The sequence below is a fragment of the Bufo bufo genome, chromosome 3, assembly GCF_905171765.1.
Source record: "Bufo bufo chromosome 3, aBufBuf1.1, whole genome shotgun sequence".
Lineage (NCBI taxonomy): Eukaryota > Metazoa > Chordata > Amphibia > Anura > Bufonidae > Bufo > Bufo bufo.
The window spans coordinates 575,276,704-575,420,882 of NC_053391.1; the positions used below are offsets into that span (position 1 = coordinate 575,276,704).

At 46.0% G+C, this 144,179-nt stretch overlaps 1 protein-coding gene across 2 annotated transcripts; it reads left to right on the forward strand.

Annotated features, from left to right (window-relative positions):
- The first annotated feature begins 48,840 nt into the window (after nucleotides 1-48,840).
- LOC120996055 (inhibin beta C chain-like) lies at nucleotides 48,841-115,438 on the forward strand. Of its 2 annotated transcripts, none has more exons than XM_040425725.1 (3): nucleotides 48,841-48,903; nucleotides 49,085-49,438; nucleotides 113,799-115,438. In XM_040425725.1, the coding sequence occupies exons 2-3, from the start codon at nucleotides 49,093-49,095 to the stop codon at nucleotides 114,533-114,535; spliced, it is 1,083 nt and encodes a 360-aa protein (XP_040281659.1). In that variant the 5' UTR covers nucleotides 48,841-48,903; nucleotides 49,085-49,092; the 3' UTR covers nucleotides 114,536-115,438. The 2 variants fall into 2 exon arrangements, with proteins under 2 accessions (XP_040281659.1, XP_040281660.1); XM_040425726.1 differs by having other exon boundaries at nucleotides 48,859-48,924.
- Nucleotides 115,439-144,179: the final 28,741 nt, after the last annotated feature.

A 144,179-nucleotide genomic window follows, 5' to 3' on the forward strand; every position in this document is an offset into this window, starting at 1 on the left:
CATGTACTCCATGTTAAATTGTTCTCCCTCCCCCCCCAAGTTACGGTTCTTCTTGTGATGTAGCTGGGATGACCCGACAAGATTGTTACACGCAGTAATTCAGAAGTTGGCTAAATCCCACAATACTGAGCAACTGTAGTGATATAGGAGCATAACAAATGGCAACTATGTTATCATCTAGTTAATAAAGACTGCGGTCCTAATTTGCTATTTGTTTGATTGTCGCCCTAGCGTTAATAGTCATGGTTTCAATAACTTTAGAAAACTAAATACTTTCATCTCGTTACTTGATTGTTATATATTTTCATTGTAACACATGTCATGACATTAATGATATGTACACCATTCTGATTTACGTTTACGATATTGATTTACACTATCATTTTATTGTAATACAAATTTGTTCTTTGAACCTGGAAAATTCGAATAAAAAAAAGAATTTAAACAGAATAGCGAGACGCACCCTTCAGGCATCTTACCTGCGGGGGGGCCTTGCTTTACCCAACCTATACATGTACTATGTAGCTGTGCAGTTAAACTATGTGGCGTGGTGGGTACGGGCAGACTCGGGTAACCCGGCGGTAGTGTTGGAGGCAGCGCTGCTAGGGTCCTATGAAGCACTTACGAATTTGGCATATAGGAAAGGGGCTGGTTCTGCAGAATACTATACCCAATCGATGGCTGCGTCAGTAAAGATTTGGGTTAAATGGAGTCAGGTGCGTAGCTCCGGCGAGAATAGTGTTACTTGGTCACCATATTTGCCATTGTGGAAAAATAGAGTGTTACCAGAGTTGTTCTCATTAATGGAATTTGAATTCTGGCCCCAAAAAGGGGTGCGTTATCTTACCCAACTGTATGATAAGGGTCTCTTCAGATCCTCTAACAGTCTGAAACAGGAATTTAATCTGCCCCAACATAGTCTGTACAGATATTTTCAGCTTAGACATACCTGTCATGCTCAGTTTGGCAGAGAACCTCTAAAGCTGGAATGTGGCCCTGTGGTCAGGAGTGTTCCTTTGGTCAAACCAGTGTCGGCTCTCTATGCATCGCTGATGACGTTACAAGATTCTCCCCTAAGAGTCCTACTGTGCAACAATGGATACATCTAGTCAATACCGACCTTGAATTATATAAGTTTATATATGAGAGATGAGGGACCCCTGATCGTTTCATGAAGATATGGGATCCTTATGCCAGAAGAGGAGAGATTCTCTTCCGCCTTGTCATCTATCTGGCAGAAGATCCAAGTTAATTTGGAAAAGATGGGTGAAAGATATAAACGGATGGCTGACAGGAGACGTATGACTGGTCCGGACCTGTGTGTGGGTGATTCGGTGTGATTGTCCACTAAAAACATTAAGCTCAAGGTACCATCTTGGAAACTGGGTCCAAGATTTATTGGCCCTTACAAAATCTCTGCTGTGTTCAACCCGATAGTGTTCCGTCTGGATCTTCCGCAGACCTGGAAGAGCCATAATGTGTTTCACAGGTCCTTACTGAAGAAATATGTAGAACCAGTGGAACCATCTCCATTGCCACCTCCCCCTGTCCTGGTGGATGGAAATTTAGAGTTTGAGATCTCTAGGATTCTCGACTCACGTGTTCTTTGGGGTTCCCTCCAGTACCTAGTGCACTGTAAGGGATACGGTCCCGAGGAAAGAATGTGGATTCCGGCTTCTGATGTTAGTGCTAGCCGCCTGGTGAGGACCTTTCACAGGGCACACCCGGATAAAGTTGGTCCGGGGTGTCTGGAGGTCACCCATAGAAGAGGGGGGGGGTAGATCTGCCAGGCTGGCTGCACATGTTTGACTCGTCTCTTTGTTTTGGTTTGAGTTGAGCTGGATCCACCTTCCCTCAGGTGTACTAGGTTGATTGTTAGCGAGGCTATTTATTCCTCCTTCTCCCAGCGGCCTGTGTGGGTTATAGTTCATTCCTGTGGGCTTTGGATGTGTTGTGGATGGTCTGCTCCAGCTCAGCTCAAGATAAGTCCTCTCTGTTTCTTCCCTTGTTGTCTTTTGTCTAGGCTTGCTTCCTCGTGCTTGAGGAAGCAGGTCGCCTCTTACCCTTTCCCTTCTGCTCAGGGTTGTCCCAGGGAATATAGACGTAGGCACGAGGGCATGTGCATATCCACCATAAGGGTATGCACATGTGCACAGCAGTATAGGGAAATCTTTAAGGATCGCTAGAGGGTGACCCTCTCTCCCTAGCTTTTGGGCCTAGTCTATTGTTCTGTTTGTTTTCCCTGTGTTTGGTTATTTCCCTACTAATATACCTTCCGTGACATCATTCCGCTTTGGAGGCGGACACCAAAACGCTGCTTGCAGCGTTTTGGTGTCCGTCTGACGAAACTGAGCCAAACGGATCCATTCTGACACACAATGTAAGTCAATGGGGACGGATCTGTTTTCTATGACACAATCTGGCACAATAGAAAACAGATCCGTCCTCCATTGACTTTCAATGGTGTTCAAGACTGATCCGTCTTGGCTATGTTAAAGATAATACAAACTGATCCGTTCTGAACGGATGCAGATGGTTGTATTATCTGAACGGATCCGTCTGTGCAGATCCATGACGGATCCGCACCAAACGCGAGTGTGAAAGTAGACTTTAAGGGAAACTCACAAAAATGTGCCCTGCTGGAGCCTAGAAAATTTGTATTTTAGGCCACGGGAGTACAGGCCCCGAACATTAGACATTAACCGGACTGAAATTATCAGGTGATTATGTGGCTGGAGGTATATTAGACAGTCATTGGATATCAATTTTACTGCAGGCCAGTGGACTACAGGCCTTAAAAATTGTTCATTCACCGGACAGAAAAGAACAATTGATAATGTGGCTGGAGGTACATTAGGCGGTCCCCGTATAACAATTTCACTGTTGGCCAGTTAGATTACAGGCCCAAAAAATTATGCATTCCCCGGACAGAAAACATCAAGTGATTATTTGGCTGGAGGTATATTAGACGTTTATTGTATATCAATTTTACTGCAGGCCAGTGGAGTACAGGCCCCAAACATTAGACATTTACCGGACAGAAAATATCAAGTGATTATGTGGCTGGGGGTATATTATATGGTCATTGGATATCAATTTTACTGCAGGCCAGTACAAATATATGTCAAATACATATGTTTAATATTACAAAAAATATAAAATTTAATTAAAAACATGGCTAACGAACCCCCCCCTCTTGAATAAACTCCAAATGATAATAGGTGAAATTTGATAACACGTGGCCTTCACAGGTGTTGAATTCCTCCGAGGCCCCAACAATTAGGCATTCACCGTACATAAAAGATCAAATGATTATGTGGCTGGAGGTATATTAGATGGTCATCGGATATCAATTTTACTGTAACCCACTGGAGTACAGGCCCCAAACATTAGGCATTTACCGGACAGAAAACATCAAGTGATTATGTGGCTGGAGGTATATTGGATAGCAATTTTACTGCAGGCCAGTGGAGTACAGGGCCCAAACATTAGGCATTCACCGTACATAAAAGAACAAGTGATTATGTGGCTAGAGGTACATTAGGCAGTCACCGTATAACAATTTTACTGTTGGCCAGTTAGATTATATGCCCCAAAAATTATGAATTCATTGTATAGAAAAGATCAAATGATTATGTGGCTGGAGGTATATTAGACGGTCATTGGATATCAATTTTACTGCAGGCCAGTACAAATACATGTCAAATACATATATAATATAAAAATATAAAATTGGATTAAAAATATAGCTTAACGAATTCACCCCTCTTGAAAAAAAAAACAATGGTAATAGGTGAAATTTAGTTAAACGTGGTCGTCACAGGTGTTGAATTCCTCCGAGATCCATGCCTCATTCATTTTTAGAAATGTGAGGTAGTCCACATTGTCGTGAGCTAGGCGAGTGCGCTTATCGGTCACGATCCCCCCTGCTGCGCTGAACGTCCTTTTGGACAGGACACTTGACGAGGGACAAGCCAAGAGTTCCATGGCAAATTGTGCCAGCTCTGGCCACAGGTCAAGCCTGCACACCCAGTAGTCCAGGGGTTCCTTGCTTCTCAGAGCGTCCACATCGGCCGTTAACCCGATGTAGTCGGACACCTGTCGGTCTAGGCGTTCCCTGAGGCTGGATCCAGAGGGCGGCTCTCGATAGGTTGGCTGCAAGCATGATCTCATATCCGAAGTGACAAACACATCTTCAAACCGCCCTCTTCTTGCATGCACAGTAGGATTGGTACACGCACCTGGTTCGCTGTGGGTGGAAATTCCTCTGCCAGCGCTGCACCTGCCCGACCCCCTACCACCCCTGCGGAATGGCCTGCCTCTTCCTCTGCCTGTCATTTTCAAAATTACCCTGTGACAAAGTCCCTATAGAAGAGCAGTATTTGTGGAAGCAGGTATATAGAACCCCTTAATGATTATTTGCTGGAAGCAGGTATATCAAACCCCTTAATCAGTTTTTTTTTTGGGGGGGGGGGAACTGGTATATCACACCAGTTGCAATTAGTTATTCCAATAGCATTTGTCCCTCTGTATAGCTGCGGTATCGCAGCAGAACCGCACACAACTTCTGCTCAATACAAATGCACAAAAATATACCTTCTATGTTAGAAAGTAAATTATAAGTATATCACACCCCTCTGTATATCACACCTATCGATAGCACACCTATACCAGTCCTTAAAAAGACTTTTGTGGTCCTATTAGCTAGCGTTTGGTGTCCCTAACAGTCTGTCCCTGCTCCACACAGCAACCTCTCCCTACACTGGCAAAAGATTAAATGTAAAATGGCGGCCAGATCAGGTTTATTTATAGGTAGGGGGTATGTCCATGTGCTGAAATGCCTCAATTGTCTGTCCTGTCCCACCTGATGGATGTGTCATGGGTCAAAGTTCTGCACAATGCAAAAGAATATTGTGCCAGAGGACATCGCCATATGTTCGCCTGTTCGGCAAATCGGAAAACGAGAAAAGTTTGCCGCGGAACGACCACCGGGTGAACCGCAAGGCCATCTCTAGCCATGTAGAACTTTAGTGACCAGTATGATGGAGTGTGAGAGCGATAACACCAAATTTAACACCCCTGCTCCCCATTCAGAACTGAGACCTTGTAACACTAATGAGTCACATGACAGCAGGGAGGGAAAATGGTTAATTGGGCACAATTTGACCATTTTCACTTAGGGGTGTACTCACTTTTGTTGCCAGTGGTTTAGACATTAATGGTTGTGTGCTGAGTTATTTTGAGGGCACACCAAATATACACCATTATACAAGCTGTACATTGACTACTTTACATTGTGTCAAAGTGTCATATCTTTAGTGTTGTCCCATGAAAAGATATAATAAAATATTTACAAAAATGTGAGGGGTGGACTCACTTTTGTGAGATACTGTACATGAATTAGCTCACCACTTTTTGTCTATTCAACCCTGGTCCTATCTACTCTTGCTCCTTCACTAAAATCTGTACCTGGAGGATTACCACCCATGTGTAGATTGTTTATTCTAAAGAGCTGGAGGTAAATGTAAAACTATTATGAGGACTTTGTTCTTAGTACTATAGCGATGTGATACTTTAGACAATGTAGCTCTCTTTTTTTAAAGAAAATTGCTTAATATTTGCTTACGCTTTCAATAATGACTTTGACATTACTTTCTAGGTGAAAAGTCATAACTAGCAACTGTATGCCTAAGTCAATTTGGAACCCACATTGTTTGGGCACAGGTATGATACGGAACTGTTCAACAGAATTTCTGATTAATCAATGTTGTAGTACTTATGTTAAATGTTTTCTATATTGATGCCTACTATAGGGACAGGCTGTTATATGGATGGAAATCTGTCACTGAAATCTGCTGGAAATTTTCCATTTTAATTTGTGATGACACTTTTGTCCTCTCCAGCCAGTGCGTGTAACATGGCACAGTCCCATCTGCTAGTCCCAGGTAAGGGTGGTTTAGAAATGTGGTATGTTTTCCAAGCCAAAATGCAGGAGATGAGTTGGCTTTTTTTGTGGGACAAGTTGTATTTTTTTAATGATATATATGATATTTTGAGAAACTATTAAAATTATTTGTGGAGTGGAAAGGAAAAAGTTACATAGTTTTTTAATGATGTAATGATTTTTAGGATTAGATTTTTTTTAATAAAAAAAAACAGCTTTTTGTCACTATATTCTGACACCCATAACTTCATTATTTTTCCATGATGGAGCTGTGTAGGGGCTTAATTTATTGTCGTGTGAGCTGTAGTTTTTATTAGTGCTATACCGGGGTACATACAACATTCTGATCCTTTTTGTGACAAAAAAAACATTTTTGGCATTGTGCATTATTTTTTCATGCTGTTCATGCTTCTTGTGGAATGATATTATAAATTTCAGACCTTTTTGAACCCTGAGATACCAATTATGTTTTTTCAATATTTTTTTTAATTTATTTTTTTATGTGATAAATGATGTAAACATTTGTATTGCAGTGTTTTGTGCTTTTATTTTTATCCTCTGACAGAGTGTAATAGGGTACTAAAATGGGAGTCCTGAGTGCTTTCACTAGGCCCCCAGCTGCCATGGAACTCCCCGTGATTGTGTAATGGGGGGAGAGGGGCAATTTGAATTATTGACTGTGGCATCTGAGGGGTTAAACTGCCAGGATCGATCAGAGTTGTCCCCAATTGTGGCAATTACAGGTAGGTGTCTGCTATATCACAGCCCCCCAATGAAAATTAAGATTTACATGCATGTCAAATGGGAATGTCTACATTGACATGTTTTGGTTTGTCATATCCAAAAAGAGAAATTTGTGCACACCCCAAAAATATAGCAAGAAAGAAAGGATCAAGTGATCCTGGTGTCACGTACGGGAGGAGTGTGTGCCGCCCTAAGCTCCACCTTCACCTCTGTCTCTGCCTACTTGCACGGTCCACCCTAGGCGACGGTGTACAACTTGACGGTGGTCCCTAATCTGAGTACGTGTAGGGCCTTAAAGGTAATTATACAATAAAGTGACAGGCAGGCACTGAGGAGTTAATCAAATATCAAAGTCAATACGAGCCGAGGTCAGGAGCCAGGAGGAACAACAATACAAAAGGAAAAAGCAAGATCAAGTCAAACTATTGCCGAGGTCAAAGCCAAGAGGTCAAGTCAAATGCAGGAGGTATCAAGAGCGAGGTCAAAATACGGAGTCAATGGTCAAAACACAACAAACACCAACAGACCATATGCTGGTTAATAAAATAAGACCAATCACAGACAACCTGTGGCCAGCAGGCTGCCTGTTTAAATAGCCCTGGCTAGTGAGTCACATGATGTGGCCAGCGTCACGTGAATCACAGTACACAGCCCAACACAGCTGAGCACCGATCATCATTATCGGCGCTCAGCTCCTCTGCTGCTCTTCTGCTGCCATGGAGACGAGGACGCAGGCTGTGTTCTTGACCCCCTCCTTGCGCAGGGTTCCGGCGGCACTGCGAAGGAAGCACATGTCGCCTGCCCATTGTTACAGTACCCCCCCTTCCACGAGGGGCCACCGGAGCCATAGTCACTGGAGTGGGCTTTTCTGGATGGGCAAGATGGAATTTTTTTACCACTGGCAGCATGCATCTTACTCGCCGGTACCCAAGACCTCTCTTCAGGACCGAAACCCTTCCTATGGACTAAATACTGGAAAGGATTTCGGACCTTTCTTACATTGATAATCCTAGAGATCTCAAATTCGAGTTGCCCGGCAAACTCCACTGGTGGCGGAGATTCTTGTGAAGGAGATACAGGTGACACATGTTTTTTTAGTAAAGATTTGTGAAACACATTATGGAAGCGAAAGTAGTCAGGCACTCTTAGTTTAAAAGATACAGGATTAATAATGCTCACAATCTCATAAGGTTCAATAAATCGCGGTGCAAACTTATTTGAAGGCACTTTTAGAGATACATTTTTGGTGGATAACCATACCTTCTCACCCACCCTAAAATCCACCCTACGAGAGCTTTTTATTAGCCTTGATCTTTTGAACCTCCTGAGCTTTTTTCAGGTTCGACTGAACCTGGGCCCAGACTATGCACAGTTCTCTAGCCAACCTATCCACCTCTGGAATTTGCGAGGAAGATGGTGAAAAAGAATTAAATCATGGATGGAAACCTAGGTAACAGAAAAAAGGAGACACCCCAGTGGATGAGTTCACCTGGTTGTTAATAGCGAACTCGGCCAAGGGTAGATGTCTCACCCACAACTGTTGGTTGTCACAAACATAACACCTCAAAAACTGCTCCAAAGACTGATTCAAACATTCCATTTGACCGTTAGTTTCAGGTGAAAGGCTGAAGAAAAAGACAAATAAATATCACACTTAAGACAAAAAGCCCTCCAAAACCTAGAGACGAACTGAACGCCTCTATCCGAAACACTAACAGACGATGTGCTGGTGAATTAAATAAGACCAATCACAGGCAACCTTTGGCCAGCAGGCTGCCTGTTTAAATAGCCCTGGCTGGTGAGTCACATGACGTGGCCAGCGATACGTGACTCACAGTACACAGCCCAACACAGCTGAGCACCTATCATCATTATCGGCGCTCAGCTCTTCTGCTGCCATGGAGACGAGGACGCAGGTTGCGTTCTTGACCCTCTCCTTGCGCAGGGCGCCCCGGCGGCACTGCAAAGGAAGCACGCATCGCCGGCCGCTCGTTAGACCTGGATCATATAATTTAACCCTTTCAGGACCCTTTCATTTTTTACTCCTGATTCCGTTCACATAGTCATATGCAATAGAGCCGGATTGGGGTATGCACTCTGACGCCAATAATATGCAATGGCTGGGTCAGGTGTAAGTGATAGTTTATAGTTTTGTTCGTGACGCCAATTGCAGCATGCGCAGGGTACAGTCACAGGGCCCTTTAAGGTGTTGTAACTCACGTACCAGGTTTGGAATGCCAGAGTGGTGTAATGTCTCTGTATTTTAGTAGTAATGGTGTCAACGGTGTCTCCTACCTGGGTACGGCTGGACTCCTGGATCCTGGCTCTCTTGCAATAAAATGAGTGTGGTGCTAGTAGGAGTAATTGAGGAATTAGCAGCAGTAATTGAGATCCAGACCTTGAATAAAGTTCAAACTTGTCTTTACTTGTAGTAGCTTTCATCCAAGCAAGGTACAGCAATAGTCTTTGGTCCCAGCAGGTATTGGCAATGTGTGGCAGGAAACTATCTTCTGCTCTATCATGTGCCTGGAGCTTTTGCAGGAAAAGGACGTCTGCTTAGTAGCTCTGGAATGTGGCAGGAATTTGCTTCTGCACTATCTATCTTTTGCTGTCTTGGCACTGATTTGCTGAGGAGGATTATGGCTTTTCCTGGGGTCTCTGGTCTCTACTCACAGTTATCTTCACAGGGTTTGGTTCTTTATGGAACTTGAGTGATCTGCTTGCTTTATTCCAGCTGAGGCTGCAAAGCTCAGGCTGGGGATGATGATCAATTGTCAAGATCCTGGCTTAGATCCTGGCTTGGATCCCTATATCTGGGAGCTCCTACTCGCACAGCCTTCCCCTAGCCGGGGTGGCTGACACACTAACTCAACTTCCTTCCCCACCCATGAGGCAGGAAATGGGCATAGTCCACTCTGCTCACAGAAGGGGGAGCTGAACTGAAATAAACTATTTCAGTTCATAAACCCTAAACTATAGCTAAGTCCCTGCTAAACACATTGCTGCCACCTGCTGGTGAACATAGAAATTACAGCAATATATATGTAACAAGGATTTGAATGCACATTTGTGAGGAAATTACACAAGATGACAATAGTAATACACTTAACAGGTTGTAGCGGGTAAAAGAGTTTCGTAACACTACTCTGGGGTATTACACATACAAGGGCTTGTTTTTTGTGGGCCAAGTTGTTATTTTTAACCCCTTTAGGACACAGCCTTATTTCACCTTAAGGACCAGGCCATTTTTTGCAAATCTGACCAGTGTCACTTTAGGTGGTGATAACCTTAAAACGCTTTGACTTATCCAGGCCATTCTGAGATTGTTTTTTCGTCACATATTGTACTTCATGATACTGGTAAAATGAAGTAAAAAATAATAATTTTTATTTATAAAAAAAATACCAAATTTACCAAAAATTTGTAAAAATTGCAAATTTCCAAGTTTCAATTTCTCTACTTCTATAATACATAGTAATACCTCCAAAAATTGTTATTACTTTACATTCCCCATATGTCTGCTTCATGTTTGGATCATTTTGAGAATGATATTTTATATTTTGGGGATGTTACAAGGCTTAGAAGTTTAGAAGCAAATCTTGAAATTTTTCTGAAATTTTCAAAAACCCAATTTTTAGGGACCAGTTCAGGTCTGAAGTCACTTTGTGAGGCTTACATAATAGAAACCACCCAAAACCCACCCCATTCTAGAAACTACACCCCTCAAGGTATTCAAAACTGATTTTACAAACGTTGTTAACCCTTTAGGTGTTCCACAAGAGTTAATGGCAAATTGAGATAAAATTTCAGAATTTAGATTTTTTGGCAAATTTTCCATTTTAATCCATTTTTTCCAGTAACAAAGCAAGGATTAACAGCCAAACAAAATGCTATATTTATTGCCCCGTTTCTGTAGTTTGCAGAAACACCCCATATGTGGCCGTAAACTACTGAACGGGCACACAGTAGGGCGTAGAGGGAAAGGTGCACCATTTTTTTTACCGTGGTTATCTGAGGGGTTAGGGGGGGGGATATTTTTATAGAGCAGATTCTTACGGACGCGGCGATGCCTAATATTTCTACTTTTTCTTATTTATTTTAGTTTTTGTGTCTCAAGTCTGAGAACCAGTTTTTTATCCGATTGTCAGTGGCTAAATTGGGATATAAATTTAGTACTCCATGGAAGTGTGGTACTCCCTGAAGCAACCAATAATGCAGAGGCCCGGTTGATCGGGGCATGTGTCACGCTGAGTAGTGGTGTCCTTCCGTATCCCCGTCCTGTGACACACTCTGCACCTTTTTTGGGTCCGTCCCTTCTTTCCAGTATGGCGGACCACACCTTGAAAGTGTTGGCCAGGGACGATCTGGGCGCCTCCAGTTCCCGAGGTACTCCGGCCTGCTCTTTCCCGGTCAGAAAAGATCAGGGCCTTGAGGACTGCCTCATAGAACTGAAGGAATGTCCCTGTGTTGCCAGCGTTTTGGGACAGCACAAAAGAGTTGTACAAGACAACCTGCACCAAGTAGATCGCAACTTTTTTGTACCATGCCCGAGTTTTGCGCATGGCATTATATGGCTTGAGGACTTGATCAGAGAGATCAATTCCTCCCATATACCGAATGTAGTCGACGATACAATCAGGCTTGAGGATCGTTGCCGCGGTACCTCGCACAGGGACAGGGGTGATGCCGTTACCATGAATTGTGGACAGTACAAGGACATCCCTCTTGTCCTTATATCTGACCAGCAACAGGTTTCCAGTGGTAAGGGCCCGGGTCTCACCCCTGGGGATAGGTACCTGGAGGGGGTAGGCAGGGAGGCCGCGTTGATTTTTCCGCATGGTCCCACAAGCGGACGTGGATCTGGCGGCGAGGGACTGGAACAAGGGGATACTAGTATAAAAGTTATCCACGTACAGGTGGTAACCCTTATCTAGCAGTGGGTGCATAAGGTCCCACACAAGTTTCCCGCTAACACCCAGAGTGGGGGGACATTCTGGGGGTTGAATACGGGAATCTCACCCCTCGTACACTCGAAACTTGTAAGTGTACCCTGAGGTACTCTCACAAAGTTTATACAGCTTCACGCCATACCTCGCCCGCTTTGAGGGAACATATTGGCAGAAAATGAGTCTCCCCTTGAATGCAATGAGAGACTCATCAACCGCGACCTCCCTTCCAGGTACATAGGCCTGTACAAATTTGGCCCCAATGTGATCCATGACCGGCCTGATTTTGGCAGGCGGTCATAGGCAGGATCACCTCGGGAGGGGGGGGGGGGGTACATGCTGCATTATCTGAATAATGCAGGCATTTCCGGATGGCCTCAAACCGGGAGCATTTCATGGCTGTACTGTAAAGTGGGGTCTAGTAGAGGACGTCCCCACTCCAGTAATGCCTGACACTAGGTTTCTTGACTAGGTCCATGGGCAGCACGAGGTCCCAAAACGTCCTCATCTCGGCTGCACTGACCGGGGTCCAGCCACCGGGCCTAGTCAAAAAGGAGCCCGGGTGTTGAGCAACGAACTGTTGGGCGTACAGGTTCGTCTGCTCCACCATCAAATTTACAAAGTGGTCACTGAAAAAGACTAAAATAGTCATATTCAGTGAAGCCCACTGTGGAAATCTGGATTCCTGGTTGGCCTACAAAATCAGGAATCACGGGCTCAAATCGCTCTGGGGTACACCAGACAAGTTCACCGGCAGGGGGCTTCGGTGGATTTAACTGGTGGGCCGGAAAACTAGTACGAGCCCCAGAGCTGCTCGTACTAGGGTGGGCCACAGGGTCCCTAGTATGGCGGTCCCCTTGCTCCGCCTGGACGCGGATTACAACAGGAAAGTGGGGTCATCCTCGTCCTCACTGGGACTCTCGGACTCTGAGGCAAGCTGGGCGTATGCCTCCTCGGCCGAGAACATCCGGCGGACCATAGGGGAGTGTGTGTCTGCGTGTGTGTGTGCACGCGTGTAAATCTTTATTTGGTGTGCGTGTGTGTGGGGGCACGGGTGTTCACAAACTTTTTTTTTTTTAATTAAAAATTGCTGATCAACCGTCCGAAGTTGATCAGCGGCGGGGTGTGCTTTGCGCTAACAGTGGCTGTATGCTAAGAGTGCTGGCCACAGTCGGCGTACGCACAAAAAAAAGTTGAGGGGGGGCAGGGGGGCAAACTGCAGCACCCCTGGGGGGTCTAGGGTCACACAGCTGTGCTGTGGACCCCAGACACCCAATTTAGGGTACTTTCACACTAGCGTTTTTCTTTTCCGGCGCTGAGTTCCGTCCTAGGGGCTCAAATCCGGAAAAGAACTGATCAGTTTTATCCTAATGCATTCTGAATGGAGAGTAATCCGTTCAGGATGCATCAGGATGTCTTCAGTTCAGTCTTTTTGACTGATCAGGCTTTTCAGAAAAACGTAGCACGTAAGGGCTCTTTCACACCTGCGTTCTTGTCTTCCGGCATAGAGTTCCGTCATCGGGGCTCTATGCCGGAAGAATCCTGATCAGGATTATCCTAATGCATTCTGAATGGAGAGAAATCCGTTCAGGATGCATCAGGATGTCTTCAGTTCCGGAACGGAACGTTTTTTGGCCGGAGAAAATACCGCAGCATGCTGCGCTTTTTGCTCCAGCCAAAAATCCGGAACACTTGCCGCAAGGCCGAATCCGGAATGAATGCCTATTGGAAGGCATTGATCCGGATCCGGCCTTAAGCTAAACGTCGTTTCGGCGCATTGCCGGAGCCGACATTTAGCTTTTTCTGAATGGTTACCATGGCTGCCGGGACGCTAAAGTCCTGGCAGCCATGGTAAAGTGTAGCGGGGAGCGGGGGAGCAGTGTACTTACCTTCCGTGCGGCTCCCCGGGCGCTCCAGAGTGACGTCAGGGCGCCCCAAGCGCATGGATCACGTGATCGCATGGATCACGTAATCCATGCGCATGGGGCGCTCTGACGTCATTCTGGAGCGCCCGGGGAGCCGCACGGACTGTAAGTATACCGCTCCCCCGCTCCCCGCTCCTACTATGGTAACCAAGACTTTAATAGCGTCCTGGGTGCCATAGTAACACTGAAAGCATTTGGAAGACGGTTCCGTCTTCAAATGCTTTCAGTACACTTGCGTTTTTCCGGATCCGGCAACGGAAGTGCATGCCGGATCCCAACAACGCAAGTGTGAAAGAGGCCTATGTTGTATTTTTACCTCCGGCCAAAAATCCTGAACACTTTGACTGAATGCCGGATCCGGTCTTTTTCCCATTGATTTGCATTAACGCCGGATCCGGCGCTGTGTGTTTAGTCAAACCGGATCTGGCTTTTGCATGTTAAACCCGAAAAATGTGAAAAAAAAGTTAGTCCATAAATGGCGGATCCGTTTTTTCCAATGCATTTTTTCATTGTGATCAAAATCCTGATCAGGATTCAAATGAAATCCGTTTTCACACGTTTTTCCGGATCCGGCGGGCAGTTCCGGTGTCGGAATTGAACGCCGGATTAAAACAACGCTAGTGTGAAAGTAGCCTAAGGGTGATGCAACAGACATTTTTTTTTTTTTCTCTCACAAACTTTCCCTCATTATTCCTGCCTAACCCAACCTTTCCCTAACCTTTCCCTAAATACCTGGGGGGGTGCTGGGGCACAGATGGGGGTGCTGGCTGGAGATTGGTGCAGCTCTGGATCCACGTGCAGCAGCAAACGCAGGTCTGGAAACGCAGCAAACCTCAGGTCTGAATTGACCGGCTGTTTGCTGCGATCGCCGACATGGGGGGGAGGGGTGCATTTAGCCAAGGTGCCTGCTCAATGATTTGAGCAGGCACCGGGTTACGATCACCGCCCGCCGGCACCTGAGGGGTTAAATGTGCGGATCACAGCACCCTGTAAGAGATCGGGTGCTGCCAGGCAGCAGGGGGCAGTCATGTACACAGTTCGTAGTATATTCTAACTTGAAGCGTCCCCATCACCATGGGAACGCCTCTGTTAGAATATACCATCGGATTTGAGTTAGATCGTGAAAACTCATATCCGACAGTATATTCTGAGTTTTCACGATCTAACTCAAATCCGATGGTATATTCTAACATAGAGGCGTTCCCATGGTGATGGGGACGCTTCAAGTTAAAATATACCATCGGATTGGAGAAAACTCCGATCCGATGGTATAATAGGGACTCCTGACTTTACATTGAAAGGATCCGTTTGCAATTGCACCATTTTGTGTCAACGTCAAATGGATCCGTCCCTATTGACTTGCATTGTAAGTCAGGACGGATCCGTTTGGCTCCGCACGGCCAGGCGGACACCAAAACGACATTTTTTTTCATGTTCGTGGATCCTCCAAAAATCAAGGAAGACCCACGGACGAATAAACGGTCACGGATCACGGAACAACGGAAATCCGTTTTGCGGACCGCAAAAAAAAAAACGTGTGCATGAGGCCTAAGGCCGGTGGTTATGGTGATCGCTGCTCTTGTGTGTGTGGTCTCTATCTTTAAAGACCGGACTTCCATTGTACATGTTATTACATGGGGAATGCAAGCAGTTGCTAAAACATACATGGCAAGTTACAGGTCCTCTTTAAGCTCATTCAAGTAATTTATCCCTCATATCCCTTTTATAGCCCTCATAGTTTTTATCTTTTGAAACAGGCAGTAGCAACAGAAGCTGGGAACATTAGGCCCCATAAAAACAGCCACATTGAAAGGATTTTATGGTAATAGTTTTAATTTCTAGAGTATTCTGCATGGGCATGGTCAAATGCTCCTCTGATTGTGGCTACAAGCAGCATGTCACCACTGAAGCCAGTCATTGGCTGCAGTAGAGCATGTGGCCATGTCCATGCAGCTCTGGATGTAAACACTCTAGGGACCGTAACATGGACACAGCAGAGACAGCACAAATGAATTTTTTTAAGTATGAATTTTCTGTTTCAGGAGGCAGGCTGTGGGCATTAGATTAAAATTATTAATAATAATAACTATTAGTAATTACTAATAATAATAATTATTTGTAATTATTATCATAAAACCCCTTTAAAGCTAAGCTCTTTTCTAGGGCCCCCATTCAATTTTGTCAGAGCCATTACTGCCCCTGTATGACGCTGTGGAACAGATGACAAGAAATCCTGGCATGCTCCATTAGATTCCATATCAGTGTTTCTCTCCTAGAAGCACCGAGCAGAGCCTCTATGGCAGCATATGGAAGACATACGGATGTGGCAACCTGCCATATACATGACCAAATGATCAGCGGATCAGTAATCCATGAGAAAATTTGTACAAACAATCCAACCAAAAACATACAAATTTAGGGTCCATTCACACGTCCGTTTTTTCTTTCCTGATCTGTTCCGTTTTTTGCGGAACAGATCTGGACCAGATCTGGACCCATTCATTTTCAATGGGTCCTGGAAAAAATCGGACAGCACAATTTTTTTTTTTCCCAAAGAAATCCAAACAACTTTATTTGCTTATTGAAATTTATACATGTTTCCGTTTTTTGCGGATCCGCAAAAAACGGATGATATACGGAAACATTTTCAGGAACAACGGATCCGCAAAAAACGGACCGAAAATCGGGATATAGAAAAATACTGACGTATGAATGTAGCCTTAAACTGGTCAACAGGGATTCAGTTTAAAATATAAAACTGACCCCCCACCTCCACCCCCGTTTATCAGTACAATAGCAAATGAGTGGCCTAATTTGGCCGATCTTGCCATTACACATGTATTCTCAACCAACAAAGCCAAAGTTTTCCAACCTGTGAGATCTTAAGTAGGCTAAGAATTATAATTAGAGATGAGTAGAGTTGAGCGGACACCTGGATAATCGGGTTCGACGGGTTCGGTCGAACTTCGGAAAAAATGACTTTTGAGCACTAAAATGGCTGTAAAAATGTCATGCAAAGGGCTAGAGGGCTGCAAATGTAGTCAAAATGTGGTTAAGAGCATGGCAAGTGCTCTGCAAACAAATGTGGATAGGGAAATGACTTAAAATAACATAAAATGCTTAAAAATAAAAAATAAAAATCTTGATCTAGGAGGACCAGGTCCATATGGAGTAGGAGGTTGAGTAGGCGGTGGATCTGGCGGTGTAGGTGGAAGCTGCGGTGGAGGAGGAGCAGGTAGCCTACACTGCTTTTTGGTTTTAAATGTTATTTTTAAAATTAGGGTACATCCCAAAACATTGGGAAATATAACCTGTGATAACCCCCTCCAGTCGTGCTAAACACACGTTCAGACAATACACTGGCTGCAGGGCAGGCCAGCACCTCCAAGGGGTAAAGGGCAAGCTCAGGCCATGTGCCCAATTTGGAGACCCAGAAGTTGCAGGGGTTGACCCCTGTCAGTCAGTTAGTGTAGGCGTGTGCACACTTAGTGCCCCACCATGTCGCACGTCCCCGTGATGTTCACCATCCAATTTGATATCTGCTCTATCAACTTTCGATGTTCTTTTATGCGCCGACCATGGTGATCACGTGTGGCGGGGAATCCGGGTTCCAGGCCAGAGAGGGAGCGTGAGAAAGAGAGACCACATCCAAGGTAGGATTCATTTTTTCAAATTTAAAATTATAGAGTTGAAATATGGGAGAAATTATTAAAGCATAAAAGTGTGACAACTTTTCAAAGTTTAAGCATTGAATGAAAAGATGTGGCGCGCATTAATTACTGAATAATATATAAAATTTTATTCCCTGTCACCTATGCATAGAAGGTGTTCATTCTTGTCTAAATTTGTATGTCAACCCAAGAATGTAACAGAAAAATTATTGAAATTTATTAAGCTGGTAGAGGAGAGGTATATTACACCCAAAAATTGGTGAATTTTACCAGAATATATAACTGACAATTTTATTTTTTTGTTTAACCTGTCTACTAGATATAGCAGTGGTACTATACACACCAAAATTGGTGAATTTCACCCTAAAATGTAAATGACAATTTATTTATTTTTTAACCGGCCTACTAGCTATAGCAGAGGTACTATACACCCAAAAATTGGGGAATTTAACCAGGAAATGTAAATGACAAAGTAGTGAAATGATCTAAAATAAAACACGTACAAAAATAAATAAATGGATTTATGAGGTGGAGTTCCATATGGAGTAGGAGTTTGAGGAGGCGGTGGACGTAGCGGAGTAGGTGGAAGCGGCGGTGGAGGAGGACGAGATAGCCAACACAGGTTTTTGGTTTTAATTTATTGAACGTTAGCTTGCCCAAATTGGCTGTGGACAGGCGGCTGCGCTTGTCTGTGATGACGCCCCCTGCCGTGCTAAACACACGTTCAGATAATACACTGGCTGCAGGGCAGGCCAGCACCTCCAAGGCGTAAAGGGCAAACTCAGGCCATGTGCCCAATTTGGAGACCCAGAAGTTGAAGGGGGCAGACCCGTCATTCAGTACGTGTAGGCGTGTGCACACATACTGCTCCACCATGTTGCTGAAATGCTGCCTCCTGCTAAGAAGCTCCATATCAGCTGGTGGTGCTGGTTGTTGTGGCGTGCTGACAAAGCTTTTCCACATTTCGGCCATGCTAACCCTGCCTTCTGAGGTGCTGGCGGAGCCCCAGCTGCATTGGCGACCTCATCCTCTGCCTTCGCCTTGTGCTTCCACTGTGCCCCCGCTGTCAGGTGGGAATGCCATCAGCAGCGCATCTACCAGCGTGCGATTGTACTCGCGCATCTTACGATCACGCTCTAGTGAGGGAATAAGGGTGGTACGTTGTCCTTGTAACGGGGATCCATCAGCGTGGCCACCCAGTAATCAGCACAAGTTAGAATGTGGGCAACTCGGCGGTCGTTGCGGAGACACTGCAGCATGTAATCGCTCATGTGTGCCAGGCTGCCCAAAGGGAACGAAAAGCTGTCCTCTGTGGGAGGTGTATCGTCTGTGTCCTCTGTATCCCCCCATCCACGCACCAGTGATGGCCATAATCTGGTCTGGGTGACACCCTGCTGTGAACATGGTTCCTCCTCCTTCTCCACCTCCTCATCCTCCAGAACTGTGCCCTGGCTGGACAATTGTGTACCTTGGGTTTGTGGGTGCAGGAACCCACCCTCGGAGCCACTTGGGAATGACTGGCCGGAAACCCTACGAAATGATCCCTCTTCCTCCTCCTTCTCCTGTGCCATATCCTCTTCCACCATCGCCAGGAGCGTTTTTTCAAGGAGGCATAGAAGTGGTATAGTAATGCTGAGAATGGCGTTATTGGTACTGGCCGTGTTGGTGGAGTACTCGAAACAGCGCAACAAGGAACACAGGTCTCGCATGGAGGCCCAGTCATTGGTGGTGAAGTGGTGCTGTTCCGCCGAGCGACTCACCCGTGCGTGCTGCAGCTGAAACTCCACTATCGCCTGCTGCTGCTCGTACAGTCTGGCCAGTATGTGCAAGGTGGAGTTCCACCTTGTGGGCACGTCGCATATGAGGCGGTGAGCGGGAAGGCCGAAGTTACACTGCAGCGCTGACAGGCAAGCAGCAGCAGGGTGAGAACGCCGAAAGCGCGCACAGACGGCCCACACTTTATGCAGCAGCTCTGACATATCGGGGTAATTTTTAAGGAATCTCTGCACCACCAAATTCAGCACATGTGCTAGGCAAGGGATGTGCGTCAAACCGGCTAGTCCCAGAGCTGCTAAGAGATTTTGCCCATTATCGCACACCACCAGGCCGGGCTTGAGGCTGACTGGCACAAACCACTCATCGGTCTGTTGTTCAAGGCCCGTCCACAGCTCCTGCGCGGTGTGGGGATAAGTACGTTTTAAAACTGCCTGCTGTCGTTTACCCCTGGCTGTGCTGAAGTTGGTGGTGAAGGTGTTACGCTGACCGGAAGAGGAGCTGGTAGAGAAGGAAGAAGCAGAGTAGGATATGTGCAAGGTGGAGTTCCACCTTGTGGGCACGTCTCATATGAGGCGGTGAGCGGGAAGGCCGAAGTTACACTGCAGCGCTGACAGGCAAGCAGCAGGGTGAGAACGGCGAAAGCGCGCACAGACGGCCCGCACTTTATGCAGCAGCTCTGACATATCGGGGTAATTTTTAAGGAATCTCTGCACCACCAAATTCAGCACATGTGCTAGGCAAGGGATGTGCGTCAAACCGGCTAGTCCCAGAGCTGCTAAGAGATTTTGCCCATTATCGCACACCACCAGGCCGGGCTTGAGGCTGACTGGCACAAACCACTCATCGGTCTGTTGTTCAAGGCCCGTCCACAGCTCCTGCGCGGTGTGGGGATAAGTACATTTTAAAACTGCCTGCTGTCGTTTACCCCTGGCTGTGCTGAAGTTGGTGGTGAAGGTGTTACGCTGACCGGAAGAGGAGCTGGTAGAGAAGGAAGAAGCAGAGTAGGAGGCAAACTGAAGCGCCCTGCAATCCTCGGTGGTGGAAGGACATGCGCCAAACTCCTATCCGCCTCAGGCCCAGCCGCCACTGCATTTAACCAGTGTGCTGTTATGGAGATATAACGGCACAGACCATGCTTACTGGTCCACGTATCCGTAGTCAGGTGCACCTTGCCACAGATGGCGTTGCGCAGTGCACACCTGATTTTGTCCCCTTCTTGGTTGTGAAGGGATGGCTCGCCTTGAAAAGTAGTGGCGGCTGGGCACGACGTACTGTGGGGCAGCCACCGCCATAAGGCCTTTAAAACTATCTGTCTCCACCAGACGGAATGACAGCATTTCAAAGGCCAGTAATTTTGAAATGCTGGCATTAAGGGCTAGAGATCGCGGGTGGGTATGGGGGTACATCCTCTTCCTCTCAAGCATTTGGGATATGGAGAGATGAACGCTTCCGTGGGACATTGTGGAGATGCTTGGTGACCCAGGTGTTGGTGTTGCTGGCAGATCCTCTGTTTGCGGGGTGCCAGGTGGCACTGTCACTCCAGAGGTGGATGAAGAGGCCGCGACTGCAGCAGAAGAGGAAGCAGGAGGAGCCAGAGACCTTTCTTGGTTTTTGAGGTGTCTACTCCACTGCAGCTCGTGCTTTGCACTTAAATGCCTGGTCATGCAGGTTGTGCTCAGGTTGAGAACGTTTATGCCTCGCTTCAGGCTCTGATTGCACAGCGTGCAAACCACTCGTGTCTTGTCGTCAGCACATTGTCTGAAGAACTGCCACGCCAGGGAACTCCTTGGAGCTGGCTTTGGTGTGCTCGGTCCCTTGCTGCGGTGGGTAGTAGCAGGCGTACTGTCTAGAGGACAGCCGCTCCGCTTTTGCACCCTGCTCCCTCTTCTGCTGTGCTGGTGGCTCTGTGCGACCACCGCCTCTTCCTCCGAATTACATAGGTCACTCGCATGACCTTGATTCCATGTCATCGTCCTCCACATCATCTTCCACCCAGTCTTCACCCCTGCCTTCCTTGTCGGTCGGCACACTTTCGAAAGCCCCAGCAGTTGGTACCTGTGTTTCATCATCATCCGAGACGTGCTGCGATGGTCCTCCCATGTACTCATCTTGAAACATAAGTGGTTGGGCTTCGGTGCACTCAATCTTTTCCACTTCTGGGGCAGGGCTAGGTGGATGGCCCTGGGAAACCCTGCTAACAGAGTCATCAAAAAGCAGAAGAGATTGCTGCATGACTTGGGGCTCAGACTGCTTGGCTGATTTGCAAGGTGGTGAGGTGAAAGACTGATGGACATCGGCTGCAGGTGCCAACTGTGGTCTTTCAGCAGGAGACTGGGTGGGAGACAATGTGAAGGAACTGGATCCACTGTCAGCAACCCAATCTACTATCGCCTGTACTTGTTCAGGCCTCACCATTCATAGAGCAGCATTAGGCCCGACCAAATACCGCTGCAGGTTTTGTTGCCTACTCGCACCTGAGGAAGGGGCTTCACTTGTGCGTGTAGCTGGCACAGATCGACCACGTCCTCTCCCTGCAACAGGAGCTCCACCAGCAGCACCAGGACCTGGGCCACGTCCCTTATTTGGCGCTCTCCTCATATTTTTCAAATTTATGATCTTGCCCTAAATGGGTGTTTAATTAATAGTAGAATAGAACGACAGTATGTAAAGGGTGTATCTCACACGGCCTGAACCAGACTAGGCCTCAATAAAAAATATTTTTTGCCCAAAATGGCTGTATTTCAAATGCCTGAATCAAACCCCTGTATGTAGAGGGTGTATCTCACACGGTCTGAACCAGGGTAGGCCTGAAGTAAATATATCTTTGCACAGAGTGGCTGTATTTCAAATGGCTGTATTTCAAATCCCTGAATCAAACCCCTGTATGTAGAGGGAGTATCTCACAGGGCCTGAACCAGTGTAGGCCTGAAGTAAATATTTTTTTGCACAAAATGGCTGTATTTCAAATGGCTGTATTTCAAATCCCTGAATCAAACCCCTGTATGTAGAGGGGTTTCTCACACGGTCTGAACCAGTGTAGGCCTGAAGTAAATATTTCTTTGCCCAAAATGGCTGTATTTCAAATGGCTGTATTTTAAATGCCTGATTCAAACCCTTGTATGTAGAGGGTGTATCTCACAGGGCCTGAACCAGTGTAGGCCTGAATTCACTATTGGTGCACCAAATGGCAGTATTTAAAATCTCTGAATGTAACCCAAATGTATTAAGGGTGTATCTCACAATGACATCTGCATCAAAAGCTGCCCAACTAAATTTTTTCTGCCCAAACGAGTGCTTGTTTAACAACTGAATTTGACAGCAGTATATAAGCCTGTAATTTCACACGTGCTGATGCTGCAAGGCCTGAAAATAGTGTTTTTTGTCAAAAGTGTGTTTTTCAAACCCCAGAAAATGATGCGTATATTTCTACCTTAAATTGAATAATCCAGATGTTGTAGTTTGCCCAGAAAATGGTGATTTGCAATGTCCCGAAAGCTCAGATGCAGTGCTGGTGCATTGGGCTTGCATAAAATGTCCGCCGCCACCCACCTAACTAACAGAATTATAAAAGTTTTTTTTTTTTTGGTCAATGGCCTCAGGGCAGGGTAAAACGATTGTGTCCTGCACCCACACAACTATTTCTCTGTAGATCGCTGAGTTAGATTCTCTCCTATTCTCTCCCTGAAATCACAAGTCCAGCAGCATCCTCTCCCTACACTTGTAACAGCAGAGTGACGTGCAGCGCTACGTGACTCAAGCTTATATAGAGCCTGGGTCACATGCTGCTCTGGCCAATCACAGCCATGCCATTAGTAGGCATGGCTGTGATGGCTTCTTAGGTCAGACAGTTAACCGCTTGTTGATTGGCTGCTGTGCAGCCTTTCAAAAAGCGCCAAGAAAGCGCCTCAACCCTAGAGATGAGCGAATCAAAGTTGACTAAGTGGAATTCAATCCGAATTTCATAAAAAATTTGATTTGCACCGAATCCGAATTTCCTCACGCTTCGTTGTAACGAATCACATTTTTTCCTAAAATAGCTGCTGCATGTATAAGGACATGGAGAAAAGAACTCTATAAACGAGGGATCACCCACAATGACATGTGTAACACCGCAGAGTTGTGTTACTACACTCTTCTACCCTGCTACTATCTGTTAAGAGCCTTTACCTTGTCATCTGATATGATTTTATATTATGTCATTCACAAATGTGCATAAACCATGTTAAATGTAAATTATTGTTGTGATTTCCATGTTCACCAGCAGGTGGCAGCAATGCATTGGTAAGGCGTTATCTATAGTTTAGTACATCTAGGCTGGAATAGTTCATTCCAGCTTAGCTCCCCCTCTGTGGAGGTGTGGACTATTCCCACAGCCTACACCCTGGGTGGAGAAGGAAGTTAGAGAGTAGTGTAGCCCACCCCCTGCTAGGGGTAGGGTGTGTGTGTTAGGAGCTCCCCGATAAAGGGAACAAAGCCAGGATCTTGTCTCGGCTGAGACATTGATCATAATCTCCAGCCTAAACCCTGCAGCCTCAGCTGGATGAAGCAAGCAGACAACCTCCAGTTCCAGGAAGAAAGCATTCCCTGAGAATATAACTGAGTAAAGTCCAGAGACCCAGGAGAAGCCATATTCCTCCTCAGCTAGTCTGTCCCCATAAAGCAGACGATATAAAGAAGTGCAGAAGCCAAATTCCTACCACAGTTTTAGAGATACTAAGCGGACATCCTTTCCTGCAAGCTCCAGGTTTATAGAGTAGAAGATTAATTCCTGCCAACCATTGCCAAAGCCTGCAGGGACTAAAGACCAAAGCTGTATTCTGCTTGGATGAGAGTTATCTTCAGTAAATGAAAGTTTGAACTTCACCAAAGGTCTGGACATCAATTTCTGCTGCAAAATCCCTCTATTACTCCTACTATCACTACACTAAATTTATTGCAAGTAAGACAGGAGCCAGGAGTCCATCCATACCCAGGTAGGAGACACCGTTGACACCATTATCATCACCATACAGAGACATTATAGGCAATCACACCACTCTGGCATTCCTAACCTGGGGCATGAGTTATAACATAGTGTGATAGTCAGGGGCGTACATAGAAATCCTTGGGCCCCATAGCAAGAATCTTAATGGGGCCCCACTAACTCCGTCCACTGGCCCATCCCACCACCTGCCCTGGCTTCTCCCCTGCCATACCCCCAGCAGTTGCAGCCGTGTAGACATTAGGAGCTACTTTCACACTTGCGTTTCTATTTTCCGGTATTGAGATCCGTCATAGGGTCTCAATACCGGGAAAAAACCCGCTTTTGATTGTCCCCATTCATTGTCTCAGGGCACTGTCCACTATAAGCAGCACACAGGCACAGCTCATTGGGGGTGCTATGGTGGTGCTGGCATAATAGTATACCAGTGCCACCATAGCCCCCCTTGCCTTATGAACTGTCAGAACCTCCTAATGCATACCTCAGCTGCTGCAGAACATATAAAGCTTCGTTCACATCTGTGTTGGGGCCTCATTCGTGGATCAGGTCATAAATGCTGGACACAATTTTATAGCCTGGAAGATGGAAACCTGACAGATCTCATCATAGTCAGCGGGATCCGTCAGGTGTTGTCGTCCATGAAGTGCCAGATCCGGAACTGCAGTGATTTTCGTTGTTGTGCTCCTATGACGGCAGAACAGCGACCGTCACCAGCACAGAAGTGAACAAGTAATACACACCTCAGCTGCTGCAGAACATTATAATAGTGACAAGGGAACTACAAGTCTCATCATCACCAGATTATTAATGGAAATTAGGGAGCAACACAGGGAGAGGTGAAAATGGAGAGAACTACAATTTCCAGCATGTCCAGGCTGTTATGATCAGATACAAGTAGATATTACACAGAGTATAAGGCCGGGTTTATATCACCGTTTAGTTTTCAGTTCTTCTGATCCGTCAGATAAACAGAAAAAGAAAGAAAAAAAAATGATCCTGTATTTCAAGCATCAGTTCTGCACATTTGGCATCCGTTTATGCCATTTCTGTCGGAGATCCGTTATTTTAGACAGAAAAAAGTCCTGCATGCAAAACGGAAAACTAAACTGTGATGAGAATCCAGCCTAAGAAAAGAGAACTACAACTCTCAGCATGTCCAGATTATAGGACATCATCTAGTTGTACCAGGTAAGAGCTTTAAAAAGAAATAACTATAACCCCCAGTATGGCCAGACTTATTATGGGTCATCAGTATACATTCCAAAGAGGGGGTATAAGAGGATAGAACTACAACTCCCAGCATTACCAGCCTGTACTAGGGCATACGTTTAAATTACATTGAGAAACATATAATACGACAAAACTACAACTCCCAGCTTTTCTAGGATGTTATGTTATCCCAGAACACCACTAACCTCTCCTTCAGGCACCACACAGAAGCTCCGCCCCCTCACAGTGATATGCCACAGGTCTTTCACCAGTCCTCTGCACTGGTCACATGATGATGACATCACCAAAGGTCCTTTAGACTTCTGCTGCTCTGCTATTCATTGGCTTCCTGCACTGGTCACATGGTTGATGACATCACCAAAGGTCCTTCTCCACCTCTTACTTTCTCAGGTAGCCATACAAGTGTAATTAGTGGGCGGGGCCTATCCTCCACTGCGGGCCCCCTTCCCCCAGGGGCCCCATAGCAGCTGCGTGGTCTGCCTCTATTGGAGGTACGCCACTGGTGATAGTACCCTGCGCACGCTGCAATTGGCGTCACGAACAACTACAAAACACAGACTATCATCTACACCTGACCCAGTCACGGCATATTTTGGCTTCAGTGTGTATACCCTGCTCACTCGACATGCATACAGCCAATCAGCAGCCAGCCAGCCCCTGTGATGTCACAGCCCTATAAATAGCCTCAGCCATTTTGGATTCTGCCATTTTCCAGTGTACTTAGTGCAGGGAGAGACGTCAGCAGACGCTAGGGACAGAGCTAGAAAAGATTTAATTGAGCTGAAAAAACGATTTACAAGTTCAGGGAAAGATTAGTCAAGTTGTAGGGAAATGATAGGAAGGCATCATCTACACTATAAAAGGAGAACAGGGTGCAGCCTGGGTAATAGGAGTGATTCTATTACACCTTGCTGCACTAATTGGGGATTCAAAATGGTGTTATACTACTGCTTTTAGGTTGTTTGCACTTGACTATATGATACATCACTAATTCCAGCAAACCTGGCTTGTGATTTAGGTGCAAGTTCTGTGTGATACAGCCATTTACGGGGTGTATTAATAGGAAAGATACGTACGTCCTATTAGCTGTTCTATGTTGATTTTACATTGTTAAACTTTTTTTTGGGGGGTGTATTAATAGGGAAAAAAAAGGAAAATTAATTGCTGTTCAGCGAAGTTACATTTTACTACAGCCATTTACGGGGTGTACTAATAGGATAGATACGTACGTCCCATTAGCCGTTCTGCATTGATTTTACATTGCTTTATTATATTATTTTTTGGGGTGTATTAATAGGAAAAATAAGGGAAAAATATATGTCATAATTGCCGTTAAGTGGTGAAGTTACATTGTACTACAGCCATTTACGGGTGTATTAATAGGAAAGATACGTACTGTACGTCCCATTAGCCGTTCTGCGGTGAATTGTGATTGTTATATTTCTTTTTTTGGGGTGTAGAAATAGGAAAAACAAAGAAAAAAAAATCATAATTGCCATTCAGAGGTGAAGTTACATTGTACTACAGCCATTTACGTGGTGTATAAAAAGGAAATATACGTGCGTCCTAGTGTTGAGCGAGCATGCTCGGCCGAAACACCAGTTCGGCTCGAGCATCACTATGCTCGGCACATGGCAGTACTCGGCTGAGTACCGCATGTGCTCAAGCGCAATGCTCGAGTCTCCTCCCCGCACGTTTCGCGGCTGCTAAGCAGCCAATAAACGTGCAGGTAAGTACTGCCCTCACTGTAATGCCAGTAGCCATGTTGGCTACTGGCATTACAGTGATTGGCTGGCTGGAACGCGTCATCAGGTGCTATATAGCACCCGATGACGCGTATTCGGCTCATTCAAAGTCAGGGAAAGCTGAGCATAGGAAGGGACAGACAGTGTAGGGAGTGTAATTGAATATTATTTCTGTACAAAAATGTTTCAAAGACCCAAAAGTCCTTGTAAGAATTATTGTGTGTGACAGCAGCAATATGTTTGAAGCGCAACCTGCGCTAAATTGCTCAGTGTTAGGGCTCATTCACGCGAACGTATTCTGCACGTTGCCTTATTGCAGACCACATTTGCGGATCCGCAATACACTGGCACCATTCCGTGTGCATTCCGCATCACAAGTGCGGAGCCATTTACTTCAATGGGTCTGCAAATCCGGAGATGCGGAACGGAAGTACGGAAGGGAACACTACGAAAGCACTACGGACTGCTTTCTGGTGTTCCGTTCCGTGCCTCCGCACCGCAAAAAGATAGAACTTGCTCTATCTTTTTGCAGAACGGACAGATCGCGGACCCATTCAAGTGAATGGGTCTGCAATCCCCATGTGGCTGCCCTACGGACGGTGCCCGTGCAATGCAGACCGCAATTTGCGGTCCAAAGCACGGGCACGGGCTTCACAGAGTCGTGTAAACAAGACCTTAGGGAGAGCTGTGCATAGGAAGGGACAGACAGTGTAGGGAGTGTAATAGGAAGATTTTTATACAAAAAACTTTTCAGAGACCCAAAAGTTTTTTAACCTCTTAAGGACACCTGACGTACCGGTACGTCATGATGTCCTGGTACTTAAGGACACATGACGTACCGGTACGTCATGTGTTGTTCCGATCACTGCCGCCCGGCCGGCAGTGATCGGAACCCGGTGCCTGCTCAAATCATCGAGCAGGCACCTAGGCTAAATGCACGGGGGGGTCCCGTGACCCCCCCATGTCGGCGATCGCGGCAAACCGCAGGTCAATTCAGACCTGCGGTTTGCTGCGATTTCTGCAGTTTCTGATCGGGATCAGAAACTTTAGTATTTCTAAAATAGATCTGTATCCCTCCCCCTGCACCCCCCGAGTGATTTTAGCCTGGTGGGAGGTGCAGGGGGAGGGTTGCGGGCAGTGCGGGCGGTGCGGGAGGCGGGCGGTGCGGCAGGCGGGATCGCGATCCCCCGCCCGCCTCCCCTTGTATAATCGTTGGTTTCTAGTGGGTATACCAGGGTGCCAGCACATTCCTGGCACCCTGGTATAAACGGCTGACATCTGCGATGCGATGTCAGCCATTAACCCTTTCCATACAGCGGTCCGTACGGACCGCTGTATGGAAAAGGTTAACAGCGCAGGGAGCTCCCTCCCTCTCCCATCGGGGGGCTGCTGTGCCTTTGCAGCCCCCCGATGGGAGAGGGAGAGAGCCCCCAGAGAGCCCCCCTCAGCCCTGTGCTTACCCTTCCCCGTCTGCGCAGTTCTGAGCAGACGGGGAAGGTTCCCATGGCAACAGGACGCCTCTCAGGCGTCCTGCTGTCCATGGTGCTGAACAGATCTGTGCTAAAAGCATAGATCTGTTCAGTGTAAGTAAAATACAGTACAGAACAATATATATTGTACTGTACTGTATTATACAGACATCAGACCCACTGGATCTTCAAGAACCAAGTGGGTCTGGGTCAAAAAAAAAGTGAAAAAAAGTGAAAAAAAAAGTAAAAATCAAAAAACACATTTATCACTGATTAAAAATGAAAAAAATAAAATTCCCTACACATGTTTGGTATCGCCGCGTCCGTAACGACCTGATCTATAAAACGGTTATGTTACTTTACCCGAACGGTGAACGCCATAAAAATAAAAAATAAAAAACTATGATGAAATTGAAATTTTCCCCACCTTACTTCCCAAAAAAGGTAATAAAAGTGATCAAAAAAGTCGCATGTACGCCAAAATAGTACCAATCAAACCGTCATCTCATCCCGCAAAAATCATACCCTACCCAAGATAATCGCCCAAAAACTGAAAAAACTATGGCTCTTAGACTATGGAAACACTAAAATATGATTTTTTTTGTTTCAAAAATGAAATCATTGTGTAAAACTTACATAAATAAAAAAAAAAGTATACATATTAGGTATCGCCGCGTCCGTATCGACCGGCTCTATAAAAATATCACATGATCTAACCCCTCAGATGACCACCGTAAAAAAATAAAAATAAAAACGGTGTAAAAAAAGCCATTTTTTGTCATCTTACGTCACAAAAAGTGTAATAGCAAGCAATCAAAAAGTCATATGCACCCCAAAATAGATGCCAATCAAACCGTCATTTCATCCTGCAAAAAATGAGACCCTACTTAAGATAATCGCCCAAAAACTGAAAAAACTATGGCTCTTAGACTATGGAGACACCAAAACATTTTTTTTGTTTTAAAAATGAAATCATTGTGTAAAACTTACATAAATAAAAAAAATAGTATACATATTAGGTATCGCCGCGTCCGTGACAACCTGCTCTATAAAATTACCACATGATCTAACCTGTCAGATGAATGTTGTCAATAACAAAAAATAAAAACGTGCCAAAAAATCTATTTCTTGTTACCTTGCCGCACAAAAAGTGTAATATAGAGCAACCAAAAATCATATGTACCCTAAACTAGTACCAACAAAACTACCACCCTATCCCGTAGTTTCTAAAATGGGGTCACTTTTTTGGAGTTTCTACTCTAGGGGTGCATCAGGGGGGCTTCAAATGGGACATGGTGTAAAAAAAAACTGTCCAGCAAAATCTGCCTTCCAAAAACCGTATGGCGTTCCTTTCCTTCTGCGCCCTGCCGTGTGCCCGTACAGCAGTTTACGACCACATATGGGGTGTTTCTGTAAACTACAGAATCAGGGCCATAAATAATGAGTTTTGTTTGGCTGTTAACCCTTGCTTTGTAACTGGAAAAAAAATATTAAAATGGAAAATCTGCCAAAAAAGTGAAATTTTGAAATTGTATCTCTATTTTCCATTAAATCTTGTGCAACACCTAAAGGGTTAACAAAGTTTGTAAAATCAGTTTTGAATACCTTGAGGGGTGTAGTTTCTTAGATGGGGTCACTTTTATGGAGTTTCTACTCCAGGGGTGCATCAGGGGGGCTTCAAATGGGACATGGTGCCAAAAAAACAGTCCAGCAAAATCAGCCCTCCAAAAACCAAACGGCGCACCTTTCACTCTACGCCCCGCTGTGTGCCCGTACAGTAGTTTACGGCCACATATGGGGTGTTTCTGTAAACAGCAGAGTCAGGGCAATAAAGATACAGTCTTGTTTGGCTGTTAACCCTTGCTTTGTTAGTGGAAAAAATGGGTTAAAATGGAAAATTAGGCAAAAAAATGAAATTCTCAAATTTCATCGTCATTTGCCAATAACTCCTGTGCAACACCTAAAGGGTTAACGATGTATGTAAAATCAGTTTTGAATAGCTTGAGGGGTGTAGTTTCTTAGATGGGGTCACTTTTAGGGAGTTTCTCTTCTAGGGGTGCATCAGGGGGCTTCAAATGGGACATGGTGTAAATAAACCAGTCCATAAAAATCAGCCCTCCAAAAACCATACGGCGCACCTTTCACTCTACGCCCCGCTGTGTGGCCGTACAGTAGTTTACGGCCACATATTGGGTGTTTCTATAAACGGCAGAGTCAGGGCAATAAAGATACAGTCTTGTTTGGCTGTTAACCCTTGATTTGTTAGTGGAAAAAATGGGTTAAAATGAAAAATTAGACAAAAAAAATGAAATTCTCAAATTTCCTCCCCATTTGCCAATAACTCTTGTGCAACACCTAAAGGGTTAACAACGTATGCAAAATCAGTTTTGAATACCTTGAGGGGTGTAGTTTCTTAGATGGGGTCACTTTTGGGTGGTTTCTATAATGTAAGCCTCGCAAAGTGACTTGAGACCTGAACTGGTCCCTAAAAATTGAGTTTTTGTAAATTTCTGAAAAATTTCAAGATTTGCTTCTAAACTTCTAAGCCTTATAACATCCCCAAAAAATAAAATATCATTCCCAAATCAATTCTAACAAGAAGTAGACATATGGGGAATGTAAAGTCATCACAATTTTTTGGGGTATTACTATGTATTACAGAAGTAGAGAAACTGAAACTTTGAAATTTGCAAATTTTTCCAAATTTTTTGTTAAATTAGGTATTTTTTGGTGCAAAAAAAATAATTTTTTTGACTTCATTTTACCAGTGTCATGAAGTACAATATGTGACGAAAAAACAATCTCAGAACGGCCTGGATAAGTCAAAGCGTTTTAAAGTTATCAGCACTTAAAGGGACTCTGGTCAGATTTTCAAAAAATGGCCTGGTCTTAAGGTGTAAAAAGGCTGTGTCCTTAAGGGGTTAAGGACTATTGTGTGTGACAGCAGCAATATATATTTTTAGCGCATCCTGCGCAAAATACCGTGTAATAGGCCGCTGCGGACAGTTAAATTATTTGCGCCACATCTCCCGTGTAAATTGTGCGGATCCCTAAAATATCCGTGACATCCAGTACACTTTTTCCATAGACGGTGTCCTCTGCAGACAGTTAAATTATCCGCGCCACATCTCCTGTTTAAAGTGTGCAATATCAGTGACATCCAGTACACTTTTTCCGTAAACACTGCGAACTGTGACATTACCTGTCCTGTATAAAGTTTCCTCATCACAAATACCTTTGTAAAAAAAAATTTGCACATACACTTCCAAATCCTACGCTACTGTACATGTGACATACTTTCAAGCATATATCACATTTAAAATGAAAAAGGCGAGCAGTAAGGGACGGGGAAGTGGCCGTGATGGTGCACACAGAGGCCGTGGCCCTGGGCGTGGAGAAACAGTGCCTGCTGCCAGAGCACAAGAAAAACAATCATCCAAGATACATAGCTTAATGTCCCAGTTTGCATGGCGGCGCAGGACACCACTCTTTAAGTCATACCAAAATATGGTCGGTTGGATTGCAGCAGATAATGCTTCCAGTCAGTTAAGCACCACCCTGTCTTCCACCAAATCCCAGTCTCAGTAGCCAGGAGTCTGGTCAACACAATCCTCAACCTAGAACCAGGCATGGTTGTGTCTGATAATGGCCTTAACTTGGTGGCGGCTTTGGAGCTCGACAAGCTCAGACACATCCCATGCCTAGCCCACGTGTTCGACCTTGTGGTTCAGCGGTTTCTCAAAACCCACCCCAATTTGCCTGAGCTACTGGTGAAGGTGCGCCGCTTGTGTGCACATTTCCGCAAGTCACCGACAGCTTTAGCCGGTCTGTCAACCAACACTGCAGCAGCACTTGAAATTGCCAGCTCACCGGTTGTTGTGCGACGTGAGCATGCTCTGAACCTCCACGTTCCACATGTTGGCCAGGCTTTGTAAGCAGCAGAGGGCAGTAGTGGAATACCAGCTGCAACATCGTCGTTGCCTTTCCAGTCAGCTTCTGCAGGCCCTCACCTATAGTCTTTCACAGGGTCATCTCACCTTCAGGCCCTCACTTATAATTTTTTAGAGGGTAAGCTCACCAGCAGGCCTTCACCTACAATATTTTACTGGGTCAGCTCACCAGCAGGCCAGTAATAAAATCTTTTACAGCGTCAGCTCACCAACAGGCACGTACCTCAAATCTTTAAGAGGGTCAGCTCATCTGAAGGCCCTCACTTAATTATACCTAATAGGTAATTTGCGCATGCTGCCTTCCTTGGATGTGGTAGCCGTAGCTGTTTCTCAGGCTCCCTCTCCGGAATCAAACCAGGATTCCCCGTTACCCATGGTCTACATGGTTTGGGCTGAAAATAACATCGAAAGTTGATAGGGCAGACATCCGAATGGATCGTCGCAGTCACTCGGACGTGTGATCGTCCCCAGGTTATCTAGAGTCACCAAAGAGGCAGCAGGCCCTCGCCCATAATGTTTTAGATGGTCAAATCAGCAAGCCCTTTCTCCAAATGTTTTTGAGGGTCACCAGCGGGCCAGCAATCAGAATTTTTCAAGGCTGTGTATGATGCCCTCCTTTATGTGTAACAAAGGGTGTATTGGAGTGCCGGTTCCTTGTAATTTTTGGCAGCCCGTTCTCTTAGTGCATAGGCTTTATGAATGGAGTCCCACTACATGAACAATTGTACCACAATGTGAAGTAGGCCCTCTTTTATGTGATATACAGGTTGTATCGGAGTGCCTCTTACTTGTAATTTTTGGCAGCACTTGCACTTTATATACAACTAAATATACAGGAAAGAATGTTTCCTATAAATTTTTCCTCTAAAATCAATTTTTTTCTTTTGGTTTTGTGCGTATTATTATCAGTCTGTAAAAGTGGCGTACTATTCGGACAACATTGTTCTCAGCAGCGACCTGTGAGTACAAGATGCATCCAGACATCCTCCCCATGCTGTTCCAGAACCACTTCGGTGGTGTTTCCATCAATTTCTGACATTTTCCTATGAACCAGACACCCTCCCCTCTTAAGAGCAGGGGGTACCTGGTTTAATGCTCAGGTTCTCCCATTGACTTCCATTTTACTCGGGTGCTCGGTGTGTTTAGCCCGAGCACCCAAGCACTACGGTGCTCGATCAACATTAGTACCTCCCATTAGCTGTTCTGCGGTGAATTGTGATTGTTATATTTCTTTTTTTGGGGTGTAGTTATAAGAAGAGAATACGTCTTAATTGACCTTCTGCGGTGAATTGTGATTGTAATTGTGGGGGGGAGTTCATTAGGTTACTTTCACAAGCTTTTTTGTTTTCCGTTATTGAGTTTCGTCACAGGAGCTCAATACCAGAAAAAAACTGATCAGTTTTATCCTAATGCATTCTGAATGGAGAGCATTCCGTTCAGGATGCATCAGTTCAGTCCCTTTTAAGTTTTTTTGACTGAGAAAACACTGCAGCATGCTGCAGTTTTATCTCCGGCCAAAAATACTAAACACTTGCCGGAATGCCGAATCCAGCATTAATTTACATTGTAGTGTATTAGTGTTGGATCCGGCATTAAGTGTTTCGGCAAAACTGATCCGGCTTTTCGGTCTGTGCATGCGCAGACCTTTAAAAATGCAAAAAAAAAAATACCAGATCCGTTTTTCAGAATGACACCGGAGAGACGGATCCGGTATTGCAATGCATTTGTCAGACGGATTCGCACCCGAATCCTCTGCCGCAAGTGTGAAAGTACCCTTAATCAGAAAAAAAAATATATGTCTTATTTGCCGTTCAGCAGTGAAGTAACATTGTACTACAGCATTTTCTTGGGGGTATTATTTTAATAAAATTATTTTATTATACAGTATGTCAGACAGACAGGTGACAGGCCCTTCAAAAGGAACAGGCAGTGGCCAAAATGTTTCTGTCGCAGGCAGCAGTAGAAGGGGGTGGGGGGTGGCAGCAGGATTCGCAGCGAGAGGCCTGAGCTCCTGGTGTAATCTAGCGGTCATGTCTTGACCAGAAACCCAGTGGTGCTTGAATGGTGGAGTCGGTCTTCGACTTCGTTGCAAGTGACATCAGACACCCCCAGCCAAGAGTTAATAAGTTCCTCTGACACTACGCTTAGTTGGCATGGCCCGGGAGAAGGCCCTGTGCCTCCACCTGTCCTGAACCTTCCTCTGTTATTTTAAGTTCTCTCAGCGCAAGAATTATTATTTGCCGTAGGCTCGGCTCCACTTTTCAGTGAGGACGAGCTACTAGTGGACAGTCAGCAGCTACTGCCCAGCCAAGATCTGGAGGAGACATCCACTGCTTCCTCCGGTAGGCGGGCAAGTAGTGATGATGAGAGTCGAATGGGAGCAGGTGTTGCGAGTGGTCAGGCTCCTGGCCCCAATGATGTGCAGACAGTAGCGGATGATGATGATGTAGTCGATTGCACTTGGGAACCAGGTGGAGAAGGGGCTTCATCATCATGAGAAGGGGGTGGCAGCTTGCGTGTGAGGCAGCGGCTTAGCCAGCAGTGTGGCTGTGAGTCAGCATTTGGAGGTCGGGAGCCAAACGTGCCCGTGGTAGACCACCCACTTTGCAGGAGCCTAACGGCCCACAAAGTAGCCGTGCAGGTGTTCACGGAGGCAGCGGTAGCAGTCAGTGCGCAGTGTTGGGGGGAAAATGCCATAATCGGCAGTGTGGACATTTTTTTGTTAGGCCGCTAGAGGAGGTGAACAAGGCCATTTGCAGAATTTGTGCCGGCCGGCTGAGTAGGCTCCTTGGCCGGTGTAGCGACTGCCACAAACACCACACACTGTAACGACATGCAGGACGGCGGACGGCAGCGCCCTACTGTGTCACAACTGGCACGCCTCTCATTTACAAGATTCAAATCCAACAAATCCCAGGCATAGTCATCTGTATTGCCGTCCTCAGGACAGCGATACAGATGCCTTGCCTGTGCTGTAGCAGGAGAGGGAGAGATGTCTGCTGGGATTCGAACCCACAACCTTCTGTATCAGAGGAAAAGCACTTACCCACACAGCTATAAGAGCTGAATAGCCACTGATATAGCAGAGCTGAGTGTCCTAGGGCAGCTGCCATGTGTATAGATGTAGCAGAGCTGGGTGTGCTGGGGCAGCTATCATATATAGAGAAATAGCAGAGCTGAGTGCGCTGGGGCAGCTGTCATGTGTATAGATGTAGCAGAGCTTGGGTGTGCTGGGGCAGCTGTCATGTGTATAGATGTAGAAGAGCTGGGTGTGCTGGGGCAGCTGTTATGTGTATAGATGTAGCAGAGCTGGGTGTGCTGGGGAAGCTATCATATATAGAGATATAGCAGTGCTGGGTGTGTTGGGGCATCTGTCATGTGTATAGATGTACACTAGCTATCAAAGCTATAAACGGGTCTACAGTAGAAGTCTCATATTGGCTCTTATAGCCATGTGGTTAAGTGCCTTGCCTCTGAAACAGAAGGTCGTGGGTTCAAGTCCCAGCGGAAACTTTTCTGAAATACACAAGCACTGACTCCATATATGGACATATAGCGCGGGTCACAGGCCGGAAGAGGCTGCATCGCATCGCTGACATGGAGGTAAGTATGTGTTTTTTTTTTCTTTCTAAATACCCGACTGTTACTGCCACATGGGGGGAGCGGGAGGCACTTGATACTGGCACATGGGGGGGGGGATTTGGCACATGATACTGGCACATGGGGGGGGGGGCTTGGCACTATGATACTGGCACATGGGGGGTGGGTGGGAAGGAGCGAGGCACTTAATACTGGCACATTGGGGAGGAGATGGCACTATGATACTGGCACTTTTGGGGGGGGGAGATGGCACTATGATACTGGGACATGGGGGGGAGGAGAGAGGCACTTGATACTGGCACATGGGGGGGGTTTGGCACTATGATACTGGCACATGGGGGGGTGGGTGGAAAGGAGAGAGGCACTTAATACTGGCACACATGGGAGGAGAGAGGCACTTGATACTGGCACATGGGGGGGTTTTGGCACTATGATACTGGCACATTGGGGGGGGGGGAGATGGCACTATGATACTGGCATATGGGGGAGGGGGAGGAGAGAGGCACTTAATACTGGCACATTGGGGGGGGAGATGGGACATGGAGGCAAGTATATTAAAAAGTATTTTTTTTTTCTAAATACCCGACTGTTACTGCCACATGGGGGGAGCGGGAGGCACTTGATACTGGCACATGGGGGCGGGGGCGGGATTTGGCACCTGATACTGGCACATGGGGGGGGGGGGGGTTGGCACTATGATACTGGCACATGGGGGGGGGGGGGGAATGAGAGAGGCACTTAATACTGGCACATTAGGGGGGAGATGGCACTATGATACTGGCACATTGGGGGGGGAGATGGCACTATGATACTGGCACATGGGGGGGAAGGAGAGAGGCACTTGATACTGGTACTTTTGGGGGGGGAGATGGCACTATGATACTGGGACATGGGGGGAGGAGAGGGGCACTTGATACTGGCACATTGGGGGGGTGTTTGGCACTATGATACTGGCACATGGGGGGGGGTGGGTGGGAAGGAGAGAGGCACTTAATACTGGCACATTGGGGGGGGGGGTAGATGGCACTAGGAACCTGTGTAGTATCCCCTGAAGACGCCGAATCGTTCGGCGAAACATGTAGGGATACAGGCTCTTCATTCATTTTTTAGGTCAGGAAGGGTAGATAGGGAATTCTAATATAAGAAGCTCGAGAATCTTAGACAGCAGCTAACCCTTCATTGTCGACATGGACTGACATGTGAATCACATGCAAGTACTAGATATCATATCCCGGACCTAACCCATTCCTGAGAGTTTTAACAAATTGGTCCCAAGAAGTGTATATGTGTTTTAATCCATCTATAATAAAGACTTTGTTTTAGTAATATTGTCAGAGAGGCTGCAGAGACATGCTAAGGTCCAAGAGACCACCTAACTCTATTTTTCTGGCACTATGATACTGGCACATATGGGGGGTGGGTGGGAAGGAGAGAGGCACTTAATACTGGCACATTGGGGGGGAGATGACACTATGATACTGGCACATGGGGGGTGGGTGGAAAGGAGAGAGGCACTTGATACTGGCACATGGGGGGGAGATGGCACTATGAGACTGGCACATGTGGGGGGGGGGGTGGGAAGGAGAGAGGCACTTAATACTGGCACATTGGGGGGGAGAGATGGCACTATGATACTGGCACATATGGGGGGGAGAGGCACTTAATACTGGCACATTGGGGGGAGATGGCACTATGATACTGGCACATATTGGAGAGAGGCACTTGATACTGGCACATTGGGAGGGGGGGAGATGGCACTATGATACTGGCACATATGGGGGGGGGGAGGAGAGAGTCACTTAATACTGGCACATGGGGGGGAGAGATGGCACTATGATACTGGCACATATGGGGGGGGGAGAGGCACTTAATACTGGCACATTGGGGGGAGATGGCACTATGATACTGGCACATATTGGAGAGAGGCACTTGATACTGGCACATTGGGAGGGGGGGAGATGGCACTATGATACTGGCACATGGGGGTGGGTGGGTGCTAAGGAGAGAGGCACTTGATACTGGCATATTGGGGGGTGGCACTATGATACTGGCACATGTGGGGGGTGGGGGGGAAGGAGAGAGGCACTTAATACTGGCACATTGGGGGGGAGATGGCACTATGATACTGGCACATTGGGGGGGGGGGGGAGATGGCACTATGATACTGGCACATGGGGGAGGAGAGAGGCACTTGATACTGGCACTTTTTGGGGGGTGGGGGTGGCACTATGATACTGGGACATGGGGGGGGGAAGGCACTTGATACTGGCACATAGGGGGGTTTGGCACTATGATACTGGCACATGGGTGGGTGGGAAGGAGAGAGGCATTTGATACTGGCACATTGGGAGGGGGGAGATGGCACTATGATACTGGCACATGTGGGGGAGGGGGGGACAAGGAGAGAGGCACTAATACTGGCACATTGGGGGGGAGATGGCACTATGATACTGGCACATGGGTGGGTGGGAAGGAGAGAGGCACTTAATACTGGCACATTGGGGGAGATGGCACTATGATACTGGCACATTGGGGGGGGGAGATGGCACTATGATACTGGCACATATGGGGGGGTGGGAAGGAGAGAGGCACTTAATACTGGCACATTGGGGGGAGATGGCACTATGATACTGGCACATGGGGGGTGGGTGGGAAGGAGCGAGGCACTTAATACTGGCACATTGGGGAGGAGATGGCACTATGATACTGGCACTTTTGGGGGGGGGAGATGGCACTATGATACTGGGACATGGGGGGGAGGAGAGAGGCACTTGATACTGGCACATGGGGGGGGTTTGGCACTATGATACTGGCACATGGGGGGGTGGGTGGAAAGGAGAGAGGCACTTAATACTGGCACACATGGGAGGAGAGAGGCACTTGATACTGGCACATGGGGGGGTTTTGGCACTATGATACTGGCACATTGGGGGGGGGGAGATGGCACTATGATACTGGCATATGGGGGAGGGGGAGGAGAGAGGCACTTAATACTGGCACATTGGGGGGGGAGATGGGACATGGAGGCAAGTATATTAAAAAGTATTTTTTTTTTCTAAATACCCGACTGTTACTGCCACATGGGGGGAGCGGGAGGCACTTGATACTGGCACATGGGGGCGGGGGCGGGATTTGGCACCTGATACTGGCACATGGGGGGGGGGGGGGGTTGGCACTATGATACTGGCACATGGGGGGTGGGTGGGAATGAGAGAGGCACTTAATACTGGCACATTAGGGGGGAGATGGCACTATGATACTGGCACATTGGGGGGGGAGATGGCACTATGATACTGGCACATGGGGGGGAAGGAGAGAGGCACTTGATACTGGTACTTTTGGGGGGGGAGATGGCACTATGATACTGGGACATGGGGGGAGGAGAGGGGCACTTGATACTGGCACATTGGGGGGGTGTTTGGCACTATGATACTGGCACATGGGGGGGGGTGGGTGGGAAGGAGAGAGGCACTTAATACTGGCACATTGGGGGGGGGGGGTAGATGGCACTAGGAACCTGTGTAGTATCCCCTGAAGACGCCGAATCGTTCGGCGAAACATGTAGGGATACAGGCTCTTCATTCATTTTTTAGGTCAGGAAGGGTAGATAGGGAATTCTAATATAAGAAGCTCGAGAATCTTAGACAGCAGCTAACCCTTCATTGTCGACATGGACTGACATGTGAATCACATGCAAGTACTAGATATCATATCCCGGACCTAACCCATTCCTGAGAGTTTTAACAAATTGGTCCCAAGAAGTGTATATGTGTTTTAATCCATCTATAATAAAGACTTTGTTTTAGTAATATTGTCAGAGAGGCTGCAGAGACATGCTAAGGTCCAAGAGACCACCTAACTCTATTTTTCTGGCACTATGATACTGGCACATATGGGGGGTGGGTGGGAAGGAGAGAGGCACTTAATACTGGCACATTGGGGGGGAGATGACACTATGATACTGGCACATGGGGGGTGGGTGGAAAGGAGAGAGGCACTTGATACTGGCACATGGGGGGGAGATGGCACTATGAGACTGGCACATGTGGGGGGGGGGTGGGAAGGAGAGAGGCACTTAATACTGGCACATGGGGGGGGAGAGATGGCACTATGATACTGGCACATATGGGGGGGAGAGGCACTTAATACTGGCACATTGGGGGGAGATGGCACTATGATACTGGCACATATTGGAGAGAGGCACTTGATACTGGCACATTGGGAGGGGGGGAGATGGCACTATGATACTGGCACATATGGGGGGGGGGAGGAGAGAGTCACTTAATACTGGCACATGGGGGGGAGAGATGGCACTATGATACTGGCACATATGGGGGGGGGAGAGGCACTTAATACTGGCACATTGGGGGGAGATGGCACTATGATACTGGCACATATTGGAGAGAGGCACTTGATACTGGCACATTGGGAGGGGGGGAGATGGCACTATGATACTGGCACATGGGGGTGGGTGGGTGCTAAGGAGAGAGGCACTTGATACTGGCATATTGGGGGGTGGCACTATGATACTGGCACATGTGGGGGGTGGGGGGGAAGGAGAGAGGCACTTAATACTGGCACATTGGGGGGGAGATGGCACTATGATACTGGCACATTGGGGGGGGGGGGAGATGGCACTATGATACTGGCACATGGGGGAGGAGAGAGGCACTTGATACTGGCACTTTTTGGGGGGTGGGGGTGGCACTATGATACTGGGACATGGGGGGGGGAAGGCACTTGATACTGGCACATAGGGGGGTTTGGCACTATGATACTGGCACATGGGTGGGTGGGAAGGAGAGAGGCATTTGATACTGGCACATTGGGAGGGGGGAGATGGCACTATGATACTGGCACATGTGGGGGAGGGGGGGGACAAGGAGAGAGGCACTAATACTGGCACATTGGGGGGGAGATGGCACTATGATACTGGCACATGGGTGGGTGGGAAGGAGAGAGGCACTTAATACTGGCACATTGGGGGAGATGGCACTATGATACTGGCACATTGGGGGGGGGAGATGGCACTATGATACTGGCACATATGGGGGGGTGGGAAGGAGAGAGGCACTTAATACTGGCACATTGGGGGGAGATGGCACTATGATACTGGCACATATGGGGGGTGGGAAGGAGAGAGGCACTTAATACTGGCACATTGGGGGGTGGAGATGGCACTATAATACTGGCACATTAGTAGGGAGATGGCACTATGATACTGGCACATGGGGGGGAAGTAGAGAGGCACTTGATACTGGCACTTTTGGGGGGGGAGATGGCACTATGATACTGCGACATGGGGGGGAGGAGAGAGGCACTTTGGGGGGGGGTTGGCACTATGATACTGGCACATGGGGGGGTGGGGGGGGAAGGAGAGAGGCACTTGATACTGGCACATTGGGAGGATGGGGATGGCACTATGATATTGGCACATTGGGGGGGAGATGGCACTATGATACTGGCACATGGGGGGAAGGAGAGAGGCACTTGATACTGGCACTTTTGGGGGGGGGGGGAGAAATGGCACTATGATACTGGGACATGGGGGGAGGAGAGAGGCACTTGATACTGGCACATGGGGGGGTTTGGCACTTGATGCTGGCACATGGGGGGGGGGTTGGCACTATGATACTGGCACATGGGGGATGGGAAGGAGAGAGGCAATTGATACTGGCACATTGGGGGGGGGATGGCACTATGATACTGGCACATTGGGGGGCGAGATGGCACTATGATACTGGGACATGTGGAGGGGAGGAGAGAGGTACTTGATACTGGCACATGATGGGGGGGCATCTATGGGGACACTTACTGGCACATTATTGGGGGGCATAATGGGGGTCCCTTTTTACTGGCACATTATTGGGGGGCACTATGGGGGCATCTACTGGGGCCACAAAAAAGGGGTATTTTATACGGGGGGCTCTGTGTGGTACTAGTATTATCAGGGGGTTTATCTGTTTCCGCAGTATTGTATTGGGGAGCACAGCGGCACAGTATTGTGGTAGGATGATTTGTCCAGAAGATGCGAGGATGATGGAAAACTGGTAAACTAAGATTTTTTTTTTGTCAAACTGCAGAGACGAAAAATGGCTGCAAACTGGTGGTCTGATCTGAAGGTCTGAAAGGAGAAGATGAGGAAAGAGAACATCTACGTCAAAGAGACATCACTGGGTGTAAGAGGTATGTGCGCTGTATTACCCTGTATTTCAAATTTTTTTCGAATCCAAATCCGAATACTTTGTTAAAAAAAGGACTCTTTATTTTTTCATATTAAAAGAATATTGAGTTTGGATCACTTTGTTTCTTACACCGTTCACACAATTCTTATGTACAGGATTCGTAGGATTCGAGATTCGAAAATAATTGGATTCGTCCTACCTCTACTTTAAAGTAAAGTTCTTTGATTATTCTTAGTTCTGACCCAATTGGATGGGATAATGGTCTACTGTAGTGTTTCCCTACCAGGATGCCTCCAGCTCTTGCAAAACTACATTTCCCTACATGCCCTGACAGCCAAACGCTGTGTGGGCATGCTGAGAGTTGTAGTTTTGCAACAGCTGGAGGCATTCTGGTAGGGAAAAGCTGGTCTACGGTGATAATATGAACAATGGGGGTTCTACAAAAGAGCTATTGTGGGGCAAAGTTCATATTCGTGTTTACACACGTGTTTTAAAATTAATGCTTTCCCCTTTTATAAACAAGTAAATAATGACGCAATGCTGTGGGGCTGGTATGCAACTTTTTCCAGGGCTGGTCTTTATCCCAGTCCGGCCCTAGCTACAGGGAGATGAGGAAGATGAGGCAGATGACCCAGACACACAGTGGCAGTATGCAGTGGAGATGGAGGCGGGGAGTCCCTCCGAATCACTTGCGCAAAAGGCCTGCTGCATGCTCAGTTGCTTGCGTAGTGACAGCCGTATTGTCACCATTCAACAGAGGGATGACTACTGGCTCTCCACCATGTTACAACCTCGCTAACGGTCCAAAATTGGGCCTTTTTTACACCAGCTGAGAGGAAGGACAAACAGAACTACTATCGAGACATCTTATGCAGTCAGTTGGCCGCTGACTATATGCGCCAATGCCCATCCTCACGCGTGTCTGATAGGGGGCCCTCTGCGCTCACATTCCACTACCATGGCTGCTGGGGTGAGGAGGCAGGAGCAGTACCAGCTCCATCAACAGCAACTTAAGTCTAGAGTCGCTGATGAGCAGTTTTCTTCACCCACCTACTAAAGAAACTACTTACCAGCAGCAGCAGGTAGACAGAGCAGAACCTGAACCAGCAGGTTGTGGCATATTTGAAGTGCACCCTGCCACCCCACATCGAAGACCCCCTGGACTACTGGGCAGCCAAACTCAATTTGTGGCCGCAACTGGCCGAGTTTGCCCTGGACAATCTTTCCTGCCCGGCCAGAAGTGTGGCATCAGAGCGGGTGTTTATTGCTGCGGGGGCCATAGTTACCCCAAGGAGAACTCATCTGTCCACCCAAAATAGCTCACTATTATGTCACTGGGCCACTCTGTGGTCTCCACATGCTGCTGCCACCTCACGACTATGTCACTGGGCCATTCTGTGGTCTCCTCATGCTGCTGCCACCTCACCACTATGAGTTTGCCCTGGACAAGCTTTCCTGCCCGGCAAACAGTGTGGCATCAGAGCGGGTGTTTAGTGCAGCGGGGGCCATAGTTACCCCAAGGAGAACTCACCTGTCCACTCAAAATGTGGAGAAACTGATCTTCGTGAACATGAATCAGACGTGGATCAGCCAGGATTTTTAAACACCAGTGCCTGTTGCATCAGACTGGATCATCCATTGTGCCACACCTACACTTTGACAAAAGAGACCGTTTCTTCTGGCTACCTGCTTCAGCTACTATTCTGATGCTGCCACTTGCCTGATGCCACACCTGCTGCCAGGTGCTTCTACAGCCACCTCCCCAATATGTCACTGGGCCACTCTGTGGTCTCCTCATGATGCTGCCACCTCCCCACTATGTCACTGGGCCATTCTGTGGTCTTCTCATGCTGCTGCCAGCTCATCACTCTGTGGTCTTTTCATGCTGATGCCACATCACCACTCTGTGGTCTCCTCATGCTGCCAGCAAACCACTATGTCACTGGGCCACTCTGTGGTCTCCTCATGCTGCTGCCACCTCACCCCTATGTCACTGGCCACTCTGTCGTCTCCTCATGCTGATAAAAAGAAAAGAGAAGGACAGCACTACCTGTTGATATATTCTCTCAGTCCATTTAGTGGTGGTGCCAGCGGTGTCGGATCCTGACCTTGGGTCCCCAAAGTACCAATGAGTATGAGTGTCCATGTGTGGTAAATAGCAGGTCCAGAGGTGACACATACAGTACAGACCAAAAGTTTGGACACACCTTTTTATTCAAAGAGTTTTCTTTATTTTCATGACTATGAAGGCATCAAAACTATGAATTAACACATGTGGAATTATATACATAACAAACAAGTGTGAAACAACTGAAAATATGTCATATTCTAGGTTCTTCAAAGTAGCCACTTTTTGCTTTGATTACTGCTTTGCAGACTCTTGGCATTCTCTCGATGAGCTTCAAGAGGTAGTCCCCTGAAATGGTCTTCCAACAGTCTCGAAGGAGTTCCCAGAGATGCCTAGCACTTGTTGGCCCTTTTGCCTTCACTCTACGGTCCAGCTCACCCCTAACCATCTCGATTGGGTTCAGGTCCGGTTCAGGCCAGGTCATCTGGCGCAGCACCCCATCACTCTCCTTCAAGGTCAAATAGCCCTTACTTTCAAAGTTTTCCCAATTTTTCGGCTGACTGACCTTCATTTCTTAAAGTAATGATGGCCACTCGTTTTTCTTTATTTAGCTGCTTTTTTCTTGTCATAATACAAATTCTAACAGTCTATTCAGTAGGACTATCAGCTGTGTATCCACCTGACTTCTCCTCAACGCAACTGATGGTCCCAACCCCATTTATAAGGCAAGAAATCCCACTTATTAAACCTGACAGGGCACACCTGTGAAGTGAAAACCATTTCAGGGGACTACCTCTTGAAGCTCATCAAGAGAATGCCAAAGAATGTGCAAAGCAGTAATCAAAGCAAAAGGTGGCTACTTTGAAGAACCTAGAATATGACATATTTTCAGTTGTTTCACACTTGTTTGTTATGTATATAATTCCACATGTGTTAATTCATAGTTTTGATGCCGTCAGTGTGAATCTACAATTTTCATAGTCATGAAAATAAAGAAAACTCTTTGAATGAGAAGGTGTGTCCAAACTTTTGGTCTGTACTGTACATGGACCTGCTTTTTACCACACATGGATGTGTCTCCTCTGGACCTGCTATTTACCACACATGGACACTCATACCAACATACACTGCTCAAAAAAATAAAGGGAACACAAAAATAACACATCCTAGATCTGAATTAATTAAATATTCTTCTGAAATACTTTGTTCTTTACATAGTTGAATGTGCTGACAACAAAATCACACAAAAATTAAAAAATGGAAATCAAATTTTTTAACCCATGGAGGTCTGGATTTGGAGTCACACTCAAAATTAAAGTGGAAAAACACACTACAGGCTGATCCAACTTTGATGTAATGTCCTTAAAACAAATCAAAATGAGGCTCAGCAGTGTGTGTGGCCTCCACGTGCCTGTATGACCTCCCTACAACGCCTGTGCATGCTCCTGATGAGGTGGCGGACGGTCTCCTGAGGGATCTCCTCCCAGACCTGGACTAAAGCATCTGCCAACTCCTGGACAGTCTGTGGTGCAACGCGACGTTGGTGGATAGAGCGAGACATGATGTCCCAGATGTGCTCAATTGGATTCAGGTCTGGGGAACGGGCGGGCCAGTCCATAGCATCAATGCCTTCGTCTTGCAGGAACTGCTGACACACTCCAGCCACATGAGGTCTAGCATTGTCTTGAATTAGGAGAAACCCAGGGCCAACCGCACCAGCATATGGTCTCACAAGGGGTCTGAGGATCTCATCTCGGTACCTAATGGCAGTCAGGCTACCTCTGGCAAGCACATGGAGGGCTGTGCGGCCCTCCAAAGAAATGCCACCCCACACCATTACTGACCCAATGCCAAACCGGTCATGCTGGAGGATGTTGCAGGCAGCAGAACATTCTCCACGGCGTCTCCAGACTCTGTCATGTCTCTGTCACATGTGCTCAGTGTGAACCTGCTTTCATCTGTGAAGAGCACAGGGCGCCAGTGGCGAATTTGCCAATCTTGGTGTTCTCTGGCAAATGCCAAACGTCCTGCACTGTGTTGGGCTGTAAGCACAACCCCCACCTGTGGACGTCGGGCCCTCATATCACCCTCATGGAGACCGTTTGAGCAGACACATGCACATTTGTGGCCTGCTGAAGGTCATTTTGCAGGGCTCTGGAAGTGCTCCTCCTTGCACAAAGGTGGAGGTAGCGGTCCTGCTGCTGGGTTGTTGCCCTCCTACGGCCTCCTCCACGTCTCCTGATGTACTGGACTGTCTCCTGGTAGCGCCTCCATGCTCTGGACACTACGCTGACAGACACAGCAAACCTTCTTGCCACAGCTCGCATTGATGTGCCATCCTGGATAGGCTGCACTTACCTGAGCCACTTGTGTGGGTTGTAGACTCCGTCTCATGCTACCACTAGAGTGAAAGCACCGCCAACATTCAAAAGTGACCAAAACATCAGCCAGGAAGCATAGGAACTAAGAAGTGGTCACCACCTGCAGAACCACTCCTTTATTGGGGGTGTCTTGCTAATTGCCTATAATTTCCACCTGTTGTCTAGCCCATTTGCACAACAGCATGTGAAATTGATTGTCACTCAGTGTTGCTTCCTAAGTAGACAGTTTGATTTCACAGAATTGTGATTGACTTGGAGTTACATTGTGTTGTTTGTGTTCCCTTTATTTTTTTGAGCAGTATAGATATCTACAATTGACTATCACTTCTTGACGACTGGACAGGTGCAGCACGAGGTTTGAGATAACTTGTATTTCTACCAATATGCAGTGATGATGGATATTTGGATTAAGTATTTTAAGGGTTTTCCTTTTTTGCTGAGGTGCCACATGCTGCTGCCACCTCAGCACTATGTCACTGGGCCACTCTGTGGACTCCTCATGCTGCTGCCACCTCACCACTATGTCAGTGGGCCACTTTGTAGTCTCCTCATGCTGCTGCCACCTCACCACTCTGTGGTAGCCTCATGCTGCTTCTACATCACTACTCTGTGGTCTCCTCATTCTGCTGCCACCTCACCACTATGTCACTGGGCCACTCTGTGGTCTCCTCATTCTGCTGCCACCTCACCACTCTGTGATCTTCTCATGCTGCTGCCACATCACCACTCTGTGGTCTCCACATGCTGATGCCAGCTCACCACTATGTCAATGGGCCACTCTGTGGTCTCCACATGCTGATGCCACATCACCACTATGTGGTCTCCTCCTGCTGCTGCCACATCACCACTCTGTGGTCTCCACATGCTGCTTCCACCTCACCACTATGTCACTGGGCCACTCTGTGGTCTCCTCATGCTGCTGCCACCTCAACACTATGTCATTGGGCCACTCTGTGGTCTCCTTTATGCTGCTGCTCTTTCACCACTCTGTCACTGGGCCCCTCTGTGGACTTCTCATGCTGTTCCCACCCTTCCCACTCTATGACTGGGCCACCATTTTGCCTTTTTGGCCTGGTTGACATCATCTTTTTTTTTTTACTCTTCTGATCTGTCAGAAGGAAGGAAAAATGAGACGCACAACAGATCCTGTCTATGTAGCAGCTGTAAGGCCTGTATGACATGGTCCCTATTTTGCTTCAGAATTGGCTTATGATTTGGTAGCCAAAAGCAGGAGTGGGTACAAAACACAGAAGACATGTAAATATTCTATTCACGTGTCATCTCTGCTTTCAGATCCACTCTTGTTTTTTTTGGGGCTTTAGCAATTCTGATGGATTACTGACCAAATTCTGACCGAGTGAAAGCGGATGCTCAACAGACAGGATCCGTTTTTTGTGGGTTATTGTTCTGACGGATCAGAGCAATGGCAAAATTATCAGTGATGTCAACACAAACTTACTGCTGACACCCGCTCTACTCTGTCAGGGGGGCTCTACTTGTATAAGCATTTAATACAACAGGTTCTGTAGAAATCTATGTGGAATCAGCTGACAGCAGTGTAAAAGGAGTGCGCTCTTTCACGCTATAGTAGGATCTTGAGTTCACACTTGAGTTATTTGGTCAGTTTTGGCCCCGTTAATTGACCAAATGAGTGAAGTGTGAAGTGATTCTAAGAGCGACGCCTGTCATCTGTGTGTCATACTGACTCACAGTATTGTTTCAGTACCACAGCAGACTCTCTATGCGTGTTACTAAGACACAGTATTCTACACCACTTTACAGGCGCTCTGCAGCCTGGAAATAGCTTTTTTTTAACGCGATTTGCCTCAAATAAATTCGAATCTAATTTTTTCGGAAAATTTGGCGAACCAAACGAATCAAATTTTTTAGAAATTCGCTCATCTCTAATTATAATGTGCTATGTTGATCCTAAAATCTCATAGCTTTAGCTACTTAAAAAACTAAAGATCAACAAGAACATTGTGAATATTATGAGTCTGGTTATTGATAGTCTTATTTTGTTTTGTATTTCTTATAGGATTCTACTATAAAAAATGTTACCCAAAGAACAGATAAAAGTTCAGAGAGGGTTAACAGTGCTCTGCTAGCCCTTCAGAGGTCAGCACGTTGTGCTTGTTTGCTGTACTCCTACAGCTATTTATTTTTTTGTTTAAAAAAACAAAGCTAAAATAATAGAAAACTTTGCACTTTTGGATTTAGTTTCCTCCCAGTTTCAAAGGACACCAGAGTCGGAGCAGAAAGCAGAACGAAGCAATCACGAACTCCAGGTCTCCAAGCTAGGAATACTTGTAACCAGATTTTTTCTTTATAGCATTTACCTTTACCCAATTATGAACTGCAGAACAGATGATTACGTTCCTTTTACTTTTAAATAGTTTATTTTGTTGTGCTTAGAAAAACAGGGACTGTGCTTTTAGTTGATCATTATGTTCTGTGTCTTCTCTGCAGATAACATCATGACAGTCCATGCTGGTTTACCCCTGTTGCTGGTTATTATGCTGGTATCACTAGCATCATTTTCCTGCTCATCTTGCAGCGTTTTCAACCAACCTATTGAGATTGAAGCTGAGAAAGAAATACTTATGGAAGTGGCCAAACAGGACATTCTGAACAAACTTCACTTACGCCAGCGGCCAAACATTTCACAGGCAGTATCCAGAGAGAATCTGGCACAAGCGTTGCTACGATTAAACATTGTGTTGGATGAGGACTATTTGGCAGACTTGCCAATAAAGAATGGTAGAGGGGAAAAGGAACTGGATATTGGTCAAACCCATGAAGTCATCAGCTTTGCTGAAATAGGTATGCATTATATTATGTGTATGAAGGAGCGGATTAGCATTATCATATTATTTAAATGTTTGAACATATGTATAGTTCTAAGTGCAACATAAAGTCATAATGGTCATGAATATTGGGATTCACATATTAGTATAAGGCCTAATGCACACGACCGTTGTTTTGGTCCGCATCCGAGACGCAGTTTTTGCGGCTTGGGTGCGGACCCATTCACTTCAATGGGGCCGCAAAAGATGCGGACAGCACTCCGTGTGCTGTTCGCATCCGTTGCTCTGTTCCGTGGTCCGCCAAAAAAATATAACCTGTCCTATTCTTGTACGTTTTGCGGACAAGAATAGGCAGTTATATCAATGGCTGTCTGCAAATTGCGGAACGCACACGGGCTCCATCCGTGTTTTGCGGATCTTCAATTTGCAGACCGCAAAACACACAGCGGTCGTGTGCATGAGGCCTTCCTATCCTAATTTATTTGCAGTAAGAAATGTGGAAAACAATATCCAGCACTGAAATGGGAATCCTGAGTAGACTTCTTCATTCAATCAGATAAAACATCCAGCATGCCTTTATTGTCCTAATTATATATTTTTTTGCTTGCATTTTATAATGGACAGACATTAATTTGTAACAAAAAATGTCAGTGGCTTCTACTTGTTGTATTTCTTTTGCATGTGCTGCAAGCCTCAGAGAAGCAGGGTCAGAGGATGGGAGTGGTAGTGCTTCAGGCTGCAATAATTATTCATAGTGGCAAACCTCACACCAATGCTCCCTAGGGTTGGGGTAGTGATAGTGTGAAGTGTGCATTCTTTCTTCCCTCGGGGCACCCCCTGATGTTGGGGTTCCTGCCTGATGATAGTTGGGGTGCCCTTGGTGTTATGAGTGTTGTACAGATCCAAGGCAGGTGATGTAGGTGCTGCAGCCGGTGAATGTTGCTGGAGTCAGTCACCTGACCAGTTGTAGAAAATGAACAAGTCGCTCTTTACTGAAGTGAAGAAAGGGAGTTGTAGTACTTCCAACAGTATCAAAATAAAGCTCCAAACATTTGACAGTGTAAATCTTCCCAGATAGCAATGTATAGATATAGGCCAGCAAGGGGATTATAGTACTCCTTCCCTCTATCTCTCCAAAGTCTCTTTGTACAGAATATAGGGCTGGGAATATTATTCTTGCAATGGTGGCTGTAATTTCCAGCTGAGGGGTACAGGATTAAGATATGGTGGGCCAGACCGTGTCCAAGTGTGAAAGGTGTATTAGCAATGTCTATATCACTGCAGTAAAGTCTCTATCAGCCTTATACAGCAAATATCTTAATGACTGACTCCAGTGCTCGGATATGCAGATTCTGGACCTTGGAGTTCTTTCTTTTCTCTTTCTTCCTGGAGCACTGTAGAGTAGAGATGGCTTTCTCTCTGTGGATCTCTCAGAGTGGTTCTCTGGAGTTCAGTGCTTTGAGGAGTGAGTACTCACTTCCTCAGCTAGCACCCTATAACTGAGCTAGGTGCAGAACTAAGTCCCTCTACTAACTTCCTGCAGGGGTAGAATCATTATTATTAACCCTGACTGATCCATACAGAGATATGCTGGTACATCACAAGGCATGAACAGATTAAATAACATTAAATGGCGTTATGCAACAAAAACAATTTGCAAGTACTCTTTTCTGGGGTACTGTACTTGTGTGCCTCCATTTTTTTTCTGAGACTCTACTCTGGTTCTTGTATGAAATTCAGTTACTATATATGATCCTTAATAAGTTGTTCTGTGTTCACAGCCACAGAATATAGGGGGTCGTTTATTAACGTTATTTGAAGTGTAGTCTGCTCAGCACCTGCAGTATAAGCATAAAGAGGGTCCTTTATGTCCAGATATACGCCACTTTTTTGCATATTTCTGGCACAGATTCTGGCGCATGTGTTGCACATATGCTGAAAGTATGGTCAATAATTCCAATGTGCGAAGGGAGCGAGCTGGGTGAAGACAGAAGTGATTTTATTGAGCATGTTCTGGAATGAACAAACACATGACTTCAGTATGGGGATACAGGAAATGTAGCAGTAAATCCTGTCCTCCCATATTAATACACATCTCTATATTCAATAATACATTCTCAATAACAGGTATAACTTTCCTATAAGAGATATTAAACCATTAACATGAGAGTTGCTCTCGGATTATTTAATCTGCATCACAGTAAACCAATAGTGCAGTATAATATCATAGAGTGACATCAGCTTCTATAGTAATCATAGTCACTACATATTAGTACCATGTGAAACCTCATTGTACTTCACTAGCACTTGTGTATATATTTTATATACTCACACTGCATCACAGCAGCCTTAGCTGATTATAGGAATGTGTTTTACATCATTTTAGCCTATTTATGGCTCTGAATTTGAGTTCCCTTACCTGGAATAAACAAACACATGACTTCAGTATATGGGGATACAGGAAATGTAGCAGTAAATCCGGTCCTCCCATAAACCAAGATCTGCGTTATTCAGTTCCCCTTTGCTGTTTGTAGCTCTGCTATTCAAGCTTTCGCTATGCTGCCATCTACTGGTGGTTAATAGCAATGTCATGAATTTAATATAATACAGTCATACTTGTGGATTGTTGAAGCTAGAAATTATATAGATATTAGTTTATTCTTATGGGGTGCCTATTTTTGACATCTCTTACACTCTCCCCCACAAAATTTTATGTCGTCCTTGACATATGCAGACTTTAGTATGAGAATCATAATTCTCTTGCTCATCTTCCACAATCATGGGGAGCCAAGGTTAAATAGTAACAGATTTACTTGAGGAACTGTCCTCCTTGCAACATCTACTCCCAGTTATGTCACAGTTTCCCACACGCCCACAGCGCTATGAAGCCTGGGGGATATTTTTGCCTTTAGCTAACTAGTACAAACCCCTTTAACACCGATTTGTACATGTTATTGTGAAGATAAGAATTTATATAAAACTAGGGGACACCTTATTACTTTTGTCCTTTTTTTTTTCTTTTCTCTTTACCTAGTTTTCATTGTTTGAAGGTTATTCTACTTGGAGTGTCTGCAGTAAGAGTGCATTGAAGATACGGTTACCAATTTTTAGAGTCCTCAGCAAAAAGGTCTGGGCTTAGATACCAGTTAGGGTAAACTTGTGGGGTATAAACACAGTCTATAACCTTTACTGCTGCATTCCTGGCAACACTACTGGGTTGACCCAAAGTGTCATAAGTCAGGACTTTTGGCTGTCTCCTGGTTCTGCTGGGTTGTATCCGGCGTAGCGTTAAGGCATCTGAAGCATCCTCGAACTCGCCTTCATCGCTGTCAACTGTCTCTGTTGGGTTTTCTGGTGAAGCGCTTTCTTCTTCTGTGTCTCCTACTGGACATATAATATGTTCAGGCGGAATCACCGGCTCATTCTCTGCAGTTTCCATTGTAGCTTCCTCTGTACTTCCCTCATTTGTTTCCAACTGGCAAGGATGGAACTCTGCTGCTTCAGGATTCAGTTCTATATCTTCCCTTGTGTGATTTCTCTGAGTTACAGGGACGAAGGATCTCCATTGCTCTTGTTCAAGATCTGATTCCTCTTCTGATATTTCTTCAGATATCTGTGTCGCTGGTTGATAAGTCTTTGAAACTTGGTCTCGTCTTTTAGTGCTTGGTCTGTTAGGTATCTGCTGACCTTGGTAAGTAATCACAAGGCAATAACAAATTACGGTGCAGGATTCTTGTTCGGCCCTTTCCAGTTTCTGGCTTGACTTCATACACTGGGCTATCTTCAGACTTTTTCCTCAGGACAACATGTACAGTGTCTTCCCATAACGATCTCAGTTGTCCTGGTCCTCCTCTTTCAGAAAGGTTTCTTACAAGGACTCTACTGCCAGGTGAAAGTTCTACTCCATGAATTTTTGTGTCACAGTGCTCTTTCCCTCTTTGTGCAGCTTGGGTAGCTACCTTTGAAGCAACCTGATAGGCTTCAGTCATCCTCTCTGTCCATGTTTTTACATACTCAGAGTGATTCTTATATTTTTCTGTTACTGGGCTGTCAAACAAACTGTCTATTGGTAGTCTTGGAGATCTCCCGAACAGTAGGAAAAATGGAGAGTACCCCGTCGCTTCACTTTTGGTGCAGTTGTATGCATGTATTACCTGGGCAAGTGAGTTCTTTCAGTCTTTCTTGGAATCTGGTGACAGGGTCCGAAGCATAGACAACAGAGTTCGGTTGAATCTTTCGCATTGGCCGTTTCCTTCCGGATGATACGGAGTTGTATGAGAATTCTGAATGTGGCAATGTTTCCCTAATGCCAAGAATAACTGATTTTCAAATTCTTTTCCCATGTCATGGTGAATTCTGGTAGGAAATCCGAATTTCAAGACAAAATCATTGAACATCTTATCTTTGCTGACTTGTTTTTGGTTGCATAGGCCTGAGCAAACCTGGTGAAGTGGTCTATTACTACTAGTATGTACTCATAACTTTGCATATTTCCAGATGGAGGAAATCGATGGAGACCATCTCAAAGGGATAAGTGGTGACAATATTGGGGCTCTGGTAGGCTTATTAGGGCGTCTATCTTTCAGGCAGGTACACTGATGGTTAATGTATTGCTCAGCGTCTCTCTGCATATGCAATGAGCCGGGCTGTGGTACAGTGGGTCAGCTATGCAGTGGGTCAGGTTAAATGTGTAGTAGTTTGTGACGCCAATTGCAGCTTGCGCAGGTACTGTAGCAGGGCCCTTTAAGATGTTATAGCTCACATACCAGGTGAGGAATGCCAGAGTGGGAATAGTGTCTCTGTGTATGTCAACGGTGTCTCCTACCTTGGTACAGCTGGACTCCTGTATCCTGGCTCACTTGCAATAAAATTGAGTGTGGTCAGTAGGAGTAATGGAGTAACTTTGATAGCAGTAAATGAGATCCAAACAAGTAATATGGTCCAACTCGTCTTTACTTAATGGCAGCTTTGATCCATACAAGTTACAGCAATAGTCTTTAGGTCCCAGCAGGTATTGGCAATATGTGACAGGAATCTATATGTATTCTGCTTCTGGTCATATGCCTAGTAGATCTGGCAGGTATCTATCTTCTGCTCTGTCTGTAGTCTGCTTAGTTTGGGCCTGACTAGCTGAGGAGGTACTTGGTTTCTCTTGGTCTTTTGATCTGTACTCACAGGACTGCTCGCAGGGTATGATGGTTTCTTCCTGGAGATCTTTAGTTCTGGAGATTGCTGCTTGCTGGTCAACCAGCTGAGGTAGATGACTCAGGCTGGGAAGATGGATCTTGGGCCTCAGCCGAGGCTTGGATCCTAGGTTGGGATCCTTATAACTGGGAGCTCCTACCAACACAGCCTTCCCCAGCAGGGGGGCTAGTTACACTGACTAACTTCCTTCTTCTCCTCATGAGGCAGGGCATGGGAACATCCCACTTCTGCCCCCATAGGGGAGACCAGACGGGAATGGACTATTCCAGGCTGGAAACACTAACTAGATATGGTCTGCTACATACTGCTGCCACCTGCTGGTTGTCACGACTGTGACTGATCCAGACAGGTCTGGGAGGAGAAGGTCGCAGCGACTCGCTACTCGCGATAGCTTGTGAGTATGCTCCGTGGTTCAGGGTATGTCATCTGGGTTTTGCCTTGTGAACCTTTTTGTCCTGACTGGGAGTTTGTAGGCATCCTTCTCAGGTGAGTCCTGTCTGCCACTCCCAGCTACTATATTAGTTTCAGTTTCACTTGCAGTCATTGCCAGATATAGTCCTAACTTCCAGTGCTATACTGACCTTTGAAGGAGATCGTTTGACGGTGTTGCTGTGGAGCTCTTGTCCGGCGTGGACTGTCGTGTTTGGGATCGCCTTCTCTGCTCATGACTGGATAAGTCTATCTCTGCTATAGATTGTTTGTTTGTTGCTGTCTTCCCCTGTTGTTCTCCTAGACGTGAGTGATGGTGACTAGTGCTCCCTTCGGCCTTTCCCCAGTCTAGTCTTGTTAGGGTGACTGAGGGTTATCTCCGTCTGGGGTATCAGGGCAGACAGGTGCCAGCTTAGGGTTAGTCAGGGGTGGCCATTCTATTTCCCATCCATAGATAAGGGTCCCCCTTCCCCTCCGTCTGGTGCGACACAACTGCTGCTGGGATAGCGGTCGTGATAGTATATCTGGCCTCTTAAAAAAAAAAAGTGACATTTCTTTTCTTTTTTTTTTCTCTTTGTTTGCTGTTTTTGCTTTGTATTTTTTCTGTTCCACTATGGATCCGGTTACGGTTTTGGCGAAACAATTACAGGGGTTATCCTTTGAAGTGGCAGGATTAAAAGCAACAGTGCTGCAGCAGCAGCAGCAATCCTTGGGTTCCACCGTTGCTACGGGAAACCAAGGTACTCCTGAGCCAAAATTGGCTTTACCTGATAGGTTCTCAGGAGGGAGAGACCAATTTGGAACCTTCAGAGAAGCTTGCAAATTGTTCTTCAGGTTACGCCCTAGATCCTCCGGCGGTGAGGAACAACGGGTGGGCATTGTAATTTCTCTCCTGCAAGGCTTGGGCTTTCTCCCTACCATCAGACTCTCCGGCCTTACGATCAGTGGAGGAGTTTTTTGAAGCCCTGGGTCTTGTATATGATGACCCGGACAGGGTCTCACTGGCTGAGTCTAAACTACGTAGACTTCGGCAAGAGAACCGGTCTGCTGAACTATATTGTTCCGAATTCCGTAGGTGGGCTACTGATACATTATGGAACGACTCGGCCCTTAGGAGTCAGTTCTGCCAGGGGTTGTCTGAAAAATTAAAAGACGCGCTGGCGGTATACGAGGTCCCTGGGTCTCTTGAGGCTGCTATGTCTCTGTCCATAAGAATCGACAGACGACTCAGGGAGAGACTATTAAATTTTACGGAGGCCTCTATAGGGCAGGGATCGGTTTGTTATGATCCAGTCGAACCAATGCAAATAGCGGGAGCCACTAGACGGGTGAATCCTCCTAAGTTCCGCCGTAGGTCAGAGGTTTATTTTCGTTGTGGGGGGAGGGGTCATTTTGTAAAGGTTTGTCCCTCAGAACCCAAGAGACCACAAATAAAGGAGCCGCCGGAAAACTAGAGTCCCCAGATTGTGCGGAGGATAACAGTCTGGGCGTATTTGTTTCCTCCATACGCATGTCTCAGTTTTTGTTGTCCGCTACCGTTGAGGCGGGCAATAAGACTGAGATCTGTTCCGTCTTTTTGGACAGTGGGGCGGGGGTCAACTTGGTAGATTCACGGTTTGCTCAGGCTCTGGGTTTTACTCCGGAACCGGTACGCAGAGCTATTCCTGTTTTTGCCATCGACTCCTCCCCTCTTAATCAGAGAGAGTTAACTCAGATCATCCATAATATCCATCTGCAGGTAGGGGACCTCCATAAAGAGCATATCTCTTGTTATGTCCTGGACGGTCTTCCAGCTCCTATGGTATTGGGGCTTCCCTGGCTGGTGACTCACAATCCAGTGGTGGATTGGCAGGCCGGGGAGATTGTGGAGTGGAGTGAACATTGTAAGGACAACTGCTTGAGTAGTAGGTGCTCTACACTCTCTGTAACATCTTTACCTGCCTTTCTGTCAGATTCAGGTTTCCGCATGGATCCAGAGAAAGTCCGGGCGATTATGGACTGGGATCTGCCTGAGAACCTGAAGGCATTGCAACGCTTCCTGGGGTTTGCCAATTTTTATAGAAAGTTTATAAAGAACTATTCCTTGGTGGTCAAACCACTGACGGACATGACCCGAAAGGGATCCGATTTTTCCAAATGGTCACATGCAGCCAAAACTGCCTTTACATCTCTGAAGGAGAGATTCATCTCGGCCCCTATTCTCGTACAGCCAGATGTCTCACTTCCTTTTATTGTAGAGGTTGACGCATCAGAGGTGGGGGTGGGAGCGGTACAATCTCAGGGCCCGTCCCCTGGTGAATGGCGTCCGTGTGCTTTCTTTTCGAAGAAATTATCTACTGCAGAAAGGAACTATGATATTGGCAACAGGGAACTTTTGGCTATTAAGTTGGCCTTTGAGGAGTGGCGTCATTTTTTGGAGGGAGCGGTTCATCCCGTCACGGTGATTACTGATCACAAAAACTTATTATATCTGGAGTCTGCTAAACGTCTCACCCCTAGACAGGCTCAGTGGTCGTTATTTTTTACTAGGTTTAATTTTGTAATAACCTATCGCCCGGGGGCAAAAAATACTAAGGCGGATGCATTGTCCCGAAGTTTTCCTGGAGGGGGTGATGTTGATGTACCAGAGCCCATTTTGCAAAAGGGGGTGGTGGTCTCTGCATTACACTCAGGTTTGGAGGGGAGGGTGTTGGAAGCTCAGGGGGACGCCCTGGCCTCCTGCCCCTCGGGTAAACTGTTTGTGCCAGAAAATTTACGCCTGGAGATACTAAAAGAACACCATAACTCCACACTGGCAGGACACCCAGGTAGTAGGGCAACCTCTGAGTTAGTGTCTCTTCGGTTCTGGTGGCCTAAGTGGCGCCAGGAGGTGTTGAATTTTGTGTCTGCATGTGCTACCTGTGCTCGTTCTAAGGTAGATCATACTCGTCCGGCAGGGCGTCTTTTACCTCTGGCCATCCCCAACAGGCCTTGGACGCACCTATCAATGGATTTTATTACGGATCTACCAGTATCAGCGGGGAAGACTGTTATTCTTGTAGTTGTTGACAGATTCAGTAAAATGGTGCACTTTATTGCTCTTGCCGCATTGCCTAATGCTAACACACTGGCTCAGGTTTTTATTGACCACATCGTGAAGCTTCACGGGGTCCCTTCCGATATTGTTTCGGATCGTGGTACCCAATTTGTTTCTAAATTTTGGAAAGCTTTTTTTCTCGTTTAGGGGTTCATCTGTCGTTTTCTTCATCTTTCCATCCACAGTCCAACGGTCAGCCTGAACGTACCAATCAAAACCTAGAGACATATTTGAGATGCTTTGTTTCCGAAAATCAGGAGGAATGGTCATCTTATTTACCGTTAGCCGAGTTTGCCATTAATAATCGCCGTCAAGAGTCCACCGATAAGTCACCATTTTTTGGTGCGTATGGTTTCCATCCTCAGTTTTGTACGTTTAGTGAGGGGGGGCCGTCTGGGATTCCCGAGGAGGAACGATTTGCGTCTTCACTTTCTTCAGTGTGGCAGAGTGTGCAAGAAAGTTTGAAGAGAATTGGTGGTAGATACAAACCTGCGGCTGATAGGAAGCGCTCTGAAGGTTCGGACCTTGGGGTGAATGACTTGGTATGGTTGTCTACCAGAAATATCAAGTTGAAGGTTCCCTCGTGGAAATTAGGTCCGAGATTTATTGGTCCTTATAGGGTAATTAAGATCATTAACCCGGTGGCTTTTCGTCTGGAGCTACCTCAGACTCTAAGGATCCATAATGTCTTCCACAGATCTCTGCTTAAGAGATATGTAGAACCTCCTGAACCATTGCCACTACCGCCTCCACCGGTGGTTGTTGATGGCAGTCTTGAGTTTCAGGTAGAAAAGATTGTTGATTCACGATATGTTTGCCGCTCTCTTCAGTACCTGGTGCACTGGAGAGGTTATGGTTCCGAAGAGAGAATGTGGGTTCCAGCATCAGAGATAAAAGCGGACAGACTCATTCGGGCTTTTCATAGCTCCCATCCGGAGAGGCCTGGTCTTGAGGGTCCGGGGGCCCCTCGTAGAAAGCGGGGTACTGTCACGACTGTGACTGATCCAGACAGGTCTGGGAGGAGAAGGTCGGAGCGACTTGCTACTCGCGATAGCTTGTGAGTTTGCTCCGTGGTTCAGGGTATGTCATCTGGGTTTTGCCTTGTGAACCTTTTTGTCCTGACTGGGAGTTTGTAGGCATCCTTCTCAGGTGAGTCCTGTCTGCCACTCGCAGCTACTATATTAGTTTCAGTTTCACTTGCAGTCATTGCCAGATATAGTCCTTACTTCCAGTGCTATACTGACCTTTGAAGGAGATCGTTTGACGGTGTTGCTGTGGAGCTCTTGTCCGGCGTGGACTGTCGTGTTTGGGATCGCCTTCTCTGCTCGTGACTGGATAAGTCTATCTCTGCTATAGATTGTTTGTTTGTTGCTGTCTTCCCCTGTTGTTCTCCTAGACGTGAGTGATGGTGACTAGTGCTCCCATCGGCCTTTCCCCAGTCTAGTCTTGTTAGGGTGACTGAGGGTTTAGGCATCCTGCTCGCCGCACGGGTTCACACCCCGTCTAGGGTATCAGGGCAGACAGGTGCCAGCTTAGGGTTAGTCAGGGGTGGCCATTCTATTTCCCATCCATAGATAAGGGTCCCCCTTCCCCTCCGTCTGGTGCGACACGACTGCTGCTGGGATAGCGGTCGTGACACTGGTGTACATTGAAATTACAGCATATATATAATACAGGCCTAAAAATACATATATTGGAAATGCATTGTTGGATTACACAAGGTGACAATACGCATATACACCTGACGTGGTGTAGCAGGGAGACAGAAGTTTAGTGACATACTTCAGGATGTTACATACCCCTTTACTTTAAGTGAAGCCGTCCTCGGCGTACATTAGGCGGGTGAGGAAATCAGCTCTGGGTACCCAATAAAATACAAAGTGCTGCGTGAATATACATAAAAAAACATACATAGACAAAACATTTAACGGTTTCCTCGAGGTTCCTGCCCGCTAGAGTAAGGTGTCCAACACACAGTTTCCTTCTCTTGGTATAACCAGGTAACCTAAATACTGCACAAAGCAAAACCTTTACTGACTGACTTTGTATATCGTCCACCAATATCAAAGAAAGCATGGGGGTGTCTTTACTCCGTAATCCCACCATTATGTAATGGAATGCCCGCAAATAGAAGGGTGGCTTTATCCTGTATTCCCTTCCCTGCACCATAGCCTGAAGAAATTTGGCTTGTAGCACGATCACTATGATGACTAAGAGGAAGCTAAATATGGCTCTAAGGTTTGAGGCGCCTTACCTTAGGCAAAAAGGCTCAGAAGGGGAGGTATTTATCGTCTCCGTATCTTCTGGCAAGTCACAGGAGGAGGGCCTTTAATCCTGTGCGCTCCTGAAAATGAGACACCTCCGGATGGGAACAATCCGGAACATTTAACAAGCGGGAAGGAGCAGCCTAGGGCTTCTAATGATTCCCGAAGCAGCAGGGGTACCTGTGAAGTTACTGGATCTGCCAGGACTTACCACTTGGTCCTACCCTGGGTACCTATGGTGCAGTTGTATGCACCATAGGCCATTAGTATTCAGCGTCCGTATGAAGACAGTCCGTATAAAGGGGGAGAGAACAAGAGCTGTAAAAAGGCACACTTTAAATAAGTTGCTACATTTTTGTTAAGTGCAATGGTGCAATCATGGTAAACAGTGCATAAATTCACATTGCGGCACCTGGAAGGATAATACACACAACGGGCAGGTCATCTTGAACGTTACATAACAGTAAACTAGTTACTAGTGCAAAAATTATCAAATAGCATGGAATTGGATGCAAGCTTTTATGTTGCTATAAAACAGTTTTATAAAAAGTAGTGCAATTTATTAGTGCAAGGATAGGCTCAACAATAACTTGAGTCCTCATTCCTGGAAGTGCTTGAAGTGTTAGAATCCTCTGGAAACTGATAAAAGTTCATTGCAATCCACAGGGCAAAAGTTAATTGTAATCCAAAGGGTTAAAATATTTAATAGCAGCAACAGGCTATCAAGTAACCTGGAAGTGAAGGGGTTAAGTGCTGATGGGGGGAGTCCTTACTGACATGACCATCTGGATGAGGACAAACACTGGCAACCTGAAACAAAAGGTTAAAACACACAAAGGCCAAACAGGTCCTCACCCGTCAGGAGATCAGTCCATGGCGTGGCTCCCAAACAATGTCACTGATGGATTTTTCTACTGTTGGGGACACCTTACAGGTAGGTGTCCAGCTCCTCATCACTGCTAGAGCTGCTGAACCTCATCAGAGGTTGCTCCTGCCGCTGATGATAGCTGAGGGTGGCGTTGGTTGTGGTGCGCCACTGCCCTCTACCGGTGGCTGTAGGGATTGGCTGTGCTGACAGCCTAGTAAATGCTGCGGTGACCCGCTGTAATCCGGAATCCACAGCCGGTACAGGAGGTTGGAGCACTTCTGGCTGCAGGGGTTCAGGAAGGCCTGGAGCAGATTGTTGGGGCTGCTTCCAGGGTAGCACGTATGGTGGCATGATGCAAGGCTGGACCTTAGGGTTAAAGGTCAGGACAGAGTTATTTATCTGCCCTACCCTCAAGGTTGGTGGTGGTGACAGGTCCGGTATTAGCGAGGCGGGTACAGGCTGTGACTTCTCTTTAAACTGTAGACGGCCATCCGGGGCTTCTTGAAGGCATCTGATCCTGCCCGCAGAGCCTGGATCCTCCTGCCAGGTCTCTGGGGTAATGGCAGGGGTAAGCGGCTTGTCAAGTAGGGTGACACCCGCCGCAAAGAGTCCTTGCATGGACAGCATCGGGGTGTATTCGATTTGGTCCCCCACATAAAGGTTGTGCCGGGCCTGGGGCAAGTAATGTCTCTTGACGGAACGCCGGCCCACAAAGACTTCAGTGCAGGAGTAGTTGTCCTGCACGAACCCAACCCCTCGTTCTACTGAGAACCATAGCACGGTTCCGGTTCTCCTGGCTAACTTGGGGTCTCCTGGCTGGGGATCATCAATAACCTGCTTCACCCCCTCCTCGACCGCTGACTTGTATTCCCATGCGGTCAGGGCGAAAGCAGTGATTTCATGTGGGACATCGGGATTCAGGCTCCGCAACTTTTCGTAGCTGGGCGGCGGAGTGGAATCACCACAGCCTCCGCCGCACCAGTAGGTATTGACAGCGGGGCAGGCTGAGGCCTGGTGACGTTGGAAGGGGTCGCTGGACGCTGTGCAGGTCTGGGCCTGGCAGCGGGGGCTGGGATCTCTGGACGCAGGGTAGGATTAGACTCGGACCGGGCCTGGGCCTCAGGGAGCGGGGCAGCTCCTACCTGTTGCGGCGGCCGGTTCCGGAGCCTCCTGTAGGTCATCGAGGGATGTCATCTCCATCTGGAACACCATCTCCGGGAACTTAATCAAGTCGTGGCTTTCCACATCATCGGTCGGGGCATCAGCGGCAGCCTTCTCCGTCTCCTCTGGGATGCTGGCCAGGATAGGTGATGCTGGGTCTTTGGACACGGAGGGATCCACTGCCTCCGGGCCGGTACCAAAGGTTGAGGGACCGTGTCTTTGCTGTAGCTGGGAGACCTGGATCTCCAGCGGATGTTCCGAAAAAACGGGTTCTCCGCCGATGGTCATCTCGTTCAACCTAGGACGCGGGTAGGCCATGTTTGCTGTTTTCCTGAACGCACAGACTGCTTGAACTAAGGGAGGGGCGCAGAGGGTGGAGTCTTTATCACCTCGGGTCCCAACGGCAAGTTCATGGAGGCAGTCTCTATTTTTCCCGCTTCCAAAGGGGCGTATTCGTTATCTTCGCGCTCTTGAGGGGGAGTTACTTTCTCTCTTTGTTTCTGGGCATGAAGATGAAGCGCCATTTTAACGAATATGGCAAATTTCACAATGTCGAATTAACTCTTTGAATGCTGGAGCGCACGTCTAGTGCTTTCTGGCACAGCAATACAGTCACTTTTCAGGGTCTTTGCACAAGCGGCAACACTTGCAGTATTGTGAAACATGGGATCCGGTACGTTTCAACACACAATTGGATACGGTTCTGTCATCAGGGATGGACACACAATTCAATCCGATCCTGTTCGTGACGCCACTTTAATGCAATGAGCCGGGCTGTGCTACAGTGGGTCAGCTATGCAGTGGGTCAGGTTAAATGTGTAGTAGTTCGTGACGCCAATTTCAGCTTGCGCAGGTACTGCAGCAGGGCCCTTTAAGATGTTATAGCTCACGTACCAGGTAAGGAATGCCAGAGGGGGAATAGTGTCTCTGTGTATGTCAACGGTGACTCCTACCTTGGTACGGCTGGACTCCTGTATCCTGGCTCACTTGCAATAAAGTTGAGTGTGGTCAGTAGGAGTAATGGAGTAACTTTGATAGCAGTAAATGAGATCCAAACAAGTAATATGGTCGAACTTGTCTTTACTTAATGGCAGCTTTGATCCATACAAGTTACAGCAATAGTCTTTAGGTCCCAGCAGGTATTGGCAATATGTGGCAGGAATCTATATGTATTCTGCTTCTGGTCATATGCCTAGTAGATCTGGCAGGTATCTATCTTCTGCTCTGTCTGTAGTCTGCTTAGTTTGGGCCTGACTAGCTGAGGAGGTACTTGGTTTCTCTTGGTCTTTGGATCTGTACTCACAGGACTGCTCGCAGGGTATGATGGTTTCTTCCTGGAGATCTTTAGTTCTGGAGATTGCTTGCTGGTCAACCAGCTGAGGTAGATGACTCAGGCTGGGAAAATGGATCTTGGGCCTCAGCCGAGGCTTGGATCCTAGGTTGGGATCCCTATAACTGGGAGCTCCTACCAACACAGCCTTCCCCAGCAGGGGGGCTGGTTACACTGACTAACTTCCTTCTCCTCCTCATGAGGCAGGGCATGGGAACATCCCACTTCTGCTCCCATAGGGGAGACCAGACTGGAATGGACTATTCCAGGCTGGAAACACTAACTGGATATGGTCTGCTACATACTGCTGCCACCTGCTGGTGTACATTGAAATTACAGCATATATATAATACAGGCCTAAAAATACATATATTGGAAATGCATTGTTGGATTACACAAGGTGACAATACGCATATACACCTGACGTGATGCAGCAGGGAGACAGAAGTTTAGTGACATACTTCAGGATGTTACACATATGCGGCCAAAAGAACCTTTCTCTGATCAAATTTACAGTTCTTTCCACTCCTAAGTGACCCATTTCTTTATGCAATTCTCTCAACACCAGTGAATGATACAGCTTGGGTAACACTAGTTGAGAACCTGAGGGTGTTTTCCGTCTCAAAATTCCATCCTCGTCAAGGTACAATTTGGTCCACTGTTTCATTAGTATAAAGAGATCAAGCTGCTCACCTTGTCGTTCTTGTTTTGATGGGAACCTGTTTTGGTTTTTGTACTTCCACACTGGACCGAACACTGGGTCTTCCTTTTGTGCTTTTGTGCTGTCCTTATGGTCTCTTTAGGTATTTGAGCTACCTTCTTCTGGGTATCTATTGTTGACGTTGTACCCGCGATGGTTATTGGACACAGCCAAGGTGTTTCTTCTTTCTGTTGCACTTGAAGTGCTTGGGTTATGCAATTGATGACTTTGGGGTCAACTTCTTGTGAACACTGCTGCATGTATTGTTCAGGACCTAGTGGCATACAAGAGAGTACATCTGCATCTGCATTTCTCTTTCCTGGACGATTTCGCGAGTTCTGCAACCCATCGATGGCCTGTTGCATTAATTTTGGCAGTAGTTAGGACATAGGTTAGTGGATTGTTGTCAGTATACACTACAAAGGATGGACAGTAGTATAGGTATCCTCGGAACCTTTCACATATGGCCCATTTCATTGCAAGGAATTCTAGCTTTCCTGAATGCATGTGATAGTTTTTCTTAGCAGGTGTTAGAGTCCTAGACCCATAAGCAATTACTTTCAATTTTTCCTCCTGCTCTTGGTACAACACCGCTCCTAGTCCTTCTTGAGAGGCATCACAGTGCAGAACAAAGGGTTTGCTGTAGTCAGGGTAACCCATAACTGGAGGATGAGTTAAGACGTCAATGAGCTGGTTCAGCACTGCCTGGTGGTGATGGACCTTTTAGTTTTGGTGATGGCTTCTTCCTTGTCTTAGATTGTTGAGCTGGCACTGACGTTATGGTGGGTGGTTTGTCCGCTGATAGTAAGTCATACAGGGGCTTTGCAATCCTGGAAAAGTTTTGGATGTAAGGACGATAGTAGGAAATGAATCCTAATAACTTCCTAAGTTCTCCAACAGTCTTTGGCTGGTTGTTCCTCAAGGCCAGCACAGCTGCAATGTCTGCTGGATCCATGGAATGACCATCTTTGGACACGATTTTACCTAAGAATCTGACTTTGTTTCTGAAAAGTTCACATTTCCTCGCTGTTAACTTTACTCCATGTTTCTGATACCGTTGCAGTACCAACCGGACATGTTCCACATGTTCTTTGAATGATCTGCTGTGAACCAGGTTGTCATCTAGGTACGGCAGACCTCATCTCTCAGTCCCATTAGTCAAGTTTCCAAGCTGCGTTGGAATTCAGCTGGCGCAGAACTAAGGCCAAAGGGTATTCTGATCCACTCATACAGACCCCAAGGTGTGATGAAGGCAGTCAGTGGTCGACTGTTTTCTTCCACAAATCCTTGATGGTAGGCTTTTCCTTAATCTAGCACAGAAAACCATGAACTTCCTCCTAGGCTGTCCAGAATATCTTGGATCCTAGGGATTGGATGGCGGTCAGGGATGGACTTCTGGTTCAATTCCCTGTAATCGCAGGTCTTAAACTACCATCCTTCTTTCTCACGCACACAATGGTTGAAGAGTATGATGATTTTGACTCTGCGATCCATCCACGGTTCAGAAGATCCTGCAGATATTCTTTCACCTCCTAGTGTAGTGGCCTTGGCACTGATATGTAAGTTCTTCTAACTGGTGTATTGTTTTTAAGGCACAGTTGTAATTGTAGGGAAGGGATGCATCCAATGTCAGAATCATCTTTAGCAAAGGCGTGGCATTCTTCCCTTAGCATTGCCTTGACTATCTGTTGATCTTCCTCGGAAAGGTGTCCTATAGGTACTGGTGGATCCCAGTGTTCTTGATGAGCATAACTTACCAGTGACTGACTTGTGTTTAAATTGTCAATTCGACCTTCTGGCCCTGATCTGGATGACTGTAGACCATGAGTCACCGGGTGAGTGGCAACACGTACTGATTCTTTTGGTTTCACCTGAGCTAGGTATGTTGTCTTGATGGGTTTGAGGCACCCAATCCTGGTCTGACTTGGCAGGATAATGTCTCGCTGGGTGGTGTTCCAAACCAGGATGGATAGTTTGGAAAACTGTCCCTTATTAAGTGACACTAATGTTTCCCCGATATACAGTACAGACCAAAAGTTTGGACACACCTTCTCATTCAAAGAGTTTTCTTTATTTTCATGACTATGAAGGCATCAAAACTATGAATTAACACATGTGGAATCAAGAGAATGCCAAGAGTGTGCAAAGCAGTAATCAAAGCAAAAGGTGGCTACTTTGAAGAACCTAGAATATGACATATTTTCAGTTGTTTCACACTTGTTTGTTATGTATATAATTCCACATGTGTTAATTCATAGTTTTGATGCCTTCAGTGTGAATCTACAATTTTCATAGTCATGAAAATAAAGAAAACTCTTTGAATGAGAAGGTGTGTCCAAACTTTTGGTCTGTACTGTACATTCCTTCTGGCACATCCTGACTCTCATCAGGTATAAACAAGACCGTCTGCTCTTGCAAGGCTGGTTTGGCGTGAGCCCTACATCTGACACACGTCACAATGTTTGCCGGAATCCTTTCGTTCTTTGTACCAGTCTTTAGTACGTTACCACCAGTTTCTCTCAGGCTGGCTTGTAGTTGACTCACCAGGACTTCTGCTTTGGGGGTCGGCAACTCCAGGGCGGCTCCTAGTAGGTCCATGAACCCTGTAATGGTTCTCCTTCCTTTGGCAGCTGTCTCCTTGTAGAGTTCTTCTATGACATTATATCCAATGATTGGCATCTCTGCGACTTTCTCATCTGATGATACCACAAATGGCACTACTAGCTGCTTGGTGTTATTGCATCCCGCTGTTAGTTGAAAAACTACCTCAATCCAGCCAGAAAAAGGAATTTCAGTCTCATTGGCAGCCTTCCCACAGAGGACTTCTGGCCCCAGCAATTCTTCCAAAGATCGGAGCACTGTATGTGGCAGAACCTGCTGTCTCCAGTTCTCATTGATGATGCTCACCTGGGAGCCAGTGTCCCATAGGGCTTGGACAGGAGTATTGTCTATTTCACAGTTCACAAGGCACCTTTTCCCAACGAGACTCAGTAGCTTGTGGTTCTGTCTCATGGTCACGCCATCCACGTGAGTTGGTACTTGCTCAGCCATCTGAAGGCATCTTTGGGTATAGCAGTTGGGCACTCTTTGAACGGAGTCTGGATTTCCCCTACCAGCCGTTGTTTTAAAGCTTGCTGGCTTGCTACCTACCGGGGCTGCACTTTGGGACACAGGGTTGGTTCTAGTGCAGGTTACTGTCGGTCCCTTAACAGCAACCCTCTCCCATTTAAATGGTTTGGTCTGGGTGTTTGGCAATATCTTGCTCTATGTCCAGATCGTCCACAGTTGAAGCAATGATCGCAGGTACTTGTCCGACCAGTCCTTTTACAGGATTGACAACATCCATTACTCGTACCCACTGTTGCCTGATGCCCTCGGGATTCACGTTGGGTCCTTGAATCTTGGAGGAGTGTCTTCATCTCTATCATCTTTTTGCATCTGCAGAATCAGCTTTTCCAGGTCAGAGTTGCTCTTCGATAGCTGTTGAATTGTTGGGCTACTTGCCTGTGGTGGAGACCAAGGTGTGGTGTTGGCAGTTGTTGTCAGGACGCTTGGTTCCTGAGGACACTGTAAGGTGTTAGACTTACATTCTTTGCCTTTGGTTGAACTGCTATGTTGAGCTTTCTTTTGCTTCTGTTCCCTGTCAATCTCCATATTAGCGGCTTCATTTGTTTTCTCTATGAGCACCTCATCTGGAATCGAAGGGTCATCTAAATACTGCTTTAATTGGAATTTGATGTGGTAATTTCTTAGTCCAGTACCTACTGATCTTAGAAATTTCTTCTAGATCAGCTCAGTCCCAAAATGTTCTTCCGAGCCTTCACCTTGGGAGACGAATACCAGCCGATCTTTCAATTCAATAGCTCTGAACAGGAAATTCTGTGGCGTCTCGTCGCTTTTCTGGGAAATATTAAGGAGTTGCTGGTACAGTTCTGAGGCATTCTCCTCCTTGTAGTGACTTTTCAAGATTCGTCTAAGTTGCACTAGAGTCAGTTCATTTTTTATCTCCAGCATACCTCTAAGGCTTAGGCCAGGGCTAATAGCTTTGACCACTGCTTCAATAATCTCAGTCTCAGGATATCCTTTCTGTAGTCCCAGGTCGATTTGGTGCATTAAGTTGGTGTAGAACAGCTTATCCTTCTGCTCTTTTTCTCCAATCTGGCCTGTGATCTTGAAGTCTTTTCTGATTGTCACCTCTGGCAAGCTACCATGGTGTAGTCTCTGAGTAATCGGGACTGGCACTGGTTTTGGCTGACTATTTGAGTCTTTACTTCTGGTACTCAGCTCTCTAATCTCTTCCTCCATTATTCTGGACGTTTCCTGGAACCTCTCCTGCATAGTGTGATACTGTCGCTTTAAGTCGGCCACTTGTTGTTCTGATTGAAGGTCTTTCTCACTGAAGCTTGGGACTTCCGCATTGTCTTTCTTCTCTAGTTCGCTAATAAATCCCTTTGTGGCTTGCAGAAATTGTGTCACCGCCTCCTCACTTTCAGCTTCGACCAGTTCATCTATTACCTCATTAATGATCCGCATAAAATGGCGCCGGGTTTTTCCTTTCGCCATGCTGGCTTCAGGGGCTTTGATAAATTGGCAAATCTCGATGAGATCACCCACTGGCAAGTGGATTAGGTGACCACTGATTTCATCCTGCAGGCTTTCTAGATCCATTTGTGTTTGCTGGCGATGCGGCAAGGGTTAATTTCTCCTCTATGCTTCGTGTAACCGTTTTTTTTTTCCACTTCCGGGACTGCGTCTTCTTCACCCGCTCCCCGTACGAGCCACCAATTTTGTTGCACATATGCTGAAAGTATGGTCAATAATTCCAATGTGCGAAGGGAGCGGGCTGGGTGAAGATGAAGTGATTTTATTGAGCATGTTCTGGAATGAACAAACACATGACTTCAGTATGGGGATACAGGAAATGTAGCAGTAAATCCTGTCCTCCCATAAACCAAGATCTGCGTTATTCAGTTCCCCTTTGCTGTTTGTAGCTCTGCTATTCAAACCTTCGCTCTGCTGCCATCTACTGGTGGTTAATAGCAATGTCATGAATTTAATATAATACAGTCATACTTGTGTATTGTTGAAGCTAGAAATTATATAGATATTAGTTTATTCTTATGGGGTGCCTATTTTTGACATCTCTTACACATGCCTTGGTATGGCAGAATCTGTGACTTATTTCCAGCTCACCATTTGTGTTTTTCATGTATTTCTGTGCCTTTTTGTATAATCTCTATAGGCACACTCCACTGTTTCATGCCAGATTTTCCAAAGTGTTGTTTTTAATGCATGCCTTGCTTTTCTGCATTTAAACTCAATTTAGCTTTTATGTATTATGCCATGACTAGGGGGTTCCTCTGCCCAAAACTGGTTGGCACAAAGTTTTTAACTTGTTTATGTCCTGAGATGAAATAAAGATATTTTAATGCTATCCTGAGAGTGCTGAACAGACTACACTTCAGATAACGTGTTTATCCTGGGACCCAGCCCTGTGTTCATGCACCGCACCACTTATGGAGGTGAGCTGAGTCTATCCTATGGTCATTTATTAAGACCAGCATTTTAGACACCGGTCTTAACCCCTTAAGGACCCTGCCATTTTTCACCTTAAGGACCAGGCCATTTTTAGCAAATCTGACATTTGTCACTTTATGTGGTAATAACTTTAAAACGCTTCTACTTATACAGGCAATTCTGAGATTCTTCTCTCGTTACATATTGTACTTCAAGTTATTACCAAATTTACCCCAAAAATTAGCAAATTTCCAAATTTCAATTTCCCTACTTTTATAACAGATAGTAATACCTTTAAAAATAGTAATTACTTTACATTCCCCATATGTCTACTTCATGTTTGAATCATTTTGAAAATGACATATTATTTTTTGGGGACGTTAGAAGGCTTGGAAGTTTAGAAGCAAATCTTAAAGGGACAGATTTATCATTAGCTCAAGTCAGAATAATGGAGTGAAAAATTTTCAAATTTTTGCGCAATCGCTAAAACTGCGCAAAAATTTGCAACTTTTTTCTGCTCTGCACTATGCTCGCCAGTTTTCTGAAAGTGGGCGTGTTTTCTTATGTGAATGAATCTCTAGACAGATTTACTATTGCGAATATTTAAAAAGTCGCTAAAAAAATGCGCAATTTCACTCCAGTGAGGACCATGCTTATCTTATGAGACTTTTTAATAGAACATGTGACTTTTTCGTAAAGACATGCGACTTTTGTAAAACTGCTACCGTCAAACCACATTTATTACAGTCTTAAAGGGCCGATTATAAATCTGACTTGGCTAAAACTGACTTTAGCCATATGTGAAAGTGGAGTGAGCTGTCAGAGTAATGATAAATCTGGACCAAATTTTTTAAGAACATTTCCAAACCCCAATTTTTTCATAATCAGTTCAGTTATGAAGTCACTTTCTGGGGCTTACATATTAGAAACCACCTATAAATCACCCCATTTTAGAAACTACACCCCTCAAGCTATTCAAAACTGATTTTACAAACTTTGCTAAACCTTTAGGTGCCCCATGAGAATTAAATGAAAATGGGAATGAAATTTCAAAATTTCACTTTTTTTTAGCAGATTTTACATTTTAATCTATTTTTTCTTCAACACATTAAGGGTTAACAGCCAAACAAAACTCAAAATCTATTACCCTGAATCTGGAGTTTACAGAAACACCCCATGTGTGCTCAAAAACTGAAGTATGGGCGCACAGCAGGCTTCAGAGTGGAAGGAGCACCATATGGCTTTTGGAGAGCGGATTTAGCTGGAATGGCAATTGGGAGCTATGTCGCATATGAAGACACCCTGAGCTGGCCCTACAATGGAAACCCCCAAAAAGTGACCCCATTCTGGAAACTACACCCCTAAAGGAATATTTCAGGATGTGTAGAAATAACTTTGTCCTCAAAAGGTAAATCATGGAATTAGCTGTGAAAATGAAAAATTTAATTTTTTTCCAGAAAAATGGACTTTAGGCCCAAATTTTTCACTTTCAAAAGGGGGAACTGGAGAAAATGTACCCCCTAATTTACTGCCCATTTTCTCCTGATTACAGCAATACCCCATACTGTATGTGCTTGTGCAATGAGCAGGATACCGGTATACACTGACGCTAATTGCATCGTTCACAGGGTACTATCACAGGGCCCTCCCAAGGTGTGCTTTTATACTGCTATATGGGCGTACCACTGGGGTCAGAAGGAAAGGAGCACCAAATGGCTTCTGGAATGCAGATTTCACCGGAATAATTCAAAGGCGCCATCTTGCAATTGAACACACCCTAAGGTAACCCTAGAGTGGAAACCCCCAAAAAGGGACCCCATTCCGGAATATTTCAAGGTGCGTAGTGAGCACTTTGACCCATCGGGCGTTTCACAGAATAAGGAAACGCTTGGCTGTGAAAATGAAAAATTTCAATTTCTTTCCCGAAAAAGTTGCTTTACACCCACATTTTTCACTTTCACAAGGGGTAATAGGACAAAATGCACCCCCACATTTTGTTACCCATTTTTCCCCGAATCCGCCAACACCCAATATGTGCTCAAAAAATGATGTATGGGTGCATGTCAGGGTCCAAAAGGGAAGTAGCGCCATAGGGCTTTTTGAGGACAGATTTTGCAGGATTCGCTTTTGTGAGCTATGTTGCATATAAAAACACCCTGAGGTACCCCTAGAGTTGAAACCCCCAAAAAGTGACCCAATTCTGGAAACTACACCCCTCAAGGAATATTTCAAGATGTGTAGAGATAACTTTGTCCTCAAAGGTAAATCATGGAATTGGCTGTGAAAATGAAAAATTACTATTTTTTCCAGAAAAATGGACTTTAGGCCCAAATTTTTCACTTTCAAAAGGGGGAACTAGAGAAATGTACCCCCTAATTTATTGCCCATTTTCTCCTGATACCCAGCAATACCCCATACTGTATGTGCTTGTGCAATGAGCAGGATACGGGTATACACTGACGCTAATTGCAGCGTGCGCAGGGTACTATCACAGGGCCCTCCCAAGGTGTTATAACGCACGTCCCAGGTTAGGAATGCCAGAGTGGTGAAATGGCCTATAATGTCTCTATAGGTGGTGATAATGGTGTCAACGGTGTCTCCTACCTGGGTACGGCTGGACTCCTGGCTCACTTGCAATAAATTTGAGTGTAGTGATAGTAGGAGTAATAGAGGAATTTTGCAGCAGAAATGATGTCCAGACCTTTAGATGAAGTTCAAACTTTTCTTTACTGAAGATAACTTGTATCCAAGCAGTATACAGCTTTGGTCTCTGGTCCCAGCAGGTTTTGGCAATGGTTGGAAGGAATACATTTTCTGCACTATAAATCTGGAGCTTGCAGGAAAATTTGTCTGCTTAGTAGCTCTGTAACTGTGGCAGGAATTTATCTTCTGCACTTTATCATCTGCTATGTGGGGACTGACTAGCTGAGGAGGGATATGGCTTCTCCTAGGTCTCTGGACTTTACTCAGAGATAGGCCCTCAGGGAATGCTTTCGTCCTGGAACTCTGGAGGTTGTCTGCTTTGTTCATATCCAGCTGAGGCTGCAGGTTCTCAGGCTGGGGATTTGATCAATGTCTCAGCCGAGACAAGATCCTGGCTTTCTTCCCTATACAGAGGGACTCCTTACACACACACCCTACCCCTAGCAGGGGGTGGGATACACTGAACCTAACTATCTTCTCAACCCAAGGTGCAGGATGTGGGAAACGCCCCACACCTCCACAGAGGGGGAGCTAAGCTGGAATAAACCATTCCAGCCTAGATATACTAAACTGAAACTAATACCTTACCAACGCATTGCTGCCACCTGCTGGTGAACATGGAAAATTACAAGGACATTTACATTTAACAAAGTTTTAAATGCACAGTTGTGAAGAAATTAGCAAAATCATATCAGATGACAATGTAAAAGCTCTTAGAAGATAGTAGTGGGGTAGAGGCGTGTAGTAACACAACTCTGGGGTGTTACACTTGTATACTGCTATATGGGCGTACCACAGGTGTCAGAAGGAAAGGAGCACCAAATGGCTTCTGGAAGGAACATTTTACTGGAATAATTCAGTCGCCATCTTGCAATTGAACACAGAGTTACACAGGTAACCCTAGAGTGGAAACCCCCAAAAAGTGACCCTATTCTGGAAACTACACCCCTCAAGGAATATTTCAAGGTGTGTAGTGAACATTTTGAGCCATCAGGCATTTCAAAGAATTAGGAAACACTTGGCTGTGAAAATAAAAAATGACAAATTTTTCCAGAAAAAGTTGCTTTACATCGACATTTTTCACTTTCACAAGGGGTAACAGGACAAAATGCACCCCACATTTTGTTACCTATTTCCCCCGAATTACGCCAACACCCCATATGTGCTAAAAAAAATGATGTATGGCCGCACGGCAGGCTTCAGAGTGGAAGGAGCACCATATGGCGGTTAGGAGAGAGGATTTAGCTGGAATGGTAATTGGGAGCTATGTTGCATATGAAGACACCCTGAGGTGGCCCTAGAGTGGAAACCCCCAAAATTGACCCCAATCCAGAAACTACATGCCCGTACGAATATTTTAAGTGGTGGAAAGGGTACTTTTAACCAAACAGGTATCTCACAGAAGGCAGAAATACTAGAGAGAGGATTTCAAAGCACACATTTGTAAAAAAGAATAATTACTAGCAGACCCCAATTTTTCACTTTCACAAGGGGTTAAAGGAGAAAATGCACCCCAGTATATGTTCCCCATTTTCTCCCTATTTTGAGCACACCCCATATGTGCTCGTAGCCTGCTGTATTGGCGCACAGCAGGCCTCTACAGGCAAAGTGCAAAATATAGTTTTTACAGGCCTGAATTGGCAGACATGGATTTTAGTTGCCATTTCGCATTTAAAAAATTTCCTGAGGTCCCCAGAAATAAAAAACCCCAAGAAGTGACCCCATTTCGGAAACAGCAACCCCATACGAACATTTTAAGTGGTGGAAAGTGTACTTTTTACCAAACAGGTGTCTCACAGAAAAGAATATGTAGTGGTTGTTTGGAAAGTGGATATTCAAGCGAGGTGGACTAAATCAGATATAAAGTGGAAATATTTCAGGGTGCATAAAAATTTATATTCCATGGAAGAATGGTAGATTCTGAAGCAGTCCTGCATGCACATGCCAGGTTTTTGAAGGCAGGTTTCGCATTGGTAAATGGTGTCTTTCCGTATCCCTCTTTTATGACACACCCTGCATCGTTTTTGGGTCCTTCCCTTCCTTGCTGTCTGGGGGACTTGACCTGGAAAATATTGCCCTGGCACAACTCGGGCACCATGACTTCCAGAAGTACTGGGACCCTCACCGGCCTGGGTTTGAAAAATTAGGGCCTTGATTACCACCTCTTGGAACTGAAGGAAAGTTCCTCTGTGGCCTGAAGATTGAAATAAGATGTACGCATTGCACATTGCCATCTGTACAATGTGTACGGCCACATTTCTGTACCACACTTTTGTTTTTTGTGTGGCACTGTAGGGCTTCATAAGTTGATCTGCAAGATTCACCCCTCCCATGTGCCAGTTGTAATCAAGGATGCAGTCTGGTTTGAGGACAGTGGTAGTGGTGCCTCGTACAGCGGCAGGGGAGCTGGCATTAGTGTGATTGGTGGTCAGTACAAGGACGTCCCTCTTGTCCTTGTACTTAACCACCAGCATATTCTCATTACGGAGAGTCCTACTTTCGCCCATTCTCAGTGGTTGCCCTACCAGGGATCTAGGGAGGCCTCTTTGATTTTTGTGTACTGTGCCGCAAGCCACAGTACCCCTGGCAGTTAGGGACCTGAATAGGGGGATACTGGTATAATAGTTATCCATATAGAGGTGGTAAACCTTATCCAGCAGTGGATGCAGTAATTCCCACACAATCTTCCTACTAACTCCTAGAACGGGGGGGCATTCTGGGGGTTCTATTCTGGAATCTTTCCCTTCGTAAACGCAGAACTTGTGGGTGTACTTGGATCTACTCTCACAGTTTGCATATTTTCATGCCATACCTTGCCCGTTTTCTAGGCAGGTATTGGCGGAATCTAATCCTCCCTTTGAACAATAATAGAGACTCATCTACACTGACATTTTTCTCTGGGTTGTACACCTCAGCAAACTTGTTGCTTAAGTGGTCAATGACAGGCCTAACCTTGAACAGTCGGCCAAATGTTGGGTCGTTTTGGGGTGGGCACTGTGTATTGTCATTGTAGTGTAGGAATTTTCGGATAGATTCAAATCGCTTCCGGGTCATGGACTGACTGTAAATTGGAGTCTGGTAGAAAATGTCAGAACTCCAATATTGCCTAACGTTTGGCTTCTTTACTACGCCCATATGCAGCACGAGTCCCCAAAACTTATTTATCTCTGCTGCATCTACTGGGGTCCAACCTAGGGGTCTAGCGTATGGTAAACTAGGGTTCTGAGCAATGAATTGTTGGGCGTACAAATTGGTTTGGGCCACCACTAGATTTACAAAATCTTCAGAGAAGAAGATTTAGAAAAAATCTAGCTCAGTGAAGTCCGCACAATCTATCAGAATTCCCGAGTTGCCCACAAACTCATGAATTTGGGGCTGATAATCGTCAGGAGGTGGGGTCCATGTGGGCTCACTCTGGGGGGCTGCCTCCGCTGCTACCCTGGGGCGCCTTCTAGAGGGTCCCTCATCAGCAGATGATGATGATGATAAGGGGGTAGAGGAATAGAGGAAAGTGGCATCCTCTTCTCCCTCACTGGCCGACTCAGTATCGGAGGCAAGATAGGCGTATGCCTCTTCAGCTGAGTAAACTCGTTGGGATGAATGGGACATTTTTATTTTATTGGGGTGTGATGTGTGAAACGTGTAAACCTTTATTTAGTGTGGGGTGTGTATGTAGTGTTTCTTACACGTGAAGGGGCTTGTAATACATTTTAAATAAAATTTAGAAGAAAGTTGTAAAAAAAAAAAAAGTTTTCAGCAAAAAAAAAAAAGTATTTTCTGCACAAAAAAGTCTTCTGCAGAAAAAACTTGCAGCGCAAACTGAGCAGACGTGATCAGTAATGGACACTACTGATCGGTGCTGAGTGGTTGCAAAATGCACGTACGCTGATGGTGCGTTTGTGCAACTGAAATTTATATATATATATATATATCCAACAAAGAAAAACAGCAGCACTATATAGTGAATCCTGGTGCAAATTCCTCTGACCACGGGCAAAGTAGTCATCAATGGTTGTATTCTCCAAAAAAGAGGCAGCACTCCAATGTAAAATCTGAAAAGACCCACTTTATTTACCTCTGCGGAGGGAAATAAAGCGGGTCTTTTCACTTTTTACATTGGAGTGCTGCCTCTTTTTTGGAGAACTATATATATATGTATATATATGATAATAATGGAGAAAAATGGCGGCACCAGCTAAATGAGAAAAATGTGGGTGCACGTTCTCAAGGAAAGAGACTTCTTACCCCAATAATAGTCCAGAAAATGAACGGCACTCCTTTAGATGATAAAAAAATAACTCCTTTATTCACCCGTGCAGTATAACGTTTCGGCTCAGCACTAGAGCCTTTTTTAAGCAAAGAACAGATACATTTGGTGAGTATATATAGGCAAAACGACACACATCAGGGTCATGTGATCCAATTAAATCAGTGGGTGTTGATATAATTAACATACAAGACAAAACAAAAAAAACTGTGCAAAGAAATACAATACATATTGCAAGTTAAAACACGGTCATATGCAATAATCGTGATATATATTTCGCCATAATATTCTTATAATAAACCTGTGAACTCATGATGATCGACATCATCTATCAATACTGACCATGTTACATGTTGAAACAAAGACAAGTGTAAGGGGAGGAGTCAAAGGGCAGGTAATGCTAACATACCTATCGGGTGCGGCACACTATCAATCCACCATCACAGCGCTGTGTGTCTTCTATTGCGCCTGCTCGGAGGAGTGCCAATCAGGTGATACACAGGCGGCTGAGTGCGTCATGCATCAGAAACAACTACCGGCGCATGCGCATTCCCATTCCGCCGTTCCGTTCTCATACCTGGTGTGTGCGATGTTTAGCGCATGCCCAGTGTACTCCAGGCATACACGCGCCATCTTGGTTGTTGGCAAGCTGCCCAAACTCCACATATCATTGCTAATACCATCAGAAAAACCAGCTCCATAATTGAGTATGATGCCGCAAGGCAGCAGGGACAGTCCCCTTCACAGGTAGCACCCCAAGGACCACCACAATTCACGTGGCTATCGATGGGGGGCTCACTAAAAATTATGCGGACATCTATACACTCGAGAGGGATCTCCTCAGGCCGGTGAACAGATATATATACACACAGGGCAGTTAAAAAATATACAGATCGAACCACCAGGACTAATCACTATTTACCCTATGGCACGCCACAGAAAAGGTAGTATATACTTTATAAAGCATTACATTAAACGTGCCAAATTCCCGACGGATATGCCTGCAACTACTCGACCTTATTGTCCATCCCTTCTTTCTTCATATTGTGCAAGTGATCTAAAAGAAAAGAAAAAAGTTTTTAGAAAAAACATTATACAATTGTTACAATTCTCCAAATCCACACACCTGAGAACACTTTGCACGCCCCAGGTCAGAGAAGGCAAACAACCCTTTACGTAATATCCCCAAAATTGTATTCGACGTTCAATCCATTGGGCTTAAGGCTGCCCAACCTATGTATCCATAGTAACTCCCTGCGTTTTAACAACTTAGATCTGTCACCACCACGTCTAGGTAGCGGTATGTGGTCCAAAATCCAACATTTCAAATCATTCTCTTTATGTCCCGCCTCAGTGAAATGTTTAGACACAGGCAGGTCGAGACGCTTTTTTCTGATACTGTACTGGTGGTTATTGAGACGAGTTTTCAACTCCGTAGAAGTCTCACCAACATAAAATAAATTGCATGGGCAGGACAACACGTATATAACAAAACTGGAATCACAAGTTAAATGAAACATAATGTCATAGGATATACCTGTACTAGGATGTGTAAATTTCTTCCCTTTACGAATATACTTACAGTTAACACGGCCTAGGCAGGGAAAACAACCCAGCCCAGGCTGTGTCAACTTAGTCTGTCTACTGATCCTCTTGGAACCAATGTCCGCCCTGACCAACTGGTCTCGCAGGTTCCTGGACCGTCGGTATGAGAACAATGATGGATGTTTAAACTCGGGAATATCTCTACAAGTACCCAATATACCCCAGTGCTTCCTGATAATCCTATTCATGGAGGGACTCAATTCATTATACACAGAAACAAACGGAATTCTATCTGATTTATGTGCCCTACTCCGATTGGACAGAATGTCATTCCTATCCAGGCTGCGTACCCTATCCCTATGTTCAATCAACAACCGACGGGGGTAACCCCTATCCCGGAATCTGCCTGTCATAGAATCTAGGGCAACATCAAGTTTACTTTGGTCAGTCACTATACGTTTCACCCTTAAAAATTGGGAAAAGGGAAGAGACTGGATCATCTTCCTGGGGTGGGAACTATTATAACACAAAAACGTGTTGGTGTCTGTGGGTTTCGTGTAAAGTTCCGTGTGTAATATGCCTCCACTGTATATGACCCTAGTGTCTAAAAACTGGATCTCCGTGTTAGAATATACAAGTGTAAATTGCAGGTTCTGGTCATGATCATTCAAAAACGTATGAAAATCCACCAACTGAGTCTCATTACCACTCCATATGAGGAAGATGTCGTCGATATATCTCCACCACCTCAGAACTTGTCCGAAGTGGTGGGACAGATAGACGACATCTTCCTCAAAACATCGCATGCATATATTTGCAAACGTAGGGGCCACATGGGACCCCATGGCCACGCCGCGTTTTTGCAAATAAAAAACATCCTGAAAAACAAAATAATTGTGCTGTAAAACAATATTTAATAAGGTAATAATGAAATCTGATGCATGGGCGGTATAAGATGACGACCCAAGCATCTTCACAACAGCCAAAATACCTCTCTCATGTACAATTGAGGTATATAACGAGGTTACATCGAAGGAGGCAAGTAATATAGGAGGGGAGTGTGTCAAATCCACTTCTCCAAGTTTGACCACTTCTCTCTTGGTCAAACTTGGAGGCATATCCGTTGGGAATTTGGCATGTTTAATGTAATGCTTTATAAAGTGTATACTACCTTTTCTGTGGAGTGCCATAGGGTAAATTGTAATTAGAACATCCAATAAATACCCCAACCATGGGATGATTACTTCTTCAAGTAATGAAAGCCTATGGCATTGCTAATATTAATATATATAACCTACACAGAAATGCCAGACCGCTAATACTGATTAAATTCTTTATTACAAAAATCACAATTAAATATCACAGTTGAATACATACATGATTAAAAGAATTGGTACAGGAGATAAAACCGACAACATCACTGGAGGAAACATACAGTGGACGCAAGTCCTGTGAATCCTGAGATGAATATTTGCTAACCCCAACGCGCGTTTCGGCGTACCTTCGTCTTCGGCGTACCAGACGAAGGTACGCCGAAACGCGCGTTGGGGTTGGCGCCATCCTGGAGGAGACACAGTATGGGTAATTGTCCTATGTCCTGCTTTCAATTGTATGTCATATATGCACTTTAACAAATATTCATGTCAGGATTAACAGGACTTGCGTCCACTGTATGTTTCCTCCAGTGATGTCGTCGGTTTTATCTCCTGTACCAATTCTTTTAATCATGTATGTATTCAACTGTGATATTTAATTGTGATTTTTGTAATAAAGAATTTAATCAGTATTAGCGGTCTGGCATTTCTGTGTAGGTTATATAAATTGTAATTAGTCCTGGTGGCTCGATCTGTATATTTTTTAACTGCCCTGTGTGTATATATCTCTGTTCACCGCCCTGAGGAGATCCCTCTCGAGTGTATAGATGTCCGCATAATTTTTAGTGAGCCCCCCATCGATAGCCACGTGAATTGTGGTGGTCTTTGGGGTGCTACCCTAAATGGCAGGGTTACAGCCCTGTGAAGGGGACTGTCCCTGCTGCCTTGCGGCATCATACTCAATCATGGAGCTGGTTTTTCTGATGGTATTAGCAATGATATGTGGAGTTTGGGCAGCTTGCCAACAACCAAGATGGCGCGTGTATGCCTGGAGTACACTGGGCATGCGCTGAACATCGTACACACCAGGTATGAGAACGGAACGGCGGAATGGGAATGCGCATGCGCCGGTAGTTGTTTCTGACGCATGACGCACTCAGCCGCCTGTGTATCACCTGATTGGCACTCCTCCGAGCAGGCGCAATAGAAGACACACAACGCTGTGATGGTGGATTGATAGTGTGCCGCACCCATGTTAGCATTACCTGCCCTTTGACTCCTCCCCTTACACTTGTTTCTGTTTCAACATGTAACATGGTCAGTATTGATAGATGTCCGTTGTGTGCATCCGTGGCCGTGTTTCCGTGGTCCGTGGAACAATCGGAAAATGCACCGTTTTGCAGCCGCATCCGTGATCCGTGTTTCCTGTCCGTCAAAAAAATAGGACTTGTCCTATTTTTTTGACGGACAACGGTTCACGAACCCATTCAAGTCCATGGGTCCGTGAAAGAACACGGATGCACACAAGATTGGCATCCGCGTCCGTGATCCGTGGCCATAGGTTACTTTCATACAGACGGATCCGAAGATCCGTCTGCATAAAAGCTTTTTCAGAGATGAGTTTTCACTTCGTGAAAACTCAAATCCGACAGTATATTCTAACACAGAGGTGTTCCCATAGTGATGGGGACGCTTCTAGTTAGAATATACTATGAACTGTGTACATGACTGCCCCCTGCTGCCTGGCAGCACCCGATCTCTTACAGGGGGCTGTGATCCGCACAATTAACCCCTGAGGGGTAATTGTGCATATCATAGCCCCCTATAAGAGATCAGGGGCTGCCAGGCAGCAGGGGGCAGACCCCCCTCCCTCCCCAGTTTGAATATCATTAGTGGCCAGTGTGCGGCCCCCCCGCCCCCCCTCCTATTGTAATATCATTGGTGGCCAGTGTGCGGCCTCCCCCGCCCCCCCCCCCCTCCCTCTATTGTGATATCATTGGTGGCCAGTGTGCGGCCCCCCCGGCCCCCCCTCTATACTTAGCAATATTAGAAGCATGTCATGCCCCACTCGGACGATGTGCAGAGGTCAGCAGGATTGCAGCACGAGTCTAGTATTTGTTTCGATGCTGTGCTGGATCCGCCTCGCATCAGGTGCACTGGGGGGAGTCATTAGTTTAAATGGTCTCCAGCTAAGTGCTCTGAGCGGATTATACTGTTCTATATGGTCTGGGAAGTTTGGAGGGAAGGTTGGCAGTTTGTTCCTGCTCTCTGCAGATAAGTGTCTTTTCTTGTTTGGTTGTTTATGTCATCTATCCCATCCAGGTTCTGTGCGAGCAGGCTGCTCCTTTCTCCCCACTTCACCATCTCAGGGAGTTCAGGGTTCTGTTAGTATAGGCTGGAGGACACAGCAAATCTACCTTCAAGGTTTGTCTGTGGGCGGAGCATTGCAGGGAAAGAGGTCAGGGATAAACTAGGAGGTGACCCTTCCCCTGTCTCTCGTCCAGAGCCTGGTTGGTGTGTTATCTGTTAAACTGTGCACGTCCGCCATGACAAAGCATCATACTTACCTGCTGGCTGCTGCGCTGTCTGTGACCGGCCGGGAGCTCCTCCTACTGGTAAGTGACAGATCATTAAGCAATGCGCCGCACAGACCTGTCACTTACCAGTAGGAGGAGCTCCCGGCCGGACACAGACAGCGCAGCAGCCAGCAGGTAAGTATGATGCTTCTAATATTGTAATATTGCTAAGTAACCATGGCAACCAGGCCTGCAGTAACGTCCTGGTTGCTATAGTTACCGATCGAAGCCCCAGTGCGATTAAACTGGGACTCCGATCGGAACTCTCCGCTGCCACCAATGATCGGGGGGGGGGGGGGGGGGGGAGAGGGGAGGCCGCACACTGGCCACCAATAATATTAATACAATAGAGGGGGGGCCGCACACTGGCCACCAGGGACCGCGGGGATTAGAAACTGCAGAAAGCGCAGCAAACCGGAGGTCTGAATTGACCTGCGGTTTGCTGCGATCGCCGACACGGGGGGGTCACGGGACCCCTCCGCGCATTTAGCTGAGGTGCCTGCTCAATGATTTGAGCAGGCACCTTGTTCCGATCACCTCCCGCCGGGCGGCGGTGATCGGAACAACACATGACGTACCGGTACGTCATGTGTCCTTAAAGGATAACTGTCACATTTAGACCCTAATTTCAATTTTCATATATGTAGTTACTAATAACATGATATTCCAGAATCAGTTACTATTAGACTGACTTACCCCATATTTAATAAGATTCAGCCCTTAGCAACCAGTCTGCATAAAACTGCAATTTCACTATTCAGTTAAGATGGCCGCCACTGCCCTCACCCTGAGGCTAATCCCACCTGCCCTCACTAGCCAGTAACATCAGCCCCCCAAAAGTGTCAGTAACCAGAGCCCTCCCCCTAAAGGGTTAATCTCCTGCAGCACAAAGGGGTCCTCTTACCACATGTTGCTTTCATTTATACACTGAGCAGATGGCAGATCTCCCTTCCCTGTTGTGCGCTGCTTCCAGTCTGCATTCTCCAGCTCTGCTGAGTGAGGGAGCGTCTGCCAAGCGCAGGGACAGGGAGAAGTGGACACAGCCCAGGCACTGTTATCAGCTGCTGGGGAGGACCTGGCTTTAATCATTTACTTACAGTCCCTGGCTGTCAGTAATGTGAGCCTGCACGCAGCCTGCTTCTGCGTGCTCCGTCCTTCAACAGATAGACGGACCATGCCTAGCAACCCTATTTTAAGCATAGGTAAAAGTAGGCAGTACAGGGAACAAAAATGTGGAATTAAGGGGTAATTGAATACACAGTAAAAAGTTTAAATATGGCCACCAAGGTGATATTAATCACCACAATCCAATACTCCCAAAAAAAAAAAAAATGACAGTTATACTCGGGAAACATGCCGTACCGGTCCGTCATGTGTCCTTAAGGGGTTAAGGACTACTGTGTGTGTGTGTGTTTTAGAGCAGCAATATATTTTTACTTGCGCTAAATTGATCAGTCTCAGGGACATCCGTGCTGAGGAAGGGACAGATCGTGCAGGGAGATAAATTTGCTGTTTTTACTACCAAAAGCTTTTCAAAGACCCCAAAGTCCTTTTAAGGACTACGGTGTGTGTTTGACAGCAGCAAGATATTTTTCTTTAATACCTATTAGTGAAATATACTGTACATCATCCGCAGACTGTCTTTTTGTGTAAATTCAAATAATCAGTGCCTCATTTATTGTCTATAGTGTGCGTTTAATACACATCTGTGACATATACAGTACGCCATCCGAAAACTGTTTCTTTAGGGCAAATTCCAAAAATCTGGGCCTAATCTAGTGTCCATAGAGTGTGGTTTCTGTGACATATACAGTACACCATACGAAAACTGTTTCTTTAGCGTAAATTTAAATAATCAGGGGCCAGTCCTCATCTACTGTTTCTATAGTGTGTGCGTGTAATACACATCCGTGACATATACAGTACGCCATCCGAAAACTGTTTCTTTAGGGAAAATTCCAAAAATCTGGGCCTAATCTAGTGTCCATAGTGTGTGGTTTCTGTGACATATACAGTACACCATACGAAAACTGTTTCTTTAGCGTAAATTTAAATAATCAGGGGCCAGTCCTCATCTACTGTTTCTATAGTGTGTGCGTGTAATACACATCCGTGACATATACAGTACGCCATCCGAAAACTGTTTCTTTAGGGAAAATTTAACTAATCTGGGCCTAATATAGTGTCCATATTCTGTGGGTTTCTGTTACATATACTGTCCTGCAACCGAAAACTGTGTCTTTAGCAGACTGTAAAACAACCTGCGCCACATCTAGTGACAAAACCATTAATATGAAGAAGGCGAGCACTAAGGGACGGGGAAGTGGGCATGATGCTGATGGTGCACGCAGAGGCCGTGGCCCTGGGCGCAGTGAAACTGTGCCTGCTGCCAGTGCCCCATAAAAAAAAAAAATCCACCGTACCCAGCTTCATGTCCAACTTAGCAGGACAACAGTGTCCAAGTCGGAACAGCGCGAACAGTTGGTCGGTTGGATTGCTGAAGATAATGCTTCCAGTCGGTTAAGCACAACCCTCTCTTCCACCAAGTCAAGTCTCTGTAGCCAAGAGTCTGGTCAACCGAATCCTCACTCTGATCATCCTTCCTCCCACCATTGAGAGGCTTGCCAAACGAGTGATCCCACACTCGGATATTCTGAGGAGCTCTTTCCAGCGCCACTATTACATTTCGCCCTCGCGCCCAGCATGCTTGAAGAGGGACCTGAGATATTGTGCCCTGATTCCCAACCTTTTAAGCCTTCACAGTCTCAAGAAGATGACGGTGGTGAACGACAATCATTCGTTCACGAGGTGGATGATGATGAGACACAGTTGTCAATCACACTGAGGTTGTGGTTAGGTCAAGTCAGGAGGATGATCAGAGTGAGGAAGTGGAAGAGGATGTGGTTAACGATGAGGTCACTGACCCAACATGGAAAGGTGAAAAGCCGAGCGAGGACAGCAGTACAGAGGGGGAGGGATCCGCAGCACCACAACAGGCTGGAAGAGGCAGTGGGGTTGCAAAAGGGAGTAGTTGGCCCACACCAAACAGGCCCGCAACCATTACACAGAGCACCCCCATGCGTAAATCTACCTTGCCAAGGGGTAGGTGTTCCGCAGTATGGTGCTTTTTTGAGGAAAGTGCAGACAACAAAAGAGTGGTAGTTTGCAACCTGTGCCGTGCCAAAATGAGCCGGGGACACTAGCAACCTCAGCACCACCAACATGATCCGCCACATGGCATCCAAGCACCCTAATAAGTGGGCCAAACGCCTGGGTCCACAACTGCCTCCTCTTCCCCTGTGTTACGCAATGCTGGCCAATCCCCTGTCGAAGGCGCAGGCCCGGATGCCCCTCGCCCTGGACCTGGACCTTAGCATGAACCATCAGCAACAACATCCACTTCCCTTTCCCAGCGCAGCGTCCAAATGTCCATAACACAGTGATTTGAACGCAAGTGCAAATACCCACCCACCCACAGGCCGTAGCACAAATTGCGCAACTTTCGAAATTACTGGCCCTTGAAATTTTGCCATTTAGGTTTGTGGACACTGAGGCTGTTACGGCGGGGAGTGTGGGAAACCCCCCACCATGCGGTGTCAAAGAAAAAAGGGGATCAGCCAGGCCAAAATGAGTTATAAGGGAGCCGGTCACCTCCTACCGCGTCCATAATCCTCTCCCTGACTCCTTTACCATATGAGCGGACCCCGATGGTGGGACAGCTCATACACTGGATACCTAATATCCTGAGTCGCCCTGGAAATCCATCACTTAGGAGCAGGGGAGAGACTACCTGTTCATCCACAACACGGAGGAACAGGAGTCTCTAACTAAGGCCAGGCTGCAAGGAGGGGAAACACATACAGCTAAAGGAGATGGCAGGTAAGTAAAACCAGTAACACACTTACCTGCCACAGACACACTGACTGGAACCCGTGCACAAGTGCTAGTGTCCACACCAACATTAAAGGACACCGCATACACCACGAACCACACAGGAACCCAGGACACCATAGCTGCAATAACTTGAGACAGGGGAATGTCTAGTAAACATGACACCAAACACAACCAGACATGTAACACCAAACTAGACATTCAAACACCCTGCACATAACCCACTCCATACAAATAGGGACAGGAAGGGAGGGAGACAACAGGATGACATAGAACATCTATGACCACAAGGGTGGCCCTCACTGGACGGATGGAACAAGCCAGGAACCGTGAACCACCAGCATACACTAAGGCTGGAGGAACCCAGAGCTTCAGGCATCCAGCAGAGGCTAAATAGCTCAAGCAGCCACACCCACCCACACACACATAAACCCAGTGTTCACAAAACACAAGGAAGGGAGTTAACCCTTCCAACACCAGACAAGGGAAGGAAGCCACTTAAAGGGGAAGTGCGCACACACAAGCATACCAATCCACATGTTACCACCGGCAACAGCATGCGTGGCAACCATGTCCCGGCAATCACCCAGAAGGCCGAGACACTGCCACCGCATGCACGGACACATGGACAAGTGCTGGTGGCCAGGGACACTACATTTCCCTGACCGCACACTGGGTGAATGTGGTGGAGGCCGGGAGTGAGTCGTACCCTGGGATGGCACAGGTGCTACCCAGGCCCAGGATTGCGGGCCCTACGTCCATCAGGGTCTCCGTCAGCAGCTATGTTACTGGCTCCAACCCCCACTGCTCCTCCTCCGCCGCCTCCTCCTCCACTTTCACCTCCAGCAGCAGTCAGCCAACAGTTGCTAGCTGGAAGCAGTGTAGCACTGCTGTGGGTAAGCGTCAAAAGGCCGTGCTGAAGTTTATCTGCTTAGGGGACAAACAGCACACTTTCACAGAGCTGTGGCAGGGTATAACGGACCAGACTGAGCTGTGGCTCTCGCCACTCAACCTACAACCAGGCATAGTTGTGTCTGACAATGGCCGTAACTTGGTGGCGGCTTTGGAGCTCGGCAACCTGACACACATCCCATGCCTAGTCCACGTCTTAAACTTAGTGGTTCAGCAGTTTATAAAAACCTACCCCAATTTGCCAGAGCTACTAGTGAAGGCGCGCCCCGTGCGGGGCCGGATTAAGAGCATCATGGGCCTGGTGCTGAAGATTTTAATGGGCCTTTTTATAGAAAATGAAAACGCAACGCAGAGCAACTTTTTATAGCACAAATAAAGTGTGAATTCACGCAAAATTACACGTGAAAATACGCATGCATAAAGTTTGAAGTGTGAACGGGTCTGCGTAATCCCATTCAAGTCTATTGGACTAAAGTTCATGCGTAATTTTGAAGCAGATTTACGCACGGGTTTGAAAATCTGCTGTGTGAACTTAGCCTAAGTGTACATCTCTGGCCACAGTTTAAATATACAGCCATCTATATAGATGGCTGTATTATGTATAGCCACCCCCCAAGGAGTTAACTAGTGCTGCTGGATATGTCATTCAGGAGCATGAAAAAGCTATTCACGTCTAGCTTTTCCATGCTCCTGAATGGCATATGTGTTTATAAAAGCTAATCTATTATAAGCAGATATGCCATTGAGGAGCTTGGAAAAGATAGGTAGGCAAGAAATAGTCACCTAGCTTTTCCATGCTCCTGAATGGCATATCTGCTTATATGCATACATGTTTATAATAGCCAAGCTATTATATGCAGATCTGCCATTCAGGAGCATGAAAAAGCTAGGTGAGAAACAGTCACCTAGCTTTTCCATGCTCCTGAATGGCAGATCTGCCTTTAGGCCTATCTGTTTGTAATAGCTGAACTATTATAAGCAGATATATAACAACCCCATTGTTTATATTATCACAGTAGACCAGCTTTTCCCAAACAGGATGCGATAACGATATGCGATGCGATATTTTAAGGGAATTGTGCTAGAGGTCTATTTGCACTGTTATGGGGGATCTGTGGATGACACTGTTATCGAGGGGATCTGTGGATGACACTGTTATCGAGGGGATCAGTGGATGGCACTGTTATGAAAGATATCTGTGGATGGCACTGTTATGGGGGATCTATGGATGACACTGTTATGGGGGATCTGTGGATGACACTGTTATGGAGGGGATCTATGGATGGCACTGTTATGGGGGATCTGTGGATGGCACTGTTATAGAGGATCTGTGGATGGCACTGTTATGGGGGATCTGTGGATGGCACTGTTATACAGGATCTGTGGATGGCACTGTTATGAAGGATCTGTGGTTGGCACTGTTATGGGGGATCTGTGGATCACGCTGTTATGGAGGGGATCTATGGATGACACTGTTATGGGGATCTGTGGATGGCACTGTTATGGAGGATCTGTGGATGGCACTGTTATGGGGGATCTGTGGATGACGCTGTTATGGAGGATCTGTGGATGGCACTGTTATGGGGGATCTGTGGATGACGCTGTTATGGAGGATCTGTGGATGACACTGTTATGGAGATCTGTGGATGGCACTGTTATGGAGATCTGTGGATGGCACTGTTATAGGGGATCTGTGGATGGCACTGTTATGGGGGATCTGTGGATGACACTGTTATGGAGATCTGTGGATGGCACTGTTATGAAGGATCTGTGGTTGGCACTGTTATGGGGATCTGTGGATGGCACTGTTATGGGGATCTGTGGTTGGCACTGTTATGGGGATCTGTGGTTGGCACTGTTATGGGGATCTGTGGATGACACTGTTATGGAGATCTGTGGATGGCACTGTTATGGGGGACCTATGGATGATGCACTGTTATATGGGATGTGTGCTATGACAACTAGGGTCAGGAGGGGGGCCTGCATAAGATGCTATATGTGTGAATGACACACATATAGCATATTATAAGTAAAACTAGAATAATGGGCGAGCACACTTCATTTGTATCATAGAGTGCATAAAATATTTAATTAAATCCAATAAATCGACACGTGTATAAACATAAAATCAGATCATACAATAATAAAATACAATAAAATATCATAAAACTTGTGTACTTGGAATAATACACTTATAAATACCGCAGGTGAATGGGATGGTTTGCACAGTGTGCTAAAGTCCAATTGCTGGTGTTGGACCAGATTATCATATACCTATAAGTCTCATATGGAAGTCCGCTAATTTAGTGAGATATCTTGAATTCTCCTGTCCAGGAGATCTCCAATCACAGGTCTATTGCACAGATATATGCTGGTAGTAGCTCCAATATAGATAGAAGGTATAAAGATCACCTATTTCAGTCTCTTGTATATTCCCCAAACCTTGGGTGCTGATTTTGTACACCAGTTTGCTGAATCGTGTTACAAAGTCCCGTAATCACTGTAAATATAGCAGCTTGTATATGAAAGCTTCTTACCTCCCTCGTGGTGGACGATCTGTTTCCAGCGTGAGTCGGGCAGCGCGGGACACTGCCGGCGTCTGACTACGTTCAGCTGCAGCTGACTTACCCGAAGTCTCACGGGATTTCCAAACGGGATTTCGTCCGGCACAAAGGAGAGGGTACAGTGAATCGCCAATATATTTCTAATTATTGGAAAAGTCCTTCGATTCAATTTCACAGCATGGCCATGCTTGTGGACGTGGAGGTGCTTTTTGTTACAGGTGTGTGATCCGGCCCATGCTATATTTACAGTGATTACGGGACTTTGTAACACGATTCAGCAAACTGGTGTACAAAATCAGCACCCAAGGTTTGGGGAATATACAAGAGACTGAAATAGGTGATCTTTATACCTTCTATCTATATTGGAGCTACTACCAGCATATATCTGTGCAATAGACCTGTGATTGGAGATCTCCTGGACAGGAGAATTCAAGATATCTCACTAAATTAGCGGACTTCCATATGAGACTTATAGGTATATGATAATCTGGTCCAACACCAGCAATTGGACTTTAGCACACTGTGCAAACCATCCCATTCGCCTGCAGTATTTATAAGTGTATTATTCCAAGTACACAAGTTTTATGATATTTTATTGTATTTTATTATTGTATGATCTGATTTTATGTTTATACACGTGTCGATTTATTGGATTTAATTAAATATTTTATGCACTCTATGATACAAATGAAGTGTGCTCGCCCATTATTCTAGTTTTACCTATATTTACCTTTTGAGGGTGGGTGTCCCTCATATTTGGGCTAGCAGCACCTGTTCCACATCTCCGTTTAGAGTGAGCCACCGCCCTATTGTTTGCTCAGTATATAGCATATTATACAAACGGAAAATGCAAATGTGATCGCACACTACATCCAGCACTCTGCCCTCCATGCTGGACGAGACATTGGTTTATATTTTGGCCAAAGCATAGTAAGCCACTCACCGCGTCAAGGTTGTCTCATGAGTGGTCCCTAACTCTTGTTCCTACCTGTTCATGGGCCATGACAGCCACATAAAATCCAGGGAGTGCAGGTCAGCATGCAAGCCAAGTACACTTTGCTTGTAACCCCGTCCGGTGCCATTACAGCTTTCATCGGATCCAGGGATGCAAGTACCAACATGCATGCTGAACCCACCATATACTTCTCCTGGAGCCAGATGGCTAATGGTAGGTTCTATACAAGCAGACTCAGTTTTATACTGACTTTAAAACCAGCCTCAAGGACAGATTAACTGGTCAGGTGTGCAATGACTCCAAGGAGATCGCCACGCCTCCAATATATACTACAAAGAAAAAAATAAGGGGTTGGGTTAGCACAACCTGCCTGTAGGTGCACATCACTATGGCGAAATACATATACAAACGGAAAATGCAAATGTGATCGAACACTACATCCAGCACTCTGCCCTCCATGCTGGACGAGACATTGGTTTATATTTTGGCCAAAGCATAGTAAGCCACTCACCGCGTCAAGGTTGTCTCATGAGTGGTCCCTAACTCTTGTTCCTACCTGTTCATGGGCCATGACAGCCACATAAAATCCAGGGAGTGCAGGTCAGCATGCAAGCCAAGTACACTTTGCTTGTAACCCCGTCCGGTGCCATTACAGCTTTCATCGGATCCAGGGATGCAAGTACCAACATGCATGCTGAACCCACCATATACTTCTCCTGGAGCCAGATGGCTAATGGTAGGTTCTATACAAGCAGACTCAGTTTTATACTGACTTTAAAACCAGCCTCAAGGACAGATTAACTGGTCAGGTGTGCAATGACTCCAAGGAGATCGCCACGCCTCCAATATATACTACAAAGAAAAAAATAAGGGGTTGGGTCAGCACAACCTGCCTGTAGGTGCACATCACTATGGCGAAATACATATACAAACGGAAAATGCAAATGTGATCGCACACTACATCCAGCACTCTGCCCTCCATGCTGGACGAGACATTGGTTTATATTTTGGCCAAAGCATAGTAAGCCACTCACCGCGTCAAGGTTGTCTCATGAGTGGTCCCTAACTCTTGTTCCTACCTGTTCATGGGCCATGACAGCCACATAAAATCCAGGGAGTGCAGGTCAGCATGCAAGCCAAGTACACTTTGCTTGTAACCCCGTCCGGTGCCATTACAGCTTTCATCGGATCCAGGGATGCAAGTACCAACATGCATGCTGAACCCACCATATACTTCTCCTGGAGCCAGATGGCTAATGGTAGGTTCTATACAAGCAGACTCAGTTTTATACTGACTTTAAAACCAGCCTCAAGGACAGATTAACTGGTCAGGTGTGCAATGACTCCAAGGAGATCGCCACGCCTCCAATATATACTACAAAGAAAAAAATAAGGGGTTGGGTCAGCACAACCTGCCTGTAGGTGCACATCACTATGGCGAAATACATATACAAACGGAAAATGCAAATGTGATCGCACACTACATCCAGCACTCTGCCCTCCATGCTGGACGAGACATTGGTTTATATTTTGGCCAAAGCATAGTAAGCCACTCACCGCGTCAAGGTTGTCTCATGAGTGGTCCCTAACTCTTGTTCCTACCTGTTCATGGGCCATGACAGCCACATAAAATCCAGGGAGTGCAGGTCAGCATGCAAGCCAAGTACACTTTGCTTGTAACCCCGTCCGGTGCCATTACAGCTTTCATCGGATCCAGGGATGCAAGTACCAACATGCATGCTGAACCCACCATATACTTCTCCTGGAGCCAGATGGCTAATGGTAGGTTCTATACAAGCAGACTCAGTTTTATACTGACTTTAAAACCAGCCTCAAGGACAGATTAACTGGTCAGGTGTGCAATGACTCCAAGGAGATCGCCACGCCTCCAATATATACTACAAATGGTGGGTTCAGCATGCATGTTGGTACTTGCATCCCTGGATCCGATGAAAGCTGTAATGGCACCGGACGGGGTTACAAGCAAAGTGTACTTGGCTTGCATGCTGACCTGCACTCCCTGGATTTTATGTGGCTGTCATGGCCCATGAACAGGTAGGAACAAGAGTTAGGGACCACTCATGAGACAACCTTGACGCGGTGAGTGGCTTACTATGCTTTGGCCAAAATATAAACCAATGTCTCGTCCAGCATGGAGGGCAGAGTGCTGGATGTAGTGTGCGATCACATTTGCATTTTCCGTTTGTATATGTATTTCGCCATAGTGATGTGCACCTACAGGCAGGTTGTGCTGACCCAACCCCTTATTTTTTTCTTTGTAGTATATATTGGAGGCGTGGCGATCTCCTTGGAGTCATTGCACACCTGACCAGTTAATCTGTCCTTGAGGCTGGTTTTAAAGTCAGTATAAAACTGAGTCTGCTTGTATAGAACCTACCATTAGCCATCTGGCTCCAGGAGAAGTATATGGTGGGTTCAGCATGCATGTTGGTACTTGCATCCCTGGATCCGATGAAAGCTGTAATGGCACCGGACGGGGTTACAAGCAAAGTGTGCTTGGCTTGCATGCTGACCTGCACTCCCTGGATTTTATGTGGCTGTCATGGCCCATGAACAGGTAGGAACAAGAGTTAGGGACCACTCATGAGACAACCTTGACGCGGTGAGTGGCTTACTATGCTTTGGCCAAAATATAAACCAATGTCTCGTCCAGCATGGAGGGCAGAGTGCTGGATGTAGTGTGCGATCACATTTGCATTTTCCGTTTGTATATGTATTTCGCCATAGTGATGTGCACATATAGCATATTATGCTGGCCCCTCTCATGGCCCTATGTGTCACAGCATTACTTTATTAATGTCCCCTCATGTGTCCTAAACCGCGCACATAACTGTCTTTGTATGCAAAGTCTTTCTTTACTGCTGAAACAATCGCTCTCCTATTGAAACTCCTATTGATATTGAAAATCACCAGCCTCTGTACTCAGCCTCCTACCTGATACACAGCCCTGAACAGCCGGATGACAGCTCTGCACAAGCAGCAGCTAGCAGGCTAAAGGACCTTCCGTGATGTCATGATCATGTGATCAGTCACATGTGTGGGAGGAGTCAGGCTCCGGGCAATGTCCGTGCTGGAGCCTGCTGTTGGGGGCGGGGCCGGGGGATGGGCTCCTCTCTCTGTCAGTCACTCTGTGTAATATACTCATTATACTGCACCAGCCAAGGAGCCTCCTCACTGTCGGCACTGCCGGCTGTGCGGCAGTCAAGGCTACCGGCCTAACGGGAATTTTCCCAGTATCCTGGTAGGCCAGTCCGGCCCTGTATGCGGGCTGCTGGGCCTATTTTCATGCAGGGGCCTGGAGCTGCAGCTCCATCCGCCCCTACGTTAATCCGGCCCTGGCCCCGTGTGTGCCCATTTCTGCAAGTCGTTCACAGCTTCAGCCGGTCTGTCAACGCTGCAGCAGCAATTGCGTCTTCCAGCTCAACGACTGTTGTGCGACGTGAGCACGCGCTGGAACTCTACGTTTCACATGTTGGCCAGGCTTTGTGAGCAGCAGAGGGCAGTTGTGAAATACCAGCTGCAACATAATCGTCGCCTTTCGAGTCAACTGCCACTATTCACAAGCGAGGAGTGGGCACTGATGTCAGACCTCTGTGAGGTTTTAAAAAACTTTGATGATTCCACACAGATGGTTAGTGGCGATAACGCTATTATCAGCATAACCATCCCACAGCTGTGTCTACTCAAACAACGGACGACGCTGTGAATGTGGCAGACGAGGAAATGGGGGAGGACATTACATAGGGGACCCGAACTTGACCCCGAACCCCATTGAATTCAATGGGGACCCGGCCAGCACCTCCAAGGCGTAAAGGGCAGGCCAGCACCTCCAAGGTGTAAAGGGCAAGCTCAGGCGATGTGCCCAATTTGGAGACCCAGAAGTTGAAGGGGGTGGACCCGTCAGTCAGTACGTGTAGCCGTGTGCACACATACTGCTCAACCATGTCGCATGTCCCCGTGATGTCCACGATCCAATTGGATATCTTCTCTATCAACTTTCGTTGTTCTTTTCTGCGCCTACCATGGTGATCACGGGTAGCGGGGAATCAGGGTTCCAGGCTGGAGAGGGAGCCTGAGAAAGGGATACCACATCCAAGGGAGGTCAATGGATGAAATTAAATGTGATCGAGCGGAAATGTGGGACAAATTACTGAAGCAGAAGCTTCCAAGTAAAGGAGGGGGCGCGCGGCAATTACCCACTCCCGACTCTGGGAGGTGGTGACGATAAATAGCAATACAGGATTCTTAAGATGCCCTGTTATTTGATTGATTACTAAAAATTTACAGGGAATGTCACTGGGGTATTTTGAATTTGGAAACGTTAGACAGCCGCTTTGTTGACTCTAGATAACTTCTGCCTGATCTACCTCCCCGTGACGTCCACAATCCAATTGGATATCTTCTCTATCAACTTTCGATGTTCTTTTCTGCGCCTACCATGTTGATCACGGTTAGCGGCGAATCAGGGTTCCACGCCGGAGAGGGAGCGTGAGAAAGAGAGACTACATCCAAGGGAGGTCAATGGCTGAAATGTGATCGAGCGGAAATGTTAGACAAGTTGTTAAAGCGGAAGGATCGAATGAAAGGAGGGGGCGCGCGTCAATTAAAGACGAGGTTTAGAAATTTAAGTCCCTGTCACCTATGCGGATTTTCATCGGCAAAAATGGGTTAATGTCACCCACCAATGGAACAGACGATTTTTAGAAATTTCGGTCCCTGTCAACTATGCAGAGCAGGGGTTTATTCACGGCAAAACTGTGTTCATGTTACCCACCAATTGAACAGACGATTTTACAAAAATTAGGTCCCTGTCACCTATGCAGAGCAGGGGTTTGTATACAGCAAAATTGGTATAATGTCACCTGACAATGTAACAGACTATTTTTTGAAATTTATGTCCCTGTCACCTATGCAGAGCAGGAGTTTATTTACAGCAAAAATGGTAAAATGTCACCCAAGAATGTAACAGACGCTTTTGCACCCTGCTCCCTCTTTTGCTGTGCTGGTGCCTCTGTGCGAACACCGCCTCTTCCTCCGAACTAGACAGGTCACTCGCATGACCTTGATTCCATGTGGGGTCTAGTACCTCATCATCCTCGGTAGTATAAGATTGGATGGTACTCCAATCTGATTGCGTGGGCAATAGGAGATGGTTCCCAAACCAGATAATGATAGAATTTAGACTGTACTCCACTTGGTTTTCAAGAATAATGCTTTTATTAGTGTGCGGTTCCTGTCAAAAAACGTTTTTCAGCTTATAGCCTTCTTCAGTACAACTGGAAGGGCATATAAGAGTATCACAATTAGTACATAGCAGTAATCATAAATTAAATAGATAAATAATATATCGGTGCAATATTAAACAAAAGAAAAAATGGCAATATCGATGTAACATATTGCAAAGAACGCATGTCCGTCTGGATTAGACATTGACAAAATTAATCTCGACAGTAGCATCCCAAAAAGTCCAGGAGGAGGAGCTATGATCCAAGGATTATGCGGGAAATCATGGATGTTGTATGGTGGTCCAAGTAGGTGGTTGGCATTGGGTCGGTGTTTCCAGTCACAATGTATGGTAATAGGCAGATTCCGGATAGGGTAAGGAATGTTAAGGAGAGAAACCAGCATGCAGAACTTCACGTCTGACTCAAGCAAAAAACAATACAGAAAACAATACAAAAAACAGTCTCCGGGTATATGTCCTGAGAGAGATTTACCTTATACACAACATTATTGCAGTATCTAGGAGGCTATAGCTCAAGTGCAACTAAGTATAGTTCATTACCTAGGTGCATACCCCTTTTAATATTTGCACTGTATCTAATAAGCTATATAATATTGCTGTAGAGCATAGTATAGTATGGTACAGGTTGAATAGTCATGAAAATACATGATGAAAAGATGCATAATGGTCCTTACCATGGTTCTTTGAGCCGCATAGGTGAGAGGAAAAAAGCATGGAGGTAGTGAACCCTCAGTGGGTGGCAGGACGCTGCGATGGTAGGGGGCTCTATGGCCCTGTGTGGCGAGCGCTATGGTGAGGCGGTAGCCTGAAGGAAAAGGCGCCATAATGTTGTTGGTGTCCGGTCCCATTAAGTAATGTTTGCGTAGCGGCGGAAGTGGTTGGGCGGAGTATAGCTGACGTACTTCCGGTGTACGCTGGGGATGAGTTAAGATGGCGGGCGGAGTACTGTGAACCAACGGCGCATGCGTGTGTGTTGTTGGCGCATGTGCAGAGCGGCTCGTGAGGGAAGATAGTGTCAGACACTGTCAGGACCTGCGCTGTTAAGTGGCGCATGCGCTGGGGTGGCTACTGGGAAGGCAAGGCTGGGTAATGTCACTGTGACTCATCCTCTGCAATGACATTCTGCAGGGAGGTGGTTAGAGATAACAATATGGGGCTTGCGCTTTCTGATGGGACTATAGATATAGTAGCCAGCAATGTAGGAAAGACTGTAATAGCATGAGCGTTAATGTAGATAGTGTCACGGCCATGGCTACGACCGTGACTCCTGAACCGCATGCGGTTGTCAGCGGTTTAGTTTGGTTGTCAATCACAGGTGAGGGCTGTGGTATTTGCCTCACCTGTGGTTGCCGCTGGCAACAGTATGTATGTGGCAGCATAGCAGTCTGAGCTGTGTCATTGCAGCTTGCTATGTTGTGCATGCGGTTTCGTGTGATGTGTGTATGTGTGCACTTGGTTTTATGTTATTGTGTGCACGTCCCCTTTAAGTGGTGTTTTCCCTTCCCTGGTGTTGGAAGGGTTAACTTCCTTCCTAGTGTGTGTGTGCACTGGGTGTGTCCGATTGTGGGTGTGGCTGCATGGGCTATAAAGCCTCAGTTTAGACATGATGTCTGAGGGGTACTCCAGCCTTGTTGTAAGCTACTCTCCTGGTCACATTTCCATCTGCCAGTGTGGGCCACCCTTGTGGTCATACTGTCACGGCTGAGGATGGGGAAAACCCTCAGCCATGCGGTATCAGCAGATGGGGTGGTCACTGCTCGACCAGGACAACAGGATTAGGGAGCAGGTGACCTCCTAATCGCATCCCTAACCTGACCCTGACTCCTAGCTACATGAGCCGACCTTGATGGTAGGAGGGCTCATGCTCCGGAACCTTGAAGTCCCTGCTAGCCCTCAAGATGGCCCTAAACTAGGAGCTGGGTAGACAGCCCGTTCCTCCTGGACACGGAGGAACAGGAGTCTAAAGTGGCCAAGCAACACAAACAAGGAAACATAAACAGACATATGGCAGTGACAGGTAAGTGAGCCTAGTACCACACTTACCTGCCACAGACACACAACCTGGAACCCAAGTGCTGCTGTCCACAAACACCAAAGACAGAGCACACCACACACATCACAGGAAACCAGGAAACCATATGCTGCAAAAGAAACGACCAAACAAACATCTACCAAACACCATACATGAAGTAAACACACAACCTCATAAACATAGAGAATCACAATTTATGACCACAAGGGTGGCCCACACTGGCAGATGGAAATGTGACCAGGAGAGTTTCTCCAGCTTGCAACAAGGCTGGAGTACCCCTCAGACATCATGTCTAAACTGAGGCTTTATAGCCCATGCAGCCACACCCACAATCGGACACACCCAGTGCACACACACACTAGGAAGGAAGTTAACCCTTCCAACACCAGGGAAGGGAAAACACCACTTAAAGGGGACGTGCACACAATAACATAAAACCAAGTGCACACATACACACATCACACGAAACCGCATGCACAACATAGCAAGCTGCAATGACACAGCTCAGACTGCTATGCTGCCACATACATACTGTTGCCAGCGGCAACCACAGGTGAGGCAAATACCACAGCCCTCACCTGTGATTGACAACCAAACTAAACCGCTGACAACCGCATGCGGTTCAGGAGTCACGGTCATAGCCATGGCCGTGACAGATAGTTGAGGGTGTAAAGGTAGTAATAAGTCATAATAAAAGCCACCAACTTCATATTCATGGGTGAGCCCCTTGGGTTCCAAGGTTTGTAGGCGGTGGATCCACATGGCTTCCCTATTCATAAGGATGCGGGATATGTCCCCGCCTCTTCTGGGGACTGATATTTGTTCCACCACCTGGAACCGCAGTTGGGCAATGGTGTGGTGTTTGGCTGCAAAGTGTGCGGGAATGGGTAGATGATTGTTTTGACAACGGATGTTGGATTTATGTTGACATATTCTGTCCCTAATGGTCTGTGTCGTTTCGCCGACGTACGTAAGGCCACAGGGACATTTGATGATGTATACAACATTTGTGGAGTCACACGTGAAGAAACCCCGTACAGGGAGCCCTTTACTGGTTAATGGATGAAAAATCTTATCCCCCTTTGTGACGTGGGAACATTGTGCGCAGTGGAGGCAGGGGAATGTGCCTTTACATGGTGTCTGCAGGAACATCTGTTTTAGGATTCTGATATTGGAGCCTTCATCTGCTCGTACTAGCATGTCCCTTAGATTCTTGGGGCGTCTGTTGCATGGTAGGAGAGGGAGTGAGAAGGCCTCAATATGTGGGTATGCCTGATGTAAAAGGTGCCAGTGTTTGTGCAGGATATGCTGGACCTTAGATGCAAAGGGGTGAAACGTATGTACAAAAGGCACCCTCTGGGCCTGTTGTACTCTAACCTTTTGGTTGGGTCTCAGACAATCTTTGATGACGGAGTCAGGGTAGCCTCTATTGTAAAACCGAGTGGACATTTCGTTTAATCTCAGTTTTTTTACATTAGTATTGTCGACTATCCTGGAGATTCTTTGGAATTGGGAGCGTGGGAGGGACTTCTTCATGCTAGTGGGATGGTAGCTGGAATAATGTGGTAAACTATTACGGTCCGTAGGTTTAGTATACAGGTCAGTGTGTAAATGGCCGTTAGGATCCTTGGAAACTATGGTGTCCATGAAATTGATGGATGTGTTACTATGGTGCAGGGTGAACTGTAGTTCTGGCCAGATGGAGTTGAGGTAAGTAAAGAAATCCTATAGGGATTACATTGTGCTATTCCATATGCAAAAGACATTGTCGATGTATCTTTTCCAAATTAAAGCATGCTGTTGGAATTCTGTGTTGGTTTAAATGTAGTCCTCTTCAAATGTGGCCATGTAACAATTAGCGTAGGGCGGCGCCATGTGCGCCCCCATCGCGGTTCCCTGTTTCTGGATATAGAAGTCATCTTGGAACAGAAAATAGTTCTTTGTGAGAACCAAGTGGAGAAGATCAAGACATAGTGAGGTGACTTCAGGATTAGTGTCAGTCGTTTCTAATAGCCTACTGTTGGCATAGAGGCCCTTGGTATGTGTAATGGAAGTATACAGGCTCACTACGTCAAGAGTGACAAGGATAGAATCTGGTTGTACTTGTTTGATGTCCCTAATAAGTTGTAGAAAGGTTGACGTGTCTAGGAGGAAAGATTTGGTGGTTTTAACCTTGGGTGTTAGGATTTTCTCCAAAAACTCAGATAGAGGGGATAAAATGGAGTCAGAGGATGAGACTATTGGGCGTTTGTGCACTTTAGGTAAAGTATATAACACCGGCATGATCGGATGTTGTTTAGATAGATAGGATACTGTGTCTTGGTCAATGGTGCCCTTATTGAGGTGAATTGTCAATACCTGTTTGATATTTTCTCTAATAACCAGAATGGGATCTCTAGGTAAACGTTCATATACATTATTATCATTCAGTTGTTTGTTAATCTCCTCGAGGTAGTCTCTCTTGTCCATAACTACCAATGCACCGCCTTTGTCAGCGGGCTTGATAGTTAAGTCCTTGTCTCTTTGGAGACTCAAGAGTGCTGTACGTTCGTCGTGTGTTGATTCCATGTGGGGTCTAGTACCTCATCATCCTCCACATCATCTTCCACCCACTCTTTACCCCTGCCCTCCTTGTCGGTCTGCAGACTGCAGAAACCCGCAGCAGTTGGCACCTGTGTTTTGTCATCATCAGAGACGTGCTGCGGTGGTTTCCGATGTCCTCATCCTGATACATAAGTGGTTGGGCATCAGTGCACTCAATCTCTTCCACTTCTGGTGCAGGGCTATGTGGATGGCCAGCAGAGTCATCAAAAATCATAACAGACTGCTGCATGACTTGAGGCTCAGACTGATTGCCTGATTTGCCAGGGGGTGAGTTGAAGGACAGATGGCCATGGGCTGTAGGTGCCAACTCTGATCTTTCAGCAGAGGACTGGGTGGGAGACAATGCGAAGGAACTGTAGGCACTGCCAGCCCCCCAATCTACTATAGTCTGTACTTGTTCTGGTATCACCATTCGTACAGTCCTAAATGTAGTGCAGGCCGCAAATTTATTTTCTAGCGCAAATGATGAGCAATAGTCACCCAACAATGTAACAGACGAATTAGTGAAATTTATTTCCTTGTCCACTATCTAGAGCAGGGTTATATTACAGCCAAAAATTTGGGAATTTCACTAAACAATGTAACAGACAAATTAGTGAAATTTATTTACCTGTCTACTAGGTAGAGCAGGGGTATATCACAGCCAAAATTTGGTGAATTTCACCCGACAATGTAACAGACAAATTAGTGAAATGTATTTCCCTGTCTACTAGGTAGAGCAGGGGTATATCATAGCCAAAAATTTGGGAATTTCACCCGACAATGTAACAGACAAATTAGTGAAATTTATTTACCTTTCTACTAGGTAGAGCAGGGGTATATCCCAGCCAAAAATTTGGGAATTTCACCCGACAATGTAACAGACAAATTAGTGAAATTTATTTACCTGTCTACTAGGTAGAGCAGGGTATATCCCAGCCAAAAATTTGGGAATTTCACCCGACAATGCAACAGACAAATTAGTGAAATTACTTAAAATAAAATAAGTAAAAATTAAAAATAATAATCTTGATCTATGAGGTGGAGGTCTATATGGAGTAGTAGGTTGAGGAGGTGGTGGACGTAGTGGTGTAGGTGGAAGCGGCGGTGGAGGAGTACGAGGTAGCAAACACAGTTTTTTTATTTTTTTTGGTTTGAATTAGGGTACACCCCAAAATAGTGGGAAATATAAAAAATACAAGAATGAGCAATTGCGCTGTAGTATAACAATGGCTGGGTAAGGCCGGTATACATGTCTATTCTGCACAAGGTACGGACAAGTCCTGTGGGATCCATGCCTGGTTCATTTTAATGAACGTGAGCTTGTCCGCATTGGCTGTGGACATGCGGCTGCGCTTGTCTGTGATAATGCCCCTACCGTGCTAAACACACATTCAGACAATACACTGGATGCAGGGCAGGCCATCACCTCCAAGGCGTAAAGGGCAAGCTCAGGCCATGTGCCCGATTTGGAGACCCAGAAGTCGAAGGGGGCAGATCCATTATCCAATACGTGTAGGCGTGTGCACACATACTGATCCACCATGTTGCTGAAATGCTGCCTCCTGCTAAGATGTTTCATATCAGCTGGTGGTGCTGATTGTTGTGGCGTGCTGACAATGCTTTTCCACACTTTGGCCATGCTAACCCTGCCTTCTGAGGTGCTGGCGGTGCCCCAGCTGCGTTGGCGACCTCTTCCTCCTCCTCTGCCTTCACCTTGTGCTTCCACTGTGTCCCCGCTGTCAGGTGGGAATGCCATCAGCAGAGCGTCTACCAGCGTGCGCTTGTACTCGCGCATCGTACGATCACGCTCCAGTGACGGAATTAAAGAGGGCCTTTCACTAGTGTAGAAACTAAAAACTAACTATATCAGTGGGCAGAGCGGCGCCCAGGGGTCCCCCTGCACTTACTAGTATGTCTGGACGCCGCTCCGTTCGCCCGGTATAGGCTCCGGTGTCTGCGCTCCCTCTGTTGTACTGGACTGATTTTTTGTATGAGGCGTGTCCCTTGCTGCAGCGCTGGCCAATCGCAGCGCACAGCTCATAGCCAGGCTATGAGCTGTGCTATGAGCTATGGGGTAATTTTTAAAGGAACCTCTGCACCACCAAATTCAGCACATGCGCCAGGCATGGGAAGTGCGTCAAACCGGCTAGGCCCAGAGCTGCTACGAGATTTCTCCCATTATCGCATACCAGCAGGCTGGGCTTGCAGGCTCACTGGCACCAACCACTCATCGGTCTGTTGTTCCATGCCTGCTGTCGTTTACCCCTGGCTGTGCTGAAGTTGGTGGTGAAGGCGTTACCCTGACCGGATGAGGAAGCGGTAGAGGATGAGGAAGCGGAGTAGGAGGAGGAAGCAACAGGAGGCAGAGAGAAGCGCCCTGCAATCCTCGGTGGTGGAAGGACATGCGCCAAACTGCTATCCGCCTCAGGCCCAGCCCAGTGTGCTGTTAGGGAGATATAACATTCCTGACCGTGCTTACTGGTCCACGTATCCGTAGTTAGGTGGACCTTCCCACAAATTGCGTTCCGCAGTGCACACCTGATGTTGTCCCCCACTTGGTTGTGCAGGGAAGGGATGGCTCGTCTAGAAAAGTAGTGGCGGCTGGGCACGACGTACTGTGGGACAGCCACCGCCATAAGTCTTTTAAAACTCTCCGTCTCCACCAGACGGAATGACAGCATTTCAAAGGCCAGTAATTTTGAAATGCTGGCATTCAGGGCCAGGGATCGTGGGTGGGTAGGGGGGTACTTCCTCTTTCGCTCCAGTGTTTGGGAGAGCTGAGCGCTTCCATGGGACATTGTGGAGATGCTTGGTGACCCAGGTGGTGGCGTTGCTGGCAGATCCTCTGTTTGTGGGGTGGCAGGTGCCACTGTTACTCCAGAGGTGGATGAAGAGGCCAAGACTGCAGCAGAAGAGGAAGCAGGAGGAGCCAGAGACCTTTCTTTGTTTTTGAGGTGTCTACCCCACTGCAGCTAGTGCTTTGCACTTAGATGCCTGGTCATGCAGGTTGTGCTCAGGTTTAGAACGTTTATGCCTCGCTTCAGACTCTAATTGCACAGCGTGCAAACCACTCGTGTCTTGTCGTCAGCACATTGTCTGAAGAACTGCCACGCCAGGGAACTGGCCTCCTCCTTCGAACTAGACAGGTCACTCGCATGACCTTGATTCCATGTGGGGTCGAGAACCTCATCGTCGTCCACATCATTTTTCCACCCAGTCTTCATGCCTGCCCTCCTTGTCGGTCTGCACAATGCAGAAAGCCACAGCAGTTGGCCCCTGTGTTTTGTCCTCACCCGACACGTGCTGCGGTGGTCCTCCCATGTCCTCATCCTGAAACATAAGTGATTGGGCATCGGAATGCTTGGCTGATTTGCAAGGGGGTGAGGTGAAAGACTGATGGACATGGGCTGCAGGTGCCAACTCTGATCTTTCAGCAGGAGACTGGGTGGGAGACAATGTGAAGGAACTGGAGGCACTGTTAGCCACCCAATATACTATCGCCTGTACTTGTTCTGGCCTCACCATTCGTAGAGCCGCATTCGGCCCTACCAAATAGCGCTGAAGGTTCTGTCGCCTACTCGCACCTGATAAAGGTGTTTCACTTGGGCGTGTAGCTGGCACAGATTGACCACATCCTCTCCCTGCAACAGGAGCCCCACCAGCAGCACCATGACCGGGGCCACGTCCCTTATTTGACGCTTTCCTCACTCTTTGCGTTCACCAACCAAACTAACAGATGGTTTATGTCAGGCAATAATGTAACCGTCAAGAGTCAACAATTAAGTTCAATGAGAGTAAGGCAGTGTCGGTGTCATAAAGAGGAAAAATTTATTGAGGTCACACAATAGTGTGACAGGCGAATTTTATACAATTACTTCACGGTCCCAGAAAATGTTAATTTGTCAACCAACAATGTAACTGCAGTATTAACTGGTTGTATTTGACTGTGACAAATGCAGCAAAGGCCCCAGATGTAGGGTCTTGCCCAAAATGGGTGTTTTTTAAACCCAGAATATAACTGCAGTATTTAAAGTTTGTATTTGACTGTGACAAATGCAGCAAAGGCCCCAGATGTAGAGTCTTGCCCAAAATGGGTGTTTTTGTAAAGCCAGAATATAACAGCAGTATTTAACGCTTTTATTGGACTGTAAGAAATGCAGCAAAGGCCGCAAATGTATTATCTTGCCCAAAATGGGTGTTTTTTTTAATACCAGATTTTAACAGCAGTATCTAACGCTTGTATAGGACTGTCAGAAATTCAACAAAGGCCGCAAATGTATTTTCTTGCCCAAAATAGGTGTTTTTTTTAAACCCAGAATATAACTGCAGTATCTAACACGTGTATTTGACTGTCACAAATGCAGCAAAAGCCACAAATGTATTATCTTGCCAAAATGGGTGTTTTTTTAAACCCAGAATATAACTGCAGTATTTAAAGTTTGTATTTGACTGTCAAAAATGCAACAAAGGCCGCAAATTTATTATCTTGCCCAAAATGGGTGTTATTTTAAAACTAGAATTTAACAGCAGTATCTAACGCTTGTTTTGGACTGTTAGAAATGCAAAAAAATTTAGTTTTTTTTTAAGCCCAGAATATAACTGCAGTATTTAAAGCTTGTATTTCACTGTGACAAATGCAGCAAAGGCCCCAGATGTAGGGTCTTGCAAAAAATGGGTGTTTTTTTAAACCCAGAATATAATTGCAGTATTTAAAGCTTGTATTTCACTGTGACAAATGCAGCAAAGGCCCTAGATGTAGGGTCTTGCAAAAAATGGGTGTTTTTTTAAACCCAGAATATAATTGCAGTATGTAAAGCTTGTATTTCACTGTGACAAATGCAGCAAAGGCCCCAGATGTAGGGTATTTGACTGTCACAAATGCACATATGCTGTGCTGGTGCACTGAACTTGCTCAAAATGGCCACTGACGCCCACCTAACTAACAGACGGATAAAAGTAATTTTTTTGTGTCACTGGGCTCAGGGCAGGGTAAAAAGATGGTGCACTGCACCCACAAAACAAAATCGCTGTAGATCACAAAGTTAACAAGCACTTCTGATAACAAATTCTTTGCTATTCTCTCCCATACAACAGCAGCATCCTATTCCTACACCAGTAAGAGCAGAGTGACGTGCAGCACTACATGACTCCACATTATATAGAGGCTGGGTCACATGCTGCACTGGTCATCACAGCCATGTCATTAGTAGGCATGGCTGTGATGGCTTCTAAGGGCACACAAGTTAAACGCTTGTTGATTGGCTGCTCTGCAGCCTTTCAAAAAGCGCCATTAACTCGCCAAATACACCGAACTTGAACCCAAACTTTTACCGAAAAGTTCGGGTTCGTGTGCGGGGTCTAAAAATCCAAAGGTTCGGTACAAACCCGAACTTTACAGTTCGGGTTCGTTCAACCCTAATGGAGAGTCATCCTGGTGTCGACATCGACGTCTTGGCTGACTTCATGTTAGGCTGCCTTTCCCGCGACCCTCGCGTTATACGCATTTTAGATGACACGGATTACTGGGTGTTCACCCTTCTCGACCCCTGCTACAAAGAGAACGTCTCATCTCTCATTCCTGTGGTGGGGAGGACGAGTAAAATGGTGCAATACCAGAAGGTACTTGTTGAGAGATTGCTCCAAAATTTTCCATCTGACAACGTGGCCGGCAGAGTCCGTACTTCCTTAGGCAACCGAGGAAGGGAAACAAGGGGAACACACAGCAGTTCCAACAAAGGCAGGGCAACACTCTCCAAGGCATTGGACACTTTCATGACACCCCGCCAGCAACCTCACCCTGAAGCGCGGCCTAGTGGTACAAGGAGGGAAAAGTTTTGGAAGATGGTGAAGGAATACATAGCAGACTGTTTCAGCGTCCTAAATGATCCCTCAGTGCCTTACAACTACTGGGTGTCCAAGCTGGACACGTGGCACGAACTTGTGCTCTACGTCTTGGAGGTGCTGGCCTGCCCTGCCGCCAGCGTTTTGTCTGAGCGTGTATTTAGTGCTGTTGGTGGCATAACAGATAAGCGTATCCGCCTGTCCACTGGCAATGCTGACAGGTTGACTCAGATAAAAATGAACAAAGCCTGGATTGCCCCTAACTTCTCAACTCCAACAGAGGAGAGGAGAGCTGAGCTGATGATGAACATAAAGGCAATTTCAATCTATCATTTATAGTGTACTCAATCTACTGTAGTGTATTCCCATGTACCTTTTTACAGCACAAAAAAAGAGTATATGGTTGAATCTTGTTTTCTCCTCCTCCTCCTTCTCATCCAGATTGTACACTGCTCAAAAAAATAAAGGGAACACAAAAATAACACATCCTAGATCTGAATTAATTAAATATTCTTCTGAAATACTTTGTTCTTTACATAGTTGAATGTGCTGACAACAAAATCACACAAAAATAAAAAAATGGAAATCAAATTTTTCAACCCATGGAGGTCTGGATTTGGAGTCACACTCAAAATTAAAGTGGAAAAACACACTACAGGCTGATCCAACTTTGATGTTATGTCCTTAAAACAAGTCAAAATGAGGCTCAGTAGTGTGTGTGGCCTCCACGTGCCTGTATGACCTCCCTACAACGCCTGTGCATGCTCCTGATGAGGTGGCGGACGGTCTCCTGAGGGATCTCCTCCCAGACCTGGACTAAAGCATCTGCCAACTCCTGGACAGTCTGCGGTGCAACGTGACGTTGGTGGATAGAGCGAGACATGATGTCCCAGATGTGCTCAATTGGATTCAGGTCTGGGGAATGGGCGGGCCAGTCCATAGCATCAATGCCTTCGTCTTGCAGGAACTGCTGATACACTCCAGCCACATGAGGTCTAGCATTGTCTTGCATTAGGAGGAACCCAGGGCCAACCGCACCAGCATATGGTCTCACAAGGGGTCTGAGGATCTCATCTCGGTACGTAATGACAGTCAGGCTACCTCTGGCGAGCACATGGAGGGCTGTGCGGCCCTCCAAAGAAATGCCACCCCACACCATTACTGACCCAATGCCAAACCGGTCATGCTGGAGGATGTTGCAGGCAGCAGAACGTTCTCCATGGCATCTCAAGACTCTGTCACGTCTGTCACATGTGCTCAGTGTGAACCTGCTTTCATCTGTGAAGAGCACAGGGCGCCAGTGGCGAATTTGCCAATCTTGGTGTTCTCTGGCAAATGCCAAACGTCCTGCACGGTGTTGGGCTGTAAGCACAACCCCCACCTGTGGACGTCGGGCCCTCATATCACCCTTATGGAGTCTGTTTCTGACGGTTTGAGCAGACACATGCACATTTGTGGCCTGCTGGAGGTAATTTTGCAGGGCTCTGGCAGTGCTCCTTCTGTTCCTCCTTGCACAAAGGCGGAGGTAGCGGTCCTGCTGCTGGGTTGTTGCCCTCCTACGGCCTCCTCTACGTCTCCTGATGTACTGGCCTGTCTCCTGGTAGCGCCTCCATGCTCTGGACACTACGCTGACAGACACAGCAAACCTTCTTGCCACAACTCGCATTGATGTGCCATCCTGGATAAGCTGCACTACCTGAGCCACTTGTGTGGGTTGTAGACTCCGTCTCATGCTACCACTAGAGTGAAAGCACCGCCAGCATTCAAAAGTGACCAAAACATCAGCCAGGAAGCATAGGAACTGAGAAGTGGCCTGTGGTCACCACCTGCAGAACCACTCCTTTATTGGGGGTGTCTTGCTAATTGCCTATAATTTCCACCTGTTGTCTATCCCATTTGCACAACAGCATGTGAAATTGATTGTCACTCAGTGTTGCTTCCTAAGTGGACAGTTTGATTTCACAGAAGTGTGATTGACTTGGAGTTACATTGTCTTGTTTGTGTTCCCTTTATTTTTTTGAGCAGTGTATATATTCCCTCCACTGAACAGCATGCATTTGCATATAATGTTTTAGAGCGTCAGCTCACCTGAAGGCACTCACAAATAATGTTTTAGAGCGTCAGCTGAACAATATGCACTTAAAAATAATGTTTTAGAGCGTCATCTGACCTGAAGGCACTCACAAATAATGTTTTAGAGCGTCAGTTGAACAACATGCGCTTAAAAATGTTTTAGAGTGTCAGCTGTACAGCATGCATTCGCATATAATATTTTAGAGCGTCAGCTCACCTGAAGGCACTTGCAAATAATGTTTTAGAGCGTCAGCTGAACAATATGCACTTGAAAATAATGCTTTAGAGCGTCATCTCACCTAAAGGCACTCTTAAATAATATTTTAGAGCGTCAGCTGAACAACATGCACTTGAAAATAATGTTTTAGAGCGTCAGCTCACCTGAAGGCACTCACAAATAATGTTTTAGAGCGTCAGCTGAAAAACATGCACTTGAAAATAATGTTTTAGTGCGTCATCTCACCTAAAGGCACTCTCAAATAATGTTTTAGAGAGTCAGCTGAACAACATGCACTTGAAAATAATGTTTTAGAGCGTCAGCTGTGCAGCATGGACTCGCATATAATGTTTTAGAGTGTCATTTGAACAGCATGCACTCGCATATAATGTTTTACAGTGTCAGCTCACCAGCAGGCACTCGCATATAATGTTTTAGAGCGTCAGTTCACCAGCAGGCCCTCGCGCCTAATGTTTTAGAAGGTCAGATCAGCAGCAGGCCCTCGCATATAATGTTTTACAGGGTCAGCTCAACTGCAGGCCCTCGCATATAATGTTTTTCAGGGTCAGCTCAACTGCAGGCCCTCGCATATAATGTTTTACAGGGTCAGCTCACCTGCAGGCCCTCGCATAAAATGTTTTACAGGGTCAGCTCAACTGCAGGCCCTCGCATATAATGCTTTACAGGGTCAGCTCACCTGCAGGCCCTCGCATAAAATAATTTACAGGGTCAGCTCAACTGCATGCCCTCGCATATAATGTTTTACAGGGTCAGCTCACCTGCAGACCCTTGCAAATAATGCTTTACAGGGTCAGCTCAACTGCAGGCCCTCGCATATAATGTTTTATAGGGTCAGCTCAACAGGCAGGCCCTCGCATATAATGTTTTACAGGGTCAGCTCAACTGCAGGCCCTCGCATATAATATTTTACAGGGTCAGCTCAACTGCAGGCCCTCGCATATAATGTTTTACAGAGTCAGGTCACCTGCAGGCCCTCACCTAAAATCTTTTACAGGGTCAGCTCAACTGCAGGCCCTCGCATATAATGTTTTACAGGGTCAGATCACCTGCAGGCCCTCACTTAAAATCTTTTACAGGGTCAGCTCACCTTCTGATTATGACAGCGAAGTCTTGTCTGGTACTCTGGCACACATGGCTGACTTCATGTTAGGCTGCCTTTCCCACGACCCGCGCGTTATACGCATTTTAGACAACGCGGATTACTGGTTGTTCACCCTTCTCGACCCCCACTACAAAGAGAACTTCTCATCTCTCATTCCTCTGGTGGAGAGGACAAGCAAAACAGTGCTATACCAGAAGGACGTGCGATCGCCTAGAAGTTATCTAGAGTCAACAAAGCGGCAGCAGGCCCTCGCCCCTAAGGTTTTAGATGGTCAGATTAGCAGGCCCTTGCTCCAAATGTTTTTAAGGGGCACCAGCAGGCCATCAATCATAATTTTTCAAGGGTGTATATGATGCCCTCCTTTAGGGTGTTTTGGAGTGCCGGTTCCTTGTAATTTTTGGCAGCCCTTTCACTTAGTGCATAGGCTATATGAGTGTAGGAGTCCCACTACCTGAACAACTGTACCACATTGTGAATGCGGTCTTCCTTTATGTGATATACAGGTTGTATCTGAGTGCCTCTTGCTTGTAATTTTTTGCAGCACTTGCACTTTATATAAAATTGAATAAACTGGAAAGAATGTTTCCTAACAATTTTTCCTGTAAAATCGATTTTTTGGGGGGTTTTGTGCGTATTTTTGTCAGTCTGTAAAAGTGGCGTAGAACTCGGACAAAATGGTTCCCAGCAGCGACTTGGGAGTCCAAGATGCATCCAGACATTGTCTCCATGCTGTTCCCGAACCATTTTGGTGGTGTTTCTGTAACTTTCTGACCTTTTCCAATGGACCAGGCACCCTCCCCTCTTCAGAGCAGGGGGTGCCTGGTTGTCTCCCATTGACTTCCATTATACTCGGGTGCTCGGCAGAGCACACGAATATAGCAATGTGTTCGGGCCGAACATCCGAACACCCAAATACTTTGATGCTCGATCATCACTAGTTAGAAGTAACCAAAGTGGCCAACCCCTTTAAGCCGGATTCACACATTCCATATTTGTTGTGACTCTAAGGGTAAATGCACACGTTCAGGATTTATGTGTGGACAATCCGCACTGAAATCTGCAGGTGTTCACAGGGAAATCCGTGCGGTCAATCCACATCAATTGGTGCGGATTTACATGCGGATTTGCATGCAGATTTTCCGCATGAGGCTTTTACTGTCCCCATTGAAGTGAATGGAGAAAATCCGGACTGGAAAAATGAAATAAATTGACATGCTGCAAATTTTAAAATCCGCACCGTAGGTCAAAACCCACATGTAAAAAATTTGCATCATGTGCATTACAATTTCAAATTCTCATAGAATACAATGTACATGACCTACTTCAGGTCCCCACTTGTAAACCCCCTGCATGGATGGGTTTACATGCACTGGTGCAGCCAATGTGGCACATGACCCAGCAGTGACGTGCTGCTTGGGGACACGTCACTGCTGAGGTTATGACCCCATCTGTACAGGAAATTAAAATGCGATGACCAGAAAACTGTAGAAGGGGCAAAGGGAGTGTAGTGAAGATAGCCCAATAGTCAAGTAGCCCAAATGGTGCAGCAGAGAGCAGGTAATTATGACTTCCTTTGCAGGTCTTGCTGGGGGAAGGGCATTTAAAAAATATATATTATGGACAACCATTTTAAGAAAGTCTATCAGTACAGATGAAGTTCTTATCAGAACAGTACAGAACACTAGAAAGCGGTACATACTTTAAATGGGTTTTCTGAAATTTTAATACTGATGACTTGTCCTCTGCATAGTTCATCAGTATCTGATTGGTGGGGGATCAACACCTGGGACCACGGCCAATCAGCTGTTCGAGAAGGCACCGGTGCTGTGAGTGCCGCGGTCTTCTCGCAGCTTACCAAGCACAGCACCGTACATTGTATAGCAGCTGTACTTGGTATCTCGATCAGCTTAATTCACTTCAATGAACGTGTTGTCACTAGCCTAGGGAAAGCTGAGAGAAGGCAGCAGTGCTCACAGAAACACTGTTGCCTTCTCAAACAGCTGATTGTCCGGGCTCCTGGGTGTCGGACCCCCCACTGATCAAATACTGATCACCTAACCAGAGGATACGTCTTTAGTATTAAATTCTCAGAAAACCCTTTTGTATGTACCAGGTTCTAGTGTTCTGTACTGTTCTGATAAGAACTTAATACTGTACTGATAGATTTTAAGAATTGTCCATAATATACATGTACATGTACAGTACAGACCAAAAGTTTGGACACACCTTCTCATTCAAAGAGTTTTCTTTATTTTCATGACTATGAAGGCATCAAAACTATGAATTAACACATGTGGAATTATATACATAACAAACAAGTGTGAAACAACTGAAAATATGTCATATTCTAGGTTCTTCAAAGTAGCCACCTTTTGCTTTGATTACTGCTTTGCACACTCTTGGCATTCTCTTGATGAGCTTCAAGAGGTAGTCCCCTGAAATGGTCTTCCAACAGTCTTGAAGGAGTTCCCAGAGATGCTTAGCACTTTTGCCTTCACTCTGCGGTCCAGCTCACCCCAAACCATCTCGATTGGGTTCAGGTCCGGTAACTGTGGAGGCCAGGTCATCTGGCGCAGCACCCCATCACTCTCCTTCATGGTCAAATAGCCCTTACTTTCAAAGTTTTCCCAATTTTTCGGCTGACTGACTGACCGACCTTCATTTCTTAAAGTAATGATGGCCACTCGTTTTTCTTTACTTAGCTGCTTTTTTCTTGCCATAATACAAATTCTAACAGTCTATTCAGTAGGACTATCAGCTGTGTATCCACCTGACTTCTCCTCAACGCAACTGATGGTCCCAACCCCATTTATAAGGCAAGAAATCCCACTTATTAAACCTGACAGGGCACACCTGTGAAGTGAAAACCATTTCAGGGGACTACCTCTTGAAGCTCATCAAGAGAATGCCAAGAGTGTGCAAAGCAGTAAGCAAAGCAAAAGGTGGCTACTTTGAAGAACCTAGAATATGACATATTTTCAGTTGTTTCACACTTGTTTGTTATGTATATAATTCCACATGTGTTAATTCATAGTTTTGATGCCTTCAGTGTGAATCTACAATTTTCATAGTCATGAAAATAAAGAAAACTCTTCGAATGAGAAGGTGTGTCCAAACTTTTGGTCTGTACTGTATATACATGTATATATTTTTAAATGCCCTTCCCCCAGGTGTTAAACGCCCACCAATCAGATACTGATGACCTATCCAGAATACAGGTCATGAGTATTAAAATTTCAGAAAACCTATTTAAAGTGTGTACCACTTTCTAATGTTCTGTACTGTTCTGATAAGAACTTAATAATGTACTGACAGACTTTCTTAAAGCGGTTGTCCGTAATATATATTTTTAAATGGCCTTCCTCCAGCAAGACCTGCAAAGGAAGCCATAATTACCTGCTATTTGCTGCACTGTTTGGGCTCTTTGGCTCTTGGACTGTCTTCACTAGTCTTCCTTCGCCCCTTCTACAGTCTTCTGGTCCTCGCATGTAAATTTCCTGGATGTATGGGGTCATGGGCTCAGCAGTGACGTGTCCTCAAGCAGCACCTCACTGCTGGGTCATGTGCCACTTTGTGACAGTCGTTGGTTGCAGCAGTGCATGTTTAAATGCTTTAATTTGTACTATTATTCCACATTACGATTAGTAAATCCAATGGTAAAACTTGCCATTTTTTTTTAAAAGATTACCTATTAATAACATTTAACTTTATAAGGAATATTTGCTCTCAAAGTCTCAACTCTATTGCAAATATATAGTCTAACAAAAAAATTAAAAGAATGTGCAGTTCTTCAAAGAGAACCTGTCACCACGAAATGCAGTGTAATCTGCAGGCGGCATGGTTCAGAGCAGGAGGAGCGGAGCAGATTTACATATCGATTTGTGGTAAAAGATGCAGTAAAACTTGTAATTTATACATTTATATCTCTGCTATTTCTGACTTCACGTGGGAGGTGTTATTAGTGATTGATAGCATTCTCTGTGTGACAAGTGAACTAGCAGAGATATAAATATATGAATTACAAGTTTTACTGAATCTTTTTCCAAAAAACTATAAATCAATCATCTGCTCAGCTCCTTCTGCTCTATAATGTGCTGCCTGCATATTGCACTACATTTCATGGTGACAACACCATTGATTAACATTTCTTTATACTTGTGTACTCATTGTTTTGTATGCAGATAACTCAAATGGTGCCAGAAGTGTTCTTCACTTTCATTTATCTACTGACAAAGACAAGCAAGAGGAGATACACCAGGCACATATGTGGTTGTATCTGAAAACTACATCCCGCAACAAGATAACCCTATCCGTCAGTTGTAAGTTCATGCCTAAGGGGTGTTCAATAAAAGGCACAACCCAGGCTAAAGCTGTAAGTGGTGGCTGGTATATGGTTCCTTTACAGATGTTCTCTGGAGAAGCTCTCAACGAGGGAACTGAAAATATGTACATAGAACTGATGTGCCTGGACTGTAAGAATCCACTTAAAATGGATAATATTAGCCATGTCCTTCGTCCATTTCTGGCATTAAAAGTACACAACAAACAGGAGGACACTCGAATTCGGAGACATATCACAGAGTGCACTAATGATGTGCAGATATGTTGCCTAAAGAAATTTTACATTGCTTTTAAAGACATTGGCTGGAATGACTGGATAATTAGCCCAAAGGGCTATTTCATGAACCTATGTGGAGGGAGATGTCCCGTTCACCTGGCCAGAGCACCAGGAATTGCAGCATCAAGTCATACGGCTATCTTTAGCCTCATCAAAGCAAACAACGTATATTCTAATCTCAGTCTGTGTTGTGTTCCAACAAAACGAAGGCCTCTCTCTTTTCTTTACTTTAACATCAACAACACCATTGTCAAGGCCGACATTCCCGATATGATTGTGGATAGCTGCGGTTGTACTTAGCATGTTTTTCATGTGAAGATGTCATTAACCCTTTTTAATTTATTTAAATGTGTATTCAGTCTCTATTTCCTCCTTTTCATGTTCAGTAGCATTAATTACCGATACTAGAAAATAAAGCCATAATTAATAGGCAGGAAAACACGAGTTTAAAAAAATCAGGAGATGGAAATTCTTCATGAGGATATGAGCTGACCCATGAGATGAAGGTGTCAATGAGATTAGAGGGTTTATTTTGGTAAGATTGGTAACTTGTAACCCACAAAATGCTAAATATGTAGTTGTGATGTGTAATCTCTGGTTAATGAGTCTGTCTCGCCTAAGAACCCTAACAACCCCAATGGCCCTAACCTTGGCCAATAACAAAAAAACTCACCTGTCCACAGTCCCACTCTTCCTGCGTCATTGCCAGACCCTGCCAGATCAGAAATGGCTTGGTCCCGTGACCGATGTGACCAATCCCTTGTATTAGTGGTCACGTGCTAGAATGGCACATCGCTAGCAGTAATGCACGGTTCTAGCACATGTGACCGCTGAGGCCAGAGATTAGCCGCAGTGGTCACTGGACTGTGCCACTTCTGTCTTGGTCTCATGAACTTCTGGCTGGGACCAGAAGCAGTCAGGAACAGGGCAGCCACAGCAAACAGTGGGACTGCCGGCAGGGGAGTTTTTTTCTTTTTTCATTGAGCAAAGGTTAAGTCCATTTGGGTTCTCAGCTCCTAGTCTAGACCTCCTCTTTAATAATTAAACTGTCAAGATATATTTTTTAAAAACAATTTTGCAGATACAATCTTGTTAATCTAATTTTGCATATACTTAATTTACTTACATTAAAGTAAAAAAAAGTTTGGACATTTTCCAGATGTACCTTTTTATTGCATATTTGTCACATTAAACAGTTTTCAATCTTTTCAGGACTATATAATTTTTTGTTGCTCTAATGTACCTAAGATAAAAATGAAGAAAGTTCTTAATTAATTATATCCTGCTATTTGGAGGATACAGCTCCTGCGCAGACCACTGTGTCTTCATGTTTACAACATAAAAACAAACCCTAGTAGTCATGTATTAAGCTCTTCCAATTCTTCCCTTCTTTCTAATTTACTGACAGCAGGAGAGAAAGAGGTTCGCCGGCAGTTCTCTTCTGTAATGCAAGCCTCTTTACTGCATTGCGCCTGCCCCAGATACTGAAGCGCATGGCGCAGCGGGAGACTGTAGGAGAAGTCAGGACGAGGCATGATCAAGTTTACACTGCCTTGTCCTGTTAAAGTGCAGAGGGCGCAGCAGTTGCAGAGAGAGCTGAGCCTGTAGGAATAACAGCAATGCCCTCCCCCCTGTTGCTCCGTGGGGCTCATTTGCATATATTAAAACATCATTTTTTCTCACGGCAAAGAAAAAGGGGGTCAGACAGCACATCCCAATGCGCAGTGGCACGTTGCTATGGCTGAAAACAACACTGTAAATGTCACGGCTGAGGATGGGGAAAACTCTCAGCCGTGCGATGCCAGAATATGGGAGGTCGCTACTTGGCCAGTACCACAGAATTAGGGAGCAGGTCACCTCCTAGAGCTTCCCTAATCTGACCCTGACTCCTAGCTGCATGAGCCGACCTTGAAGGTAGGAGGGCTCATGCTCAGGAACCTCGGATCCCTTCTGACCCTACGCCGATACCTGATCTAGGAGCTGGGTAGACAGCCCGTTCCTCCTGGACACGGAGGAACAGGAGTCTAAAGTGGCCAAGGAACAAGGGGAACATAAACAGCTAATGGCAATGGCAGGTAAATGTAACCAGTAACACCACCTACCTGCCACAGACACACAGCCTGGAACCCATGTACAAGTGCTGCTGTCCACAACAACACCAACGGACACAGCACACACCACACACCACACATCACATAGGAACCCAGGAAACCATAGCTGCAATAAACAGAAAGACCATATCCACAACATCTAACATCAGACATAAGGTTTAAACAAGATTTAACATCACATAACATTTCTTTTTTTTATACCAGGGAGGATGACTTCAGCTAAGCATGGCTGAAGTACCCCTCAGAGTCTGGCATCCAGCAGGAGCTATATAGCCCCAAGTAGCCACACCCACACACAGACACACCCAGTGTTCACACACAAGGAAGGGAATTAACCCTTCTTACACCAGGGAAGGGAAGACAGCAACTTAAAGGGAAAGTGCACACAACTTAAACCCTGTGCACACCAAACAGGGAATGTGCACCCATATAAAGGCAGGTTGCCAGGTGCAACCGCATGCACATTGCAGCAAGCTGCCCAGCACCAGCTCAGGCTGCCAAACTGCAATAAAGGCAACATACTAGCGGCCCTCAACTGTGGCTGAAAATAAAACCAAACCGCAGGCAACAGCTTGCGGTTCCTGAGTCACGACCATAACCATGGTCGTGACAGTAAAACAAAACATGCAATGCAGCAGCTCTCTGCAAACCAAATAAAGTACAAAAATGCATAACAATTGCTAATGCTATACTTATAAATTAGAGATGCTTGGCAAATACATTTTGTACAAAATTATTTGAGCCCGTCTGCCGCACGTCAAGGCGATCTCTGTAAGACGGGTCCTAACACTAAATACTACCCTTGACGGCTACCATACAGTTCAGGGAGTGTAGGTCCCACATGCATGCTGCTCCTGATCAGCTCGTCTGCCCCATAGGCTGATTTTAATTAGTGTAAGTATAAAGTTTAGTCTGCTCCCCCTCACTCACTGGAAGCCATTCGACACAAAGAGAGGTATAGTGTGGACTCTCATTGCATTCTTTGGTCGCCATTTGGCACCAGGAGAGGTGTGGAGTGAGCTCGGCATGCATGTTGGTACCTGCATTCCTTGGATATAATGGAGGCCATTTTGGCACCATAGATGACAGAAATTAAAGCAGGCCCAGCATGCATGTGGGACCTACACTCCCTAAATTGTATGGTAGCCGTCATGGCACATAAAGGATAGTATTTGGTGTTAGGACCCGTCTTACAGAGATCGCCTTGACGTGCGGCAGACGGGCTCAAATAATTTTGTACAAAATGTATTTGCCAAGCATCTCTAATTTCTAAGTATAGCATTAGCAATTATTATGCATTTTTGTACTTTATTTGGTTTGCAGAGAGCTGTTGCATTGTATGTTTTGTTTTACATAATTTTTTCTCAGCAACGTGGGCACATATGAACATGGCACCAACACAGATGCCTTCAGCTGCCAAGTGCACATGTAACAGGTCAGCCAGTTTCGTAGGTACAAATCTGCGACAGATGCCCTTTAATACCACTTAAAGTTATACCTGTGAAGCTGCGACAGTTTTATTATATGCAGACATGACTGCCTCCATGCTTGGAAGAAGAACTTTGAGACCTATTACCTGAACACCAATATGGGCCATAATAAGATACAAATGGGGGCTTTGTCTCCCAGAAGGAGTTCATAGATCTCGCCAGGGGTGTTGCTATGGTCTCAAAATATCCGGGCCCAAGCCCCAATGCATATGGCCCAATTCTCTAAGTCAACCTGCCCCCCCCCCTCCCTGCACACTCTAGCACTAAAGACATTTTACTGTACTTGCTATACAGCTATATAGCAACACATACCTCTCACATCCAATGCCTCCCAGGTGTTGTCTCCTCTGATGTAGATGTTCTTTGTCATCATCTTTTCCATTCGGTCCAGACAACTTCTTTCAGCCACGTCTTGTCTCTCCAGAGTTTGACACACTGACACCTTAGCTTCCTCACTTTTTTTCATCATCCCCAAACTCGAGTCCCAACAGTGCTATTCTGCTGCTCGCTGTGCTCCCCAATAACCATAAATACCATGCTGAAGAACAATTTGTGCCATATAGATATTCTACACCATAGTAATAGTGCTCCTCAAAGTCCCACCAATAGTAATTCCCTTCTTGAATGTCCTCATTAGTAATACTGCCCCCAGCAATGATAATGCTCCCCAACAGTGCCTCCATTAGTTTAAGAGCGATCCAGTATTAATAATGCCCTGAGTCACTGTACTTTTACACAATTTAATTTCATTTAATAGAGAATGGTGTAATTAGCACATTTTTAAATCACTTCATTTAAAAAATCTGCTTGCATCCACCTGAAAAAAGCTGTAAAGTCATGGCCACTAGGGGTCTCACTTCCACCTAATTTGCAGTCCACTGCATGTTGTCAGACATGATACGTCTCTGGTAACAGAGACTCACAAGACAGCTAAGAGGAAGCGGGGATGTGTCAGAGCTAACTGAGATCGTGAGCCTGATAAAAATAACTGCTTCTACACAGCTTCTGAACATCACAATAGCCTAACAGGATGTCAAAATAGTATAGTGCTGGCAGACTTGCATAGACTGGTGAGGCCCCCAGCTTCTGAGTGAAATGTATCTAGCTGTGCAGCTGAAATAATAGGAATAATATGGATTAAAATACACATAAGGGAAGCTCAAACATAACTGTTTCTCCACAGTTATGATTGTATAAAGAAGCACAGCCATTCTGCAAACTTTTTGTAACGGGGCGCCGAAGACGCACTCGGTCTCCCATCAGCCTCCAGACGCCACACGTGCCAGGAGCTAGAAGCAGCGCTCTCTCCACCAGCGGTTTCCACCCACCGACTTGAAAAAGGGGTCCGCAGAACCCCGAAACGCGTTGTCACTTTAACAATAATAAAAAAAAATTAAAAATAAAAAAAAACATTGGTTTCTAAAAATTCTCTGGTTGCGTTTTTGCGCCTACGGTCCACCCCTCCACTCGACCCCCGGTCCAGTGGAAATATATCCTATTAATCGACCCAGACGGCGGCTTGGCCCCCGCCAAAGGGGAACGCGGACGGAATCGGCAGCATCCACCAGTGAGACATAATCAGTCCTATCCACCGCTAGTCCAGTCGCACCAAACAATAGGTGCATCAACAACAGGTGAGCAGTACCACTCTTCCGGTTGCTCTGGAGGCTCGGCTCTTAACTTATTTACCCTATGAGCGCCTTTTTCTCTCCTTGGCCATTATCTACACTATAAATACAGGCAACCTGCTGGCTACAGGTTGCCTGTGATTTTGATCCCTTAGGCTGTGTATTATTATTGTTATATAGCTTACCTTTGGATTTGACCCTTGATCTGCTTCCTGACACCTCTTCTGCCTGCTCCCTGAACCTTGACGCTACCTCTTGGATTTTGACCTCTGCTTGCTTTTGGATTTTGTCTTTGCCTCTTCTCTTGTACTGACGTGACCTCCCGAATTTTGACCTCGGCCCGCTCTCGGATCTGTCTCTGTCTCCTCCCTAGTACTGACGTGACTTCCTGGACTGACCCCGACTAGTTGACCTGCCTCACCCTTCCGTTTTTGGTGGTACCTTGCTTGTTCCACCTCTCTGTCCGCTCGAGTGCTACCTGTTATTGGCTGTCTGCTTCCCTGCTGTCTCTATCTCTCTGCTTGCACTTACTCAGGTCAGGGACTGTCGCCCAGTTGCGCCCCGTCACCTAGGGCAGGTGGTGCAAGTAGGCAGGGACAGGGGACCGGGTGGCAGCTCAGGGGGTGCACCTCCGCTCTATCTTTATATCCGTTACACTACCCCATGATACTTTTTTTTTTTAAAACTTTGGTACAATTTAAGAATGGTATTTTGCTTATCTTTGCAACTATGCAAGATGTTGATTGTACTGCTGCATAAGGTTAACAAGTTAAACTATCTCTGCAAGTGGAAAAGGCTATTATTCCTTATATGAGATTTTGGTCTGCCTATGACATATTAAAGGAGTATTCCAGTTACATGAATTGGGTCTGCTTTGAAAACATTGTGCAGATTTAACAATTTAGCAATTTGCGGTCCCCAATGCACGGGCAACATCCGTGCGACGGCCAGGATGGATCGAGACCCGTTTAACTTGAATGGGTCCGTAATCTGTCCGCACCGTAAAAAAATAGAACATGTTGACCGCGGCATAGAAGGGGTTAATCCGCTAGCATCAGCTTTTACAGCGATTCCGGTGGATACAGCAAGGGCCCGGTTATCAGTGACTGCTGGGCTCCTGCAGTGATCAGGCGCACACTGCTCAGGTACCCACCCGATCACCATGACATAATAGTACGTCCAAATGCGGGAAGTCACTTGTCGCCATGACGTACTATTACATAATGTGTCAGGAAGGGGTTAAGGTAGATTTACTAAGCCTGCAGATAGTGTAAATTTAGACAGGCTGTCTAGCCATGCACCAGATTTATCACAGTGGCTCAGGCTACATGATAAATTTGGTGTATGACTAGATACTTTGTCAAACTCTATACAAACTATTGGTTGGCTTTAAAGAGGACCTTTCACTACAATAAAAAATCTAAACGAAGTATGCTGACATGGAGAGCCGCGCCCAGGGATCTCCCTGCACTTACTATTATCCCTGGGCGCCGCTCCGTTCTCCCGGTATAGGCTCCGGTATCTTCAGATTTTCGGCTCAACTGGGAGGAGCCTGCTCTAGTTCTCCTGGGCGTCTCCTTCTCCCAGGCTGTAGCGCTGGCCAATCGCAGTGCTTAGCTCATAACCTGAGATGTTTTTTTCTCCCAGGATAACAAGAGCAGGCTCCTCCCAGTTGAGCCGAAAATCTGAAGATACCGGAGCCTATACCGGGAGAACGGAGCGGCGCCCAGGGATAATAGTAAGTGCAGGGAGATCCCTGGGCGCCGCTCTCCATGTCAGCATACTTAGTTTAGATTTTTTATTGTAATGAAAGGTCCTCTTTAAGTATGAATGAATTGATTCTAAATGAATCAGACTAATTACAAATTTCACAAAAATTTGTCAGAAAAATAAATTTGAGGATTTTTGATTTGTTTCAGACAAATTGCGTAAAATGTTGCACAGTGACATTTTACAGTCTGTGTTGGTGGGCAAAACCACGATGGTGACAGACAGCCTGGATCAGCTAATCAGGGGGCAATCAGACAGGGAGGTGCCTGTGCAGAATGAGCAGAACATTATTCTGTTTTGTACTTGCAACCTGGCAGGAAGATGTGGTGCTTCTGCAGACATAACCCACTGATATACTGAGCTAGGGACAGTATAAGATTACACTGCGTGCAGAATTATTAGGCAAATGAGTATTTTGACCACATCATCCTCTTTATGCATGTTGTCTTACTCAAAGCTGTATAGGCTCGAAAGCCTACTACCAATTAAGCATATTAGGTGATGTGCATCTCTGTAATGAGAAGGGGTGTGGTCTAATGACATCAACACCCTATATCAGGTGTGCATAATTATTAGGCAACTTCCTTTCCTTTGGCAAAATGGGTCAAAAGAAGGACTTGACAGGCTCAGAAAAGTCAAAAATAGTGAGATATCTTGCAGAGGGATGCAGCACTCTTAAAATTGCAAAGCTTCTGAAGCGTGATCATCGAACAATCAAGCGTTTCATTCAAAATAGTCAACAGGGTCGCAAGAAGCGTGTGGAAAAACCAAGGCGCAAAATAACTGCCCATGAACTGAGAAAAGTCAAGCGTGCAGCTGCCAAGATGCCACTTGCCACCAGTTTGGCCATATTTCAGAGCTGCAACATCACTGGAGTGCCCAAAAGCACAAGGTGTGCAATACTCAGAGACATGGCCAAGGTAAGAAAGGCTGAAAGACGACCACCACTGAACAAGACACACAAGCTGAAACGTCAAGACTGGGCCAAGAAATATCTCAAGACTGATTTTTCTAAGGTTTTATGGACTGATGAAATGAGAGTGAGTCTTGATGGGCCAGATGGATGGGCCCGTGGCTGGATTGGTAAAGGGCAGAGAGCTCCAGTCCGACTCAGACGCCAGCAAGGTGGAGGTGGAGTACTGGTTTGGGCTGGTATCATCAAAGATGAGCTTGTGGGACCTTTTCGGGTTGAGGATGGAGTCAAGCTCAACTCCCAGTCCTACTGCCAGTTTCTGGAAGACACCTTCTTCAAGCAGTGGTACAGGAAGAAGTCTGCATCCTTCAAGAAAAACATGATTTTCATGCAGGACAATGATCCATCACACGCGTCCAAGTACTCCACAGCGTGGCTGGCAAGAAAGGGTATAAAAGAAGAAAATCTAATGACATGGCCTCCTTGTTTACCTGATCTGAACCCCATTGAGAACCTGCGGTCCATCATCAAATGTGAGATTTACAAGGAGGGAAAACAGTACACCTCTCTGAACAGTGTCTGGGAGGCTGTGGTTGCTGCTGCACGCAATGTTGAGTGTGAACAGATCAAAACACTGACAGAATCCATGGATGGCAGTCTTTTGAGTGTCCTTGCAAAGAAAGGTGGCTATATTGGTCACTGATTTGTTTTTGTTTTGTTTTTGAATGTCAGAAATGTATATTTGTGAATGTTGAGATGTTATATTGGTTTCACTGGTAAAAATAAATAATTGAAATGGGTATATATTTGTTTTTTGTTAAGTTGCCTAATAATTATGCACAGTAATAGTCACCTGCACACACAGATATCCCCCTAAAATAGCTAAAACTAAAAACAAACTAAAAACTACTTCCAAAAATATTCAGCTTTGATATTAATGAGTTTTTTGGGTTCATTGAGAACATGGTTGTTGTTCAATAATAAAATTAATCCTCAAAAATACAACTTGCCTAATAATTCTGCACTCCCTGTATAGGATGAGAAAAAGGAACTGATTTGGGGTATATTAAGGGGTTATTATCAGGATTTTTTGATGGCCAGCAGGTACTATCAGCATAGCTTCTGGCAACTAGTTCTGCATTACAGATTCCTGCGAAAACGGGCAGGATTATTATAATTTTTTAATGTTTCATTCTACTGTATACTACCATACAAATGACAGTGTTGCAAGCACTGAGGAATTGCTCCTTATATTTTTCTAGAAACCAGTTTCTATTTACTGTTTGTAAATAGGCATCTCAGTGTATTAGGCTGGGTTCACACGGGCGATTTCCACACGGGTGCAATGCGTGAGGTGAACGCATTGCACCCGCACTGAATCTGGACCCATTCATTTCTATGGGGCTGTGCACATGAGCGGTGATTTTCACGCATCACTTGTGCGTTTCGTAAAAAAATCGCAGCAAGCTCTATATTGTGCGTTTTTCACGCAACACAGGCCCCATAGAAGTGAATGGGGCTGCGCGAAAATCGCAAGCATCCGCAAGCAAGTGCGGATGCAGTGCGATTTTCACGCATGGTTGCTAAGATGAAAGTCTATTCACTGTATTATTTTCCCTTATAACGTTGTTATAAGGGGAAATAATAGCATTCTTTAATACAGAATGCTTAGTAGAAGGTCAATTGAGTTTTAAAAAATAAAAATTAAATTAACTCACCTCCTCTAATTGATCGCGTAGCTGCCGGTCTCCTGTTCTTTCTTCAGGACCTGTCAAAGGACCTGTGGTGACATCACTGTGTTCATCACATGATACATCACCATGGTGATGGACCATGTGATGAGCTCAGTGACGTCACCACAGGTCCTTTGACAGGTCCTGAAGAAAGAACAGGAGACCGGTGCTCCGTTAGATTTCCTTACCTCGTGAGATTCCCCTACCCTCGTCACTTCCGGCCACACCAGACATGACGTGAGGAGTTAGCTGAACACCGGCCGACACTGCGCATGCGCCGGGAGCTTCACCAGCGGTTAGGGAAGGGAAAAATTACGGGCCAGTGCGCAGGCGCGGTGATCGGATGGATGTTTTCAGCTGGACTCCGGCTGACACTGTGCATGCGCTGGGAGCCTCACCAGCAGTTAGGGAAGGGAAAAATTACGGGCCGGTGCTTTTTCCCTACCCTAACCGCTGGTGAGGCTCCCAGCGCATGCTCAGTGTCGGCCGATGTCCAGCTGAGAACATCCATCCGATCACCGCGCCTGCGCACTGGCCTGTAACTCAGGCCAGCTAACTCTGCTGTGAAATTTCCCTACCCCGTCTTATGCGCCTGCGCGGCACACCTCCTCACGTCATGTCCGGTGCAGCCGCGTCAAAGCAGGAAGTGACGAGGGTATGGAAATCTCAGGGGTAGGGAAATCTAACGGAACACCGGCATCTACGCTATCAATTGAAGGAGGTGAGTAAATTTATTTTATTTTTTTAACTCTCAATTGACCTTCTACTAAGCATTCTGTATTAAAGAATGCTATTATTTTCCCTTATAACCATGTTATAAGGGAAAATAATTACATCTACACAACCTTGAACCCAAACCTGAACTTCATTAAAGAAGTTTGGGTCTGGGTACCGCATTCAGTTTTTTATCACGCGCGTGCAAAACGCATTGCACCCGCGCAATAAAAATTGAACAACAGAACGCAATCGCAGTCAAAACTGACTGAAATTGCGTACCTACTCGCGCGGGTTTGCCGCAATGCACCGGGACGCATCTTGAGCCAAAACGTGACGCCCGTGTGAACCCAGCCTTATTGATTGTACGTTGCCGCAGTATAAGATGTAGCCGTGTTAGTGAAGGCATTTTTACATCACAGAATCTATTTCAAAAGACATTTATCCTTCATCCCTGCCAAAAAGTTGCATTGTTACATTTGAGTTTTAGTGAACTCATGTGATTCTTTGAAAAAAAAAAATTTTAAATAATTTTACTGTAATACAACATTATAATTGCCATGTTAGTGAACACGTTGCCGCAATATAATGGGTGGGCCTGGGGGGCAGGGAGGCAATTGCCCCCCAGGTCGCCCTAAAAAAACGGCCGCTGGGCCACCTGTTTTTAACAAAAATTATTTTTATTTTTTATTCTTCAGGGCCGCACCGCCGATAACCACAGGCAGCGCGGCCCTGGATGTAATTGCGGCGGCGGTGGTGGCGGCTGTGTGCTGTGGGGCAGGGGAGGGAGAGGCGTGTCCCTCCCCTGTTCTTCTGATAGGCCGCAGGCACTAATGCCTGCAGCCTATCAGAGGCCGGCTCAGGCAGCGCGATGACGTCATTATCATCGCGCCGCCTGAGCCGGGCAGCACACAGCAGGGACACAGGCCGGAAGAGGCCTGCATCGCTGCTGATGGAGGTAAGTATTAGTGTTTTGTTTTTTTTTTCTTTGCGGGGGGAGCTGTCACTATGGCTATGGGGGAGCTGTCACTATGGCTATGGGGGAGCTGTCACTATGGCTATGGGGGAGCTGGCACTATGGCTATGGGGGAGCTGGCACTATGTGTTACTGGTGTTACTATAGGGGCATTATTTGGGGGCACTATGGGGAAGTGGGGGCTCTGAAGGGGCCTTTTGTATTGGAACATTATGGGGGGCACTATGGCATTTGGTGGCACTAAGGGGGCATTTTTTACTGGCACATTATAGGAGGCACTATAGGGGAGAGTGTCACTATGGGGCATTATTTGGGGGCACTATGGGGGAGTGGAGCACTATTGGGGCATATGGTGGCACTAAGAAGGGGCATTTTTTTTACTGGCACATTGTGGGGGAGTGGAGCATTATAGGGGCATCTGCTGGGGGCACTAAGAAGGGGCATTTTTTTACTGGCATATTATGGGGACACTATGGGGAAGGGGGAGAGGAGCACTATTAGGGCATTTACTGGGGCACTATATAGGGGTATTTTATACTGGCATACATTATGGGGACATTAGCTCAACTGCGGGCACTAAGCGGGGGTATTTCATGTACTGTCATTATAGGGAGAATTAGTACTACTAGGGGGTATTATGGGGAGCTTTACTACTACTGGGGGGCTATGAGGAACATGATTACTAGGGCACTATAGGGGCATTATTACTATAAGTGTGCTCTGGCAGAGAATTATTTCTATTGGTGGGATTTTGGGGAGCACTGTTACTTTGGGGGCACCCTGGCATAGTATCAGCTTAGCACAATTATTTTTGGGGGACATTATCTTTATACTATTAGTGTCTGGGCGCAGTTATTTTTTAGAGCACTGTGTGCCAATAATTGTTTAAGGGGGCACTATCTGTGTGGTAGTAGTATTTCCAGGGGGACTGTTTCTGCAGTATAGTATTGGGGATGGCAGGAAAGGGTGTTCAGAAGATGTGAAGATGATGGAAATGTGGGAAACTAATGTCTGTCTCTCAATCTCTAGTATTTTGCATTATATCACAAGGTTTAGCAAAATGTGGCAGTGTAAAGCATGGTGTACTGTGCATTAATTATGTTCTTTTTCCTCTTTTTTCTTTTGAATTAGTTTGCTATAGTAACTAGCATCCAGCATGTTATATTATATCTTTGGAAATATATCATTCAGTGCTTGATCAGAGCGTAAGTTTACCACGCATAATAGCAGCACCGCTGCATTCAGTATTTTGCATCATATAACAAGGTTTAGCAAAATGTGGCAGTGTAAAGCATGGTGTACTGTGAATTAATTATGCTCTTTTTTCTCTTTTTTTCTCTGAATTAGTTTGTTATAATAACTAGCATCCAGCATGTTATATTACATCCCCAGCATTATATGATTCACAGCTTACAGCAGTGCCTAGCCTGGTGCCCTATCAAGCAATTAATGTCAGCTGCTCATCCACCTGTTCTATCACTATCTCTGCATTGTTGTGTCCTTTGTTTACAATGTTGCCATGGTAACCTGATGTCATTTCCTGCTCTATCGCGGTCTATTTAAATTGTCTGTAACTTGTACACACTATGTTTTGACAAAGGCTCACAGTAGCCGAAACGCACGCGTCACTTATCATTTGTATGTGACCATTAAATCTATTTGAAATTATTACTGAAGCGAGTGCTGGTCCTTACTATACCTCAATCTCTAGAGAGGCGGGAGATGGCAGAAAAATCATCATGGCGGTCTGGTCTGAATGGAGAAGATAAAGAAAGAAAACGTCTACAACAAAGGTGACATCACTGGATGTAAGAGGTATGGGGCGCTATGTAGGAGAGGAGATGCTCTGGCTCCTCCCCATGGCATTTGCAGAAGGAGGATTCAGAGCTGGGTGAGGACAACGAAAGGGGGCAGCAGGCCACGGGCGGGTGACAGATGGTGGGGGGAACCACAAGCCTTGAGCAGGATCAGGGGAGGGAGGAACTATCTGGCTGTAGCCTGCTGTTTATTGTAAATGTGAAGCAGGCAGTGCAGCCAGGGCAGGCCCTCCCCTCTCCGGATGATGTGTAGAGACAGGCCTCAACAATAGAATTTCAGCTGTACAGTGTTTGTTGGGAGTGGCCTATTATATGTAGGAGGGGCTTTTAATAATGGGCGAGGCTAAAATGGGCCACTTGACTGGATTTGCCCCCCAGGACTAAGGCTGCCAGCCCTCCCCTGGTGGGATGGATACAGCAGCTGTCACATTGTACATCAGTAACTCAAATTATAACCGTGTGAAGTGAGTGCATTAACTGCATCACAGCGTATAGTTCAAAAGAAGTTTATCATCACTACAAAAATATTGCATTGTCACTCCCGAGAATTCATAAAGGGCCAGTATTACTGCATAATAAGCGTGTAGTTCAAACATGTTTTACTGCAAAAAATGCATTATAACCATTGTAAATTGTCCATACCAGTGTGATTGAAAGGGAAGGTGTTCGAGACATTTATTTGCACCTCTGTCTTTACATTACAGATAAAACATTAGCAATTTTGCTAGTACCATTTACTAATCTGTGTGTGTACAGACAGAGTGGGGATGGTGATTCTTATTAAAACTTAACTTTTAATTCATTTGATAGAATAAATTCCCTAGATATTTTTATTTGATAACAAAAAAAGTGCATAATAACACAAAAGATAGTGAATAACGTGGTGCACGGCGGCACCTAAGATAACCGATAGTCCTACCGTTTTTCTGGAGTCCTCCGGTTTGTATAGATATTCAGTAGATGTGGTATTACTGAAGAAAGAGCAGTTAGGACGGGGGTATTGGTGGGTTCTGGGTCCCTAGACAACCCTATGATGTGGGTGCTAGCGTGACCCTAGCGTCCTAATCACGGAGCACCCGTTCTAATAGGAACGACCCCGCCCGGAACCTTGCCCTTTTGCTACTTGGCCCTATTGTGCCCTAGTGCAGCTAATCCCAAAGACACATTGATATTTTACAGGTGGTAGCCCCTATTTCAGGCTATACACATGTATCAGGGCTCAGTACGTACCTAAGGATGAGAAGGCAGTGTTGAATGGGCAGCCTAGTGATGATAGGATCCCTATTCATGAGCGCGCTCATGAAAATGTGCAATGTTTGAGTATATCATAGCCAACCCACTGCTTTCCCATAGGGAAGCATTAGGAGGCTATTGTGTATGCGTGGCTTCATAGAGATGCTTTAAATGCATTTCTTTGAGGAGTGTTTAGCGTGAATGCAACGTTGTGCAACACTGGACTAGGAAGCACCTCTAGTGGCCGTCAGATGAGTGGCCAGTAGAGGTGTTTTCTTGGCAGTAATGTAAATACTGCCTTTTTTCTGAAAAGGCAGTGTTTATATTAAAAAGCTTGCAGAGACATGCTATAGACACCAGAACTACTACGTTTAGCTGTTGTGGTTCTAGTGACTATAGTGTCCCTCAATATAGAGAAAAAAATAAAGAATCAGCACAAAAATATCAATCAAAATGGCTGTATCATTATTCTAAAAATTAAAAAAGCACAACTTCTGACACAAATATATAGTATTTTGCAGATTACTTTTTTTTTTTACAATGTGCAGATAGTACTTTACTACTAACCCCTCCCTCCACCAACCACCCAGCACCCTTACTCACTGTAACAGGGTGCCGAAGGCGCACTCGGTCTCCCATCAGCCGCAGACCTGCTGCTTAGCCTCGGGAGAGAGGATCTGTGTTTGACCTCATTCCCAGGGTGGCTTTGCTAGCTGGGAGGCTCCTTGCTCCTAGGTCTGCTTTGAGCGCCGAGCTGATCACTCAGTGCTCCACTGGTCGGTCTGTCGGTCATGTGACGCTGGCCACGTCACATGACCCTCACTCCCTACTATAAATACAGGCAGCCTGCTGGCCACAGGTTGCCTGTTAATTTAGGTTCCTGGCGTTTGTTGGATACCTGTATACTTACCTGATCCTGTTCCCTGACGATCCTTTGCCTGCTCCTCCTGTACTGCGCATCCCTCCTGGTATTTTGACCTCGGCTTCCACCTGACTATTCTTTGCGGACTCCTTTGGTACTTCTCGACTCTCCTGGTATTTATGACCCCGGCTTCTCCTGACCATTCTTTGCTTATCCCTCTGTACTGCGTTGTTCTCTTGGTTTTGACCCGGTCCGTTCAATATCCGTTATTTGTCTTGTCTGTCCTTCCCGCACGTATCCTAAGTTAGGGACTGCCGTACAGTTGTCCCCTGTCATCAGGACTCATGAGGCAAGTAGGCAGGGCCAGGGGTGAGGGTGGAGCGCAGTGGTCACTATCCTCCCCCCTGTGTGTGTGTACGTGACCGTTACAGATTAACAGGCCCAATAACCACTGTATAATGAATCCTCTGGTGACCCTGACTGACCATGTCTCTAATCTGACGCAGATGGTGCAGGAGCTAAGGGAAAAACTCAGTTCTTTTGAGTTAGGGCAAGGTTCTTCCACTCCTCAGGCCTCCAGTCCGCATTTTGAGCCCCAGATTAAGCTCCCAGAACCCTTTTCTGGAGACCGGAAGAAGTTTCTCTCTTTTAACCTCCTGCCGTCACACTAACGCCGATAGGCGTCAGTGCGGCGACTCTCTCAGGTCTCAGCGACGCCAATAGGTGTCATCTCGTGAGACCCGAGATTTCCTGTGAACGTGCGCTCACAGGAGTGCGCGTTCACAGGATCGAAAGGTAAACAAGTTGAACTACAGCCTGCCAGCAGCGATCATTCGCTGGCAGGCTGTAGATGCGATTTTTTTAACCCCAGAAAGGTATATTAGACGCTGTTTTGTTAACAGCGTCTGATATACCTGCTACCTGGTCCCCTGGTGGTCCCTTTTGCTTGGATCGACCACCAGAGGACACAGGCAGCTCTGTAAGTAGCACCAATAACCACACTACACTACACCCCCCCTGTCACTTATTTACCCCTGATCACCCCATATAGACTCCCTGATCACCCCCCTGTCATTGATCACCCCCTGTAAGGCTCCATTCAGACGTCCGTATGTGTTTTCCGCAAAACACGGACACCGGCAATGTGCTTTCTGCATTTTGCAGATCCGCACATTGCCAGAAGTATATAGAAAATGCCTTTTCTTGTCCGCAATTGCGGACAAGAATAGGACATGTTCTATATTTTTGCGGAACGGAAGTGCGGAACCGGAAGTGCAGATCCATAATTCCGGATCCGAGCAGGACAAAGTCTGTCCCCATAGAAATGAATGGGTCCGCAATTCCGTTCCGCAGAATGCGGAACAGAAAAGTGGACGTGTGAATGAGGCCTAAGGGTCCCTTATCACCGCCAGTTTGTTAGCTACTTGTTAGGTAGTTAGCGCCCACTGCACCGCAGTCACTGATTAGTCGCTGATTAGCGTCATCGCTGTCGCTAATCAGCACTAGTACTATATAATATCTGTAAGGGATCAAGACTGATCGCAATCAGATCTACACTCACCTAAAGAATTATTAGGAACACCATACTAATACAGTGTTGGACTCCCTTTTGAAATGATTCGAGCTTTGTGACATGGTGCATTATCCTGCTGGAAGTAGCCATCAGAGGATGGATACATGTTCTCATTCGGTTTACGCCAAATTCGGACTCAGTACATCAGTACCCCAAGGTATTCCGTGAGGGGTATGGTGAGTTCATGTAAAATTTTATTTTTTGTCACAAGTTAGTGGAATATGAGACTTTGTAAGAAAAAACAAAAACAAAACTTGTGCCAAAAAAAAAACTCCTATACAAAAAAAACTCCTATACATACGATACATGTGGTATCGCCATACTCAGAAGAAGTAGGGCAATGTGTTTTGGGGTGTATTTTTACATATACTCATACTGTGTGTGAGAAATATCTCTGTAAATGACAACTTTTTCCATTTATTTTTTTTATACAAAGTTGTCAATTTACAGAGATTTTTCTCTCACCCACAATGGGTATATGTAAAAATACACCACAAAACACATTGCCCTACTTCTTCTGAGTACGGCGATACCACATGTGTGACACTTTTTTGCAGCCTAGGTGCGTAAAGGGGCCGAAAGTCCAACGAGTACCTTTAGGCTTTACAGGGTTGCTCACAATTTAGCCCCGCCCAAAATGCCAGAACAGTAAACACACCCCACAAATGACCCCATTTCGGAAAGTAGACACCCCAAGGTATTCACTGAGGGGCATAGTGAGTCCGTGGGAGATTTTATTTTTTTTGCCAGAAGTTATCAGAAATGGAAACTTTATTATTATTTTTTTTTTCCTCAGAAAGTGTCATTTTCCGCTAACTTGTGAAAAAAATAAAAATCATACATGAACTCACCATGCCCCTCTGCGAATACCTTGGGGTGTCTTCTTTCTAAAATGGGGTCATTTGGGGGGTATTTATACTATCCTGGCATTCTAGCACCTCAAGAAACATGACAGGTGCTCAGAAAGTCAGAGCTGCTTCAAAATGCGGAAATTCACATTTTTGTACCATAGTTTGTAAACGCTATACCTTTTGCGCAAACCAATAAATATACACTTATTGGATTTTTTTTTAATCAAAGACATATAGCACAATAAATTCTGACACAAACTTGTATAGAAATGTAATTATATTTGAACAATTATACCAGAAAAAGTTAAAAATACACATTTTTTTAGAAAATTGCGGTCTATTTTGACTAATATCAGAAAAATGAAAAATGTCAGCAGCAATCAAATACCACCAAAAGAAAGCTGTATTTGTGAGAAGAAAAGGAGGTCAAATTCATTTGGGTGCCAAGTTGCATGACCGAGCAATAAACCGTTAAAGTTGTGAAGTGCCGATTTGTAAAAAAGGGCCTGGTCACTAGGGGGGTATAAACCTGTGGTACTTAAGTGGTTAAGGAGAGTTGCAGACTTTACTTCCGTTTGCGCCCCGTGTCCTCTGGCCCCGAGAGTCAACGCGTGGGCATTATCATTTCCCGACTACAGGGTGATCCCCAGGACTGGGCGTTCTCTTTACCTGCTGGCGCCAGTTGTTTAACTTCTGTGGAGGGGTTCTTTCAGGCCCTGGGTACCCTCTATAATGAACCAGACAGGGTTCTGGTAGCCGAGATGGCTCTAAAGGCACTGGTTCAGGGCAATCTACCTGCGGAGGATTATTTCACCCAATTCAGAAGGTGGTGTGTCCCCCAGGATGGAACGAACCAGCCCTGAAGAGTCAGTTCAGGTCAGGTCTGCCGGATAATTTAAAGGATCTTCTGGTCAATTATCAACTTCCAGAGACCTTAGAGGAGATGATGACCCTTGTTGTCCGACTTGACCGACGGGTTAGAGAGAGAATCGACTGGAACGACCGTTCTCTTCCCAGATGGTGGTCCAGCCAGAGGCCTATCCTAGAGACAACGCTGAGGTCTCCACCGAGGAACCCATGCAGGTTGGCATGACCCAAGGGAATCTTCTCTGCAGACGTGGAGAATGCTTTTACTGTGGAGATCCTGACCATTGGATCAACCAGTGTCCTAAGAAGGTCCTCTCTGTCAAGTCTCCTAAGGCAAGGCCAGGTACACCCTAAATTTTCTAAATGTAAGCTTTTGGTACCCATTACGATTTCTCTGGGGGTAGATAAATGGCCGGGTAAGGCCTTTATGGATTCTGTCTCAGCGGCCAGCTTTATTGACTCTGAGTACGCTGTAAGATTGGGTATTCCAATGTTTGCTTTACCAACTCCTATCCATGTCATGACTATTGATGCTACTCCTCTTATTGGTGGTACGGTGAGCTCATGTACCTCAGAGATTTCTCTAACCGTGGGTGTGTGCCACTCAGAGAGATGTTCCCTTTTAGTCCTGGAGAACCTACCGGTTGAGGTGGTACTAGGGTTGCCTTGGCTCCGACTACATAACCCCACTATAGATTGGTCCAAGGGTGAGTTGGTGAGATGGGGGCCTAAGTGTGACTCGTGCTTGGCCGTGGTACAGGCTGGGGTCTCAGTAAAGTCTGATACTTTACCCACTGTTGTTAGGGAATATTCTGATGTATTCTCATCACCAACCCTGGAGGTTCTCCCCCCCCCCCCCCCCCATAGACCTTATTATTGTACTACAGAGCTAGTAGAGGGGGCCAAGTTTCCTAAGGGGCGAATTTATAATCTTTCTAAGCCCGAACGCAAGGCCATGGAAGATTATATTAAGGAGAGCCTTGGTAAAGGGCATATTAGACCTTCTGTCTCTCCTAGGGGGGGGGGGGGGGGGTTCTTAGTTAAGAAAAAAGATGGTGGTCTTAGGCCATGTATCGATTACCGGAGATTAAATAAAATCACTGTCCAGAATAGATACTCCCTCCCATTTATTCCGGATTTATTTAACCAGGTTCTGGGGGCAACCTGGTTTTCCAAGATTGACCTGAAAGGGGCATACAATCTAATCCGAATCAAGGAGGGAGACGAATGGAAGATGGCGTTCAATACTCCGGCAGGACACTTTGAATATCAGGTGATGCCTTTTGGACTCAGCAATGCCCCAGCTGTGTTCCAAAACTTTATGAATGACATTCTTAGGGAGTTCTTAGGTAAATTTGTTATTGTCTATCTTGACGACATTATGATATTCTCTCCTGATTTCAAATCCCATGTGTCTCATTAAACAAGTATTAGAGGTGTTGAGGGAGAATCAGCTATACGCTAAGCAAGAGAAATGTGTCTTTGGTGTACAGGAGATTCTGTTTTTAGGGCATGTTCTGACTCCTCACGCCTTCAAGATGGATCCTGATAAGGTACTAGCAATTAAGGAATGTGTAAGACCTTCATCCTTAAAGGCCTTACAACGGTTCTTAGGTTTCGCCAATTACTATTGTAAATTTATTATGAATTTTTCTGCAATTGCTAAACCGTTGACCAACCTTACTAAGAAAGGGGCGGATTTGGAGAATTGGTCTACTAGGGCCATTTCTTCATTTGAAAAAGAAAAAAAGGCATTCAGTAGCGCTCCCATTCTGATCCAGCCTGATCAGGAGAGACCTTTTATTGTGGAGGTGGATGCGTCCGAGGACGGCGCAGGAGCAGTCCTTTCACAAGGTCCTGCTAGCCTCACTAACCTGAGACCATGTGCCTTCTTCTCCAGGAAATTCTCTCCCACGGAGAGAAACTACGACATAGGGAATAGGGAGCTGCTGGCCATTAAATGGGCATTTGAGGAGTGGAGGCATTTTCTGGAGGGGGCAAGGCATTGTGTAACTGTTCTCACTGACCATAAAAACCTTATGTTTCTTGAGTCTGCTAAGAGGTTGAATCCCCGTCAAGCCAGATGGGCTCTGTTTTTTACTCGTTTTGATTTTTCCATTACGTTCAGGCCGGGAAGTAAAAATGTGAAGGCGGACGCATTATCTCGGAGCTTCCATGCTTTTCAACCTACTGAGGTACCACCTGAATCCATCCTACCAGCAAAAATCTTCATAGCAGCTCTAACCCAGGATATCTCGGCTCGCATTAGGTCTGAACAACATCTGGCACCGGTATCCACCCCAACAGATAAGTTGTTTGTTCCCGTACAATCTCGTCTCCAGCTGTTGGGTGAGTGTCACGATTCTGCCTTTTGTGGACATTCGGGTGTTGATGTCACGGATGGTGTTACAGAAAACTAGAAGACACAAATGAAGATCCGACTGACTTGATCCAAAACTAAGGAACAGAAGGGTAAGCCCTGTAACAACCCTAGCTCTCTCCCTTACTGCTCAGCATATGCAAAAATCGCAATGGTAGAAAATTGCATACCCTCGTTCCTCGACTGTATGACACCTGAACACCCTATAATAGTGAGGGGACATGACCACTGGCTCCCTACACTTAATACGGAGGGAGTCAGGGTCATCTAGAATCAAGCCCACAGGAAAACAGGAATAAAGAAACAGACTTATCTTGTGGATGCAGCAGAAACAGCTTCTAGCATCAGCACACTCCAGGAAGTTGTATAAACCGCAAAGTGATGCAGTATGGGAGGGGATTTAAAGGGATGCAATCAGTGCAACTAGATGACAGCTGAGAGAGGGAAACGAGATGACAAAATGAAAGCAAAACAAAAGAACCTCAAGCAGGAGGTTCTGAAGAACATCTGTCAGAGCTTCTCAGATGTCTGGCGGTGACAGTTGAGGGCACTAAGGATCTGGTTTCTAGATCTTATTGGTGGCCCACTCTAACTAAGGATGTCAAGTCCTACGTGTCAGCCTGTGAGGTTTGTGCCAGGTCCAAGACACCTAGGACTCGCCCTGCTGGTAACCTATGACCCCTACCCATTCCCAGTAGACCCTGGTCCCATATCTTGATGGACTTTATAACTGACCTACCGCCGGGGGAGGGTAAGACTGTAGTTTGGGTAGTGGTCGATAGGTTTAGCAAGATGGTCCATTTCATTTCCCTGTCTAAACTCCCGAATGCCAAAACCCTGGCGTCTATTTTTGTGAAAGAAATTGTTCGATTGCATGGTATCCCGGAAAATATTGTTTCTGACAGGGGTGTGCAGTTTGTGTCCAAATTCTGGAGGGCCTTCTGTCAAAAATGTCAAATTTCATTGTCTTTTTCCTCTGCTTACCACCCTGAGAATAATGGGCAGACTAAATGCCTTAATCAGTCTGTGGAACAATTATTGAGGTTGTATGTTGCTGATGACCAGCAATTATGGGTTAAATTTCTTCCATTGGCTAAATTTGCTTTGAATAACCGTGTCAATTCTTCTGCTGGGGTTTCACCTTTCTTTTGTAACCATGGTTTCCATCCCCGTTTTCATTCTGGGTCATCCATCTCCTCCTCTAACCCTGAGGTGGATAGGCTCTCCTCTGAACTGTGCACAGTTTGGGCCCGGGTTCAATCGAACTTAGAAAAGGCTCAAAGTTCTCAGAAACCCAAGGCCGATAGGGGATGTTCAAGGGGGGTGAATTTTCAGGTTGGGGATAAGGTATGGTTGTCCTCCAAGAATCTCTCTCTTAAGTTAGATTCTAAAAAGTTTGCTCCTCGTTTTATTGGACCATATAAGATCACGGAGGTGATTAACCCGGTATCATTTAGGTTGGAGCTGCCCGAGTCATTCCACATTCATAATGTGTTCCATAAATCTCTACTTAAAAAATATTTTGAACCGGTAGTACCATCGAAAGCCTCGCCTCTGCCGGTTCTTGTTAATGATGCTGTCGAGTATGTAGTGTCTAAAATAGTGGATGTCAGGAAGGTGCGTAATTCCTTGCCTGATTCAATGGAAGGGGTATGGACCTGAAGAGAGATCTTGGGCACCTGCCAGGGAGGTTCATGCTCCTTGACTTGTTCGAAAATTTCATTTAGAACACCCTGAAAGGCCATCGCCTGAAGTCTTGGGTCCGGTGGCCCCTCATAAAAGGGGGGGTACTGTAACGGGGTGCCGAAGGCGCACTCGGTCTCCCATCACCCGCAGACCTGCTGCTTAGCTTCGGGAGCGAGGATCTGTGCTTGACCTCGTTCCCAGTGCGGCTTTGCTAGCTGGGAGGCTCCCTGCTCCTAGGTCTGCCTTGAGCGCCGAGCTGATCACTCGGTGATCGACTGGTCGGTCTGTCGGTCATGTGACGCTGGCCACGTCACATGAGCCTCACTCCCTACTATAAATAAAGGCAGCCTGCTGGCCACAGGTTGCCTGTTAATTTAGGTTCCTGGCGTTTGTTGGATACCTGTATACTTACCTGATCCTGTTCCCTGACGATCCTTTGCCTGCTCCTCCTGTACTGCGCATCCCTCCTGGTATTTTGACCTCGGCTTCCACCTGACTATTCTTTGCAGACTCCTTTGGTACTTCTCGACTCTCCTGGTATTTATGACCCCGGCTTCTCCTGACCATTCTTTGCTTATCCCTCTCTACTGTGTTGTTCTCTTGGTTTTGACCCGGTCTGTTCACTATCCGTTATTTGTCTTGTCTGTCCTTCCCGCACGTATCCTAAGTTAGGGACTGCCATACAGTTGTCCCCTGTCATCAGGACTCGTGAGGCAAGTAGGCAGGGCCAGGGGTGAGGGTGGAGCGCAGTGGTCACTATCCTCCCCCCTGTGTGTGTGTGTACGTGACCGTTACACTCACATAAAACAAGTAATATATATAATATAGCTGACAGTGAATTATTGTAAATACTTACAGTTCTGAAGACTCCAAGAGGCTCAGGATCAGTGCTTTGGACAGCTGGACTCAGGGCTGGAAGTGGGCACCACTCTGCAGTTCAGGAAGGAGACCGAGGCTCGGCTCACCCTAGAGTTGCAGTGCCTCCACGTGACATCACGGCGCGTGGCGTACGCAAAGGGCAGGGGAGGTCGGGAGAAGGAGCAAGCAAGGACCATATTTTTTGCCCTATAAGACGCAGGGTTAAGAGGGGGACAATAAGATGAAAAAAAAATCATGACACCTCAGGTCAGTCCACCAATCAGACCCGCAATGTTAATAAGACCCCAATAAGACCTCAGAACAGACCCCCAATCAGACCTCCGCTCATACCCCAATGTGAATGACCCCCAATCAGACCTCAGATAAGAGCCACATGCCTCTCATCAGCCTCCATATGCCTCATATCAGCCCCCATATGCCTCATATCAGCCCCCACATCAGCCCCCATATGCCTCATATCAGCCCCCATATGCCTCTCTTCATCCCCCATATGCCAATCTTCAGCCCCCAGTGCCTCCATCTGCCTCATATAAAGTAAAAAAAAAAAAATAACACTTACCTTTCCTGCTCCAGACGCCACCGCTGCTCCTCACCGCCCACGCTCGGTCTTCCTCCTCCTCAGTCTGCTGTGCTGTGAACTGGCGTGCACAGCGTGAGGTCACAGCGCAACTTCACATCTGCGCAGCCTTCACAGCAGAGAGCCGAGGGCCAGGAAAAGGTAAGTATAGAGCTTTTACCGCTTCCTGGTCCTCCGGGTAAGTCCTTCACTATGCGAGCCATGCTGCTCTCATAGTGAAGGATAGGATCGGGACACGGAGACGGCGATTGTGGGCAGTGGCCAGCGGGGCTCAAAAGGCAGCTGCCTTGGGCCCCCTATGAGCAACTGGGCCCGGGGCAGCTGCCCCTTTTTCCCCGCGTTAAAGACGGTCCTGAGTAGCAGGACAATCCATCCAGTAGTAACAGTAGTAGTACTAGTAGTAAGCCACAGTCTCCCTGGCTTCCGAAAGGCACAACATTATTATTGAGGACAGCAGGATTTGGAGGTCACTTCTGAGTCTGTGTCACTGTGCGTTTCACCGTGATGTGGATTGCTGTGCAGGCTGGCTGCACGCCTTTTGCGTACTGGCTGCGGTGTAGCATGCAGGATGGTTGCTTTTGGCTGCATGCTGGTTGCGGTATCTTGTGTGTTCCTGCCCGTGTGTGTGTACCCCCCTTTGGCTGTATTGTCTCCCTGTGGGTTTTCAGGTCTGTTGCGCTCTTGCGTACTGGCTGTGGTGTTCCGTGCATGCTGGTTGCTAAGGGCAACGTTCTGTATCGCAGCTAGGTATGCTGCAGTTTCTGTTCGGTTCCTGGGTGTGTCCTTTGAGATGCGCTCGTTAGGCCTCTATTTCTGCCTTTGAGCATGGAGCGTTTTGGTCAGTCTGTCTTTGTCATGCCTTGTGGGTGTTTCACCCTTCTGCTCTGTCATGTCTGTCTATGTTTGCCTTGCCGGGTTTTTCCCTTTGCTACTGACCCAAGGGGTCCGGCCATCTACGTCTAGGTTCCGCCAGGTTCTGCATTGTTGTCTTCTGGCTCTGTACCTTGCCTTGTACTGTCCTGTATTTCTTATAGCCTAGCAGAGCTTATCTACGTCTGATCTCTGTATCTGTATAGCCTAGCAGAGCTTATCTGCGTCTGATCTTTGTTCCTGTTTGTGTCTGTCTGGCAGTCCTTACTGCTTCTGGTGTTCTGTTTATGTCTGTTCATGTGGCAGTTCGGGTCTGCTTCTGTTCTTGTCTGCCTTCGGAAGAGGGTTCCTCTGTTCCCCGGAGGGGGAATGCCCATTCTCTGTCTATGTGCAGCTCTGCCTAGGGCCGCTTAGCTTCTATTGCTTGCGGCGCAGGTATCTGCTTCTGTCTCTGCTCTGCCTGTCCGTGGTCTCAATGTACTGTCGATACCTGTTTGGTACCTCCTTGTCCGCCGGTTCCTTATGCCACTGACTTGGTTTACACTCTGGAGTAGCTCCTGGCAACTACCTCGGCCCAAGCCTATCCTCACCATCTGAGGCTCTACTGAAGACCAGATAGCTGCTTAGTTACACCGCTCCAGAGTATTGCAATTCTTTGTCGCAGTTCACACCCACTGCTCCAGGGCAGTGCATTGAGGTGTTCTGTTATTGTCATTGTCACGTGTCTTGGTTCCTTGTAATAAAGTTTTATGTTCTGTGGTCCTTGGCCTTCTTGCCTTGTCCTGCTCGCATTTCGTCCCGGAGGTACCCCCGCCACGTGACAGTCTGACACTGTGCCTTGGGTAACAGCATTCCTCCTGCTTCTCTTCCTTGCAATCCCAGAATAGCCTTTCAATTGCATCCTCTCTGTCATCACTTCCCCCTCCTACAGGATGCTTTTTCATAAGAAGAGGCAAAAAATTCCACCATGCACTATGGAGGGTTGTCAAGAGTCTCCTTGTTGATTAGTTGTGTGAGAACAGTCATAGCTGTGTTAGTTGTGCTAGTGCACCCGTAGCCACAGTGATGACAGAATGGGCAGTGGTAATGAGAGCTGGGAATCAGGAGGGAGCCAAGAATCACAATAACGTATCATAGTCTGGCGAGGAGGGTGAGGACTTTGATGATGATTGTGGACAGGACCTGGAAGCTGGACTGGGGTGCTGGGGAGGAGGTAACATCATAGGAGGAGGGTGGTGGTAACGGCAGCAATAAAGAGCAGAGGCAACGTACGGCCAAAACTTCCCAGAGATGTTCCAGGGCCAGATCTGCTTCAGGAACTGGTGATGACGCTGATACTTTGCAGGCCCAAAACATGCCAGACTTAAGCCAAGCTTGGCTAGCTCTGTGCAGAGTGAGCAAGTATCTCCTGTTTGGCAATTATTCTTCACAGTGCTGGAAGAAAAAAACATTGCTATGTGCAACACTTGCAGGATTAAAAAAAGCCATGAACGTTAAAACACAAACATAGGCACCTCGGTTTTATTGCAGCACATACAGCGGCATCACCCAATCTAGTGGGAAAATAGAAGTAGCTGCCAGTGCAACAAGAGTGTCCTCCTTCTCCCAGTCTCCTTTGAAGCAGCTAGGCCACATCCATGTGCAGTACATTGTCCTTGTCATCATCGTCATCACTTACTGCTTCTCCTGCTCAAACTACTCCTCCTTCTACTTGGCTCAGTCATCAGCCATTGATAGTAGAATGTGTGGCTAAGAAACATCTCTACATGTCCAGCAAGCCGCTGATGCGCAGGCATAAAGTGGTTGTGAAAGAAAAGGGGGGGGGGGGGGGGCTGTTTTGGCCCCGTTCTGCTGAGCTCCCTCGATGTCAACATCCAGTTTGACATTGATGCAGCCAATCACTAGCCATGGTGGTGACCAGCTTCCCTTACGTCATAACAAATGATCACATGACACAAGGGAAGGGGGGTGTCCAGTCCCGGCCAGTGATTTGGTGTGGTGATCGAGGAAGCCCAGCATAGCATTGTACGACTGGAGTAGAAGCAGCAGGGAGCCATCACCGGAAAGCATGTAAATAATCTTTCCTTTACAAGTCTGGCCAAGTGGAGAGTTTGCGCCTTCAAATTTTACCCCTACAAACATCTGGAGCATCTGTTTCATGGACGACTGGGTCAATAAAAAAAAAAAAAATATGGTGTCAAAATAGCCATTTTTTGTCACCTTGCCTTACAAAAAGCATTATATCAAGTGATTAAAAAGTACTATGTACCCCAAAATGGTACAAATAAAAACATCAACTCATCCCACACAAAAAGAGATCCCCATCCCACAAGACGACTGAAAAAAAATAATTAAATATGGCTCTCCTAATGTGGCGACAAAAAACATGATTTTTTTTCCCAAAAATGCTTTGTGTAAAAGTGGTAAGACTTTAAAAAAAAAACGATATAAAATTGGTATCTCTGTAATCGTACTGACCAGCAGAATAAAGATATACACTGCTCAAAAAAATAAAGGGAACACTTAAACAACACAATGTAACTCCAAGTTAATCACACTTCTGTGAAATCAAACTGTCCACTTAGGAAGCAACACTGAGTGACAATCAATTTCACATGCTGTTGTGAAAATGGGATAGACAACAGGTGGAAATTATAGGCAATTAGCAAGACACCCCCAATAAAGGAGTGATTCTGCAGGTGGTAACCACAGACCACTTCTCAGTTCCTATGCTTCCTGGCTGATGTTTTGGTCACTTTTGAATGCTGGCGGTGCTTTCACTCTAGTGGTAGCATGAGACGGAGTCTACAACCCACACAAGTGGCTCAGGTAGTGCAGCTTATCCAGGATAGCACATCAATGCGAGCGGTGGCAAGAAGGTTTGCTGTGTCTGTCAGCGTAGTGTCCAGAGCATGGAGGCGCTAGAAAATATGGAAAAATTAATCCAGCTCACCTTCCTGGTCTAATGTGTAGTCCCGGCTCCAGAGGCCCTAGGGGAGTGTTCCCGTAGCAGGCTGCAGATAAGTAAAGAAGGATCCCGGAGACAAATAGAGTTCCTCTGTCAGCTCTTCTTTATTGTTCACTTATAGTTGACAGACATAACCATCAAGTACACGGCAGGAACATTGACGCGTTTCGGGTGAGTACCCTTAGTCGTAACAAATTGCTAAGTGTGGCCCTTCAATATAAAGGAGTTGGAGTACCCCTCCTCCAATAGCGAGGAACGAGTCTCAAACACCATAGGTTGCTGCACACTTTGACACACCTTTTCGTTTGTTGCATCAATCACAGTTGTAATTGATGACACACTGTGTGGACATTTCTCTAGACATATTAACCCTGGATTAACCAATGTCTTCGTTCAATAGTAAGAAAGCTGCACAGTGTGAACGTACCATTGTTCCATCAATTAAAAGCATATAATACATACAAAAACTAGATACAAAAACAGTAACAAAATACATATGACCTTTCGCCTTCCGGCATGTTGGGATCCATTGTATAACAGCAGATAACATAAGCGGATTCGTCTGAAAACCTGATAGTAAGTAGCAAAAATGATAAAATAACCTTGCAATCATGACGGCAGGCTGAGATTTTTGCTACTTGCAAGTAATACAGATGGAATATATAACAAAGAAAGGTACAAGACTTCCAAAATATCCTGAGTGCGCTATATTAGAAATTTTCATGCACAGTCAGGGTAGATAGAGAAAACCGCCCTGTCTGACCAGCGTCCCAGAGCGGATGAACAGAGATGTGTGCAAAATCCAGACATTACAGGCTGCCAATGTTAATTTATTGCATAAGATCACTCAATTGGGAGTGTATGTCCTATCACATTATATTATTATGTAATATTCATTATCAGCAAACCACATATTTTGATATAGCTTACTGGTAAATGTATATTAATTCTTTTTTCAAATTAAGACCTGCTGGAACCCTGGTGCCTAATCTGAAGATCCAGTAGGCCTCACGGAGAAGAATTTTCTTCCGATGGTCCCCACCCCTTTTGGGGGCCAAAACTCGCTCAATGGCAAAGGCCTGAAAAAATGATACCTGGCGGGCATGTACTTGTATGAAGTGCCTCGCTATATTTGAAATGTTCAAAATGTTGGGATTGCTAATATAATTAAGGTGTTCAAGAATGCGGCTTTTGAACTTGCGAGCTGTGCTACCCACGTACATCAGGTCACAATGGGTGCATCTGATGACATAAATGACACCCTCCGTATTACAATTGATGTAACTACGGATCGGGAACCTGCATGAATGCACTACATTGTCAAATGATCTCGTGGGGAGCACATAGTCGCAAGTCTTACAAGGATTGCTTCCACACTTTGTGAATCCTTTGTAAATAAGCCAGCTTGATTTAAGGTTATTTTATCATTTTTGCTACTTACTATCAGGTTTTCAGACGAATCCGCTTATGTTATCTGCTGTTATACAATGGATCCCAACATGCCGGAAGGCGAAAGGTCATATGTATTTTGTTGCTGTTTTTGTATCTAGTTTTTGTATGTATTATATGCTTTTAATTGATGGAACAATGGTACGTTCACACTGTGCGGCTTTCTTACTATTGAACGAAGACATTGGTTAATCCAGGGTTAATATGTCTAGAGAAATGTCCACACAGTGTGTCATCAATTACAACTGTGATTGATGCAACAAACGAAAAGGTGTGTCAAAGTGTGCAGCAACCTATGGTGTTTGAGACTCGTTCTTTGCTATTGGAGGAGGGGTACTCCAACTCCTTTATATTGAAGGGCCACACTTAGCAATTTGTTACGACTAAGGGTACTCACTCGAAACGCGTCAATGTTCCTGCCGTGTACTTGATGGTTATGTCTGTCAACTATAAGTGAACAATAAAGAAGAGCTGACAGAGGAACTCTATTTGTCTCCGGGATCCTTCTTTACTTATCTGCAGCCTGCTACGGGAACACTCCCCTAGGGCCTCTGGAGCCGGGACTACACATTAGACCAGGAAGGTGAGCTGGATTAA

What these genes read in the sequence shown, in the direction of transcription:
- LOC120996055 (XM_040425725.1), top strand. Translation starts at nt 49,093, where the DNA reads ATGACAGTCCATGCTGGTTTACCCCTGTTGCTGGTTATTATGCTGGTA. An exon ending in CATCAGCTTTGCTGAAATAG is followed by an intron (nt 49,439 to 113,798) that starts GTATGCATTATA and finishes TTTTGTATGCAG; the next exon opens with ATAACTCAAATGGTGCCAGA.